We start from the raw sequence: 143,486 nt of genomic DNA on the forward strand, positions 1-143,486 counted from the left end.
ATTACGCACATAATTAGCCTTCCTAATCAATTGCTGTCACTTGAAACCCTAGTTATAATGGCACCCAAAGTTGGAAAAAATAGAGGAAAAACTGAAACCGAACGCGAAGCAAAAAGAGCACTCATTAATAATTTTTGGACGGCTGAAGCCTACACGATGAGGAATTTGGAAAGATTATTTTCACCCAAAAATAATGAAGAATTTCTGAGCACTCTTGATCCATCAATTAGAAAAATGCTGATGGAAGGCTGGGTGGACAGGGTCCCTCCACCTGGATGGGGACAGTGCTGCTTATGTGAGCTGAAGGGAGATATGGTGGATATGTTCTTCTGTTATAAATGTGGCAAAGCTGTTCATCCTAATTGCATGGACCCGCATGCAGATCTGCTGAATGACGCTCGTCTCACTACGTGGGAGTGTCCTGCGTGCGTCCGTCGGGCTGAGGAAAAAAAGGGAGCAAGCTCCTCATCTCGTAAGGCTTAGACCCCAATTGTATGTTGTTGTAGTATTTTATGTTTTAACTGTAACGGTTTGTATAATTGCTATTTGAACTGGTTGTTGCTATATGAATTTTATGTTACCTTATTCTATGGTTGTCAAATTACCCATTAAGATGTGCGGTCCAGATTAATCTGTTTTTCTTCACAAAATTCTTCAAATCAAAATACTAAGATCTATATTAAAAAATAAAAAAAAAAACCATGGGGCGCCCTGGGGGCTGGCGCCTCACTTGCTTATGGGGCGCCCTAGGGCCTGGCGCCTCACTGGGTATTTTGGGCCGCCCTGGGCCCAGGCGGTCAGGGCATTTTTAAAAAAAAAATTGGGAGCAGGAGCATTTTTAAAATTTTGATTTGTTTTAGAGATATTAATAAAAATGGCCTCAAGAATTGGGAACATATAAGCAGGGGAAATTTCATCTATACCCCTACAAATTTTGGAAATTTAGTATTTCTTCCTTGAAAATATAAAATGTAAGTAAAACCACCATCGATCATCGTCCCGAAATAGATTGTTATTTCCTAAAAAGTAATAATTATGCTTTCTATTTTAGGCGGCGCCTTTGAGCAGATTGGGTCTTTCAGATCACTGTGTAGTTTGTGATCTTTCAAATCACTTTTTGTGCAAGATTGGAGGTGAACAGATGGTAAATATTGAACCCGTATCCTCTCAGGTATTGCACAATTATTGCAGAGGATGACTTACTTAACGGTTTGAGATTAAATCTCAACCGGCTTGGGATTCGGGTCACTGTAGGGGGCCCCATTTTTGGGCTTTGAGATTCGTGCCAAGTTAAAAAGTACGGTTCAGATCTAGTAATTGTAAAAGATTCCCTTATCAGGTATTGGAGAGGATATATTTTCGTAAATATTGGGGGTTTAAACATTCCTCGGAAATGAAAAAGAGGTTCTTCAATTTATTGAGGCTTAAAGTATCCGGGTTGATGCAAACGGAGGGAATTATAAATTTTCCGCTCAATGGAATAGCGAAGAGAGCGGGATTTGAAATGAGAATGGAGAGGGCTGTTTCTGGCCAGTGGGTAGACGAGAGGAGTTCAAGTGGGAGGTGGATTTGATATTTTCATCTGTCGTAGAAATAAAAGGAGAGAGATGGAGAGGGTAAGGCTGGGGTTGTGTGGCCGTTTGTGTGTCAGACAATTTTATTTTTATAACAATTTCATTTCTTTATAAATAAAAGTTTCAATTTCAGTTGAACTTACGGTTTTGAGTCTTTGAAGTTTTCTATTTTAGGAACGATTTATTTTAATTCAAATTTGCATTTCAATATATCTTTAGATTGTTGAATTTTTTTTGTTTATAGTTAGTTAAAAATTGTTCAAAAGTTCGGAATATAACATAATTATTAAAAATAAGTGCAAGTTATGGGAGACAAATTGAGGGACTCAGAGGATTATATTGCAGACGGATCAGATTTATATATTTGTGTCCGAAAATTAGATACAGATATTCGTACGGATATGATTTTAATTTAATTATTGTATTCAAATTATAAGTATATATCATATAGTTTAATATATATTATGAAAAAAATTATGTTATTCACTATAATTATAAAACGGATATCTGATTTATTTCCGTTAATATTTAATCTATATTTGTATTTGTTTAATATCATATCCGTAAAAAATAAAAATAAATATGAGTAGTTTTATTACTATTTGATCCGTTTCCATGCTACAAGTCATGGACTGTATTGGCTTATCAGGAAAAGTCACATTGATGATATACTAGTCTATACATGTACCAGTATTGTATGATTACAAAAGATAAAAAATATAATACAACAAAAGCTACAGACCCACCAAGCTGCCCTCAGTTGTGTAACAAAGACTCAAAAACATATAATTGTGCACAGAAAGGCATCGATTGAAATTACAAGCTAGTTAATTAAATTACAACTAATAGTCAGATAAAGAAATGCACATACAAGTCATAATATATTTACAAGTTAATTATATTACAACGTAGTCAACACTCTTGTTCAAGATAATATCTCAAGAATTAACATATTTTTGTCCGATGAAAAAGGGTCTCTAAGAGTCAATGCTCTCTTTAATTTCAAGATTATTAATTGGTCTTGGATTTTGCAAGATCTTTTTAATTGTTTTCTTTGCTCTACAATAAAGCATCGAAAAAAAAGAAAAATAGAAAACGCTGAACAATAAAAACTGGTTATATACAAGCCAGTACATACCATTCCACGATCCATACATACTTGAAACTGCATAAGACATTTCTTAACTTCAACAAGTAAGAGCCACCTCTGACGCCTTGCTATTACGCCTCTTCCCTCTGGCCCCTTGTCCTGCCCCCGTTCTCCATTAACTTTTGGTCTATTCAGCTCAGCTGAATTAGCTGACATAACCAATGAGTCCGGATATCATGTTAATTTATTTTACAATTTTTGTTTAAATTTTCATTATTAAATTACGGAAAATATTTAGTTAACAAAATGACCCACGTCTCCAATACACCAATATGTCCAGATCCAGGATGGTTTCAAACCACATTCCATTGTACGTACATGATGGCAATGATACGGCCTTGGTTATGTTGAGCATTATTTTAGTTGAAGTGACCCTATTATGTTGAGCATCTAGATCTACCATATCAGGGGTGGAACCAGACTTTTAAACTGTGGAGATTAAACGTGAATGGAAGAATCAATCATATATAATTTTCATACTAGCTAAGAATGAGAATCAATTTTATGTATTTGTGATATTTTACTATAAATTATATGAAAAATCATATATAAATACAAAAAATAAAGATCAATTTACCCTATTTATTAAACCTACATCCGCTTCTATACCAAATCGATCAGCAGATTCAATTTCTTACGGAAAATTATTTAAGGTAATGCGGAAATAAATTATAAAATTGTATTGTATGATACATAAATGACAAGCTCTATAAATATTTATTTTTTATTGATTAATATGATCGCTTGGCAATCAGATAAACTTATCTATGGAATTTTATAATCTTTGAAAAAAATAATGATTTTGTATCCATCTAAAAGTATAGTAAAAAAAAAATAGTCTTCAAGTATATTTAAATATAGAAAACATGTTGAGCAGTTCAGATTGACTTCTTAATAAAATAAAAAACAATGAGATATTTTTACCCTGCTCAGTACTCAATAAAATATGGACTTCTTAAATAATACAACTTAAGAAAAAAAAAACTCTGCTAATTAAGATAAACTAAAAAAAAAACATAAAAAAAAATTCTCAGAAAATGACTTTCAACGAATAAAGTAATTTGAAAATACAGTACATCAGACATTATTAGCTTTTGCAACCCTGAGTGCGTGAAGCCTTTAATTGAAAAAACAACAGTGGCTTATGGTAGAAGAAAGACACTATTCTAGATCAGGAACAAACCAAGTAGAAGGAAGAACAAAAGGACACCATAATTTTTCTGTTTTGCCATCCTCAATGTTATATCTATAAGCAATATTGTCTTCTGGATCTAGGAAATAGATGCAATTGCCTCTTTGTCCTGGAAAAGATTTAGAACTGATGGAGAATCCATTCGTAGAATCCAAGAATAGCATTTGGTCTCCAATATTACTTATCTTGACCCAACAAATAGGACAATTTATTCCATCAAATTCAAGTTTGTATATTCGAAAGATCGTTTTCTCAAAATTATTCCACTCGAATGTTAAAGACACTCTCAAAATTTCTCCAGCAGACTCAACTAAGTAGATAGCGGGCAAACATGGTGGTATCTCATCTTCAGGAGGTGGTATCTTATATAATTTCTTTTTTGTGGAAGTATCAAACACATGTGTAGAAATACCTCCATCGGATGAAAATAACATCCCTTTAAAATAACAGACAGAATCATAGATAGGTCCTTCCTTTGATACAATCCAATCATTGTTGTCTCGATCATAGAATGCCCATGAACCATTCTCCATTTTAGTGTTCTGCTCAATAACAATAACATTTCGATTGCGAGTTGGATTGGTACCGGTCCAAACTAGGTAAGGCGACGAAAAATACAAGGAAGGTAAGCGGATTTCTTCATTGGTGAGTGGATTGAATAATAAATAAGAGTTGTGCTCTCTTATAAAAATACAACCATGACCTATTCCCATGGTGTTTTTTCTATGGTAAGCTTGTTTTTTTGCTATAGTATCAATTTCGCCAGAAAAAAAAGAATAGAAGCTTGACCCATAAATTGACTTTTTTAAGGGACCGTTGGCTCTTTCATCTTCGATGAGCCAGGGGAATTGCGGGGGACGGTCAGAGAGAGGTGCAGATGAGAACCATGGTTTGCAAACAACACGAAATTTAACAAAATCAGAGAGTTTGTAAAGCTTCTTAGAGACGAGATTGATGAGTTCCTCAGGAAGATCGGACCAATTTCTTTCGTCATACATTATTTCTTCTCTCCAAGTAAATAAGGGTTTACCAAAAATTATGTTACTTTTTTCTCTACTTAAAGGTATTAAAGGTACTAAAGAAAATAATGTTTGCTATTAATAATGCCGAATTAATTGTTTTTATGGCTAAAGAAAAAAAATGTACTAACGATAGCGACGTGAATCTGCTATTTTGGTTGTAAATCTCGGATTAGCTTCTTCTTTTTCTTAGTAATTACTTATTTATTTTTCTAAAATTATATGTGGAATCTAGCAATACTCTTTATTTAACATTGCATTTTAATAACTTTAACTACGTACCAACAAAACAAAACGTATATATAAACTTCTATGTTAAATTCTTATTCTCAATTCACTTGCTCCTATATATTGTCAGTCAAAAAGTGTCAATCATATATATACTCTATTGTAATATCCTGTACAAATATAAATATTAACACAAAATCATGCACTTGATCCAAGAAAACCAAAAAAAACAAAAAAACTTATAGTTCATGAAATTTTGGGATAAACTATTACTTGCCTCTCAATATACACTCTTAATGTAAATCCTGTAGAAATGTACATTTTATTTAAAATTCTAGTTCTCAATTAATTTACTCTAATATCAACTAAAAAGTGCCATAAGCAAACGAACTATTACTTATATCTCAATCTGACACTGTAATGTAATTAATATCATGTAGAAATATAAATATTAACAGAAAATCATTCACTTGATCCAAAACACAAATACTTGAAGAAATTTTGGGATAAATTTGAGACGTCCGACAAGCAAGAAATGAGAGGGTGAAGGAAAAAGAGATAATTAAGGTTAAAAAAAAAGTATATTGCTGTCCTTACGAACCCTTACCCTGGTCACCAAATGAGAAGACTGTTGAAAAAAACAAGAAAAAATCGATTGCATGAAGAACAAAACTTGAGCATATACTATATATATTTCAACAATTCAACTGACGTCCCTACATTAGCAATTCCAAAATTAATTGGATATATTTACTGAGGAGCTAACAGAGAAAATCTAAAGCTAAAGTTTAAAGAAAGAAAAAGAAATTATTGACAATTGTTCAATTAATCTGCCATTATTTCAATTCCAAAATTGGATATATTTCCAGAATTTAGCCTTCATTCATCTCAGGTTGGGTTCTAACTGATGATGCGGCTTTCCTGCAACTTGTCCAAGAAAAGAATGACGACACTGGTGTCATCAACATAGAGTGCCGTATCATAAAGCTGAACAAGTTCAACATGCCTCGTTTCTCCGTATTGTGTCTGTAATTTGTGTTCCAACACCCTACACAGTAGCCTCTTAGCTGCAGACTTTATAAAATAAATATTCATCAATAGGTTAGGTGATAAATGAGCTAAATATGGTTAAATAATTAAAATAATTACTTTGCTGAGTAAAAAATTGGACTTTGATAATCTGAAAGAATAAATAAAATAATTACTTCGCTTTTCATGAAATTAAGCAGGCTGTAGTTGGAAACCTAGCTCGGTTCATATCCAGATGGCGGCAAGCAGTGATAAGTATAACTGGACCAGAATTTTACCGGTGCAATACGAAAATTCCAACACAATACATAACATACCAGGATAGACAACTCAATTCTAACTCTAGTATATAAACTTATAAAGCCCATTAAAGCTTAACATTTCTTACCAATCTCAAGTCATATATATTAAAAGTAGTTCTTTTCTCTACTGGTATATACCCCGAAAGTACAGAAAACCAAAAACAATAAATTAAAAAAAAAAAAAATTAAGAGCGAGGAAGTAAGGACTGCTGGCACTTACATTGCCATTGTTCCAGAGGTCATTCACAATATTAGCAGCATCTTAATTTTTAAAAGCTTATGTGATCCCAGAACCCGTGTGAGGCAAAAATGACAAATCTGTCGTTAGGACCAAGTGGGTATGTTTCAATCGTTGGTTCAGCCTTCAAAAAAGGCTGGACAATCAGGTCGGATTGTCTGTACTTATCAGGTAGCGGCGCCTTGTTGAATTCATTATGTTTCAGATACACATCTCCAATTGCCCTAGTCACCTGAATTTTTTTTTAATGATAAACGAGAACTTTTATAAAATCATGGTTGATGCTGGCCTGTATTTTTGTAAAAACATGCTTAATTGGGGTTTAGACTAAAGTGGTAAGAGTAACAATTTTTATTACAGGCTTTTGCCTTTTTTAGGAAGAGTGCAAAACAAAGCGCAGTCATGTTGAAATAGAAGATAGTTTGACAACCATCAACAGTGCCACTTTAAACCACAATCACAATTCAAGTACCACAATTGTGCAAAACAAACCAGTCCAGTAACCTACTAGTTGGATCCTGTACAAATACAAGCTATGCGAATCACTGGTACTGAACAATTGATTGCCTGTCAAGAGAAACGGGCTGTCAGTACTGACTTAGTTACACATCAGTCACTGGTCACAGAAAATTAACACTAGAAAAAGAGAAACTAAAAAAAAAATTCAATGAATATAAATATAGAAACTAATTACCTTTAGTAACCCTCTGAGACATAAAGATCCATTGTCACGTTTGAAGAGTCTAGTATGGGGAGGATGCTCCAGATGAACCTCCTTCCTTCTTTCTCTATCTCTAGTACTGTGATCAACTGACAGCGGAATCACCTCGATATTACCCCCAGTCGGCCATCTCGCCAGAACTGCACGAGAGTCACCAGCATTCGCAACATAGAGAACATTATTGTGCACGACCCCAACCAAACAACACGACCCCATTGCCGCCAGACATGGTTCTTGGTGCCAATTACATCTCACATGATCCAGGAATGTTTCCTCGGTTTTCTGATACGCCTCCTTAATTACTGTTTGATTCACGCCATCGTCAGGGTGATTTGCAATAGCATCTGCAGTTAAAAAGAAATGATAAATTAGCCCATGCATGTTAGCAAATTGAAAGATCAAGGTTTTTTTGTACTATTCTTTTTCCATTTCCTTTGAGAAAAGTGTTAAAGCTGCCAGAAAGAAACAGAAACAGAAACAGAAACAGAAACAGAACAGAGTTCAAAGTCATATTTTAAGGATGTATACTGTCAAAATAAAAATTAAATTCTATCACATGTTTAATTATTCACCATTGCACAGCAGATCAAAGATAAAATAACCAATCAATCTTTTCAACATGGGCAACTTGTTTGTTCAAGAAACACAAGAAGTCAAAATGAACGTAACTGAGGTCTCACTAAGTAGAAGTAGAACAAATTAAATCAGATGTGGAGTTCTTGGGAAAGTGTTTTTGCTAATTACCTGACAACTTAACATTAAAGAAAACAGATTAGATGATCGATAATGATATTCCAAGAACCGTACATGGCTGCCAGAATTTTGTTACAACAAATTAAATTGGACAAATTAAATACAAGATTCCAAGTTTCCAACAGAGGAGTAAACTGTAATTAAAGCAGAACAGAACCAAATTTTACTTGAAAAGCTAGCTAGCTACTCACCCTTGAAATTGTGAAAGAAATGCTCAAGGACGAACTGAGAGCACGCGTCTCCACGATGGCCGTCATAGACGCCGATGAACACCCCGCGGGGCCCATTAACCGAATTTGCCAGAAGCCCAGACACCAGCTGGCAGCGATCCCCGTTGGGTACGTTACCTTGCACTGCGGCCATTGAAAATTGGCCATACATGTGACGGGCCAGCGCCTTCTGCCAAGTGTAATAACGCTCGTCAGCGGTTCCATTAAAACTTACAATCGACGTCTCCAGGTTCGGTTTCAAGAAGCGATGGAGAAAACCTTGAAGCGACGGTATCAAACGGAGAAAGCATTGTATGAACAAGCGACGGAGAAAGCCGAACCGTATCAAACGGAGAAAGCATTGTATGAACAAGCGACGGAGAAAGCCGAACGCCATGTGCGTGCAAATGGATAGGTGTTTATTGAGCAAGAATGAATCGGAGAGAAGAGAATAGGAGATGGTATGCAATGAGGTTTTTAGGTTCTTGCGTTGCGTGGGATTTTGGAAGTAGAAAAACAACTGATTTTAATTTTTTATGTCTTTGGGCTGGTCACTGGGAATCCGAGGTGGACAGATGGTAAATTTATGTAACGAAGAGAAGGAAAGGAGAGCGGGATTTGAAATGAGAATGGAGAGGGCGGTTCCTTCATTTAGGTGGGGTCCGCTGATCAGTGGGTAGTCGAGAGTTCAAGTGAGAGGTGGATTTGATATTTTCATCTGTCGTAGATAGGGGTGTCAATGGTACCTTTTTAGCCGTTTACCCGACCCGTATCGTATTCGATAAGGCGGGTATGGGTAAGATTTTTTTTTCGTTAGCTTATTGGGTATGGGTATGGGTAAGAATTTTTTTTCGTTAAATAAATGGGTAAGGGTATGGGTAATGACTATTTCGTATCTGTTACCCTATAGGGTAATTATAAAATCCAAATATATATTAAATTCAATTTCCAACCTACTTAAATGTATATTCAATTCAATTTCCAACCCACTTAAATGTATATTCGTATTTTTTAATTTTTATTCTTTATAAAAATTAATTTAGTTGTTAAAATGAATGAGTTTTTGATGTTTAATTTGTAAAATATAATAAAACTAATTATTATAGTAGTATTATCCGTTATTCACCCGCTACCGTTTCGTTACCCGATAATATTAACGGGTAAGGGTAGGGTAGGGTAAGATCAATTTTTAATGGGTATGGGTAGGATATGGGTAAGATCAATTTTAATGGGTATGGGTATGAAAATGTCTCCACCCGACCCGTACCGTACCCATTGACACCCCTAGTCGTAGAAATAGAAAGAGAGAGATGGAGAGGGTAAGGCTGGGGTTGTGTGGCCGTTTGTGTGCCAGATAATATTATTCTTTAACAATTTCATTTCTTTATAAATAAACGTTTCAATTCCAATTGAACTTATGGTTGCGAGTCTTTAAAGTTTTTAGTCTCAGAAGAGATTTGTTTTAATTCAAATTTACATCTTAATTTATCTTTAGATAAAAAAAAAATCAATTTCTCAAAAAAATTGTTTCATAGATAGTTAAAAATCATATAAAAGTTTGAAATTTAACAGAATTATTAAAAATAATTGCTAGTTAGGGAAAAAAAAAACCCCTCTTTGATTCTAGCAAGTTTGATCTGATTCAAATGCTAGTCTGATTGGACCCATAGACTTTTATTTTTATGCTATTATATTATGGTTGAAGTGTAAGTTGGAATTTCATAAAACTATTATATAGTGGACAATCCATGATTTATTATGTAAAATTCATATAAATTCAAAGAATTCATTTAAAATTACATCTCAATTTCTTTATTATGTAAAATTCAAAAATTCATATAGATTCGCTCCTTTTGAGTTTCCTTATATTAAAATTCATGATTTATTATGTAAATTTTATCATGAATTTTATTTCATGATACACCACTATCTATTATTAGAGACTTTCAAGAAATTAATATAGTAAACTTTCATGAATTTTATGGTATTATTCTCATCAAATTTTCAAGAAATTAGTATTAGTTAATTCCTTAGGTCTCAAATTATTTGGGATCCAACAACCGTTAATTTTAAAATCCGCATATCTATATATACGACATGCAGTAAGGTTTCACATGCATGAACATAACCGAATTTTAAAATTGTCTGCTACCAAAATTAATTTTGAACTAATTATATCGAATATTTTTTATTAGTCATTTTGTTATATTTAGTAACGTGGATCAAATTCAAACATAGAATTAATATGCATAAAATTGAATAACTGTATTATGAACTTAAGCTCGCTTTTTAATCTCAAGTTAAAACAATATGTCATTGTCAGCCAAGCTTTATTGACCAGAGCCAAGTCAAGTATTATTATATTGCTTTTGATTTTTGCAGAACTGTATGAGATGGAAGATAAAGCAAAAGGCCATAGTAGACATGGCAGCAGATCGTGGTTGCTATATATATTGACCATATTTACTCTCAGCTTTAACGTTTGCTGACTTTTTCAGGTGCACCGACTAGCACCATAAGCTGGTAGAACCTCTAATTGTTCAATTTCACCCCTGCTCCGGCAACTAAGCTCAGCGATTAGTTAAGTATAAAAATATTTTATAACTTGTATCCGAAAAATAAAAATGCATATGGATATGATTTTACCACTATCCGATCCGAAATGACAAGTTAATGTCAATCTGATTGAAATGCAATTCCGATTCGACCCACTGACTTCTAATTTTTAGTATCTAAATTCTAAAATTTATTTTGACTTCCTAATCTTATTGTTTTTATTTTGACTTCATAATTTTTAGTCATATAATATTTTATTATTATTATGAAGTTAAAGTAACATTGTCAATATTTTTCTCCACAAACATTATCAAGTGAATTTTGCTCGGTACTATGTCTGATTGTTCCTAAAAATTTGATTAGCAGCACAAACCATCTCATTAGCATTACTTTTCTTCGGTGATATTTTTGATAGAAATAATACTTTTCTTAAGAACAGAGAATGTCATACTTCTGAGTCCCTTATATTGGGTTCAAACGCCGGTCAATTTTTGTCTAGTCATAGATCTTTTCAAAATGTAATTTAAACTTAAGTTATTGCAAAGTTGACCTACATTACTCGAACTTAAACTCATTTATACCTTCAAAGCTTTGATCTTCTCTAGCATAGATGATACCTTCATAGATGTCAAAATCGGCACCTGCATATTATGATAAACTGGTACGGCACACTTAGTTCTGGATATATGATTCAAATGCTGGTCAATTTTTGTCTAGTCATGCATATATGATTCCATTTCTGCCTGCCCCAAACACCACCTAGTTGTAATTTAAGAAAACTGCACCTAGTTGTAATTTAAGAAAACTGAAGTTAACTTATAAATTACAAATTCAGAATATAGTGATTATCAACCATAATAGCTGTTCCACAAAAATGCTTCTAACAACATTCATAACTGAACAACTGGTAGTATTAGCTAAGATTGCAGTGATCCGATTTGGTTCAAGTGTGGCCGGAATACTTGTCTGTGGTAGAAGATAGAAATCAAGTGTGGCCTGATACCAATACTCATACTGATGACCTCAACTAATTAATCTCAAATAAAAAAATTTCATACTAAAAACCTATACTCATGGAAGCCTAGTCTTTCAGAAGCACCGGAAGGGGATTTTGAACTGGAGTGCTAGGATGCACGGGGAAGCGCACGGAGAAGCGCCGGGGAATCGCCTGGAGGAATCGCCAATGAGAGTTGAGGAATCGCCGTTGAGAGTTGAGAAATCGCCTGGCGATTTTGAACTGGAGGCATGCAGTGACAAAATAAATTAATTGTATAAAGGGTATATATAATTGAAAATACATAAATATATATATGGAGATAGTATAAGAATACAGTATAAATAGCATTTTTACAAATTAATCAACTTTGGAGTGGCATTTTCTCAATTTCCAAGTTTGAAGTGGCATTCTCCCAATTTCAAGGTTTTGGAGTAACATTTTCACAATTTTTCCTTGGAAATAATAGTTCAATACAAGAATTGGGAACATATAAGCAGGGGAAATTTCATCTATACCCCTACAAATTTTGGAAATTTAGTATTTCTTCCTTGAAAATATAAAATGTAAGTAAAACCACCATCGATCGTCCCGAAAAAGATTGTTATTTCCTAAAAAGTAATAATTATGCTTTCTATTTTAGGCGGCGCCTTTGAGCAGTTTGGGTCTTTCAGATCACTGTGTAGTTTGTGATTTTTCAAATCACTTTTTGTGCAAGATTCGAGGTGGACAGATGGTAAATATTGGGGGTTTAAACTTTCCTCGGAAATTAAAAAGAGGTTCTTCAATTTATTGAGGCTTAAAGTCTCCGGGTTGATGTAGAACTGGCAAAAAAGTTTGTGGCTCGTAGCTCGTTTGGTATTCGCCTGTGACTTGATCGGCAACAGCTCGTTCGTTATTGGATCAAGTTAAAATTAGCTCGCTCGCTACATACTCCAGCCATAATTACTGTGTGTTTGAGTTTGGCCTGGCTCGGCACGAGCTAGCTCGGTTGTTGACGAGCTATTTAATATATATAGTTTAATAGTTTAATCGGATCCGTTCACTTCAGATTGGGGATATTATGGTCTATAGATGTTATAGCCAATGTTATGGCAATTGCACTTTGGACTATGTTTAAATTGATTGGTAATTTTGTATGTAATATGTGTGAATTAATTATAAGAAATTAAGTTAATTTGTATGAATTCGTTTAATTTGGTATGCATTAATTTATTTTGTGAATATGTTTGTATGAATTTAGAATTTTTGATATATTTGTAGGTATGAATTTAGCTGTAAAGTTAATTTATAGTAGTTGTTTTGCTTAATTATAATATAATTAAGAGAATTCCTCAGTAATTAGTTATATAAATATTATTTTATTTTAGTCATAATTGATAAGATGTGTTATGAAAATTTAAGATATAGCAGGAAAGAAAATATACAAATTTATAAATCTGCCAAGTTAGTAACGAGCTAGCTCGACTCGCTCGGGCAAGCCACGAATCGGTCTTGAGCAATAATTTTAGTTCGGAACCTAAAATTCAAACTCGCTCGCTCAGTTTGATACACCAACAAGCCGAGTACGATTGTGACTTAGCTCTCTCTTTAACAGCTCGTGGCCACCGCCAGGTTGATGCAAACTGAAGGAATTATAAATTTCCCGCTCAATGGAATAACGAAGAGAGCGGGATTTGAAATGAGAATGGAGAGGGCGGTTCCTTCTCCAGGAAGGAAACATATAGGTGGGGTCCGCTGGCCAGTGGGTAGACGAGAGGAGTTCAAGTGGGAGGTGGATTTGATATTTTCATCTGTCGTAGAAATAAAAGGAGAGAGATGGAGAGGGTAAAGCTGGGGTTGTGTGGCCGTTTGTGTGTCAGACAATTTTATTTTTATAACAATTTCATTTCTTTATAAATAAAAGTTTCAATTTCAGTTGAACTTACGGTTTTGAGTCTTTGAAGTTTTCTATTTTAGGAACGATTTATTTTAATTCAAATTTGCATTTCAATTTATCTTTAGATTGTTGAATTTTTTTTGTTTATAGTTAGTTAAAAATTGTTCAAAAGTTCGGAATATAACATAATTATTAAAAATAAGTGCAAGTTATGGGAGACAAATTGAGGGACTCAGAGGATTATATTGCAGACGGATCAGATTTATATATTTGTGTCCAAAAATTAGATACAGATATTCGTACGGATATGATTTTAATTTAATTATTGTATTCAAATTATAAGTATATATCATATAGTTTAATATATATTATGAAAAAAATTATGTTATTCACTATAATTATAAAACGGATATCTGATTTATTTCCGTTAATATTTAATCTATATTTGTATTTGTTTAATATCATATCCGTAAAAAATAAAAATAAATATGAGTAGTTTTATTACTATTTGATCCGTTTCCACTGCTACAAGTCATGGACTGTATTGGCTTATCAGGAAAAGTCACATTGATGATATACTAGTGTATACATGTACCAGTATTGTATGATTACAAAAGATAAAAAATATAATACAACAAAAGCTACAGACCCACCAAGCTGCCCTCAGTTGTGTAACAAAGACTCAAAAACATATAATTGTGCACAGAAAGGCATCGATTGAAATTACAAGCTAGTTAATTAAATTACAACTAGTCAGAGAAAGAAATGCACATACAAGTCATAATATATTTACAAGTTAATTATATTACAACGTAGTCAACACTCTTGTTCAAGATAATATCTCAAGAATTAACATATTTTTGTCCGATGAAAAAGGGTCTCTAAGAGTCAATGCTCTCTTTAATTTCAAGATTATTAATTGGTCTTGGATTTTGCAAGATCTTTTTAATTGTTTTCTTTGCTCTACAATAAAGCATCGAAAAAAAAGAAAAATAGAAAACGCTGAACAATAAAAACTGGTTATATACAAGCCAGTACATACCATTCCACGATCCATACATACTTGAAACTGCATAAGACATTTCTTAACTTCAACAAGTAAGAGCCACCTCTGACGCCTTGCTATTACGCCTCTTCCCTCTGGCCCCTTGTCCTGCCCCCGTTCTCCATTAACTTTTGGTCTATTCAGCTCAGCTGAATCAGCTGACATAACCAATGAGTCCAGATATCATGTTAATTTATTTTACAATTTTTGTTTAAATTTTCATTATTAAATTACGGAAAATATTTAGTTAACAAAATGACCCACGTCTCCAATACACCAATATGTCCAGATCCAGGATGGTTTCATACCACATTCCATTGTACGTACATGATGGCAATGATACGGCCTTGGTTATGTTGAGCATTATTTTAGTTGAAGTGTCCCTATTATGTTGAGCATCTAGATCTACCATATCAGGGGTGGAACCAGACTTTTAAACTGTGGAGATTAAACGTGAATGGAAGAATCAATCATATATAATTTTCATACTAGCTAAGAATGAGAATCAATTTTATGTATTTGTGATATTTTACTATAAATTATATGAAAAATCATATATAAATACAAAAAATAAAGATCAATTTACCCCATTTATTAAACCTACATCCGCTTCTATACCAAATCGATCAGCAGAATCAATTTCTTACGAAAAATTATTCAAGGTAATGCGGAAATAAATTATAAAATTGTATTGTATGATACAGAAATGACAAGCTCTATAAATATTTATTTTTTATTGATTAATATGATCGCTTGGCAATCAGATAAACATATCTATGGAATTTTATAATCTTTGAAAAAAATAATGATTTTGTATCCATCTAAAAGTATAGTAAAAAAAAAATAGTCTTCAAGTATATTTAAATATAGAAAACATGTTGAGCAGTTCAGATTGACTTCTTAATAAAATAAAAAACAATGAGATATTTTTACCCTACTCAGTACTTAATAAAATATGGACTTCTTAAATAAGACAACTTAAGAAAAAAAAAACTCTCCTAGTTAAGATAAACTAAAAAAAAAACATAAAAAAAAATTCTCAGAAAATGACTTTCAACGAATAAAGTAATTTGAAAATACAGTACATCAGACATTATTAGCTTTTGCAACCCTGAGTGCGTGAAGCCTTTAATTGGAAAAACAACAGTGGCTTATGGTAGAAGAAAAACACTATTCTAGATCAGGAACAAACCAAGTAGAAGGAAGAACAAAAGGACACCATAATTTTTCTGTTTTGCCATCCTCAATGTTATATCTATAAGCAATATTGTCTTCTGGATCTAGGAAATAGATGCAATTGCCTCTTTGTCCTGGAAAAGATTTAGAACTGATGGAGAATCCATTCGTAGAATCCAAGAATAGCATTTGGTCTCCAATATTACTTATCTTGACCCAACAAATAGGACAATTTATTCCATCAAATTCAAGTTTGTATATTCGAAAGATCGTTTTCTCAAAATTATTCCACTCGAATGTTAAAGACACTCTCAAAATTTCTCCAGCAGACTCAACTAAGTAGATAGCGGGCAAACATGGTGGTATCTCATCTTCAGGAGGTGGTATCTTATATATTTCTTTTTTGTGGAAGTATCAAACACATGTGTAGAAATACCTCCATCGGATGAAAATAACATCCCTTTAAAATAACAGACAGAATCATAGATAGGTCCTTCCTTTGATACAATCCAATCATTGTTGTCTCGATCATAGAATGCCCATGAACCATTCTCCATTTTAATGTTCTGCTCAATAACAATAACATTTCGATTGCGAGTTGGATTGGTACCGGTCCAAACTAGGTAAGGCGACGAAAAATACAAGGAAGGTAAGCGGATTTCTTCATCGGTGAGTGGATTGAATAATAAATAAGAGTTGTGCTCTCTTATAAAAATAGAACCATGACCTATTCCCATGGTGTTTTTTCTATGGTAAGCTTGTTTTCTGGCTATAGTATCAATTTCGCAAGAAAAAAAAGAATAGAAGCTTGACCCATAAATTGACTTTTTTAAGGGACCGTTGGCTCTTTCATCTTCGATGAGCCAGGGGAATTGCGGGGGACGGTCAGAGAGAGGTGCAGATGAGAACCATGGTTTGCAAACAACACGAAATTTAACAAAATCAGAGAGTTTGTAAAGCTTCTTAGAGACTAGATTGATGAGTTCCTGAGGAAGATCGGACCAATCTCTTTTGTCACACATTATTTCTTCTCTCCAAGTAAATAAGGGTTTACCAAAAATTTTGTTACTTTTTTCTCTACTTAAAGGTACTAAAGAAAATAATGGTTGCTATTAATAATGCCGGATTAATTATTTTTATGGCTAAAGAAAAAAAATGTACTAACGATAGCGACGTGAATCTGCTATTTTGGTTGTAAATCTCGGATTAGCTGCTTCTTTTTCTTAGTAATTACTTATTTATTTTTCTAAAATTATATGTGGAATCTAGCATTACTCTTTATTTAACATTGCATTTTAATAACTTTAACTACGTACCAACAAAACAAAACGTATATATAAACTTCTATGTTAAATTCTTATTCTCAATTCACTTGCTCCTATATATTGTCAGTCAAAATTGTCAATCATATATATACTCTATTGTAATATCCTGTACAAATATAAATATTAACACAAAATCATGCACTTGATCCAAGAAAAAAAAAACTTATAGTTCATGAAATTTTGGGATAAACTATTACTTGCCTCTCAATATTACACTCTTAATGTAAATCCTGTAGAAATGTACATTTTATTTTAAATTCTAGTTCTCAATTAATTTACTCTAATATCAACTAAAAAGTGCCATAAGCAAACGAACTATTACTTATATCTCAATCTGACACTGTAATGTAATTAATATCATGTAGAAATATAAATATTAACAGAAAATCATTCACTTCATCCAAAACACAAATACTTGAAGAAATTTTGGGATAAATTTGAGACGTCCGACAAGCAAGAAATGAGAGGGTGAAGGAAAAAGAGATAATTAAGGTTAAAAAAAAAGTATATTGCTGTCCTTACGAACCCTTACCCTGGTCACCAAATGAGAACTGTTGAAATAAACAAGGAAAAATCGATTGCATGAAGGATTAAACTTGAGCATATACTATATATATTTCAACAATTCAACTGACGTCTCTACATTAGCAATTCCAAAATTAATTGGATATATTTACTGAGGAGCTAAAAGAGAAAATCTAAAGCTAAAGTTTAAAGAAAGAAAAAGAAATTATTGACAATTGTTCAATTAATCTGCCTTTATTTCAATTCCAAAATTGGATATATTTCCAGAATTTAGCCCTCATTCATCTCAGGTTGGGTTCTAACTGATGATGCGGCTTTCCTGCAACTTGTCCAAGAAAAGAATGACGACACTGGTGTCATCAACATAGAGTGCCGTATCATAAAGCTGAACAAGTTCAACATGCCTCGTTTCTCCGTACTGTGTCTGTAATTTGTGTTCCAACACCCTACACAGTAGCCTCTTAGCTGCAGACTTTATAAAATAAATATTCATCAATAGGTTAGGTGATAAATGAGCTAAATATGGTTAAATAATTAAAATAATTACTTTGCTGAGTAAAAAATTGGACTTTGATAATCTGAAAGAATAAATAAAATAATTACTTCGCTTTTCATGAAATTAAGCAGGCTGTAGTTGGAAACCTAGCTCGGTTCATATCCAGATGGCGGCAAGCAGTGATAAGTATAACTGGACCAGAATTTTACCGGTGCAATACAAAAATGCCGACACAATACATAACATACCAGGATAGACAGCTCAATTCTAACTCTAGTATATAAACTTATAAAGCCCATTAAAGCTTAACATTTCTTTCCAATCTCAAGCCATATATATTAAAAGTACGTAGTTCTTTTCTCTACTGGTATATACCCCGCAAGTACAGAAAACCAAAAACAATAAATTAAAAAAAAAAAAAAAAACAAATGAATTAAGAGTGAGGAAGTAAGGACTGCTGGCACTTACATTGCGATTGCCCCAGAGGTTTTTTACAATATTAGCAGCATCTTCATTGTTTGTCTGATCCCAGAACCCGTGTGAGGCAAAAATGACAAATCTGTCGTTAGGACCAAGTGGATATGTTTCAATCGTTGGTTCAGCCTTCAAAAAAGGCTGGATAATCAGGTCGGATTGTCTGTACTTATCAGGTACCGGCGCCTTGTTGAATTCATTATGATTCAGATACACATCTCCAATTGCCCTAGTCACCTGAATTTTTTTTTAATGATAAACGAGAATTTTTATAAAATCATGGTTGATGCTGGCCTGTATTTTTGTAAAAACATGCTTAATTGGGGTTTAGACTAAAGTGGTAAGAGTTACAATTTTTATCACAGGCTTTTGCCTTTTTTAGGAAGAGTGCAAAACAAAGCGCAGTCATGTTGAAATAGAAGATAGTTTGACAACCATCAACTGTGCCACTTTAAACCACAATCACAATTGAAGTACCACAATTGTGCAAAACAAACCAGTCCAGTGACCTACTAGTTGGATCCTGTACAAATACGAGCTATGCGAATCACTGGTACTGAACAATTGATTGCCTGTCAAGAGAAACGGGCTGTCAGTACTGACTTAGTTACACATCAGTCACTGCTCACAGAAAATTAACACTAGAAAAAGAGAAACTAAAAAAAAAATTCAATGAATATAAATATAGAAACTAATTACCTTTAGTAACCCTCTGAGACATAAAGATCCATTGTCACGTTTGAAGAGTCTAGTATGAGGAGGATGCTCCAGATGAACCTCCTTCCTTCTTTCTCTATCTCTAGTACTGTGATCAACTGACAGCGGAATCACCTCGATTAGAGGTTTGCTAAACCCCTAACGGGTGGAGCCCGTTTTGCCCGGCCCGTACCCGTTACCCGTGGTACCCGTACCCGTTGCCCGGGTACAAACGGGTAGACGGGTACGGGTAATAAACGGACCGGACACCCCTATTTTGAAATAAACCCATTGTACCCGTACCCATCTACCCGCCAACCCGTACCCGCCTACCCATACCCCTATACCCGCCTACCCGTACCCCTTTACCCGTACCCGTATCCCTTTACCCGGTTGCCCGTACCCGTTACCCGTTACCCGTACCCGTTATCCGTTACCCGTACCCGATCCGTACCGCAAAATTCAAATTTTTTTGAATTTTCCGCCGGTTCAAGACGGGGCCCGGGCCAGGTCAAATCAAACCCGGCCGGACCCACCCGGGTCACCTCAACCGGTGGTTTTTTTTTTTTTAATTTCAAATTTTATTCCCTCTCCAATTTTTTTCTTTAAATACACCCCTCTAATCCTCTTCCTCTCCACACTCAAATTTTCAATCTCTCAAACTCAATCTCAAATTCTCATTTTTCATTATTCTAAATTTTTAAATTTATTGTTTGAAAAACATATGGTTGTAATTTAATTCATTTTACAAATACGCAAACGGAATTAGAGGTTCGCTAAACCCGTGACGAAATTACGAAGGTATCGAAATTACAAAGTTGTGCACCTCCCGCAAGATTTCTCCGCGAAATTTAAAGGTTAGATTTATTTTATGTTAGATTAATTTATTTTTGTAGAGTAATTTAAAATTTCATATTAGATTAATTAATTTTTGTAGAGTAATTTATTGTTGTAGATAAATGTATAATTTAAATTGAATGTTAGATTTAGTTAATGTTAGATTTGTTACATTTATTTAATTTATGTTAGATTTGTTAGATTTATTGAATGTTACATTTATTTAATTTATGTTAGATTTATTAGATGTGATTATGTGAACTTGTGAAATAATTAGATTTATTTTGAATATGTTAGATTTTATTTTTGAAATTCGGATTTATTTTTAATAGGTTAAAAAAATATGTTAGATTCATTTTTGTGAATATGTGAAATATTTTGAATATGTTAGATTTATTTTATGTTAGATTAATTGATTTTTGTAGAGTAATTTAAAATTTCATATTAGATTTATTGTTGTAGATAAATGTATAATTTAAATTGAATGTTAGATTTAGTTTATGTTACATTTGTTACATTTATTTAATTTATGTTAGATTTATTAGATGTGATTATGTTAACTTGTGAAATAATTAGATTTATTTTGAATATGTTAGATTTTATTTTTGAAATTCGGATTTATTTTTTATAGGTTAAAAAAATATGTTAGATTCATTTTTGTGAATATGTGAAATATTTTGAATATGTTAGATTTATTTTTGAAAATGATAGATTTATTTTGAATAAGTTATATTTTTTGAATATGTTAAGTAATTGTATTTATTTTTGAATATGTTAGATTTTTTTTAAAATAGATTAGATTTTATTTTTGTTTTTTCAAATTCTTTTTTTTTCTGTTTTTTCCGGATTTTTTTAATTTTATTTTTTTCTGTTTTTTTTAAAAGAAGTTGTATTTGAAATTCATTATATAACTAGGTTAGATTTATTTGTTGAATATGGTAAGTAATTGTATTTATTTTTGAATATGTTATATTTATTTTTAAATAGATTATATTTTTTTTCTGTTTTTTCCAGATTTTTTTAATTTTATTTTTTTCTGTTTTTTTTTAAAATAAGTTGTATTTGAAATTCATTTTATAACTAGGTTAGATTTATTTGTTGAATATGGTAAGTAATTGTATTTATTTTTGAATATGTTATATTTATTTTTAAATAGTATATTTTTTTCTGTTTTTTCCGGATTTTTTTAATTTTATTTTTTTCTGTTTTTTTTTAAAAGAAGTTGTATTTGAAATTCATTATATAACTAGGTTAGATTTATTTGTTGAATATGGTAAGTAATTGTATTTATTTTTGAATATGTTATATTTATTTTTAAATAGTATATTTTTTTCTGTTTTTTCCGGATTTTTTTAATTTTATTTTTTTCTGTTTTTTTTTAAAAGAAGTTGTATTTGAAATTCATTATATAACTAGGTTAGATTTATTTGTTGAATATGGTAAGTAATTGTATTTATTTTTGAATATGTTATATTTATTTTTAAATAGATTATATTTTTTTTCTGTTTTTTTTTAAAAGAAGTTGTATTTGAAATTCATTATATAACTAGGTTAGATTTATTTGTTGAATATGGTAAGTAATTGTATTTATTTTTGAATATGTTATATTTATTTTTAAATAGATTATATTTTTTTCTGTTTTTTTTTCTGTTTTTTCCAGATTTTTTTAATTTTATTTTTTTCGGTTTTTTTTTAAAAGAAATTGTATTTGAAATTCATTATATAACCAGGTTAGATTTATTTGTTGAATATGGTAAGTAATTGTATTTATTTTTGAATATGTTATATTTATTTTTAAATAGATTATATTTTTTTTCTGTTTTTTTTTAAAAGAAGTTGTATTTGAAATTCATTATATAACTAGGTTAGGTTTATTTGTTGAATATGGTAAGTAATTGTATTTATTTTTGAATATGTTATATTTATTTTTAAATAGATTATATTTTTTTCTGTTTTTTTTTCTGTTTTTTCCAGATTTTTTTAATTTTATTTTTTTCGGTTTTTTTTTAAAAGAAATTGTATTTGAAATTCATTATATAACTAGGTTAGATTTATTTGTTGAATATGGTAAGTAATTGTATTTATTTTTGAATATGTTATATTTATTTTTAAATAGATTATATTTTTTTTCTGTTTTTTTTTAAAAGAAGTTGTATTTGAAATTCATTATATAACTAGGTTAGATTTATTTGTTGAATATGGTAAGTAATTGTATTTATTTTTGAATATGTTATATTTATTTTTAAATAGATTATATTTTTTTTCTGTTTTTTTTTTAAATAAGTTGTATTTGAAATTCATTATATAACTAGGTTAGATTTATTTGTTGAATATGGTAAGTAATAAACCTTATTTTTGTGAATAGGTTTACATTTTTTAAAAATGTCATCTCATCGTGATTCGGTGCAAGAAGATATCGCGAGAATGTCGGCCGATATTTTTGGCCCCGAAATACCAACTACAAATTATCCACAAGATTATCCACAAGGACCACAACCTTATTTTGATAGTTCCTCTCAAATGCCGCCACCTAATTATCCACAACCTCCCCAAAATTATCAAAGAAGAGACCAAATGCTACAAACAAATTATCAACTCAACCCCCAAACGGGTGCACCGTATTATACTTCAAATGATCCAAACATATTCATTCCACAAGAATCACATCAACTACCACCACCGTATGCATATGGAGGCACTTCTTCTGTTGCATCGTCGAGTCAACTCAACCCCCCTATTTCAGGTACTCCTTCGACAAGTGTCACTGAAATTCAAGAAGAAACTCTCGCTCCTCCTCCGCCAATTGTCCCCCGCCCCCCACAACAACCAGCAGCAAAGAAGGCTAGAAGACCTCCCGAATACAACCAATATTGGTTTGAATGGTATGATGTGACCAAAGATGACGACGGTTACATGAAAACTCTTTATTGTAAGGTAGACCATTGCAAGAAACCTTATTTTGTTTATAAACAAGCTAGTGGTATGAGTAGCTTTAAAAGACATGTTGATGTGCATATTAGAAAGGGTGAAAACTATAACCCGAATACTACCGCGCAAATTCAAACTGAAATCACCCCGGATGGTACTTTAACCAACCCAAAATTTGATGAAAAAAGAATGCTTAGTGAATTGGCACGGTACATAACCCACAAAGAACAACCAATCAGTATGGGTGGTTGCACAGCCTTTGCCCGGTTGGTCATTCGGGGGTGTGCTCAACCAATGTACAAGAGGATGCATCATAGAAAGTTGGTTGGTGAAATAAAAAAACAGTTTACAACCATAAAAGATGACCTCAAAGGTACATTTGCATATCAATCCAATAAGGTCTCAATTACCTCCGATATATGGACTGCTGGTAAACATGGCCTTGGGTACTCTTGTATTACTGGGCATTGGATCGATGATCAGTGGATATTACAAAAGAGGATATTAAGTTTTCGAGTGTTAGATTCTCCGCACACCGCAAATGTAATTTTTAAATCTATTATTGAGGTTTTACAAGAGTATAACCTTAAGAGGGATATGGCTAACAATGTTTTTTCTATATCTTTCGATAATGCTAGCAACAACATTGCTTCCATTGAAATTTTTAAACGGTCACTAAACCCGATTATGAATGGTGAAATGTTTCACCAAAAGTGTGCTTGTCATATACTTAACCTCGTCGTGAAGGCGGGACTTAAAACAGAAGCCATAAAATTATTGATAATTAAATTTAAGGATGCCCTCAACCACATTGTTTCAAACCATGAAAGAAGACAAGAGTTTGCGAAGTTGTGCGTAACCTATCGAGTAAGCAAGTTGAAAGTACCTTGGGATATAGATACCCGTTGGAACTCAACTTATAGGATGTTGAACCGATGCCTTCCTTACAAAGCTGTCATAGGGGAGTTTTTGAGGGGATCCACCCCTGAGGGAATGCAATTGGAACCCACCGGCAGGGAATGGGACCAACTAGAAAGGCTTTCAGCATTTCTAGGAACCTTTTTTGAAGCAACCGTCAAACTATCCTGCTCGTATTCACCGACGGCATTTGAGTTGTTGGGGCAAATCTATCAAATTTCCAAGATTTATCGTAATTTGGAACAAGCAGAAACTCACGATAAATCTCTCACACCGATTGTAGAGGCCATGAAACTAAAATTTCTAAAATATTGGGAAGATGTACCCCTCTTGGCCATTATTGCAAGTTGCCTCAACCCGGCATACAAGAAATATTACACGATAAAAATGGTTGAAGCGTACAAAGATAATCTACATTTAGTCGCAACCGGGGTCGAGGCATACGTGGATGCGAAGTTCGCTGAGATGTTTAACATATACAACTCAAGAATTAGTGGCAACCAGAACCCCTCTTCGTCCCGGGCTGGTCCTAGGTATGAATAAATATACATTATGCTTTTAATCTTTATTATTTATAATATCTACATTATTTGTCCAATAATTTTTTTTTATTTTTTAATAGTTCCACTTTCAGGAGCACTAGCAGTAGTGGATTGTTAGCAGATTTTCAATCAGATGGCGAACCGCACGCATCCACAAACGAGTTAGTGAGCTATTTGAATATGCGCAACGAAAATGAAAACGTTGACATCATGACGTGGTGGAAGAGGAATCAAAGGTCTTATCCAACACTGGCGATGATGGCCCGCGACGTCTTTGCCGTACCCGTATCAACCGTCCCTTCATAAAGTTGTTTTAGTTCGGCGAACAGGATCCTCTCCGACAAACGCAGTAAATTGGGTCCACATGTTTTTGAAAGACTTGTGTGCTTGAAAGATTGGATTAATGCTGACGAGCGCAACCAACATCAAGCTCAAGAATCATCTTCTGCAGCTGATACTGAAGAAAGCGTTACCGAGCCTCAGCCTCAACCTAATTCAGATTCAGACGGTGCGGAAGAAAACGAACAATGGTATATGAATCCAAACTACTAGATAGGTAGTGTCGGTATAATTTTCTAACATCTTTTAATATTTATGGTTATTTTAAAAATTATAATTTCTAAACATTTCAATTAGTTTTTAAATTATTCATTTTAAAGAACAATTACTAACAAAAAAAAAAGTTAGAACTCCGCCTATGTTATTTTACATAGCCGGTCCCAAGCCCGGAATAAAGGAGGAGGGTAACTTTTATTTTTTAATCTATTGTTTTCAAATTATTCATAATTATTTTTAATGTAATAAATTAATTTAAGATATTATTATTTATATTTTATTGTTTTAATTATAATGAGAATTTGAAAATAAAATAAAATGACTTGCTTAAAGAAATAAATAAATAGATTTGTACTTAGCCGTATAAATATACAAATTTTCGTACGAATAATTTTTATATATAAGGTACAAATTTTATTCATTTATAAATTATAAAGACGCGAGTTGATAATTTCATGTATATATATACTCTATTTGATATCGAACTATTCATATTATAAAAATTGAATTATAAACACGTAATAATATTTATACGACACTGTAAAAAAAACAGAAAAAAAATATTAAACAAAACAGAAAAAAAAAACAGAAACAAAGACAGAAAAAAAAAAACGGAAAAACAAAACAGAAAAAAAAAAAAAAAAAAAAAAAAAAAAAAAAAAACTGACAAAAAAAACAGACAAAAACCGGAAAGAAAAACAGAAAAAAAAAACGGAAAAAAAAACGGAAAGAAAAACAGAAAAAAAAAGGAAAAAACAGAAAAAAAAAAAAAAAAAAACCGGGCGGACCGGACCCGTACCCGGATACCCGGACCCGTACCCGTCAACCCGCAACGGATACGGGTAATAAACGGACCGGATATATGTTTTGGGAGTTTTACCCGTCTACCCGTTACGGGTTTTACCCGTACCCGTTGTACCCCTTTACCCGTCCTACCCGTTACCCGTAACGGGTAACCCGGAACGGGTCACGGGTAACCCGTTAGCAATTGACTAACCTCGATATTACCCCCAGTCGGCCATCTCGCCAGAACTGCACGAGAGTCACCAGCATTCGCAACATAGAGAACATTATTGTGCACGACCCCAACCAAACAACACGACCCCATTGCCGCCAGACATGGTTCTTGGTGCCAATTACATCTCACATGATCCAGGAATGTTTCCTCGGTTTTCTGATACGCCTCCTTAATTACTGTTTGATTCACGCCATCGTCAGGGTGATTTGCAATAGCATCTTCAGTTAAAAAGAAATGATAAATTAGCCCATGCATGTTAGCAAATTGAAAGATCAAGGTTTTTTTGTACTATTCTTTTTCTATTTCCTTTGAGAAAAGTGTTAAAGCTGCCAGAAAGAAACAGAAACAGAAACAGAACAGAGTTCAAAGTCATATTGTAAGGAAGTATACTGTCCAAATAAAAATTAAATTCTATCACATGTTTAATTATATATTGACCATTGCACAGCAGATCAAAGATAAAATAACCAATCAATCTTTTCAACATGGGCAACTTGTTTGTTCAAGAAACACAAGAAGTCAAAATGAACGTAACTGAGGTCTCACTAAGTAGAAGTAGAACAAATTAAATCAGATGTGGAGTTCTTGGGAAAGTGTTTTTGCTAATTACCTGATAACTTAACATTAAAGAAAACAGATTAGATGATAAAGATATTCCAAGAACCGTACATGGCTGCCAAGAATTTTGTTACAACAAATTAAATTGGACAAATTAAATACAAGATTCCAAGTTTCCAACAGAGGAGTAAACTGTAATTGAAGCAGAACAGAACCAAATTTTACTTGAAAAGCTAGCTAGCTACTCACCCTTGAAATTGTGAAAGAAATGCTCAAGGACGAACTGAGAGCACGCTTCTCCACCATGGCCGTCATAGACGCCGATGAACACCCCGCGGGGCCCATTAACCGAATTTGCCAGAAGCCCAGACACCACCTGGCAGCGATCCTCGTTGGGTACGTTACCTTGCACTGCGGCCATTGAAAATTGGCCGTACATGTGATGGGCCAGCGCCTTCTGCCAAGTGTAATAACGGTAGTGAGTGGTTCCATTAAAACTTACAATCGACGTCTCTAGATTCGGTTTCAAGAAGCGATGGAGAAAGCCTTGAATCGACGGTATCAAACGGAGAAAGCATTGTATCAACAAGCGTCGGAGAAAGCCGAACGCCATGGGTGTTTATTGAGCAAGAATGAGGTTTTTAATTCTTGCGTGGGATTTTGAAAGTAGAAAAACAACTGATTTTAATTTTTTATGTCTTTGGGATGGTCACTGGGAAGTGGGAATCCATATCCTCTGCATTATTATTAACGCAACTTTTTGAGTGAAAGAGATTACACCGTCAGATTTAGATTTGTTTCACGGTTCAGATTTATTTAATTAGACTCAAACGAATACCCCCTTAAAATTCGCCCTGGAGATCTCCAGACTCCAGTCACATAATCATGTTAAACAGTTCATATTGACTTCTTAATAAAAAAAATTATATTGGAGCATGAAAACAATGTGACATTTTTATTCTACTCAGCACTCAATAAAATATGGACTTCTTAAATAAGACGACTTAAGAAAAAAAAACAACTCTCCTAATTAAGATAAACTATTAAAAACATCAAGATAAAATTTCTCAGAAAATAACTTTCAACAAATAAAGTATTTTGAAAATATAGTACATCAGACGTTATTAGCTTTTGTAACCCTGAGCGCGTGAAGCCTTTAATTGAAAAAACAGTAGTTGCTTGTGGTAGAAGAAAAACACTATTCTAGATCAGGAACAAACCAAGTAGAAGGAAGCATGAAAGGACACCATAACTTTTCTGTTTTGCCATCCTCAATGTTATATCTATAAGGAATATTGTCTTCTGGATCTAGGAAATAGATGCAATTGCCTCTTTGTCCTGAAAAAGATTTAGAACTGATGGAGAATCCATTTGTGTCATCCAAGAATAGCATTTGGTCTCCAATATTACTTATCTTGACCCAACAAATAGGACAATTTATTCCATCAAATTCAAGTTTGTATATTCGAAAGATCGTTTTCTCAAAATCATTCCACTCAAATGATAAAGACACTCTCAAAATTTCTCCAGCGGACTCAACTAAGTAGATAGTGGGCAAACATGGTGGTATCTCATCTTCAGGAGGTGGTATCTTATGTAATTCCTTTTTTGTGGAAGCATCAAACACATGTGTAGAAATACCTCCATCGGATGAAAATAACATCCCTTTAAAATAACAGACAGAATCATAGATAGGTCCTTCCTTTGATACAATCCAATCATTGTTGTCTCGATCATAGAATGCCCATGAACCATTCTCCATTTTAATGTTTTGATCAATAACAATAACATTTCGATTGCGAGTTGGATTGGTACCGGTCCAAACTAGGTAAGGCCACAAAAAATACGAGGAAGGTAAGCGGATTTCTTCATTGGTGAGTGGATTGAATAGTAAATAAGAGTTGTGCTCTCTTATAAAAATACAACCATGACCTATTCCCATGATGTTTTTTCTATGGTAAGCTTGTTTTCTGAATATAGTACCAATTTCGCCAGAAAAAAGAGAATAGAAACTTGACCTATGAAGTGATTTTTGTATGGGACCATTGGCCCTTTCATCTTCGATGAGCCAGGGGAATTGCGGGGGACGGTCAGAGAGAGGTGCAGATGAGAACCATGGTTTGCAAACGACACGAAATTTAACAAAATCAGAGAGTTTGTAAAACTTCTTAGAGACGAGATTGATGAGTTCCTGAGGAAGATCGGACCAATTTCTTTCGTCACACATTATTTCTTCTCTCCAAGTAAATAATGGTTTACCAAAAATTCTATTACTTTTTTCTCCACTTAAAGGTACTAAAGAAAATAATGTTTGCTATTAATAATACCGGATTAATTATTTTTATGGCTAAAGAAAAAAAATGTACTAAAGATAGCGACGTGAATCTGCTATTTTTGATGGAAATCTCGGATTAGCTGCTTATTTTTCTTAGTAATTGTTTATTTTTTGTTCTAAAATTATATGTGAAATCTAGCAATACTCTTTATTTAACATTGCATTTTAATAACTTTAACTACGTACCAACAAAACAAAACGCATATATAAACTTCTATTTTAAATTCTTATTCTCAATTCACTTGCTCCTATATATTGTCAGTCAAAAAGTGTCAATCATATATATACTCTATTGTAATATCCTGTACAAATATAAATAATAACACAAAATCATGCACTTGATCCAAGAAAAAAAAAACTTGTAGTTCATGAAATTTTGGGATAAACTATTACTTGCCTCTCAATATTACACTCTTAATGTAAATCCTGTAGAAATGTACATTTTATTTTAAATTCTAGTTCTCAATTAATTTACTCTAATATCAACTAAAAAGTGCCATAAGCAAACGAACTATTACTTATATCTCAATCTGACACTGTAATGTAATTAATATCATGTAGAAATATAAATATTAACAGAAAATCATTCACTTGATCCAAAACACAAATACTTGAAGAAATTTTGGGATAAATTTGAGACGTCCGACAAGCAAGAAATGAGAGGGTGAAGGAAAAAGAGATAATTAAGGTTAAAAAAAAAGTATATTGCTGTCCTTACGAACCCTTACCCTGGTCACCAAATGAGAACTGTTGAAATAAACAAGGAAAAATCGATTGCATGAAGGATTAAACTTGAGCATATACTATATATATTTCAACAATTCAACTGACGTCTCTACATTAGCAATTCCAAAATTAATTGGATATATTTACTGAGGAGCTAAAAGAGAAAATCTAAAGCTAAAGTTTAAAGAAAGAAAAAGAAATTATTGACAATTGTTCAATTAATCTGCCTTTATTTCAATTCCAAAATTGGATATATTTCCAGAATTTAGCCCTCATTCATCTCAGGTTGGGTTCTAACTGATGATGCGGCTTTCCTGCAACTTGTCCAAGAAAAGAATGACGACACTGGTGTCATCAACATAGAGTGCCGTATCATAAAGCTGAACAAGTTCAACATGCCTCGTTTCTCCGTATTGTGTCTGTAATTTGTGTTCCAACACCCTACACAGTAGCCTCTTAGCTGCAGACTTTATAAAATAAATATTCATCAATAGGTTAGGTGATAAATGAGCTAAATATGGTTAAATAATTAAAATAATTACTTTGCTGAGTAAAAAATTGGACTTTGATAATCTGAAAGAATAAATAAAATAATTACTTCGCTTTTCATGAAATTAAGCAGGCTGTAGTTGGAAACCTAGCTCGGTTCATATCCAGATGGCGGCAAGCAGTGATAAGTATAACTGGACCAGAATTTTACCGGTGCAATACGAAAATTCCAACACAATACATAACATACCAGGATAGACAACTCAATTCTAACTCTAGTATATAAACTTATAAAGCCCATTAAAGCTTAACATTTCTTTCCAATCTCAAGCCATATATATTAAAAGTTTCCAACAGAGGAGTAAACTGTAATTGAAGCAGAACAGAACCAAATTTTACTTGAAAAGCTAGCTAGCAACGGTTATTTTAATATCCGATACTAACTTGCTTTATTTTAATATCCGATACTTCCATCTCTTCTCTGTCGTTACCACAGTTTCCACATTGATGTTAATTTTTGGTCGTAGAAATTAACTGCGTATCAATTAATTTGTCTCTATGCGTATTCAAGTTTGTGGATATTATCATCGTGCGTATTTTTCGGTGTAAGCTCGTGGGTATAAACTGCGTTCCTATTTTCTATATGCGTATTCATGCTTGTGGGTGTCTGCATCATCGTGCGTATTTTTTTAATGAGTGCTTTAGATCGCGCGTGTCTATTTTTCTACATGCGTATTCAAACTCGTGAGTATTATCATCATGCATATTTTTCTACATGAGTGGTGTTTTTTGTCGTGGATGTGAACTGTGTGCCTATTTTCTACGTGCGTGTTCAAGCTTGTGGGTATTGTGCATGATTTTCCACAAAATGTGTTTTAGCTCATGGGTATTAATTTGCGTGTAGAGGTGCTATCGGGTTGGGTCGGGTCTGGATACTATTATATTTGGACCTGTACTTTTAAAGTGTTCGGGTCCAAATTTCGATCCATACACTTATCTGTTTCAATTCAGATCGGGTCTGGATCTGGATACCTATCTATCCGTAGATATTTCGGGTCCAGTCTTTCAGTTCTGAGTAGATAGATACCCATAACTTATTTGTAGATTATTGGGTCTGGTTCAGATACGGAGCGGTTCCGGATCAGAAGCGGGTATACGTCACAAAAAAATCAAGATGGAGAGAAAATACCTTTTGAAAATAAAAATATTAAATAAGAGATATAATTTTTAAAAAGTAAAATATTAGAAATGACGATTTCTTTTTCTATGGGTTACAAAATCTATGAATGAAATACTAATAATTTGTAGAAATGACGTATCAATGAGAGCAATAAATTTCTATTATTATGCAGAGGATATCAAGGCAAATATTGAATGATGTATTCATAGTAATAAATTTTATTTAAAATATTAATGCGGCTGTTATGGAAGGAATAAATTTGGCATTCATTTATGTGTATAAATATAGCGAATATGTAACTGCATTCTATTTTCTCACATTCAAAAAAGTATTGGACTCACCACGGCTTATGCAAAAATTAATATGCAAAGTTGTATTTTTATATATTAATAGTTATTAATATCTATATTATCGGGTATTTATATGGGTATCGAGTCGGATTTAGTTATGGGTCAGATAATTAAATGAAACCCATGTCCTACCCATTACAGTATCGGTTCCGATTCGAATCCGAGTCAGATATTAAATTATTAATTTTGTAACCATACTCATAATTTAACCGGTTATATTTTTTAAACTATACCATATCCAAATTAATTGGATCCGAGTCAAATCCGGTTCGGTTCCGGATCGGATCTAGGTAATCGGGTAAAAGCAGCACCTCTATTTGCGTGTCTATTATTCCACATGCAGATTCAATCTCATGGGTACTATCATCTTCTGTATTTTTCAACATAGGTAATTAATTGCGTGATAATTTTGTACATGCGTATCATGAACGGTGGTACTTTTTCGTGGTTATTTAATTTGGTGGTTACGGAAATGATAGATACAAAATTGACAGATGACAGCACCATAAATATTGGTGATACCAATTTATTTAATTCTAATACTTTCTACGTACCATTTGCCCCTGGTACCATGTAATAATGGTCCACATGTTTAATTTGATTATACTTAATTAGAGAACATTCACATACAAAAACTAATAATCTAGCTTAGTAAATTACGTACCAAATTAGCATAATATAACGACATTAAATGAACTTATACTACACCTTCAGGGTGACATAATACACCAAAATATGCTTGAATCCATTTATCCGACTTCAATCCATCCAACAAATAAAAAAAACAAGACAACAAACTCATTTAACCACCATCAATCCATCAAGCAAATTAAAACATAAAAACATTAAACCCACCCACTACATACAAATTTTGTGAAAGTATATGGTATCATACTATTTAAAAAGTGAAACTCACATTTTTCAATTTTCAATGATAACAACTATAGAATGTTATGCACATTCATAACACGAGTCCTTATTAAGACTCCTTCCTGTAAACATGTTGTACCCTTTCATCTATTTTACAATTGTATCCATGCCAAATAACAAAACCCATTTAACCTATGATAAAAACACGCCTGGGACTAAGCTCCGTAGGGCATGTTCCAAAACTTCTCAATTAAAGAAGAGGGGAAATGAGGTGAATTGCCCCATGATCAAACTTGATCGAGAAGTTTACTTGCTCCAGAACCAAAAATATTGAGGGGGCGCGGGGCAGAGGTCGGAGGAGAGGGGAACAGGGCAAAAACTATAAAAAAAAAAAAAAAATAGCAAAATTTCACACCCTCATATCAGAGTGTATCAGAGGTAAACTTCCACGTGTTTCCTTCCTTCCCTTTCCTTTCCTCCCCTTTACAATCTTAATATTTAACGTACAAGTTTAAATTATCAGTGAACAATTGACCTAAGTTTTAGAATTAGTTGTGTAACCCAAGATCATCCCAAGCATGCCAGTGAGAGTAAGAAAAGAAATCACTTGCTACTCTTAAATTTTTTCCCAATTTTAAGTGTCGAAGAACTAAAGTAAAAGGTTTTTAATCAACCCGTTACGCAAATCCCGGTTCCCTCCCCTCCCTACTCTCCCTCTCACACTCATTCTAAATTTAGTCATTAGTTATCAAATTTGAACTACTCCATCATCCAACATTATAAATAAAATACTCAATGAATATAACAAAAACAAAATATTATAAGAAAGTTGAGAGAAAATTAAAAAAATAATAATAATATTTAAGAGAAGCTCCTCAGTCAAGCTTGAGTATACTCTGATGCACTTGAGTATTCACCGTGCTCCTCAAAGTATTCAACTAGCCGTTTCAGAAAACCATTAGTACTGACAGTCTCTACATCACATACCAAACAACATTGCCTTCTGGCACGTGTCACTGCCACATTCATTCGCCTATGGTCACTCAAGAATCCCACCTACAAAAAAAAATCACTTGTAAATTCATTTAATATGTTATTAGCAATATTCTCTTTTACTGAAAAACAAAATATAAAAAAAATTATCACAAATGCCTCTAGTAATGAACAAGGAACTCCATAGCAAAGTTGAACTAGACTTCACCCGTGTCCTTGTCCAATAAAAAGTTCACGCATCATGCATACCTCTCTATTGGAGTTGGATCTAACCATAGATATAATAACAGCCTCTTTTTCCCGGCCCTGAAAACCATCTACTGTTGAAATTTCGACCTCCTTCAGCTTCGGTTCTTTCCCTCTCAATATCTTGAGGTATACTACCTGCACTGACCATACCATATCATATAAAGTCTCTGGTTTTGCTCTACAAGTTGTATGCAGTATGCTTTTCAATTCCAGTATTTCGATAAAATAAAAACTGGGGTAAGCGTGTAGCAAGGACACTTAGAATCATGCCATGTCTTGTGTCTGACACTCGCGTTCATGGACACGGCACTGACATGCTTGTCCCAGTATATATCGAATCAAAATGACATGTCATATCAATGTCATGCAGTGTCATGCAGAGCATTGATATCCTTGTCAGTGCTACCTTGGGGGTATATATAGAAAAGGTTCTTTTACAAGTGTAGGGTATAAACTTTCAACGTTTCCACTTTGGTCATTTCCAAAATTGAAAGAAAACAGAAACCCTGGTAAGAGCCTAGAGGCCAAGCACTAATACAGAATTGAGTTTTTCTTGAGAAATATCTCACAACAACTGCAGACTTTGGAGCATTAAGGACCAAGATTGAAAACAAAAATACTTCAGGGACCAGCTGGTAAATGATAAAATATTTGGATACTAGAATGATTGGTCCTAACCCTCCAATGCTACATTTCATAAAATTTTAACAGACCGAGCTGTTCATAGTGAATTAGTGATTGTATCCAGAGAAAATCTGAGAGAGTGTTTTTATACTCTTATCATATCTCCTTACAATTTCAATTTAGTGTAAGGCTCTGATTGCCTTTTCGGACTTTGAGAAGCACACTTGGTACAGCTATTACCAAATGATACCAATTTTAGTACAGCCATGCTGAATATACTATATACATTTGATAATGAAAGATGATTTCGAAGTGAATAAAGACAAAACCTGAGCATTGTAAGGAGTAATTATTCCAATATCTGAAGCAGAGATGCCGCTCTCTACAAGTCGCTTCGCATGAGACACACAGACTTCGGCCTCTCCTTCATTTAAGGTACTCTCTTCTTCATCTTTCTTTTCTTCCATATCACACCTACAAATATATATATATATATCAATTAACACTTCAAGCTACAATACTTGATAAATTAACAGGTCCATGTTGGGTCGGGTCAGATCAGTGTGCCATAACCTGAACTGACCTGTTATTGCACTCATATTATATTTTATTGCATGTAAAATCACCGAGATCCAATTGGATTGATTTTACTGTGTATAGAAAAGAATAAAAACCAATTTTTTTGTCACTTAAATCAATCCTATTCTTTTTGTCATAATAGAAGGTTGCCAAGGAAGGCGGGAGGAAGGAAGTCTACCCAGTTGTGTCAATAAGAAGAAGAGTAGGTTCTGTACTAGACGATTTGTTCACATCATCAAGTTCGTAAAGTGTATGTGCTGCAACACTAGGATGTGCTGTTATCTAAACATTAGTCAAACATTACAAAACAAGTTAACAGCCTGAAAAATAAATACAGAGGTATTAAATAGCCATGTTTCAACAATGCTGATGAGGTTCGATACCAAACAAGGCAAGGGTCAATTATGTCATGCATAACTGTGATGCATAATTGTTATGGTGTATAATTGTAGATAAACAATCACATTAATGATCACAGATTGTTAGTGCTATTATCAAGTCCAATCTGACCTGACCAATACCATATGTAAGAGGGAGAGAGAGAGAGAGAAACCTTGTTCTGGTAAAGTTCTTGGGAGGACCAAGTCATGATGAGGTCATGCATGCGGTACTGAACTGTGAGCATGGAGGTAATTTTGTCACTGTAAAGGTGAGAGAGGCGCTCAAAGAGGGTTGTTCCCAATCCTTTTTTCTCTGCCTCCTCACTCAGTATAGTGGGAGGGAGCTGGAGGTGGTCCCCAGCAAGTACACACCTTGACCCCTGATTTTATTGTAATTTTACAAGGGAGGTGACCAAAAAGAAAAACATCAAATAGACAGATTTACACAGAAAATTTACATACCCATCCAAAATGTATTTAGATATAATACAATTCCTACCCCTCTATTTCTTTATAAATGTTCAATTTACACATCTTTTCTTCCTCATTTGCATATAATAACAAACAAGAGTTCTTTAGTTATCTTCTGAAGTAAACTGGGTAGGAGGGTTGATATGATCCTTGTTTCCATGCTTTATAGGGGGCATATGTGAGATTAATACTTTGCAGGGGTATACATGATAGTTCTCATATGACAGGGCAAGCATAATATTAATATGCTTTTGTACATGTACAACTGTCTCCTATATTACATTCCGACGGTTATGGTATAGACTGGTAGAATAAGATTACCTTAATATAAAATTAAGCCAAAATGTGTAACTTAATTAAAGGCACAAAAATGAAAATGAACTGAATTGGACCTTTAGTAAAGCCATCCAACAAGCAACCTCAAGTGCCTGAGCGGCTTCATCAATAACAACTAAATCAAATGAGTAGTTATCCAGCTTACGCGAAACGGCACCAGTCAATGTTGTCAGCACGACATCAGCATTTTTTATGACATCAGCGACAGCAAGCAGTTGTCTCTTCTTCTCTTCTTTAGCAAGATTTCGTAACTCCTTTCTGATTTCCCTCTTAGCATTTCTATCTTTTGTTTTCAGAAGTTTTCCATTTAGTGCTTTCATTTCCTTGCGAATGTCAGCTGCCAAACTGCTGTTATCAGCTCGCATAACCTGTTTAGGTTTCAGAAACAAAGATGTAAAAAAATCAACTTAAATTATAAAAATAAATTGTGGTTTCAGTTATAAATACCTGAGCATCGAGTGCACTGTCCAATATCTGAGGTAGTAACCGTGCAGGATGTCCCACTCGCACAAGTTTTACCCTACCATAAGTACGAAAAAGTATACAAGTGGTACATTCATTAGCATTCCATTCATTACAAAAACTTATAAAAGGTTTTATATATACAAAAATTGAATGACTCCATATATACTCAGAACCATTCGAAGTTTGGCAGACTGACCCAACTGGGTTGACCCAAATAAGTCTTAGACACTTAGACTGAACTGACAACTTAACAGGTAGAGCTGTTGGAGAGTTGGGTCAGGTCTGACCTGATTTTTAACACACAATATTTTTAGACCGCAAGTAGTCAACCCAACCCAACTGACTTTTACCCTTGTCTGCCATTACAGATAATAAGCTCAAGTCCAAAAGACCATTCTAGTAATTCCAGTATATTAGATGATAATTCTGGTACAAGGCAGGGTTTAGCTTCCAAAGGAGATTGACATGAAGAAATATATCCAATGATGCTATCAAAACCTTACATTGACATGTGAGAATTCTGGAAATTTAAAAAAAAAACTACATCAAGGTTCTTGTTACCTTTTTGTACCAGTAGAAGCAAATAATGCTTGTGTTTTGGTAATCATTTTCACAATTTGATGATAGCAGAAAGGGAGACAAAGTCAGGAGCTATGTTTCAGTACATTACATAAAGACCCCTAATTAATAATTATCACCCATTTCCATTTTGGTTCTCAGGGTTAGTAGTCACTCTATATTTATACAAATATGATCTGTATCATTTCTTTGAGTCAAAAGATAAATGAAATCCTAATCACCAGTTACATACTCACATGGAACCAGTCACTTTCAACTAAAATATATCTCACAAGCATGAGTTTCACATGAGAACTGACTTCGGAAATTTCGTAGGCACCAAAAATGGTACAGATGGGCAGGACCAAAATGGAAGGTTTAAACTTAAGCAATTTCGAGACATCTGTCTAATGAGGGTTCAAATGCCTCCATTATTTAATTTTCTAATAACAAAAATTATAAAATTTATGCCAAAATGAAACCATTAGATGTGATTGCACACAAAATATTATCACTTTTCAATTTTGGGTTTATACAAATCAACGTCCATAATTTATCCATATCTGTGTATTTTTGCAAGCTCTTCATACTAATCAAAACAAGATCGAAATGTCGTGATCTTTTACATGTGCATAGAAAAAATGATATAAATCATATCTAACAGTTTCATTTTGACATTTACATTTCAGTATAAGTTATTTCAGTTCTAAATATGGAGGCATGAGGGAGACAAAAAATGAGGCATTTGAACCCTCCTGTCTAATATGCAAACTTCTAGCAAGAGTGTTAAAAGAGTACTTGTAAGAGGAGAGGCGTTCGACGATGTTATCAACGGCAATATTTGAAGCAGCACAGGCAAGAATCTTGGATCCTTTTTTTACTTCTTGTAAAATCATCTCCACCACAGTAGTTGTTTTCCCTGTCCCGGGGGGGCCATGAAGTAAGAACACTTCCTTTGATGCCAATGCCTTTTTAATAGCAGCTTTCTAAAATGCCATTTGAAGGTTTCTTAATATCGAGACAGACCGATCTTTCTTTATGGTAATCAATAAAAGGGATTTTGCAAATTACACTCAAATAACATACTGTACGTGTAAACAACAAGCTTGTATGTGCAAGAAAAGATGACATCTTTGGGATAATCTGAGATTAAACTGTTAGCTTAGTTGAATATAGTTTAATAAAAAAATATATTATTTTAAATAATGACAACTTTGACCCTATTTCTGATCAACTTTACTTTCCAACACTAAAACTAAAATGAGTTGGTAAACTTAATGGTTTCCTGTACCATGTTAATCACATTGCACATCTACACATTAACAAATCTTACATAAAGGGAGGTACCAGAGGATGCCGATAACAAGCAAATAACAAGCAATAACTATCACTATTGCAATTAAGGCAAGACATTTTCTGAGAAACATGCCAATAATACCAGCAATGCTTAGTGCAAAGAAAAGGTATCATCTGTTGATACTGAGAGTTTTACCCTTAACTTTTTAATCAACCTAGATTTCTAAGCATAGATGCAAGTCAATCAAGCAACATGAAAACCTGAGGACTAATATAACCATTGTTGCTTGAGTTACCCTTTGTTTTTATACGTGGGTTCTTATCCTAAAAAAAGGATAGGTAAATTGCAAACATAAGAAAATTTGGTGTTTCTTCTAAACCCATAAATTTACAGTTTAATTTACCAGAAAAGCAAAAAAAGAGGGTTTGATGAAAGTTTTCCCCAAAGGAAAGGTAATGTCACTTGCAAAAAACAAAGTCTGGGTTTATGAAATTGGAAGTTGTGTTACCTGAGAATCATCCAGATTTTTATTAAATGGAGTAAATTGGGGGGCCTGCTTGAGAAATGCAGGTTCTTTTTCTCCAAATAAAACAGGAATCAAGTCTGATGCAGGTCCTTTTTGCACAGACATGCTAAGTTGGTTGAGTGCATCTTTCATCCTCTTATAAGTCACCTAATTTTCATTTCAACTGAGTAATTATCAATTAAAGCTCCTTTCAGAAAAACTAGAAATTGATTATTTTTCTGAAGTGTTGAAATAATTGCACCATGGTAGAATATGATATGACTGTTGCATTGACGAAAAGGCAGTACCTCATTTGCAACCTTCTCAAGACGTAAAGGGCTATTTAAGCCATCTTCAGGTATCTCATCAAAAGCAACTACTATAGAAGAATCCTGTTGATGAAAATAATCAAAATGCAATTAGTGTGTTCCTATTGAGTCAGTTCTAAACATCTGGTACTAGCTCAAAGCAACTAACTTCGGGTCAAATTGAGTAATTATGTTTAACTTGGGGCAATCTGAATTGAAACATTACTCACCAAAACTAAAAGAACAAAAATAGAGAGATCAGAAAGAGGCCTCGCTTAGATATATTACCTTCAGACGGTACACTACACCTTGACCAAGGGAAGCAGCTGAAGTGTCAGCATTGTTTTGCTTCAGTACAACCACATCATGCGTTCCAAACTACAAAAGTAAAAGTAACCATCAATCAAGCATCCCACAACAAAGGCATTTTAATATATTAAAAAAAAATAAAGGAGTAATATGTAAATGTCCAAGTAGTTCCTATTACAGCTTTTTCCCTGAAGGCCCCAATATCTGATTTGGTCACTATATATACCAAATTTATCAATTCAGTCCCTAATGAGAAGATTTATATGCAGACAAAATATATTCATTCCATGCCAGTATCAAATATGGATTACTAGCCTCTTCTATGCAAATAGTAGGAACCAAAAATAGTAGAAATCACAATAATCAGGCACCAAAAAATAGAGAAGAAATACAAAAGAAATACCTTGTGTGGGGGAAGAACATCCCCTTTGTTAGACTGGAACTCAAGAAGAGCTTTTCCCATCAATCCAGTCTACAAAGTACACAAATTGTCATTAAAGCATTCAATTTCAGGTTTCCCAGGGGTATTCATGGAATTTTCCAATTCAGCAAATTATTTACTCAAAATTCTTCTAAAAATAAATTCCTTTTTTTTCTGCTACATAGAAACCAGTGCAGTGCAGTAATACAAAAACCAAATAACAGCTTTATAGCAATTTGTTGTGTTAGCAAAGATTATGATTTTCATCAGCGACTGGATTTCTCCATTCACATCCCAAATAATGAATAAATAGAAAAGTTTTTTTTTCTGTTGGAGAAACCTGAGCATCGGAGCATTTGAGATTGGAGAGAACGGAGCCTCTTTTCTGAGCGAGCTCTAGGCTCTTTGAAGCGGCGGAGCCTATGGAGGCTGCTATCTCCGCCTCCTTTTCGAGGTCGATCAGAGGCGTAACCACAGACACGAACTGATGCACTGAGCTGTAGGAGGAGGCGGGCTTACCCCTTTTGCTCCCCTCCATTTCCTCTCCCGGCCTCGCTTCTCTCCCTCCGTTTTTCTATAAAGACTAAAGTAGTACTAAACCCAACCTGGAGCCTGGAGGCGAGTTTGTAGTGTCCCCCAAGGTACCTGACGTACAGTCTAAAGAAACGGACTATGGGGTCTGCTTTCAGATTCGTGCCAATTAAAAAGAACGGTTCAGATTTAACACTTTATCCTCAGGAGACTGAAATTCGCTGATCCGTACTTCCCAGGTACCTGACTAAAACACAATTGAAACGGACGACCCATATTTACTCTCAGTCGGTGCCTATTCGATTATTTTTGCTTTGAGATTTGTGCCAAGTAAAAACGATATCTCTGACCGCCCGTTTCAATTGAACTCAATCAGGTAACCTGAGGGGATGTGACTTCGGAATTCGGATCCCCTGAGATATCACAAATTTTGAGTTTATTTGTGGAAAATTTGAACCGTTAAAATCTTTTTGCACGAATCTCAAAGCATAAATAATACTGGCCCTGCGGTTCATTTCCTCGGAGGTAATGCATTGTTTTAGTGCTAAACTGCTAGTATATAAGGAGCGTGCCCCCCAAAGTCCGATCAGAATGCGAGTATGTAACATCCTGTTTGGATGGAGAGTAGAGGAAGGAATGGGAGGTAAAGAATAGAAGAGAATGGAATGGAATAGAAAGGAAGATTAACATATTTAATATTTTCGTGTTTTGACAACTAATGAGATAAAAACAAATTTAACTTTCCATTCCGTCTTATTTCTTGTTTGGTTGATTAAAATTTAGGAGGTTAATGAGAAATTTAGTGACTATTGTAGGTTTGAGAAAAAAAAATCTTGCATGAGAATTATATATGTAAGATATATGATTGGACTTTTGTGTCATTTTTTTTAAAAATATTTGTAACAAAATTTCTTTTCATCCGTTACATTCCAATTTGAGAGAGAAACCGATTCTATTAATTATAATGATACAAGGTTAAACCTTTCACCTCCGATATAATTTTATCAACCAAATACAATTCAATGGAAAGTTTTTGTTCATTTCCATTCCCTCCCTCCCTCTACTCTCCATCCAAACAAGGTATTAAGATTCGTGTTTGTATATAACGAACGGACCAGATTCAAACTAAGAATGAGGTACCTTAGGTTATATGAAGTCGGAGGGTGTTCCGTACTATTCAGAACTGTTTAGCGTTCTGTTTTATTGGGCTTTTTGATCGCTTTATTAAAGCCCAAATACCAGAGAAAAAATGTGTTCTTATTTGGAACCCATTATATCATGGGCTTTATATTTATGTGCAATTTCAACTGTAGAAAAAAAAGGCCTAATTGTGTTTTTGAGTTGGTCTGAAAAGACCAGAAATGATGAAAAAAGGATACTGGTAAAATCTTGTCAATTCATAAATAATTGTATGAACAAAGATTTCCATATTAATTAACCGAGATGCACCTTAGAATTTCAGTTTTAAAGTTCAAATATTCAGCAAACAAAGTAATTTAAAATGATAAACTGTATAATTAATGGTTCATTACATTTGGTCAGACGTTGTCGATGCGAGCCAGCTTACACAATAAATCCTCGCAGGCCGCTAGCTCGGCATTTATTGATTTTAATTACCTCACGGCGGTGACGGTTTCGAGGCCTTCCGGCACTGTGTTTCTATGCCTATACTGTTCAGTACCTTTGATAGAGGTAAAATCATTGACAGAGTTATTTTGACTTCACGCAGTGCACAACCATAGAGACAGATGAAAAATTATATGACCAATGTGTTGCGTGGAGCAAAAATAGCTCCGTCAATGTCTTTAACGTGTCGAATAACATGGTCTCCAATTCAAGAATTTGGGTGTTGCCCCTGCATGTGTTGTTAAAAAATGGGATCAAAGTATCAAACAAACCTTTCTATGCAAAAAAAATAATTTCTTAAATAAACCTTTCACAATCACAATCCAGAACAACATAACAAACTCTGAATTAACAATAATAAAATGATCTGAAACCTGAAATAAAAATACAACTACAAACCCTCAAGGTCCTATTTGCTTTACTACCTAGTTGCAAATGGCAATATATCTAACTGAAAACTATGCACCTTCAATTACATGCATGCATTTCCTTAAATTCCAAAACCCTAATTGGGATCCTCATTCGGAGGGTTTAACGGGCAAGGACGGGCAATGGAGGAAACATGGTCTCCGCCCGCGCTTATCACCAGCTTGCTGTCCCATTCCTCAGTGACTTCTCGATTGGCATTTTGAATTTCAGGGTCTTGATGCATCATCCGAGGAGGATACAAGCGAAATACAAAATGCATCGCCTCCTCCAACGCCGCTCTTTCTCTTATTTCTCTAACTTCTCTCATATCTCTTTCTCTTCCCGCCATTGTTGTATCTCGCTCTTCACAACAAACTTTCGTAAGAACATAAAGAAGGAATCTTATGCAAATGATACCACATAGCATGAGAAGTGCCAGAACAAAGTAGCTACCAACGGTGCGGTGAGGGCACCCGACGAAGCCGATACATGCCATAATTGATCAGATATTTGGAAAGATATTGTTTGTGCATGTGATATGTTTTTGTACTTTGGAATTGTTTGAAGGATTCTTTTCTTGGATGAGGAAAGGGAGGGAAAGAGAGGGCACTTTGTTTTGTGCTTATCTTGCTTGGAGAGATGGCACTCATATATGGTAGACCTAGATCATATAAGATTTGGCCGGCCCTCATAAATTCTCTCCATTTGATGTATGAATGGATGGATACGTGGCATTAATATTAGCTATACGTGTTCATTCTCATTTTTAAGTACTGTAGAGAGCATATATTCCCTTGAAAATCTCTTCCAAGTTTAAAAAAAAAAAAAAGGGTAGAGCATATATGTTAGTAAAATGGAGAAGAAATTAAAACCAGGCTTAAAGATTAAATAGAAATTAAATTTATTTTGATTTTCAGACTTCTACACTAGTCAAATTAACTTTTAATTTCTCTTTAGTGGCTGAGTCAACAATTATTATTTTTAATCTTTACTGTAGAGAATCTCCTTCACTTTACGATTTGAGATTAAATCAAGCCTCCATTTAGGCCGATTAGCCATTGGCAGTGACTAAATCATCATGAATTTTTTCGATTAATCAACCGATTATTTCCAATTATGACTAATTATTCTTGATTAATCTCTTAGCGATACTCTATCCGTTCGACAACCACATATCGTTATTTACAACACTAATCTTAGCTAGTTTGGCATTCGGGTTAGCACAGGAAGCAATATTATTGAGCTTTCAGATTCGTACCAAGTTAAAAATAACGGTCCGGATCCATTAATTGTAAAAGATTCCCTTTTCTGGAGAGGATGTGAATTCCCCAACTACGGGGTCTCAGTGTTTTTTTTTTTTGTTTACAAAAAGTTGAATAACTTATTTAAAAGCTTATAACTCCCTAAGATTTCTTGGTTTGCATAAACTTCTGTTAATTTTTGAGAATGATGAAGGAAAAAAAGAAAGAACAAAGGTTGCTGAGACCATTAAATGAGTAACTTGCTAATTAAACGAGCAAAGATTTTAAATTATATTATAATTTAATAAATATCAAATAATAATTTAAATTACTATTTTATAAGACTTATTAAATGATATTGTGATGATATAAATGCAGGACAATTGATGAATAATACCATATCTTCAACGAATAAATACAATATAATTTTAAAACTTACTCATTTATAATTTAGTAACTTACTCGTTTAAATAGTCTCCATTTCCTTTATCGGCCTTTAGAAATCAATAAAACTGTAATTTTCAAAAATTCTAAAAAATTAGTAAAAAGTTTCAAAAATATGTAAAATTTGATCTCCAAGCACATTTTAATATGAAGAACATGTTGAACAGGTCAACTATTTGAACTTGAAAATGCAAAAATAATACATAGGCGTATACTTTTTAAAACCAAGTATGTATTTCACAATAGTCGAATATTGTGTGAAAAATTGTACTGGAGATATTTAGATTGTGAGTTAGCAGTTAACCGATTGACAAAAAGCTTCTCTTATAAATATTTCATTCACCTGGGAACAGAATCAATACAAAATTTAGGAAGGGGCTTTTTGCAAAAAAAAATGCTACCTAAAATTTGCAATGCACTGATACACGACTCTTCACTCTCACAAATGAGAAGCTACCATATATGTAAATTTATACCTTTTGAAGCATGCGTGTTCCCAAAAATTTGAACCTTATACAGCCCAAGCTGCATAATAAGGGCAATAATTAGATCAAAAGGAACAATTAATATTATTTACAAGTTATCTAAAATAATCACACATATAAAATAAATGTTAGTCTTCATCAACAAAAACCTTTAAAAAAAAAAAAAACATTTTTATAATTTCCCATACAATGTCACCTGTAATAAAAAATCAAATTGCAGCTGTGAAGTTCTGGAGCAGTATATATTTTGGATTTCAAATTCCAAGTGAGTGAACATGAAAGGAAAAAAAAAACACTCTTTAAGTAACAAAGGTAAAAACAAGCAAGAGTTACCTTACTAATTCACTTGTAGAAGGCTGTAATGGGGCGGTCAAATCCAGCCACCGTACCAGTCAACTTGTCAGTTATCACTTCTGCTGATCTGAATCCAATCTATAAAAATAATGTGCAGTAAGTTCAACTATAGGGCATGTTACCAGTACCAGTTTTACTTTAGCAGTACCTGATAAGTTTGAGACCTTTGGATTAACTTTTAAAACAAAATAAGGAAACTGTGCTCAGGTGCTACTGGTACGATCTCTATATACATCAGCACGTGATGATTGAAAGAATAAGCGATTTCACCAGGACATGTATTGCTCTCGAAATTTGAATACTTGAGTTTATTCTGTCTATTAGCTTAATACTTAGGGAATGAATTCCAATTTGAGTAACAAATTTGTACAATACAAAATCGTAAATTTGATTGATCCAACATCACTAATATAGCATTATTCTTTTTAAAAAACTCAACAGGTTTTGTCATCATACGTGTACCAGTAATGAATTGACTGTAAACTGATTCTAAGTCTTACTGTGGTTTCAGATTCAGTACACAGTACATTCTACAGAAACCCCTTAGAACACAGAAAAGAAAAAGAAGTACCTTATCAAGTAATATTTCACGAAATTTTCCTGGATGCAAAAATATTCTTTCAAAATTAGCCTTGGCAGTCTAAAAGGAGAAAACACAACAGGATCAGTTGAGATCAAATGAAATATAGCCAAATGGAGAAGAGATTAATGATTTCTTCTTGTTATTAACAGTAAATTTAAATAGGACTAATTTCTAATGCCCATAAAAACTTTTTCAAATTGCCAATTTCCCAATCAAAAATAAAAAATATCTTATAGCCATTTTCTCTATCCCCACTACTTGTTTAACCTGCCACGGATTTAGTATTAAAATTTTAATTGACAATTTTACCCTTATAAAATGGACACCATTACCTTTTTGAACAGTACAAAAAAAGAATAAATGACCCACATCTGAAAGAAATATGTTGAACCGCTAAAATGTATGTCATGTGATATTCCAAATTTGAATCCATCAGTTAATGTGTATGTATGCATCTCATAGAGGGTTCAGAATTGATGATGGCAACATATTCTGATTCAGTACAACGGTAAATTTGAAGGATATTAACAGTTTCTGTATATTTCCGATTCAGATACAACAATTCATTCATGGTGCTCAAGATGGAATGCCTTTGGCACAGCTAATTAACATTAATCTGACCCGAGTAAATTAATTTGTTAACTTTTGGATGCATCCTGCTTTCACGTTTCATTAACCCGAGCTTTAGAGATTAATCTATTCTTATTTTGTAATATTAGAGAAAATAATGGATATCTCCATTTTATGCAAGGGTAACAATGGTCAATTAAATGTTTAAAAAAAAGTCTATGGTAGGTTTGAAAAAAAAAAAAAAAAGGATAGAAAAAAGGATGTTTATAATGGGAAAACTGGCAAATTTTTTTTTTATTGGTGCATTAGATATTAACCCATTGAAATATTTCTTCCAAAGGAGAACAAAGAATCAAAGATGAGATAGCTAACCTCAGAAACCAGTCGGTTTTGTTTATATGATTTCCAAGGCTGAGGCTCCAGCAAAAATACTCCACCCTAGCAGCACGGAAGCAAAAGTACAAAAATTATAACAAAGTCTATGGACCAATTTGCAAATCTCAAAATCATCATAATTGAACTTTGTTTTGCACTTTACTAATGTATCAGTCATATAATCATTACTGGTATAATCCAGCCGGTACCATTACTAAAGAGAACTGTATAATTATTAAAGAGAGCAAGTTCCTTTTAGGTAGATTAGTTTCAGGTCCTTCTTTTACCCAATTTGTTTGTGCCTGACCACTTACATAAGCTGCCGCTAGTTCCTAAATGCTATATAAATAAGTACTTTCAAGAAATGAAAACATACCGGTCGAAGAAGTCTCCAAATTTTAACAAACAAGGTAATAATTCCTTCATCTCCCCAATTTAAATGGATCCACTTTGAAACACTCAAGCTGCATAGGCAAAAAAGATCTCATAATCCATATGTAAAACTCACGATAATGACAAATAGAATATCCAGGGAAAACAAGATAAAAAATAATTTTAAGACTTGTCACAGTTTCTATCAACCAAACGAAAATTTGCTAAACTTAAAAAAGAAAAAAAGTTAATGCTTGGTTCAATACCAGACAGTAATGCTGAAAAACCACAATCGGCTGAACAACTTGAAAATCACAATCTACTTCATGAATCTTTTGTCTGCATGGTGATCAAATTGGGCGCTTATCTAACTTTTTTCTCTTTGCAACTGCACTAATACATTCCCATACTTATAAATTATAGTTCTTCTCATACTATAAACTATTCCTCAACAGTTTGAGTCATCGAGATTATTTCCAAATACTCATCGATAACATTGGGCTTCACAAGGCATTCCATTAAATGCTTGTTTTTACCAAGATAAGAGCCATTAATTTCAAATGCTAAAATTAGTAAGTTACATGAATCAAGCAAAGTGTTCAATGCCCTTCCAAGCTTGTAAGAGATAGTGTGTTAAGTGATATAGTTGAGTTTAAACGGTCCAGAGCACAGTTTACTGATCTTATTCTTGCTTCAATTTTACAGTAGGGATAAGATATTGGATTTTACTTGTAAAATAGAACCCTAAATGTAAAGTACAAAGGTGAGCTTACCAAACAATTGCATCATACTTCTCAGATGAAACATGCAGATGCTCTACAAAATTCTCACGGTGAAATGAGACTACTTTTAACGGATCCATTTCTTCATCAACATTTATTTCTCCTTTTGAAGAAGGATTATCAGCATTGTCAGAAAAGCCCTTAACTTGTGTTTTATTTGAATTCACTTGCCGGGAGGCCTTTCTTAAGTTCCAGTGAGCACTCTCAATCAAACCTGGTACGAATTAAGAGTCTTTAGTCTTTATCAAGTTGTAAAAAACAGTTAACATAAAATTTTCTAATGCTTTTAAGAGCGAGAAACACTGCACAAAACCCTCAAGACAGAACGATTGATAGGAACCCTTATCTCAAATTGAAGTACATAATACCCAAATTACTATTGAACCACCCCCCCCCCCCCCCCCCCCCAAATTGACTTACAAAAGTAAGGGTTTTTTTGTTATTTTCATTTGAAAATGGTTATAAATTATCCAAGATGAATATGATACAAAATAAAAGTAAGAACAGGAGCTAAGAAAAATGGAAGCTCACCTCCATCGATGTCAATTCCAACAATGCTTCTACATCTAAACTTCTTTGCTGTACCAGGATTCCAAAAAAAAAAAAAATTTGCATTAATTCCTTAAAAAAAGGGAAATAAATCTGCTGCAGTCCCGAATCCAGTGAACAGTACCCTGAAATCCCTGCAATCCCGAATCCAGCCATTGAATTTTTTCGAGAACGCATCTCGAAACAGCTAGTTTTCCGTGCACGCATCTCGAAACAGTTCGACAGCTGGATTCGGATTGCAGAAATTTCAGGGTCAATGTTCACTGGCCTTGCATTACAGCAGATTTGGGATCCAAAAAAAGGGGGACAGGTTCTCTATAACCAAAGGGGAGAACTAGATTTGAGCCAATTAATTTCTACATAAAATAGGAGGCAAGTGATGAACAGTAAATTACCAATAGCAATAGTAACTATCCCCTGATTGCAGCCGATGTCAAGGCAATCTTTCCCTTCAAACCACTCTTTCTTAAATACAGCTAGCCTTGGATCCTCTTTTGTATTCCGGTCTATCTGCTCAATCAAACAAAATGTTTTACTCTTTCTATTCCAGTTTTTCCATTCAAATTCCTTTTTATAAACCCTAAACCTCACTACTAGAGATATTATCATTTGCTTCGATTCAATTTGTTGTTTCATTACAGTGTGAGAAAAATATGGAGAAATTGCGATAAATATTAGCTGGAAATGAAAGGGGAAGAAGAAAACCCGATAGCCATAGTAGCTCTTGTAGTTGCCATAGATGAAGACATCTTTCTCTTTGCGCTTTTTGTTACTTGTCCATTTCCCCTTCGATGAAGCTCCGTTTTCTTCTTTAGTTGGCTCTGTGGCCATTATTTCTCTCTCAGTCAAGCTCGATTGTTTAAAAGCGGGAGAAGGGAACTGGGGAAGAACAAGGAAAGAGAGAAACCCTGGCGAGGCGGCAATTTCCGAATCTCCCGCACAACATACTAGTGGTAGTATGATTAGGGCAATGAAAACCGCACGATCTCAGATAAACGGCCAGATGGGTCATTAGGTCTTTTTATGATTGCAGACGATCCTAAACATCTCACAATAGGTGTCATGGGCTTAGCTGAGAACAGGCTAATGTAAACTCAATCAACCTGCGTTAGAAATTCATAGAGGGCCCATAAAGGCCCATCAACTAGTACCTCATGCAAGATTGCATCTGAAAAGAACATTTTCATATTTTTTTTAATTTATTTGATCTCGTCCAATAGCTGCTGTTCTTAAAACTTGATTAATGAAAAGACTTATCAGACCATCGGAATAAATGCGTAACTTCTTAAATAAGGTAGAGAAACCTGGAATAACTTCAGAGACAGGTCCTATGAAATTCTCCAATTTAAAGTTAGAAAAAAAAAAAAAAAAAAAGCAATTGTATGAATTCAAATGAATCAATTAAAAAAAGTGATAAGTGGGCCCAAAAAGGGTAAAGAAGTCATAGTATGAATTTATTTAGCTGTAATAATGCACAAGTATCCTATAATTGTGTTACATCTTGGTTTCAACGATGTAAGGCGAAGGCAGCCAAAAAATGCTTTATTGTATTGTCTACAAATTCAACTGCTAAAGATAGGTTTTGCGTAATCTTGGAGACTTGTTTCATTTGTCTCTTTGTTTCTTCTTCGCTGCAATTCCTACTCTAGAATGTTACTTCTATTTGTTTGTTTAATGCTTCCAAAAAAAATATATATATGCAGAAGATCTCACTAAATAGTAATCAACAATCAACAATCACCTTTATATTTAGAGGTACTAAAAAGAAAGTACCTCTAAAGTAGAGGTTTTCTTTCTTCAGAGTAAATGTTAGAGTAAACTCATCCAACTATTTATTATTCATAAGAAAAAATTTATCGAAATTTTGAACTTATGACCTTAATTATATTCAGAGATGGATTCAGAGTTTTTGTCAGGAAGTGGGGGCAAACTCATTTGTTAATTTGACAAAAGATAATGTTTCAATTTATAATCAATCTTTAATTTGGTAGTAAAGATGCATATTCTCTAATATGAAAAGTTGTGAGTTTGAAATTTGAATGAAAAAAAAATAATTTGTTTTAAGTTATAATAAATGAAATAAAATTATGCATCTGATGTGGAGTGGAGGCAGAGGCAAAGCGCATAGTAGGGACCACCGGGCCAGAGAGTTTTTGTAGTTAGCGTTTTTGTTTGAAAAAATGATTTGATTGAGAAACGGGTAAAATTTATGTGAAAAATAAGGCATAGAAAATCAAAGACGAGATTCACTTATTTGAACCTTTTGGAGCATTGATTTAGGGCTAGGTAATTTTATAACAAGCTTTATTTATTTGAACCCGTGAACTAGATAGTTTGAGCTAATATTATTTTAGTCAATATTTATAGACATAACAAATTCCGATATTTTTTTAATATCCAATATTAAATAAAAAAATATCAAACATATCCAGTAAAATTGGGTATTTTTAAAAATGTTAATCTATCTATTATGAACGGTCTGAGTATTTTTAAAAATACCTAGTTTTGCTTAATATATTTGATATTTTTTATTTAATGTTGAATAATAATAAAAATATCGGTAACAAATTTAAATGTTTGGCTACTGCTGCTAGCCTAAAATCCTCACTTATTTTTTTAAAGAAGTTAACTAAAAATAGTTAGAGACTAACAGAAATATTGAGCCATAGCACCGTAGGTCTCTATGCAACCCATAGCACCGTAGCTTTACCCAAAAAGTCCAAAGAAAATTTGGCATTTTTTTTCTCCTTCCAAACACGTTAATTAACACAGCCATGTGTTACTAGTAAAACAAAACAAAAAAAAATAGTTGCTATATATTGCTTGCAAATATTTGAAGTATTAGTTTTTTTTTTTGTTTAAGTAGGAGAAGAGAAGTATATATTTTCTGTCATTTGCAAAAGCTAGTTGATGCCACGATCGAGTTATGCTGCCAAGCAAGCAATTCATTCCCTTCTTTTGTTTTCAATTTAGTCTCTCTTATAATTATTCGGTGCCAACCTTCTTTTTTATAGTTCCCTGGACCAAGCATATTATAGAATACTAAGCTTTTGTTAATGGCGCGGCCCGATTTTTTTATTTATATCCAAAAAAATGTATAAATTTAAAAAACTAACCAAACCGTTTATCTTTTTCCAAAACTACCCAAACCGGAAAAAAAATTTCCGGTTTCAATATCAATTTCCGGAAAAAAAATTTCCGGAAATTGGATCCTAAATCCGGAATAATTTTTTCCGGATTTAGGATTTTTTTTTTTAGGAAATTTTTTTTATAGGAATTTTTTTTTTCATTTTTCAGTTTTTATTTATAATTTATTTATTTTTTTTGTATTGAAGTATTACAAATATTTAATATATTTTAAAAAAAAATAGATGGAATACTATATAATTTGATTTATTCGAAAGACTGCTACAAATAATTCGGATCAACATTTTTCATGCCGGATTTTTTATGACCGTAAGAAAAATTAATATAATATAATATATGTATATGTATATGTATATGTATAGGTATATATAATATAATATATGTATATATAATATAATATAATATATGTATACGTATTTATAATATAATATATGTATATATATGTATATATAATATAATATATATGTTAAAATGTGCTTGCATATCAAATTTTATATTTTTTTGAATTTTTTTACTATTTATTAAGTATTTAACAAAATCGCTATCTATATTCAGACCATTGAATTTTTGTACCCATCTTAATAAATAGTAAAAAAATTTAGAAAAATGTAAAATTTGATCTGCAAGCACATTTTAAAATATCCATCATGTTGAATGGTTTGGATCGACTGTTTGGACTTTGAAAACTTTGAAAATACCGATCGTTGAATGCCTACCGTTGAACGAAAACTTAAACTGAATTTTTGAGGCGGGTTTAGCAAAAAAAAAAAAAAACAAAGAAATCCTAAATCCGGAAAAAATTATTCCGGATTTAGGATCCAATTTCCGGAAATTGGTATTGAAACCAGAAAAAAAATTTCCGGTTTGGATAGTTTTGGAAAATAACAAGCGGCTTGGTTAGTTTTTTAAATTTATATATTTTTTTGGATATAAATAAAAAAAATCGGTGGTGCGGCTCTATAAGTGACTGAAGAATTTCGGAGAGGTGGCGCGGCTCTATAAGTGACTGAAGAATTTCGGAAGTTATGTATATATTGAAAATGAGAGGAGGGTATTTTTGTCAATTTTATTTTTAAATTAATTAAATATAAGCTTAAATAAATAAATGGGGATAGAAGAAATAAATTATAATTTTTATGGGGATATTGGATATTATGGTGTTTTTATGGAGAAATTGGCTATTTTGAAAGTTTGTATTGGCCGGTACACTATAAATTTTCTCTTTTTTTTTAATATTTTTACTTTTTTTACATAAATGGTTCAAATGCAGTGATTTTGTACTTATTAAAAAAGAGTAAAAAGTTTCAAAAAAATATAAATTTTGGTCTCTGATCACATTTTAATATAAAATTTTGTACATATTAAATGAATGTTGAGCAGTTTAGATCGACTATTTAAACTTTGAAAACAGAGATAAAATATGGGGTATAATTGAAGTACAAAACCAATGTCACATTTTAACCTTACTCTTATTATAATAATAATAATAATATAATTATTATTATTATTATTATTATTATTATTATTATTATTATTATTATTATTATTATTATGCTATATTCATTTAATATTTTAGAAACTATTATGCAAACTAAAAAATTCAAATGTTATATATGTTTTTCACTACTTATATAATATGCATATCAAATTTGAGTCATTTTTATAAAATGTGCTGGTAATCTATAAAATAGTCATTGAAACTCGGACGTTAGAAATATTAAATTGTTTGATAAAACACCGATATGACCCATTCATGCTACGTTTTTGAAATATTCCTAAACTCAAAATTTAATATTTTTGAGTAAATTTCTCAACTATGAAAATGTGCATGCTGCCTTCACAAGTTGACTTATAAATGAAAGAAAAGAATTAAAAGTCAAAATAATTGGTTCATAATGTGCTTTCTTAATGGCATTCAGGTGCATGTTCTTGGGTTGACCAAAAATGTAAAAGTCAAAAGAGCAATGAAGCTATTAATTCAAAGCACAAATCCATGTTCCTACATATAATAAAATTTCCTATAAAAGAATCTCTTCTAGAAACCCCTTGGCAGTTTTTTTTATTATGCATATATATGAGGAAGGTTCCAGGAACTCATCATATCTCATACTGTATATCTCTGTTTTTGAAGTCCAAACTGTCGATTTGAACCGTTCAATATGATTTTCATACTAAAATATGCTTAGTGATAAAATTTTATAATTTTTGAAATTTTTTTATTATTTTTTAAGATAGGTAGAAAATCATTGTTTTTGAACGGTCTAGATACAGTGATTTTGTACATATCTTAAAAAATAGTATAAAATTTCATCACCAAACATATTTTAGTATGAAAATCATGTTGAACGGTTCGAATTAACAGTTTGGACTTTGAAAATAAAGATATACAATATGAGGTATGATGAGGCATGAAAGAAATGAAATATTATAACTCTCCTCTCTCTCTTTCTCTCTCTTTATATATATATATATATATATATATATAGAGGTGGGCTACGGTGAGTTGCGAAGTAAAACGCGTTTCTACTTCACGCCGTATTTTTATTTCGAAAGTCCAAACGACCGATCCGAACCGTTAGATGTTTAATCCATATTGAAATGTGCTTGGAGACCAAATTTTATATTTTTTGGAATTTTTTTACTATTTATTAAGCATTTTTGAAAATTGCTGTTTTGCTGTAAACAGTAAAAAACAGTAAAATTTTCTGGACCATCAGATCAGCGACTTTCAAAATTACTTAATAAATAGTAAAAAAATTCCAAAAAATGTAAAATTTGGTCTCCAAGCACATTTCAATATGAAGAACAAGATGAACGGTTCGGATCGACGTTTTGAACTTTAAAATCGCAAAATATGAGCGTGAAGTAAAATAGTTGCTTTACTTCGCAACTCACCGTAGCCTAGCTCTATATATATATATATATATATATATATATATATATTCGTGATTCTTAATCTCATAGAGTACATTTGAATGAGAACTATAATAGCTAGAATAACGAAATTTGAGAATAGTAAATGAAAATAGAGAAACAATAGTGATTTTTAAAATCACACTAATCTAAAATTGTGGTTTTTAGATTAGCTAGAATAAAGTTTTTAGATTAGTGTGATTAGTAAATAATAAAATAGTGTTATTTGGATTAGTAAAATATTGTTTGAATTGTACATTTAGAATAGTGATTAGCTGTAATTGATAAATAATAGTGCTAATAAGGTGCTTAAGAAGAAATATAGGCAAGTAGAGTCTTAAACGAATTGTCACAGCGTAGAGATAACATAAATTAGTGTTAATTTTGTCATTTCGAGACTGTGTTGACGAAAATAAAATAAAAAATTCCTATCTCTTCACACTTCCGAATATTTGCTATTCTAATATTTACGAGGAATTAATAGAAAATAACAGCTAATCTATTTCGAATAACAAAATTATTTATTGAATACAAATTGTTATTTCTACTGGCTCCTATTTTAAAATAGCTTCTATTCTTACATCCCACCATAACAATAGAGAATTATATAAATATATATAATTATATACTTAGTTTCAGTATCCCAGACAGATAAATTTTAAATGTTTCTGGTAATGCATTTGCTGGTACATATCCAAAACAATAATTAATACAAGCAAAACAAAACTAGGCAACCACTCCTCTATAAACAAGCCAAGCAGCACAACCAGCTGCTCTTCTTCTCTGTTCCATTCCCTTCTTTTCTCATTTCACCCAATAAACAAACCAAAACCTCATCTCCTTCTAATCCCAAGAAAACCAAGAAAACAAGAGAAACACAAACAAATTCAAATTCTCTCATGATTCCTCTCTCTCTTCTTCTTCTCTCACTCAGCTCCTTCTCTCTCTCCTTTGCTCAATCTGAAGATCAGTATGCCCCAACACCGGGTCCCACGGTGTCCTTTCGGCCGAGCGTAGCGATCGTGATCGGCATATTCGCCATGATGTTTTCTCTCACCTTCCTCCTCTTAATGTACGCTAAATATTGCCATAACAACTCAACCGGCCTTGCTGCTAACGATGCCGATGTCTTCCTCTCCCCTAACCGGGCCCACTCGCCACCAACCGGCATTGCTAAAGCCGTCATCGAATCCCTCCCTTTCTTTCGCTTCTCGGCCTTGCGCGGGTCCCGTGCAGGAATGGAGTGTGCAGTGTGTCTCTCCCCTTATACCGATGCCGAACTGCTACGCCTCTTACCGGCTTGCAAACACGCGTTCCACATGTCGTGCATCGATCAATGGTTAGAGCGCCACTCGTCATGCCCTCTCTGTCGTGCACCTGTTTTGGAGTATTCAGCTGATCAGGTAGGTGATGACGTAATCACGCCTGAAATGCTCTCTCTGTTTGTAGAGAGAGAACCCTCTTTCCGATATGAGGAAAAGAAGAAAGAGGCGGTGCATGAGAAAAAAGGAGCAGAGAATCCGCCGTCTGTGGCTCCGGTGTATGATAAATTCAAACACCGGATTGTTATCTCAGGTGCGGTTTTGAAGAGCCGATGGAGTGATCTCAACTCAGCTGATCTAATGTCGCTCAATTGTGATATGCTCCGGGTCGATTCAAGCCGACGGTTCTCTGCACCGGATTTAGTTTCTAAGCCCGAAAAAAACATCCCCGTAAAATCACCCGATGAAAAGGTAATTTATAGGGTATAGATTTTAACAAAATAGTTTTGACTTTACGCAGAGCATGAGCCATATGCCGATATGCGTGCTGTTTTGATTCTGTAGTCCATGTGCTGCATGAAGCGAAAACTGCTCTGTACCATAACTGTATATATACATGTTGGTATATATAATTAGAAGAATTATATAATGCAACTATATATATATTAATAGGTGGTGAGTATCAAAGAGGAGATGGAGAAGAAGAGATTGCTTGAACTGAGAGCAAATCAACTGAGCAGCTCTTGTAAAGAAAGAAGTAATATCACGGCCGAACCAACGGCTGTGATTTCACGGGCAACACGATCGATGTCAGAGATCGTCAACTTTGCACGGGTTAGAGGATCAAGAGACCCGAACCCGGTTGGGACAGATGATCAAGTGAGGCGTATGTGGCTTCCGATTGCGCGACGAACCGTGCGGTGGTTTGCCGGAAGGGAAGGTAGGTCCCACATGCTGCCTCAGCCGTACACCAGAGAGGAAGTTATTACTGCAAGTAATCCGGATTACAGGACAGAGATAGATCTTGTCACCTCGGTTTAAGGCTATAATTTAATATTTAATTTGATTAATTAAGAGGGATAATTAATCTATATAGAGATTTGCTTTGATTCTCCGAGAATGTGTCCCCATGCAAGATGCTTTTGTTTAACCTGATGGGGCACTTGATTATATAATTTTCTATATATTGAGGGAGAATTAGTTGATAGAAGGAATTGATAGGTTCTTTTTTTTTTTTTTGGGTTTTGTAAATTAGAGATTCTAAGAGCTGTATTTTTATTTTTTTTATTTGTTAGATTTTAGTTGAATTTGTCTTGGCTTTTACCTTGGCATATATATTATTCTGTGAATATGAATGGAAAACACGTTGTTTTTGTATTTAATCAAATTCTACAATGTTTTTTTTTTCCTTTTCTTTACTTCATATTAATTTATACTTAGAAAAATTAGCATTTTATAATATTGAACGAATTGAGCTTCCCATGATCACAATTGAGTGTTGCGTTGTATAGTTCTTCTAAGGGATTTTTTTTTTTTTGTTATACTATGGGCTACAAGTTTCTATGAATTTATTTTATTTTGCCACCATTGATCACTTTCCTTCAATTTCACGTTGTTTATAACACGAAATTCAATATCTATAGGAATGAATAATTCAAATTTTTGTTTTACTAATTAATATTTTACATTAAAATTAATACATGGAATTATATCATTTTGAAATTATTTTGAACAAAATAAAAATATATATATAAATCATCACATTTTTTTATATATTGTCAACTTATTGGAGGCATTGATTTATTTAAAATATTTTATTGTAAATTAAAAGCTGTAGAAGCATCGATTGTATGATATAAATTAATTAATTCCTTGACAATTAATGCAAAGAAATATTTGATTACGCCATAGTTGAAAAGGCGTCTTCACTGAATAAGTCACTATTTCATCCGAATATACGCTTTTCTTTTTTATTTTTCTATAGCGAGACCAATTTTAGTTGTTTGAGGAGATTTTTTTTATTTATTAAATCAAAGATGAGGTATGTGACTTAACCCATCATTTTAACGATTTAAAAGGAAGTTCATGATGTGATTTCAAATATTTTACAACCATGGTGGATAACAATATTGTAAATAATTGTATACGCTGGTCAGACAGATAAGATAATGTCAAATGATTAATTAAAAATAATTGAAAATAATCAGTTATAATCAGAAATAATCGGTTGATTAATCATAAAAATTTGAGAAAAAGTTTCTGTCCACTGAGTTTTGTCCACCATCTGTCCACAACCTTATCCAACTTTCATTCTAACTGTCGGTCCCCCATTTTCTTCTAACGAGCTCTCTTTCCGATCTCTCTTTCTCTCTTCTTTCTCTCTTTCTCTCTTCTCTCTTTCTCTCTTTCTCATCTCTCTTTCTCTCTCCTTTCTCTCTTTCTGATCTCTCTTTCTCTCTTCTCTCTTTCTCTCTTCTTTCTCTCTTTCTCATCTCTCTTTCTCTCTTTCTCTCTTCTTAACTCTCTTTCTCTCTCCTTTCTCTCTTTCTGATCTCTCTTTCTCTCCTCTCTTTCTCTCTTCTTTCTCTCTTTCTCATCTCTCTTTCTCTCTTCTTTCTCTCTTTCTGATCTCTCTTTCTCTCTTCTTTCAATTGAATATCTTTTTCTCTCTTTCTGATCTCTCTTTCTCTCACAGAAACAAAAGTTCCGATCTCTCTTTCCGATCTCTCATTCCCCTTATTCGATCCAGATCTACACGACACCGCCTATGACAAGATGAAGAAGGCGCTGGTGTTAAAGTCCATTAGCGACAAAGGAAGGGATGGGAATAAAACTTCCATCAATAAAGCAGCTACCAGTATCATTGGGAGCACATAGATATCCACATACTCAAGGTTACACTTATTCTTATAATTTTATGTAGATTTATGATATTTTGACAAATTTCTTTCTGAAATATTACAATTTTGTGATTTTCCAGTTTAGATTTGCGATTTTGATATTTTAAAAATGTGAAGTACATTTTTTGTAGGATTTGTTATTTAAGTTACAACATTGAATGATGAATTTTACAGTATTGGTGCATATTGAAAGTTTCTGGATGTTTGAAAATTTGAATGACATTTTTTATAAGATTTGTTATTTAAGTTACAGCATTGAATGATGAATTTTACAGTATTGGTGCATATTGAAAGTTTCTGGATGTTTGAAAATTTGAATGACATTTTTTATAAGATTTGTTATTTAAGTTACAGCATTGAATGATGAATTTTACAAGATTGGTGCAAGTGAAATGACATTTTTTCTTTATGTTTTGAAAATTGTTATTATATTATTTTAAGCAATGTCCTAACAGCAAGGTCCTAACACTGATCCTTTTCAAGCAAGGTCCTAACAGCGCCAAACGGGTGGCAGCGACGGAGTACGAGCATACGACAGGTGGGGGCAGAGACTGGATTTGCTCTTGCTACTGGTACTAATACTTACAAGAGGGAAGTTAGGGCTGAAACTGGAGGGTTGCTTTTCGGGGCAAGAAAGGAGGTAGAATTGATCTACACGGCTTTGATTTTGCCGTTAAAGATCAAATCGTGGTCTGAATCCGAATCCGGATTTGATCTACACATCCTTTGATAGATTTATATATGTCTCAAGGTAATTAAATGCAGTTCTTTTCTCTTTTGATCAAACCGATTTTGAATTTTGATTTTCCTAATTAATGCATAGGTGACAAACGAAGAGGAACAACAGCCTCAATCATTGATTTCCCTTCATCAATTTGTTGTTTGTTTTACCTTTGCTCTTCATGAATTTTTGAGTTCAATGGGATTGGAGATCTATTTTTAATCGTGTCTGGTAAATTTACTACAAATTTCGAAAGATTTTCAAGTTTGATTACATTGCACAATCGTCTCTGGTAATTTTCAAGTAGTAGCAGCTCAATTGTCTATGGTAATTTTACATGATACATGGAGTAATTTGATACATGAAGTAATTTTACTTTACTGGATATATGAAGTAATTTTACAGGATACGTGAAGTAAATTTACTGGATACATGAAGTAATTTGATATATTAAGTAATTTTACTAGATATATGAAATAATTTTACTAGATATATGAAGTAATTTTGCAGGATACATTAAGTAATTTGATATATGAAGTAATTTTACTGGATATATAAGTAATTTTACATGATATATGAAGCAATTTTACTTTACTGGATACATGAAGTAATTTTACAGTATACAGGAAGTAATTTGATATATGAAGTAATTTTACTGGATATATGAAGTAATTTTACTTTACTTGATACATCATTGATTTTGATTTGAATGTTTTTGATAGTTTGTTTTGTAGTTGGTTGAAATGGTTCTGAGTGTCATGCAATTTGAGACGCCTGTCAAGGATAAATGGTTCTTCATTAATCCTTATTTGTCTGTAAGTATCTTTTTATTTTTGCTGTTGAAATACTTGAGTACTCTTTAATGCGTTTTATTTTGTATGATACAGGTTTGTATGCATGATTACACTGCATATGCTTTTCAGTTAGGTAAATAACTTGTAAGATTATTTTGTAATTCTTATTTGTTATAAATCGAATTTGTTTCATTGTTTATTTTATTATTATGTAGAATGACATCTCAAAAGAACGTGTTGTTCTTGTGATAATGCTTCTTATTCATCCGAACAATGAACACATGAGGTTTTTAATGTAAAAGTTATTTGTCTATAGTTTTTTTTTGTTGCTATTATGCTATTCTGAATGTTGCGGTGAATATTTTTATCTTGTGTTGAACAGATGTTGTTTGTGGTGAACAGATTTTGTGTGATGATGGATGTATGTATAGATTTAGCAATTTTATAGTATACATGGTATTATTTTATGGTTTATATTTTGCAATTTTACAGTATACATGATTGTTTGCAGGTTGTAGTTTAAACTGAAATGTAGCATTTTTTACATTTTTTACATTTTACAGTATAGACAATTCAATTGAAAATTTACAGTATACAAGATTCAATTTTACAATATATATTTTACAGTATACAAGATTCAATTGAAAATTCTACTGTATACAAGATTCAATTTTACAGTATACAAGATTCAATTTTACAATATACAAGATTCAATTGTAAATTTTACTATGTAGAAGATTCAATTTTACAGTATACAAGATTCAATTGAAAATTTTACTGTATACAAGATTCAATTTTACAGTATACAAGATTCAATTTTACAGTATACAAAATTCAATTTTACAGTATACAAGATTCAACCCAGTGCAGACGCTAATAACTCTAACTGCCAATAACCGCTAATAACTAACTCTAACTGCCAATAACTTCCTATAACTGCAATTTCCGAAAGTACAGTTTGAAAGTACATTTATTTTGTCATGTTGTGCAAGTTGGAATCTTTTTCTAACTATCATGGGACCACTTCAAATAGTTGCTGGATGTTTTGTGATTAACTGATATTTTTTATGTGATATATTGTATAATTATACAGCATGTAGAAGTAATTTTACAGTATTCGCGCAAGTCAAAGCTGTGGACAAATGGTGGACAAAAGGCTGTGAACAATTAGACGCTTCCTAAAAATTTATAATCGATGGACCAGTCAGTGTTAACGACTAATCGACCAATTAATCAGCTACATTTCTTACAACACTGATGGATAGATATCTTTTGCGATGATTTTTATTTATACAGCGCCTACTTTTTTTAAGAGGCAAGGTTCAGCAAATATGTGATAATTTTATTTTATTTTACACTCTAAATATACTTTGTAACTACTATTTAATATCTCTAGTATATATATTTTTTAATTTCCATCTCCCCTTTCGGCTTGTGAGATTTTTTTTTTTTTTCAAGTGTCACTGATCATCTGTGCCGGGCACCGTATAATTATGTATACAATGTTCATTGCTTAGTGAAACTTTTTGTATCCCTAATTAGAAAGACTAAAAATTAACATTGTTGTTTTCTTATCAATTTGACCAGAAATATGATCATTGTTTTTGTGGAGAAAACAAATTTGATGTAGAGGGAAATTGCATTTAAAAACATTTTGGTTGTTTTTTTTATTTTTTTCCTTGGCAAATAACATAGTAGAATTCACAACTATATCATAATTGTAATGACAAATTAAATTATAAAATCAATTCTATTTATGCTATTAATTGAAAAGTGTTACACCAATCTCAACCTCATAAAAAGCTACACCGTCCCGTACACATTCAATCCAAGTAGGATCGATGAGATACACACATGTATGGTTGAAACTAGAGCTGGCAAAAAAATTCGAGGTTCGTGATTCGATTCGGGTTTGATTCGAGTTTAATTCAATTTGAAATGGGTTCGAATTGAAACGAACCAAATCAGGTTCGGTTCGGAATTAATTCAAACCAAACCCAAACCTAGCCTGGTTCGATCGAAATGGGTTCGATCATTTTTATGGTTCGAATCTCATAATAATATCAGCCGTCCATTTACCTGATGAAATTAAAATTCAAGATAGAGAGAGTCATAATTTAACTTAGTTAACACTTCCTCGCTCTCAAATCTCAATAACCTAGTTCTCACTCTACCTCTCCTTAACTCACTCTCCCTCTAGCTCTAAAATCTAGCCGACGCTCTCGGCGACTGGCTGTCTCTCCGGCTGTCACTCCTCTCTCCGACCTAAATAACTGTCTCTCATCTCTCTTCGGTCGTCTCTCATAGTTTATACCACGAAAGCCGTCTCTGATGTATTTTTTCATGGACAATTTTTCAACTTAAAAACACTCATTTCATAGTTCATACCGGTAAAAGGAAGCCATGTGAATTGTCCCGCGAGAAAAAATTAATGTATAAACTACCGGTATAACTAGGACTACTAAAAAATAATTTAGTTTGTGATTCGATTTGGGTTCGATTCGAAAAATGTGTAGCTCGCAATTAATTCGATTCGAAATGGGTTCGGTTCGAAATGAATCAAACTAGGTTCGGTTCGAAATTAATTCAAACCAAACTCAAACCTAAGATAAGTTCGGTTCGGTTCGTTGCCACCCCTAGTTGAAACTATAACAATAGATACGGTCTCCAACACTGTATATTAACGTGGTAGATCTGGCGATATATATATATATCACTTCCCACCGAAATTTTTTTAATTATCACATCAATATTCCACCAATTTAGAAAAAATCATATCTTACGCATATTCAGCCTGCGTACCAAAAAAATCATATATTTGCTCCACAAAAACACTAAAATAAAAAAATTGGTACACATGTTTGATCTGTGCACCGTCCAAAATAGTGCGCAGACTCAGTTTGCGTACGTGGCAAGATATGAATTTTAATTTAAACTGTAATAAAATGCGAATTCTGAAATATTAAAGTGGTAACTAAGAAAATTTTGTCACTTCCAAAAATCTAATGTATTCCTATTTTTAGGGGTGCAACCATGCACTAGCTAGTCCAATTGGGGTTGCATCTTTTTGAAGGAATTCAAATTTTGAGTTTGAATCTGAACTATCTGATTAAATTTGTATTAATTTGGATCAAATTGAAAACTACAGGGTCCCTTTAATATTTGTGTCTAGATATTGATCGGATGGTCAGGAACTCAGGATTCAAATTCAAATTCAAATTCAATCTTGAATTATTTTAGTGGATCCGAACTCCTCCGACTGTAAATGAGTCTAGTTTGGACGAGCTAAATTTTGTTATTTTGAATTTAAAATCTGAACAAGCTCAACTAATAGATGTTTTTTTGTTCGACATTGTATTAAAAAAATTAAGTCCAAAATTACTAATTGTTTTCTTCTATTTAATTTTAATTATTCAAATTTTATAAATTTTACAATACAAATTGATAAAAATACATTTATATCTATTTATTGTTTTATTAATACGAAATCTAAAAAACCATCTATTGTTATATTCATGACTAACTATTTTAATAATCTTATAATCTATTTCATTTTTTTTATGTTTATATGTCGATAATAGTTTTTTACTTTTTTATGTTTATATACATAATACATAAGTTAACCCAGTTCGAGTTCAATTTCGAACCAATTTGGTTCAAAAGTGAACCATGGTTTCAAACTGAAAAGAAAGTTTGATTCGGTGCGATTTGAATCAGTTTTGAACTAAATGAAGCAGGATTTAGAATTAAAAAAGAAGAGTTTTAAACCGAACCAGATTCAATTTAATTTCGATTCGAATCAATTTCAAATTGAACTGGATTTGATTCGTTTCAGAACCGAACTGGTATGATTCATTTCATACCGATTTTTTTTTAATCGAACTCAATTGAATCACGAGCTACGATTTTTTTAGCACCCTACTCACCATGCATGTGATTCTTACAAAGTTTTTGATGTTCATATCTGGATGCAGAGCATGTATATTTTGACTATTTTTTTTTAATATCATTTTAATCATTCTCTTTCATGTATTATCATTATTAGTACTAAGTTTGTATAAATCCTTGCTTAGACTTTAGATTTAGGAGCACATGACACGCTGGCAGGCAGATGCGTCTCTGACAAAAGCAGTGTATATACAAATAGTGCAATTATACATGATGGATGTCATGATGTGCGTCACATACATGATTTAATCATAACCAAATTTAATATTTGATTGTTTTTTTAATTTGGATATATAACCTTCCAAAAAGTATTAGTGCCTAAATTAGTCCTCGAATTATAATTAGAGAAGATGGTTTAAATGTCTTTATTTTTTAATAATATTATTATATTTTTATTTTTAAAACTTTAATATGTAAAACCTCAAACTTATTTTGATTGACATCAAGAATTTGCAAAAATACACCAGAGTGTATAATTTTTAGATGTTGAATTTTAACTTATTGATTTATATAAAATTAAAATAAAAAATTGATAAGTTTTTATGTTAATACAGAGAAAATAAGTAGATTATATCTAATAATTTCATTTTAACATTTAATATTTAATAAATAAAAATAATAATAATAGACCAAAAAGGGTAGAAGTATTTGAGCAATATTTCAGAAGCGGCTCTATTAAAGAGGAGGGTTTCAATATCTCATGCCTTTCATATCTCATCACACCTTATATTTTATATTTTTGTTTTTAAAGTCCAAACTGTCGATCCAAACCGTTCAACATGATATTCAAACTAAAATTTGCTTGGAGATGAATTTTTTTTAATTATTATTTTTAACTATTTTCTAAAATTGCTACAAAATCATTGTTTTTGTACCGTTAAAAAACAATGATTTTCTACCTATCTAAAAAAATAGTAAAAAAATTAAAAAAAATAAAAAATTTCATTCCTAAGGATATTTTAGTATAGATATCATGTTGAGCGGTTTGGATCGACGGTTTGAACTTTGAAAATAAAAATATAAAAATATAAAATATAATGAGATGAAAAAGTATGAGGTGTTGGAAACTGCTCATAATTAAATATCCTTCTAAATTTAGCAACCCCTCAAATGTCACCGACCACTAGTTTAAACTATAAATTAAATGCATGCAATTTGCCATAAACATGGCATAAGCTAACAGACGAATATCTATGTCACATTTCGCAGACAGTAAATATTTTCTTTCCATAAAATTACTTTTATTACTTTATTTGTGTTCCTTTTTTTTTTTTGTCATTTGTGACATACTTCTTATTCATTACTAAAATATTAAAAACAAAACAATAAAATTTGGCACAACAAATTTTTTGTCTTATAAAAACATATATCAGTCTGATTATATTTATTATTTCTTATTTCAAATTACTATAGTATGAGTAAAATACTAATGTTAACTGAGTTTGAATTTTTTTTTTTTATTTAGGTCACTTAACCATTTTAATATTAATAAGAGATTTCTCATTCTGATTTTGAACATACATGCGACCTCTCATATACAGAAGGCTAATTCAACCGAGTTAGATATTTAAGCCAATACATTTCAAAATATAATAAATTTCACAAAATAGAACTCTAAAGGTGACTGTTATATTAGAAGTTTGATTGTAATTATTTTTAAAAAAACTAAACATTTTAATGAATGATTAGCTGATAATTAATCCATTTTTAATTAATATTCCAAACGGGTGCAGACATAAGAGAGATGTGCATGGTCTATCTAATATTTGATCCGAACTATTTGATATGTACTAAGATTATCACGTTTAACTTTAAGATTTGTGCAGTTTAAATACACACGTTTTTTTATATGGATCAAATGATTTCAATTGAACATTGAATTAAATTTAATCTGATGTGCATCGGACCTCCTCACTCTTCAAGAGTATGTATGTCTTATTATAATAGCCAAATCTCAAAATTCTTAAGAATAATATATTTTAATAACACAAAAAATTTAAATTATTTGTTCTAGCTCAACTAAACACTGAATAAATTATTCAAAATAGTACTCCAAAAATAATTTATTTTCAACTCAACCAAACATACCCAAAAGATGGGTCATGAGGCCCATGACACGTTGCTATTAAACTTAAAAATTATATAACTAGTGAGATTTGAGAAGTTTCTTTTTGTAAAAAAATAATCTTAAAAGATATAAATACCTAACAATGTTAAAACGAAAAGGCTGAGGTAAGCTTATGAGATGGAGTCGGTGGTATTGACGTAGAAATGTATGTCTTATTCTATTATTAGTTGGATATGATAATTAGTCGCATCACATAAAGACTAAACTCATATAAAAAATATTTATTTTTCTTCTCCTCGTTTCAGATTCCTGACTCAATTATTCACCACTTTTAATTATTATATAAATTCATGCGTAAAGCTTTTTTACGAATTATTATAAACATCTAATTATGTGAGTTTAACATTTGATAGTTTTCTAAATTCAATTACCAATATTTTAAACGAAGACTATAGAAGTATATATAAACATCGGACATTTCAAATTTAAGCACCACATAACTAAAGTATAAGCAAAAAAAACTGAATTTTTTATCACTCTTTTCTGATAATTTTAATTTTTATCACAGCCGTAGTATGCCAGTGCGGCCTCATTTACTAGGTTTACACTATACCGATGCGGCCTCATTTAGGAATCCACACTATGCCGATGTGGTCCCCTTTTTTTAATAGTGTAAGAGATAGAAACGCCCATTTGCAGTGGGTCCTACATAAGACCAAATTCACCTGAAATTTTTGTTTATAGCACACACAAAAAAAAAAAATCAAAACACTCTAGATTTGAGGGATTTCTATATTTATTTGGGCCACAAAGCCAATCTGTCGCCCATTTATGGAGGCCACATATTGGGATAGAGGTCCCCCAAATATATGAATTGTAATAAATTTAGAAAGCTCTGACTCAATGAATCCGATCCAAATATATGAATTGGACTCAATGGTCCAGACCTATGAGTATATTTTATTTTAATAAAATGATAGACATTGAAGAAAAAATTTGAAATGCAGAGGCCACAGAAAATCAGACAAAATATGGATCGGTCTCAATGATGAAGATCCATAGAAAATGTAGAGCATATAAATTTTTTCTTTTTCACCATTTAAAATATATATATATATAGAGAGAGAGAGAGAGAGAGATGGGCTATGGTGCATTGCAATGCATGGAGGGGTTTGTACATTGGACCATAAATCTAAAATTCAAAATCCAAATGGCCGATCCAAACCGTTCATCTTGTTCTCCATATTAATATGTACTTGGAGACCAAATTTTACATTTTTCTGAATTTTTTTACTATTTATTAAGTATTTTACAAAATTGTTGATCCAACGGTGGCTGCTGATTTTACTGTTTTGTTAAGCCACCGTTGGATCAACAATTTTGTAAAATACTTAATAAATAGTAAAAAAATTCAGAAAAATGTAAAATTTGGTCTCCAAGAACATATTAATATGGAGAACAAGATGAACGGTTTGGATCGGCCATTTGAATTTTGAATTTTAGATTTATGGTCCAATGCAGTGGCTTATGTTTATTATAGGAAATATTTTAGAATCTATTATACAATTAAATATCCTAGGATATATTTATTATCCCAATGCAGTGGCTTATGTTTGCTATAGGAAATATTTATATTTTATAGATGTTTCTCTTAACAAATTAAGCTCCATATATATATATATATATATAGTACGGCTAACGCGCTTCCTCTAGCATATGGCCCGAAATGCTTCCGGTGGAAATTTGAAATTTCAAAATCCAAAAAGTCGATCTGAACCGTTCATCTTCTTCTCCATATTAATATCTGCTTGGAGACCAAATTTTACATTTTTCTGAATTTTTTTACTATTTATTAAGCCACTTTGAAAATCGCTGATCCAACGGTGGCTTAACAAAACAGTAAAACCATTGGATCAGCGATTTTCAAAGTGGCTTAATAAATAGTAAAAAAATTCAGAAAAATGTAAAATTTGGTCTCCAAGCAGATATTAATATGGAGAAGAAGATGAACGGTTCAGATCGACTTTTTGGATTTTGAAATTTGAAATTTCTACCGGAAGCATTTCGGCCCATATGCTAGAGGAAGCGCGTTAGCCGTACTATATATATATATATATATATATATATATATATATATATATATATATATATATATATATATATGAGATGGGCTATGGTGCATTGCAATGCATAGGCCGTGGTGTGCATTGGATCATAAATCACTGATTCAGAGTCCAAATGACCGATCCAAACCGTTCATCTTGTTCTCCATATTAATATGTGCTTGGAGACCAAATTTTATATTTTTTGGAATTTTTTTACTATTTATTAAGCCACTTTGAAAATCGCTGATCCAACGGTGACTGTTTGGAACAGTAAAATCAGAAGCCACCGTTGGATCAGCGATTTTCAAAGTGGCTTAATAAATAGTAAAAAAATTTCAAAAAATATAAAATTTGGTCTCCAAGCACATATTAATATGGAGAACAAGATGAACGGTTTGGATCGGTCATTTGGACTTTGAATCAGTGATTTATGGTCCAATGCACACCATGGCCTATGCATTGCAATGCACCATAGCCCATCTCATATATATATATATATATATATATATAGGAGTAGAACTAGGGTGCTCTTAAGTCAAGTGGTCAAAATTAGAAGGTTAATAAATTAATTTTAGTGCATTCATTTTTTGAACGTTTTTGACCGCTTGACTTTATACTAAATTAATTCGAATGTTTAAAAATGTTACATGTAGATGCATCACACGTAAGGTAGGCGGGTTTCAACGGTTCGGATTTGTCATTTGAAATCAATTTGATGAGTTTTAGAGTTAAGCTCACCAAAATTTTGGTGAGCTTAAGAGCACCCTAGTTCTACTCATATATATATATATATATATGGAGCTTAATTTGTTAAGAGAAACATCTATAAAATATAAATATTTCCTATAGCAAACATAAGCCACTTCATTGGGATAATAAATAGAGTAAAGCTAGCGTGTGACATGCTCACCAAGAAAGTTTGGTGAGCATAACTCCAAAAGTATATCGGATCGACGTCAAATGTCAAATCCAAACCGTTGAAATCCATGTACTTCATGAGTGATGTATATACATGCAAAATTTTGAAAGTTTCGAGTTTATTTGCTACACGGTCAAGTGGTCAAAGAAATAATAAAAATTGAATATATAAAATAACTTATAATAAAATGTTCATTTCTTTGACCACTTGACCGTGTAGCAAATAAACTCGAAACTTTCAAAATTTTGCATGTATATGCATCACTCATGAAGTACATGGATTTCAACGGTTTGGATTTGACATTTGACGTCGATCCGATATACTTTTGGAGTTATGCTCACCAAACTTTCTTGGTGAGCATGTCACACGCTAGCTTTACTCTAATAAATATATCCTAGGATATTTAATTGTATAATAGATTCTCTTGTCAGCTAGATAGTGCGCTAATTAGGCTCCACATTAAATGCAACTATTATTGTTCTACGGTGACTTTCTCTGATTAGCATTAAATCTGGTAAGTGTTGCGTGTGGCGCTCCTCTCTTTATTATAATTCTCTCTCATTTAAATCTTACCGTATATAGTACCCTGTACCCCATATATCCCATTCAAGTCATGGTTGGTAAATTAAAATACTTACGGTAACGGTATTGTTATTAATTTATACATAGCCATCATTTTTAATTGCCCAAGACTAGTGCGCCAATTGATCTCACACTAGTATCTATCTACATCTTATTTGAACAATTTATAGTTATAGTTGTGTTGCAAATCATTTTGTTTGAATAATTTATAGTTATAGTTGTGTTGCAAATTATTCATTAATTGATGTTAGAGGAGGGTTCAGATGCCTTTATTTTTTGTCTCCACAATGTCTTTATTTTTAAAAACGTTAATAAATCAAAGTTTAAATCATAAATGTCAAAATAAGACTGTTAGATGTGATCTGTATTATTTTCTCTATGCGCTCATAAAAGAATATCACATTTCGATTTTGTTTTTATGTGAATCAATTATTTGAAAAATCAACGTTTAGAAATTATCCACATTAATACGTTTTTACAAGCTCTTGATAACAATTAAAATGAAATGTCATAATTTTTTACACATGTATAGATAAAATGATGTAGATTATATTTAATTATTTTAATTTGACTTTTAACTTTTAAATTATTAAAGTTCTTAAAAATAAAAGTACGATAGAGCCACAAAAAATGAAGACATTTCAACCATTCTCAGTTCTCTTGTTGTTATTATATATAATTTTATTACTTGCACCTCAGCTCAGGTATTCATTGGATGTGAATTCAATTGAAACATCGGCCTGCAACTCCAAGGCATTGTATTTTTTTTATATATATTGTTTTTTTAATTTAAGGCCCGTATAACGCAATTGGGCCACATGACCCAAATCACAAATGAGACCTATCACCTAAAGGTTGGCAAATATAAAGTCACCATTTTTTTTTAATTATTATTATTATTAATTTTAATAAAATTAAAAATCAAGTCACCTAACTAGTTTAATATTCTAAAAGAGATTCTTTATCTGTCTATTTGAATTTCGAACGTGTGAACTTTCACACAAAAGATATTGTTTTTGTTACTAGACCAAATAATAGTTCTCATAAAATCACCATTTTTATTGAAGTTATATTACTAAAAAAAGAAAATGATTTTTATCTTTTCCTCACATTCAAACTTGAACAAATTTTGACAAGCGATTTATCACCTCGTCCAATAATGTACTTAAATGTGAAAGGCGTTCAAAATAAATTTCTAACAGATGAAACAAACATGGTGGAACGGAGGGTTTATGATTTTTGCTTCATTTTTCTATAGCTAGTTGTTTTACATTTTTTTTTTCCTAATTCAATCAATCACATACATATATGGGAGATAATGAATTGCATAGTGTTGTTTAATTGCAATTTGTTTTTATTTTATTTTTTTGTTTTGTTTTGTTTTACTGCTTCCTTCAGGATCATCTATTATGAAATGGGTTCTTTTGTATCCAGTTTCTTTGTTCCTTGTTGTGAACATCAGCACAAGTTTATTAACAATGGAAATCATAGTAATTAATAATGGAACTGTTCTTTCTAAATTATCGTTGAAGTAAGAAGCAAGACGCATTGATTTCTATTCTAAATTATCGTTGAAGCAAGAAATAAAAATTTAAACTTTAAATTAATATCTTGAAGAAAATATCACGAGTCTCCATAAGAAGGACATTATCTTAGTCACTAGATCAAGTAATTAAAAATGGTGTAATTGAATCCTCTTCAATCATGAATTATATATTAATCGATCAATACATATATAATATTGTAGAGACTGGTGAACTTTGATCGTAGCAAAACAACATAAAATAAAAATTTATGGTCACTCAGCATTGATTTGGATGCTGAAATTTACACGGAAAGGAATGCATATATAATATACAGCTGAAGTTTTTCCATGAAATTTTAGTCTACAAAGATTTCCATGAAATTTAAGTTTCCAAAGATACATCACTAACAAAGAAACTGTAAAATTAACATTATATGTTGTTTCAAGTGAGGAACTAATTATAATAGATTTAGTTTTGACTGTGATACTATTGACAATCTTCGGCTTTTACATGCACAAATACCATTAAAAGATAGATTACTTAGTAGTGGAGTTAATTAGAGCAGCTGTCATTTGTAATAACTAATAACTCATACAGGGATGTTTGGTACCATTCCCCTAATTTCTTTGAATGAAAAAGTATTGATTGAAGTTTTCCTCTTTTGACCTCTGCTTCCTCTACTCTCAATTAGAGCACAAACATATTGATTTATTATCATTCATTTTCTTTTCTTGGGCTTCAAATTCTTAATACTATCTTAATTGTCTTGGTGACATTTTGTTTATAGCCTTATTGTGACAAAAGTATAGTAAATTATAACCTTGAGCATTTTTTTTTTACTTTCAGGACTTGAGGTATCAAACACCAAGTCGCTCCCAATAATAATTTATAGTAAAATCTCGTCTCTATCACATTTGCATTTACTGTGGTTTTTTTTTTTTTTTTTTGAGAAACTAAAGGATTGCTTCTCTGCTGGGCCAATGCGACTAATATTAATAAAAGAATATCAGACCTTGTGTAGAACATATGTATAACATTGCTCTATATTTTCCTCCATCCTTTCTATGAACTACAAATACACATTATAAGAGGTTTCATCTGTAGAATATGGTCCTAATTGATTATGGGCAAGCTTGATTTTAACAAAAGGGGAGATTTTGAAATCAAGCTTAATTCCCAGTCAGTCAGTAATAGTTAATGGACATCATGACATTTAAAATCACTAAGAACCAACAAAATAATAAGCAAATATAAACACATTCCACATCAACCTGCATACAATCCCAAATTGAGTCTAACTTCAAATAAGCAGCTCATCACAAAAGCATTTGTAGTAGTGCTTTTGACAACATGATTCAGACAAAATTAAAATAATGAAAATGACTTCATTTGCGAGCTTGCCTCTTAGAGGAACGTTTCATTTACGAGCTTGAAATCAAGCTATGCAAAGTTATGAGCATTTCTATTACAAAATTTGATGCGATCATCCATGCTATTGTGGGTGCACCATATCAATGCCCATTGATTTGCTTTTCACATTTTCTAATAAAAAAGAATCCTATTTTTCTACATCTACTCAAAAAAACAGACCTTCCAGTTGAACAACCCTCATCCAAAATTAATGTAAACAAAAATTGATCAAATATAAAAGGGTTAAATTAACCAGAGCACTTTTCAGTTTTACCACTAAACTGATCAAAAATTGATTCAAGTGCTGAAAAGTGCCTCTATATTTAACTTGATGGATTTTTTTTTCCTAGATAGGGTTGCTTAATAATCTACCAAAAACCTCTATAGACTGGCTATACATACAGTTTGTCTGTTGATAATCTAGAATGTTCTAGAAGCTTCTGTAGTGTCATCTCATGTTACAACAGTGGGGCCGTCCAGTACGCAACTTTTCCCACATGCACAGCATCTGACGAGGTGACTGGTAGTGTGCTGTGAAGTAGTCATCTATGCAACCAAACTGACAGAATCTCACACTGTGTATGTATTCTACTGGTAGGGTTCTGTTGAATTGCTCGACCCACATCCCCATGCTCACATCCTCCATTTTAAACAACTGAGTTCTCACAAAATAACAAAAAATAAATACTATATAAAAATAAATATTTAATCAGACATCAGAAAACAGCAAAGAAAAGTTAGGAAGAAAATGGGTACCCTCAATTTACTATTCTCAAACTCCGACACGATATAATACGCAATGTCAGATGATACAACATAGCCTGGACCATTGGCATAGGGAGGATATTCTTCCTCTGGCCATTCCTACAATAATAAAATAAATAAATAATAAAAACAAATAAACAAATGAATGAATGATAGTAAGAGTTTGTGGTTACCTCATAAGTGACAGCCCATTTACCCTCTCGTAGAGGCTTGTGGTAGAAATTAATGTTACCAATATATAGGCTTTTATGGGCAGGTACTTTTCTGACCTCAGCCATCACGGATTCAAGCCTCACAAACGTATCATCATCACATTTCATTATGTACTTGGCAGAGACTGCATGAACCTGGTTGCATATAAGATCCAAGCTTTATTAAACAACGAAATAATCAGATATACACTCTTTAACATGGTATTTAAGAATTCCCAAACTACCCTTGTATAAAAAGAAAAGGGTTAGTGCTTGAACTTACACCATACTCGCAAATTGCAACAGTCTTTAGTACAACAAGATCGTAGCTGTCCAAAAAAGGCACTATTACTATGTCACCAAAATAATCAGCCTCTTTTTTCAGCTCCTCATTCACTTCTTTCCTCCCATGCTACTCCCATGGACCATAAAAAGCATTACAGGAAATGAATTAATCAAGACAAGCTAAAATAGCACTTCCTTTTTATTTTTTTTAGTAAAGAGGCTGTATAGAAGAACCTCAAAATATTATATGTATCCACAAAACACGGGAAACACCAAGAATACCGTATAGACATCAAAAGTTACATTTATAACCATGTTTCCCACATTCATTTAAACAAGGGAAGAAACACCACGAACTATTTATTTATTTCAAAAATAAAACCAGGAAAACAAAGACAAAGGTTCTGTATAACATCTATACTTATCCAGGGTTAAACTTGGTATACTGCAACTGTGTGAGGGCATTAAAACGGTGCATTTTTATTTCATTAATGCCTCACAGTATAATTTGCCACATCCACCTGAATTAACATTAGAGGGTCAAACAAATATAATAAAGAAATAAAAAAAATGGGAAACAGAATTAAGAATTACCATGGCAACAAAAAAGCGGGCCACAAAATACCGGGATTTCTGAGTGCCGGCCATCCAGGATTTCCTGACGGCCATGCGCTCTGCAAAGTGGTTCCCGGCTGAGAGAATGCCGATGAATAGCTCGACAGGCCCATCAGGGAGCGGCAGGGCCTTCCACTCTGGCGACATCTCAAGTTGTTTTTGAGGAGCAAAGCTCGGGTGAGATGTTGGCAAGGAGCCAGCAAATATAGACTGCACATCTATGTCGCCATTTAGTGATAAACCAGTTGCATCCTCTAGCACAAACCCCTATAATAAAAAGCATTAAAAGAAATGACACAAGGAAAAATCAAGAATGGTTGAACCCATGCCAGCAATTGTAAGAAAATACCGTTCGGTAAGGGAAAGAGGTGACGTGACGGCCATCGACATTTATATGGTAGCCTTCGAGACCAGCACTGAGGGTTAGAACAAACAGCTTCTCCTCGGCAAAAGGGTACGGCCAATCAATGGAGACTTTCTTGGTACGGCCGATGAGACGGTTCAGCCACCAACTTGTCTTGGACTCCTCTGACCTGTCATCGTCATCTCTGATCCATTTGTCGCACTTTACTAAGCCATCCACTGCACCACCAAAACTCAAGATTCAAAACCAAAATTGCAGCTATAGTGGGTAGTACCAGCAATGTTGGAGTTGGTTCTTCACAAGGAATCCACAATAACAAGAAAAATCAAGGCAAATTTCGGATCACGCGGTACCAAATTGGACCTTGTTTTGTTTAAATTTTAGTTAGTACTTAGTAGGGTGGGTTTAGATTGGTAAAGCCAGTGATAAAGTAGTGTAATTACCAGTTTCTTCATCGGCCCTGGATTTCCATCCTTCACATCTGAGAGCCTGACCCCACTGCATCCTGTAACAGGTGTTCATCTCGATTACAGGCTTGTTGCTCCAATCCCCTTTTAATCTAGGATTGAAATGAAGAATTCGTGGCGGATCCTCTCCATCCACAGTCTTCAACCCCTGCAACTCAAACATGAACTGAGAGACCATGATAGCCTTGTCTCCTTCCTTTAAAATAGTGATCTTCGGATCGTACTCTGGATGTGCAGCGAACGGGCGTGCTACTAACGTGATGTGGGACCCGAGTGTCAGGCCACAAGGGATCACCATAAGTCTACCATTAGAACCAAATTGAGCACCGCTGAGCACGACGGAATGGGGACACTGCTCTTCGGTTCGGTTTGTTGAGGAAGACGCGGAGGAAGGATGTTTGTTGAGGTGGTTATAGAGTTTGGTTCCGATGCGCCAGGCGTCTTTGGCGGTGCGGTGGAGGTAGGAGGAGGTGGTGTTGAGTTTGGAGAAATCGAGACCGGACACGCCGACACGGAGGGATTTGAGTTTGAGTGGTGGGATCGGGACAGATTCGAAAAGAGCACTTCTCATAGAGAAGGAACGATGATGATGATCGTTAGAGATGGAGAGGCGTGTAGAGAGAAAAGGGAATTCGAAGAAGAAAACGAGGAAGAGGTAGACAAGGGCGAGGGACGCCAGAAGCTGCAGCGATCGCCTCGTCCCTTTTCTCATTCTCATGGCCTGCCTGCCTGCCTGCTGCGTGCTGCCTATACTATGAATTAATAAATTAATGAAATAAATCATCGACCGCGACCGACGATTGACGAAAGAGGTGCCGCTGCTGGAATTCCTTTCCTCTGAGATATCTCAAACTTTGCGGAAAATTTTGACCGTTTAAATAAGTTCTGCACGAATCTCAAAGCACAAATAATACAGGCCCCTGCGCTATCACCGAATAGACACCGGACACGTTGGTCACGCAAAAGTTGAGATATCTCCCGCTGCTTCCTATTGTGGGTCCGGATACTCTAAAGTAACACAATTTTTGAGTTTATATCCGGACCGTCCGATTCGAATCCGGTCAATCCGATCCAAGGTAGAGTGCCGGGGCTCTTTTAATCTGACGGCTCGATTTAAATCGGATGGTCCAGATATGAACTCAAAAATTGAGTTACTTTAGATGATCTGAACTCCCTAGTGCCTATACTATAAATTAATAGATCGGCGAACAAGTCTCCTAGCATAGAAAAAGTTACGACCACAAAGAGATTGGAAATTAATATTATGAAAACATTGAGTCAGATAAAGAAATGAAATCATGTCAAGCACAATCCAAATTGAAGAATAATAAAATCAAGATGTTTAATTTCTGTTCATAGAACAATCCAATGTAGCCAAGAATAAGAAAAATATGAGTCCTAAAAAATAAGAAAATAATGAAAATAATAGAAATTGGTGACTTTACCACTTCTTTCAAAAATAAATAAATTATAATATAAAATTCAGAGGAGAAATACGTAACTTTGAACTTTTTGAAGGGTATTAATGAAATTTCCCTTTTTTTAAGGGTTGACCAAAATCTATCTACGACTCTTACGGATCCCACAGTGAAAGTCACAGTCAAAGTCAAAGTCACAGACAAAGATTGCCCCAGGAGCTCTTTGCGGGCCCAGATGTCAGATGTCAGTGACTTTGACTGGCCCGAGGAGCTCTTGAAAAAAAAAATGAAAATGCGGCTCATATTTTTGACCGTGCTGGTACCTCAATATCTGAATCGACTCGGCATTTTCTGATGCAGCAATTTTTTACAGTAGGAAGTAATTAAATAAATAAATATATAAAGGCGTTAATCCCATTTTGAGGATGTTATGTGAAAAATAATACAATAACTTCAGGAAGAAATGTCCAGGCAGCAATTCGATCCTCTATTCTAGCAACAATTTCATCCTTCACACGAAAACCAATCACTTGCGCATCAGAATTGATTAATTAACAAACAAAAATAAATATCAGAATTAATAAGAACATGCTGGAACTGGTACGAACCTCACTCGTAATGCTTTCACCCGATTCGTTATCAGCTACTGTTGATTTTACCAATTTCTTCTTTCCTACATAAACATTTGGATGCACTAGAGAATAGCTAGAATAGCTACTGTTGAGAATAGGAGGTTAATAATAGTTATAATAGCTAGAGTAGAACTAGGGTGTTCTTAAGCTCACCAAAGTGTTTGGTGAGCTTGACTCTAAAACCCATCAAATCGATTTCAAATGACGAATCCGAACCGTTAGAACCCGCCTACCTTACGTGTGATGCGTCTACATGTGAAATTTTTAAACATTTGAATTAGTTTAGTATAAAGTCAATCGGTCAAAATTAGAAGGTTAATAAATTAATTTTAGTGCATTCATTTTTTGAACGTTTTTTGACCGCTTGACTTTATACTAAATTAATTCGAATGTTTAAAAATTTCACATGTAGACGCATCACACGTAAGGTAGGCGGGTTTCAACGGTTCGGATTCGTCATTTGAAATTGATTTGATGGGTTTTAGAGTCAAGCTCACCAAACACTTTGGTGAGCTTAAGAGCACCCTAGTTCTACTCATAATAGCTACTATTTAAGAATAGCGCTAACTCAAAGCTACTCAGAATGTTGTTTGAATTGAATATTTAGAATAGCGAGAACAACGATTGAACATTTGAGAGAGTAGTTTGCTATTCCATGTTTTTGTAGGAATAGCGAGAACAACGCTATTCTCACTGTTCCTGAGTATGTTTGAATGGACCGGAATAGCACTGTTCTTGCTGTTCTCACTATTCTCGCTATTCTCGCTGTTCCCACTATTCTCACTGTTCCTTCACGAGTATGTTTGGATGGATCGGAAACCCCTTGTACAAAAATATCCTGAAAAAAAAGAAAAAAAAATCCACAATTCTTTACTTTATGAATTTCTATTGTGAGAAGTGATATCATAAAAAAAACATACATACCTAGGTTTCCAAGAGATTTGCACAACATTGGTCGGATCAAATTGAACGGAATTCATCTTCTTTTCCTCTTATTTAAGAACAGGAATGAAGAAAATTAAACACAAGGCTTTATTTACATATACATAATAATATTTTATTTTAAGAATATGTGTGAGTTTCTAAAATATGATCCTATATTTGACCTGTATTGAGGCTCAAACATGATCTAAAAAATGATAGAGTCATGTACCAAAGACCTTACGAGCTACTCACACATATTCTTAAAACAAGGTTTCACTAGCATCATTTTGAACTGCTAAACAAAATGCATGTCGACAGAGTATTCAGTATACCATTTTCACATCCAACACTAAACAACACACAAAAAAAACAACAACATCAGCACTCAATCATCAGTTAACCACAAAAATCTAAACAAAAAAACAAAAATGTAAACATCCAAGGCATCGTATTTTTGTTTTTAAATTTATTTATTTTTACTTAAGGCCCAATTGGCCCGTATATGCAATTGGGCCATATGACCCAAATCACAAACGACCGATATCATCTAAGGTCACCATTTTTATTAGAGTTATCTTTCTCACATTCAAACTTGAACAAATTTTGACAAGCTATTATCATCTCGTCCAAAAATGTTACTTAAATGTGAAAGGCGATCAAATAAATTTCTAACAAATGAAACAAACATGATGGAACGGAGGGTTATGATTTTTGCTATCTTTTTGTAACCGATTGTTTTGCTTTCTCCTAATTTTTTTTTTTTTTTTTTTTATACAAGTGGAATCCCACTGATTTCCATTAATATAACGAAAGCCTTTTACAATGTTTATGAGACCAGTACCAAATACAAAACAAAAGAAATAACATCTACCTAACATGTCATCAAGATAATACCATCACATGAACAAAAACAACAGACAACATTCAACAAAACATAACAAGAAAAGTATCACAGGTCACAGCTGAACCTAAACAGATTATGTGAAAAGAACCCTGGAATAATAAAATTCACAAAACCAGCAAAATATCCACTTCTTTATCTATCTCAGCTGAACTTTAAGTAGTTTATACGAAAAGAACTCTGTAATAAAAAGATTCACACAAACAGCAAAATACTTCACTTCTTCATCCACCACTGGTAGCATTACTTTCTTCTAATGCAAATATGGGAGAGTTCTGGTCTCTTAGTGCTTTTTTTTTTTTTGCAAACTTCTAATTTTTTATATATATTTTTTTTCTTTTTATTGCTTCCTTCAGGGCTTATCTATTATGAAATGGGTTCTTTTGTATCCAGTTTTCTTTGTTCCTCGTTGTGCATATGTTAATTAACAATGGAAATCAAATTAATTAATACTGGAACTGTTCTTTCTAAGCCAAAAGAAAATAACAACAATGCCTTTTTTTTTTAATAGTGTATTCTTCTAGCAATCAATTGTTCCTTTTGATACAATACATTTTGTAATTCAGTCGTTGCCAGAATTAACCACATAAATTAATTATATTGTTAATCAACAATTGTTTAAGCAAATAATAAAAAGAAAACTGATATAAATGCAACCTACTTGTTGCATTGCTTAAGCAATACATAGGAACTAAAGATCAAAGTTCTACAATTCTCCATTAATAGAAGAAGACCAAAAAAACAAAAAAATAAATAAAAATATACATCCCATACAGAATCAAATGAACTGAGTAACACTAAATAGCATGAACATGTTTAAAATCCAATTTAAACAGCTTTCGGAAGTAAAAGAAGTATCAGTAAGCCCCTATAAAACAAGACACATCTCACATAAGCCCCCTACAAACATAAATTATATACCACCAATGCAATCTACTCACATTTTTCTTCAAATAACACTGAAGTGCTCTTCCCCTCTCCCTCAATTCATAGAATTTAGAGTTTATAGAAATCAGTTTCCTATAACAAATTCTGAGCAGAAGCCGGGGCGAGATTAACATTCCCAATGCCATTATTATTGTTATTGTTAGCATTCTCCGAATTTGCCACATCAGCACTGGCATGGTGCACAAACTCCTCAGGTGACAAGTGGGTCCCATGGCAGGCACACACAATGCGAAGCTGCTCTTTGGCAGGGCCATACCTGTAGGTAACACCCGATATGGTTTTTGCATTGGGACCTGACCCGGTAGTGGTGACCCAAGGCAGATCCGGGCGTGAACCTGACCCCCCAAACTGTATCTCTGACCCAATGCCACGCCTTATCGGGCCCTTATTCTCTTGTGGATTTGGATTAGGGTTTTCTTGTGGTTTTGAGAGGTAGGTTTGGCTATGACTTGTATTAGGGTTTTGTTTAATGTCAGGGTGGGAAGAGGATGACGCGGCTTCTTTGTTTGGTTCTTGGGTTTTTTTGTCAAATGCAACAACCTGTGATGATGTATAGGATGCTTGTACCGATCCTTCAGTATAATATTAAAAGAAACAAGATGTCAACAAGGCATCGGCAAAATAATAACTGAGCCTAGTTAACTATTAAAGAAGTCGGGCTGAGAAAGATTTAAACTTTGAAATAACTGTCCAATTGAGTTTGGTTATTGTACTTTTCATAAAAATGTGTTTTATGATATGAATGAATCACACACACACACACACACAGAATTAAAGAGATTACCTTGAGATTTTCTTTCATCCTCTTCCATGTTAGTGCGATATGGCCATACTGGGCTAGTTTCAAGTGTAGGAATTTGCACCGAATTATAACCAAATGCCAACTGTCTCTCCCTTGCTGACAGCTGCACCAGACAATATCACAGTTCAAAAATTTAATTTGGATTTCTTAATTCTGACTCAATTAAGGCAATGTCACATTAAACGATCACTTACGTTGTTCACATTTACCATGTTATTGTTATTATTGTTATTCATGGTATGAAATGAGATAGGGACGCCAGAGGGAAAATGAGTTACAGTAACTCCAGTTGCAGTTGTGCCCCCTTTAATATCACTTGGCTTGTAGTTTGACCCATCTGTCGAATCAGACTCCGCCACATCATCATTCTCCCCTACGGACCCGTCGCCAGTATTAATAGAAAGATGCGAGCTCTTGGTCAAATCAATAATAACTGAATTTGAATTTTCAATTCCTTTGTGCTTTTTTGGAACATTTACTTCATCTGATATCAATTCATGGGTTTGTTTGCTATTGTTTTGGAACATGTTAGTGAATGAAAATTCAGCTGTGCTAGGAGTGCAGTTTCGGCTTGAGCTCCCTTCATCAGGTTTAGGGTTTGAAGAAGAAGTGTCAGAGACTTTCTTAGAGTTTGATTTGGGCCCACCAAGAGAGAGACCCAAGCTCAGTTCAAGTCCATTTTCGTCATCCATTTTACAACTGCATCATTCAAATTTTGATTAACAAGTAGAATGCAAATTTACACAGTGACGCCTTAACTTTTTTTAAAAGTTTGGTCATAGACTCATACCAAGTCCTATTTCCTTTTTTCTTTAAATAGTTCCATGTTTGGTTGTGCCATAAGTCATGGAATAAGTACCTCATTCTGCACTTATGCTGCCAAACATGGATAAAGTGTGATGGAATAGTATAGCATAAGAAATAACTTATGCCGTCATAAATTAACCCACCTATTTAGGTCACATAACTTATGACGCGTCTCTCCTCTTAAATTAACCCACCTATTCATGTTTAACCAATGATGTAGCTTTAACCCACAACCAAACAAGAATATCTTATGCCATCATAACTTGGAATAAGCAACTTATTTTTGTTTTTTGACTTGAGAATAAGCAACTTATGCCATCATAACTTTAACCCACAACCAAACATGGCCTATTATTTAGGTTCATATACCAATTTGAACAAATCATGAAAGTTTAGAGAACTCATAGCACAATAGTAAACAAATTTTCATTATGAATTATCAACTCTTAGTTAGGGTTATTCAAAGTGAACCATGAAAGACAAATTAAGTATGCAATAAAAATGGCAGATTGGTACTCGCATTCTCACATTTAACATGAACAAAAAATAGGGGATTACATAGCTTACCCTACCAAAAACAAATTTTTTTTTTCTGTTGTTTGTAAATACCTTATTTGAAATTAGGATCTATCTATCAGCAGCGCAGGATCGGATTCTCGGGCGATTTTCGAAACCAACTGGACTCGTTTTAGGCGAAAAACCCTTGAATCGGAAGTAACTTTCTACTGATTGAGTTTTCAGAGTAAACCTTTTACCGATTGTGGAGAGGTCGATTGGATTGTCGATCGGGAAAGAGATTGGGGGAAGAAAGACAGTGTGATGTGAAGTATTATGTTTTGATAGATAATTAAGAGGATGGAGAAGATGGGTCTGTCGGCTCATAAGAATTTAACAGAGTGGTTTTAGCTTCATGCAGTGCACGAACTAACGAATCAAACGACAATGTATATGGTTTGTGCGCTGCATAAAACTATAATTGCTCTGTAAATAGCATTAGAGATTTGTTGGACCAGCTGCTAATTTTTATTCCTGTTATTTAATTAAATATTTTTTTGTTTTATTGAGTCAGTATTTTATGTCTTCAATTATTTATTAATTAAAGAAAATTTACATATTTGACAAATAATTATTTTATAGTTAATAATAGACATTGGGAAATTGCATTGACCATATGGTCCATATCTACAACTCTTGAGCGGGGTGCAGCTAAAGGGGGACAGGTTGATGAGTCTTTATTTATGTTTTTATCTAATTCTGTTGCTCTCCATTTGAAACAAATGGAATTTATGTTCCAGTTTTAAGCAGTTTTTCTCAATTTGATAATTTTTTTTATTGATAGTAGATTTTGTCTTCCATTGACCTAGTAAAAACACAACCAATTATTGAATCCTAAGATAATATAATTAATTAGAAGAATTTTAAAATACAAAAACAGAATTATCCTTAAATATTAAAACAAAAATTTGTTGCAAACTTTTTAGTTTATACATCTGTCAACTGTTTTTCCATTTACAATATAAGTTTAAAATTTACATAGTATTTACTACACATAGACTTTCATAACATATTAACATACAAATCAACTACGACATTAGCATATTTTATCTAAGTACCAAATTAGTCTATTGATTAGTTTGAGTTTAATTAAAAATTGTTGAATAGATTAACCTCGTGAATGTAACTCATGTGTTTTGGTAGGAACTAAAATAAATATTGAAAAACCAATAATTTTTCTAACCTAAGTATCAAACAAATCTATTATGAATTTTATAAGCGCTCATTTACATCTCTACGAAGGTAGGATTCACAATTAACTGTACAAGTTTACAGATCCAATAAAAATAATTTATCATTATATTGAATATTTTGATTGAAAATACATACACATGCTGGTGATCTTACAACGCTTACTTAAATAATTCTGATTAAAATAACCGAATTTCAGAATTTTACTTATTCAATGGTAAGGAAATTAAATGGCATTGGATGTGTCCATTCCACAAAAAATGGAGAGAAAACATTTATTATTATTTGTCAGGAGCACGTGGATTTCGTGAGCACTGTCCGGGTCTCCGTTCTTATCAACATCAAATCATAAATTTGCCTTTCGTTTTTCCCACTCGTGTGAATTGCCAAAGGCAAGTTAATAAGGGTTCCGACACGTTTCATCTATTAATGACAGACACGGAGCACTGTGAAATTATGGACGTCAGCCGACAGCTGCATATGATAAATAGACACGCGACACGGCACAATCACCCTGTATGGGCTATCGTGGACTTGTAGTTCTGGAGGTTATTGGGCTTTCTCCGGAGTAATAAATGGGCTTAATTGGGTTACATGGGTCAAAATGCATAACCTTTTACCTACCTATTATAATTTTTTTTTTATAAACCATAAATAGAAAAACAGATTTTAGGAAACTAATTTAATTAGTTAGTTTTATTAAAAAAAAACCACAAGTGTAGAATAGATTTAGTGCTCGGCAATTTAAGGAAAACTATCTAAAAAATAAATTTTGTGCCAAATTTATGCATGGAAATCATTTGAATGTTGTGGTCTGCATTCATGTGCATAGTGGTCGTATTTTTAGAAACTTTCAATATAAAATAATATAAACTGAATAAACAAAATATTTTCAAGGGTACGTAGCTCATGGAAATAAAATATCTCAGTACTTTCATCTTATTTCCATGCGCATGGTACGAGGTATTTTCATGGACTTTCAATAAAATATAATATTTGATCTGTTTGGAGGGTCAAAAGTCATGCAAAATTATTTCCAAGAACGGATAGGAAATATTTTCATGGGCGGACAACAGGGATTTCCATTCGCTACTAGTTCTATGAGCCTACAGTTGAAAATTATCACTACTAGAATTTCCAGTAATGACAACGGTAGGATTGGGCTTGTTGCAACGGCTTACCCTTGCTATAGGTCCCAAAAACGCCATTTGCAAGCGCTACGCTTGCAATAACTACCGTTGCTTTAAACCTCCATGCAAATACTCAATTTCTGACTTTTTGCAAGCGCTTACGCTTGCTAAAACATTTCCCTAGACTTTCCGCAAGGGCAGCCGTTGCAAAAAGGCACGCTTGCAAAAACTTTGTCCCGCATGGGCAACTGAGTATTAGCAAGCATATGTATCGTAGGCCCCACTTAGTATTTGCAAGGATGTCCCTCGTGGGTCCCACCTAGTTATTAGCAAGGATATCATTTGTGGGTCCCACTTATTATTTGCAAGGATGTCATGCATGGGTTCCACCAGATTATTAGCAAGGTTAACAAACGTGGGCCCCACCTGACTATTTGCAAAGACATCATTAATACTTTTTGCATGCTCTAATTCTATAATCTTCCCTCATTGTACCAATCTGGTACCACCCCGATACCAACCCAACAAGCTGTTACAATTCCATTGAACCAAATTTACATAAACACATTGAAATATAGAGATAACATTTAATAAACATTAATCAACATAGTACAATTATCATACATTGTACCAATCTAAATTACAACAACGGTACTAAATGAACTTTTAAATATGCAAAAAATACATCGACCACCCATTAACAATTTTTACAAAATAAATTACAGTCAAGAAATTAGTTGCATAATTCTGAAATTTTCCATTAGCACCAATCATCAGAAGCAGCATTTAAGAACGCTCAAGATAGTCTTTGCAATTAGATACCTAATGAAATAAACAATCAAAATATTAAATACAGATCAAACAAATTCATATAGAAAAAAAAATCAATTTTAATTGGGTATTTGTATAAAACAGATCAAACAATGATCTTGGTGCATTTGTAATTTTAAACAATTTTAGCATAAAACAGATCAAATAGATGAACAGATCAAACTTCAATTTTATTCCTATATATGAAACATAGTGAAGCCTGTGACATTGCAATTTCAATTTATCCCCTATTATGACATGTCTAAAAAAAAGTACTCGTTGATTTTATATCAACCCAGTTATGACATTTTGAATAGTAGTAATAATGAATGTATTGTACATAACTGAAACATTGCAATTTCAGAGCGTATGAGCCTGTGTAGGGATAAATTTACATACTAGCCAATATGAAGCATGCTCTTGGGTTAATTTTGCAGCAAAACCCCGAAAGCCTCCTTGATATGTATATATATGAGTTGTTTGTCCTTTCTCTGAAAATAATGATGGACAATCCAATATCACTGATTTATCTCTAAACTTTTAGAATTGGATTCTAAGTGCTAAAAGTGACATCACTGATATATATCTTTTATAAGATAAAATTTTTAATTGAACCTTATTAAATGAACAAAGACAACATATTTTCTTCTTTTACCTTCTATTGTGACAGAAGCAAGCATGTGATTGTCATGGTTCAATGAATCATCAAGGGTACCAACTTCATTTCCTTCTTTTGTAGCACTTTCCATATAAATCACATAAACCTTGTGTTTCAAGAAAAATAATGAATGTTAATTAAGTAGAGAAATGATAAAGATCTGAGTAATTCTGAATACAAAAATCATCATAGACACTTGGGTACCAAATTAGCATATTATGTACTTGGTAATGAATATACTAAAGAAAACAAATAATTGAAGTAAGTCAATAATTGCTCTCTTCAATAAGCAAATATGTACCTGACCTTCCGCGTACCTAAATCTTTCCTGTCAAATTAAAAAATATGTAGCATCAACCAACATGCATATTAGTCAGTACGTTAAATTGTTTTTGGGGATTAGTTTAAGTGCAAAAGATGTGCACTGATTTTAATAAAAATTAATACTAGTAATGCACTTATGATGAAATGATATAGACCCAAATTAACTATCATAATATTAACCGAAGCACACTAATTAATCAACATCTAGTAAAACTAATGAAATCATGCATGCCACAGGGCTTAGATTAACAGTAATGAGCAAATGAAACAAAAGACAGTATACACTGCGTGCCTTTACTCAGTTCATGACTTGCAAGTAATAACCAACCAAAAACACAAAGTTTCACACCCTTTTTATACTTTCACCATCAATTTCGAAACCTATATGAACAAAAACCTAAATTACAAAACCCTAAATTACAAAACCTAAGTGAACAAAACTACATACCTATCCCTCCGATGGGTACGATCTCCGACCGATTGAGCCTTCAATCTCTGACAGATTGAGTGGTCGATAGAGGCGGGACAGGTTAGAGACGGAGGTCCGAGCGGCGGTAGAGATAGAGTGGTTTGAGACGGAGGTCGATCGGTTGGCTTTGCTTAGAGAGAGAGAAGAGAGGGTGGTGAGGTTAGTTGCGGCTGCGTCTGAGGAAGAAATCGTAGCAGCTGAGGGAGAGGGGTTTTTCTTAGAGAGGGAGAAAAAGGGTTTCTAGGGTTTTTCATATTTGGACTTTCAAAAAACGCTAAGTCCTACACAGAAGGCTCTCTGTAACTCATTCTACCCTTTACTCCCCTCCGTTTTTTGCCTGAGTTAATATACAATTAGCGGTACTAAGTATAGCCGCCTGATCAATGTTGCACGAATCCTGAAAGATAGATAGCCTTCCCGATGGGGCAGATTTCTACTTGATGGATGGTATTACCTAAGAGAAAATGTCCCCAAGTAATTGATCTACTAAAATGGAGGCCTCCTTTTAAATCTGAACACTTAATCACACATCAGAGGGCTCTCATTAACCCAGTAGCAAATTAGATAATAATTGCACACCAAATTATATGCACAAAATTCCAAAAAATGAAAAACTAAATTTTACCATATTATGTGAACAAAATATACATACACATATAAAATTTATACAATTTCATTATTATTTGGCTCTTGTCTTAGTGTCATTAAATATGGACCGTGCATTTTCACTTGTCAAATCCACAATTGATTTTTCTTGAAATGATTCAAAGTTAACTTTTAAATGATCAAGGGAGAACTCTTAACAAACACAATATAAATGATTTTGAATTTGGTTATGTCTAAGCTTCGATCCGTCGTGATTTGATTATGGCCATTCGATGGCATGATATTCCGTAAGCTTGATGGATGTGAAAATCAACGTAAATTTTGACAAAATTTTTACACAGACAAATTAAGCTAGTAATCTTTAATTGTAACGGTTCCGATCGGCCAATTTCATAGGTGTTTGTTTCTTTCTTCATTAGCTTGCACGATTGTTGTTGTTATTGCATGACAAGTGTAGAGCATATGAGTTGCTAACACAATATGCATGTACTAACATACTAATTTATGTGTCTAAATCACTTATTAAGACGTAAAAACACGATTTAACATTCACTATCCTGTAAATTTGACTAATAATATTTTTCAATCATTTTTTTCAACACACAGAATTCCAATTTTCTTCATTAATTAGAAAATTTCACATCTCATGCAAATAACCAATAATAAATAATGATCAAATAGTCATGGCATGTACAACTATAATTAAAATCACAAAATATAATTATTACATCTTTTACTAAATTAATATCACATGTACAAATATATATATATTCTTACAAATGCACATGTAATTATACTAAACTCCACTTATTATTATTCTGGAGCATATCTTACTGATCCAGGGGCCCCAGAAATTACTGGCCAGTAGGCACCAGACACGTGTCATGCAAAAATAATAACCAAATTTGCTGTTCCCGGGCGCTGTATTTCAATTCCCTCTCAAATTGGGGGGTTCTTAATAACAGAGCACTTTTGATTTAATGCAGCACCTTACATTTATAATTTATATATACAAATCATTGTCGACAAACTAAAGGAAGAAAGAAACTCGCTGTCAATAACATAACTTAGAAAAAAAAAATTCCCCCCTTCGTAGCCAGCGAAATCTCTCCGAGGGTTTGTTCCTCTCAGGTATTGCTCGTTCCACCCTTAACTTCACGATTTGAGATTAAATCTCCAACGGATTTGAGATTCGGGCTAGCGCGGGGATCCTCCATTAAAGGGCTTTGAGATTCTTGAAGTGGAAAAAGAAGGTCTTGATATACTAATTTGGGGAAGAAGGTATTATCAGGTCACGTAGAGGTTGTGAATTCCGAAATCCTTCCCCTCATTTTCTTGATATACTAATTTGGGGAAGAAGGTATTATCAGGTCACGTAGAGGTCTTGATATACTAATTAAAGGGCTTTGTAGTACTTTAGCCGCCTCCATCTCATTTCGACTAAAATCCACCTCTTTTCCTCTTTCCTTTAGGTCACGACTTAGCCGTCTCTGAATCACTCTCGCCAATAAATTGACCGCAAACAAGGAGGTAGATTCTGTCAGGCCTAAAAGTGCGATTTTTTCTTCTTCTTGTAGGGGAATAAACTCGATAGAGGTAAACTTTTCTCTTTTCGGTTCTTATTTTGGTGTTCTAGTTGTGTATTTGTGTGAATTTTGATAAAACCCGAGGCTTGAGTATATTGAGTTGGTAATTTGAGATAAACGCCTTGATGGTTTGTACAATTAGGACCTAAGAGAGGAGGAACAATATAGTCCAGTAGGTGGGTGTGAGATCAGATGAAGAGAGAACGGTAAGATCAAGGCCCAATATATTATGTTTTATGTTGTTTGTGAAATTAGTTGGTTTTTTTGTGCTGAAGTTGTTTGTGAAAATGAGTGAACAAAATAAAATAAAAAAATGATCGGTTTGTTTGCTTTCATGCTTACCACACTTGACTCATGTAGGAAATAGCCAACCATACACCAATAACTTATCAAGTATAATTCAGTGACCAAAATTTGGCAATTCAATTTCATCAATCTAGGCTAACAATGTGTTGCACATAAGGTATTTGTGAAAATGCCTAAATGGGAAGAAGTGTTATGTATACATTTAAAACTAAAAACAGGTTGAAGCTGACATTTTTTCTTAGTGTTTGTATAGCTAGTTTTGGTTATCTAGTCTAAGTTTCTTCTTCATTTGTTAGTGTTGGGAATTTTCTGTGTTACCGGTACCATTCTTCGATAGTGATATGGGTCAGATAGTGTATATGTTTCATATATGCAGGTCCTTTGTTGTTTCGTAATTCATAATCTAGACTTTTCAATATCAAAAGAAAGATTGCATTTCTCTGTATTTACAAATAGTTAAGCCATGCTGCCGCATTAATTCTTGCATGGCAGTTGGTAAAGATAATCTTTACTTGCATGGAGGCACAGTGGAGTTTAAAGATAGAAAGATTACACTAAAGATCAAACTATCATCTACAATGTAAGGGTCTATTATGATAATATACATTTTTTAGGACAAATTCTATTATTTTAAGTGAAAACTAGACCTAATTTTGAAATGGTTTTTAGGCTGTGCTTCAGGCCCATAAAAATATCATATCTTCCCTGCGCCCAGGGTTAAATTGTCTAACGGAGCCTTGGTATCTGCTTAGTAAGGTAACTTGAGATTTATGTCAAATTGATTTTGTTGAAACGTTTTTGTAGTAGTCACAGTAAAGTAGATCACATTTGAAGCTTGTTGGTTTAATTGAAATTATTTTTTATACAGGATATTGAATGATCAGTATTTCAGAAACAATCACTTGAGGTGATTCCAAGTAGGTATGCCCTTATTTGTCTTCAAAATATATTTTACTTTGTTGAATTTATAATTCTTCATACATATCATTGTTGTATATTCATAGTCATTTAAGTGGGTATATGCCTCTAGAGTTGTTATTTGTTGCAAGCAGAGAACTATGGGTTTAATAGGAAGTTTGCACTAGAAACTTTTGTTCTAAAAACCAGCTTTCACATATGCTCCAAAATTACAAAAACTATTGAACTTTTAAGTTATTGTATGCTGCTCTAAGCTTATGGTTAAATGAAATTTTTGGCCTGACCGGTACCTCTGTGGTAAGTAATTAGATGGTAATTAGATGGTAATTAGATGGGTCATGAGGCTATTGATGGAGCAAGTAGTCATGATGAATAATTTTACCAAAAATAAAAATTAATATATATAGTAGGTACTAAATGGAAATTAGAAATTTATCTAGTAACATTAAAACTTTACTGTTTTGAAATTATTGTTTCTTTCTATACAATTTAAGTCACTTTTATTTTCTTGTATGTTTGCAGTTTGAGAGCACATGGAAAAAGCAGTCTCTTGCACCATTTATATTGTTGTTCATTCTATTTTTTTTAAAGTTACTAATTTCTTTTGTTTGATATTTTTGTTTGATAAAAAAATATCAATATATGTGTATCTTTTGTGATATAAATTTGTATTATAATTTCTTCTCTGAAAAAAATAATTAAAGTTTCTGTTGCTATGATTTATATTTATATTTACCATTCAAATAATAAAGTCTCTCTATCTAGGAATTAAAAGTATTTATACTTCTACAATAGAATAATATAAAATAATCTTAATAACATTTGCAAGGGTAGCTCATGCAAATAGTTAGAACCTTTACAATAAAATAATATAAACAAATTCAAAAAAACATTTGCAACGGTGCCGCTTACAAATAGATAGGACATTCACAATAAAATATTATAAACAACATCTTAAAAACTTTTGCAACGGTGACTCTTGCAAATAATAAGGTCTTTTCGAATATAATAATATAAAAACTTACACTAAAAACATTTGCAACGGTGCCGCTTGCAAATAGTAACAACCTTCACAATAAAATAATATAAATAGAATTCTTAAAATTATTTGCAACGGTGGCCCTTGTAACTAATGTGTTTGGGGTGGGTCTTATTAATTGCAAAGGGGAATAGGAGACATTAGCAAGGGTCAATAGGAGACATTAGTAAGCGTGATTATTTGTAAGGGAATACCGTTGCAACTATATTAATTTAATCATAAAAAATCAGAAACTCAATTTCTATTGCAAGGGCCCTTCATACGTTTGCTAATACCACTTAGTACCGTTGCCATTACTGGGAATTCTAGTAGTGTATTAATGGTATAAGAAAAGACGATTTTATTTCTATGAACCCTTTCTCCGTTTGAAAATAACATTTGCTCCCCTTGTAAAAAATGAAAATTCTAGTAATATATATACTTAGCAAAGGTTAATTTTAATTTTTTTTTTTTTGATAAAAGTGGTGTATACCACCTGTTTCCATAGAAACGCAAATGTTCTTACAAACCATTTATAGAGTTCAAAAACAGATAACTACTACATATATGAATCTTCCTAATTGTGAAGCAATTAGGAGATATCTAATAAAGCAAAGGAAATAGTTTGTTTAGGCACTACATAAGTCCAATTATAAAACAACTGAGACAACTACTCAGAAAGTGAAACTAGAAAGTAGCAGGTGAACTGGTATAAGAAGAACTTGGTTGACCAGGGGGGTTGGTAGATGAGAGGAATGCAGCATCAATCGCATCACATTCAGCTCTGTCTCGCAGGTAGTCAAAAAGGTCTGACTCCTCGAGTCCAAGACAAGGATCTTCCTCGGAATTCCAAGTATTGCTTTAATTCCTCTTTCGATGTATCGGTCTCCGAGAGGATTATAATGCCTGTCTAAGACAAAGAAGAGGTATCCATGGGAATTACTAAGGTTAGTTTGAAAAAAGAATCATCCAAGTTATTTTTACACCAGTACGAAGTAAGTGAGATTATTTTTTATCCTGTTGTAGCAGCTGAAGGTATTAAAGAGCAAAGTTTAATTAATAAACAACATGGAGAGATGGAGGAAAGTAACTTCTCCAACGAGAATATTAATCATAGGAACTACTAATAACAGAGTGCAAATTTGAAAAATAAGTCCAAGGTTGCAAGATTAATTTGCGGAACAATTATGGTTAGCAGTGCACTTGTTTCAATGCTTGTTATGAGTTGTTTAAATTGGAAAAGTAGTCCATTGACTGGTGCTGTCATATAATTAGAGGGTCTTTTTCTTATATTGTTGGTGGCCTTAATTTCAATGGTAAGCCAGAATTTTGATTTGTGATCTGAATTCAAAGATTGTGTATTTGGTGGACTGAGGAATATTGGATGTTGACAGTTTTTTATATTAATTAATAGAGGCGGGATCTACTTATATTATTTTTTAGTGATACTGAATAACACTCTATATTTTTAAAGTTTTCAAAGTTTAAACAGTCGATTCAAACCATTCAGCATGATGAATATATTAAAATGTACTTGCAGAACAAATTATATATTTTTTTGCAATATTTTTACTATTTATTAATTATTTTACAAAATTGTTGTTTTCAGACTATTGATTTTTTGTACCCATATTAAAAACATAACAGGCCAGGGTTAGTTCCACCTCTTAAATAATTAAATGATCATCATATTAAAAACAAAACCAAAACCAAAACCAAAACCAAAACCAAAACCAAAACCAAAACCAAAACCAAAACCAATACCAAAACCAAAACCAAAACCAAGACCAAAATCCTAATTAAATTATAAATCGTAACACAAACCAAACAAATCCAACTGGATGTATTGCATGCATGGTATTAATCCAAGAATATGCTGATTGAGGTAGCCAATATTTAACTGTCCGATTTTATTGATTCTATTTCAAATTAAAGCCAAAAAAAAAAGTTAACTATTTACTATTTTAAACGATGTATAATAACACAATTCGTCAAAAATATTAGCCAATTACCAACCCATCAAATATTATATGTGGAAAAATTGAATAAACAAACGCTGTCATTAGGGTGAAAACGGAGCGGATAGTGGTAAAATCATATTCATAATTTATTTTTATTTTTATTTTTTAGATACGGATATGGATAGAGATCTGGATCATATTGGATATTTATTAAAATAATATTAAAAAATGTTAAAGTTCATAATATTTATTTAATTATAATGGTGAATAATATAATTTTTTATAATATTATATTAAAATATATAGTATATATCTACTATTTTGATACGGATAATTGAAATGTAAAATCATATCAGTATCCTTATCCACACGAATATTCAGATATCAGATATTCACATCTAAGTTTTCAAATACAGATCGAATACAGATCGGATATTATATATTCATACCGTTTTCACCCTTAGTTGTTAGGATTGTGTTGAAAAATCGCCATTTTGGCAGAACGTACAATTCTAATTCAAAAAATGAACTAAATTTTGGTCAACATCGATCTTTTTTACTCAAGAGTCAAGACTGATGTGTGAAGGAATATAACAGGATAGTTGCTGGTAATTACGATTTTCACCAAATTTGGGTTCGTATTTTGAATCAGAATTGTACACCGTGCCTACCAAATGGCGATTTTTCAAATTTGAGGTGTCATGCACCGTTTAGAAAATTAGTTTGTTTCATAAAAAATGACTGTTGTCGAAGATAAAATTACAGATATTGTTATTTTCAAAGAAATGATTAATTATTACCGACAAAAATATTTGCGAGGGTCAGGGTACCGATATTGTTAAGTAATTTTATCCTCACAAATAATTGTTGTATATATATATATATATAGTAAACTAGGGTGTTTTTAAGTTCACCAAACTTCTTGGTAAACTCAAATCTAAAACTCATTGAATTGGCTTCAAATAACAGATCCGAACCGTTAAAACCCGTCTACCTTACGAGCGATGCGTCTATATGTAAAAAAAGAGGAGGGTTCAAATGCCCCCATTTTTTGTGCCTCCACCATGCCTCCATTTTTTAAAACTTTAATAACTCAAAATTTAGAACTTAAAAGTCAAAATAAAATCGTTAGATGTGATCTATCTTATTTTCTCTATGTGTTCATAAAAAATTATCACATTTCAATTTTGTTTTTATGTGAATCAATGAGTTCAAAAATCAACGTCTAGAAATCATCCAAATTAGTACGTTTTTTACAAGAGCTCTTGATGACAACCAAAATAAAATTGAAATGTCATAATTTTTTACACGTGCATAGATAAAATGATATAGATCATATCCAATGGTTTTATTTTGACTTTTAAGTTTTAAATTTTGAATTATTCAAGTTTTAAAAAATGGAGGTATGGTGGAGGCACAAAAAATGGAGGCATTTGAACCCTCCTCGTAAAAAAATATAATTTTGAAATTAATTTTGCATAGAATCAAGTGGGCAAAAAATATTCAAAAAATGAATGCATTAAAATTAATTTATTAACCTTCTAATTTTGATCGCTTGACTTTATACTAAATTAATTCAAATATTTAAAATTTTCACATGTAGACACATCACTCGTAAGATAAATGAATTTCAACAGTTCAGATTCACATTTGAAGCAGATTCGATGAGTTTTGGATTTGAGTTCACCAAGAAACTTAGTGAACTTAAGAACACTCTAGTTCTACACACTCCATCTCTCTCTCTCTCTATCTCTCTCTCTCTCTCTCTCTATCTATCTATCTATCTATCTATCTATCTAGAGTTAGGCTGGGGTGCTATGGATAGCATAGTGGCCTCCCGTGCTACGGCTCAATATTCAAGTTTTCAAAATCCAAACGGTCGATCCGAACCGTTCATCTTATTCTCCATATTAATATCTGCTTGGAGACCAAATTTTATAATTTTCTGAATTTTTTTACTATTTATTAAGCCACTTTGAAAATCGCTAATCCAACGGTTTTACTGTTTTGTGCAGCCACCGTTGGATCAACAATTTTGTAAAATACTTAATAAATAGTAAAAAAATTCAGAAAAATGTAAAATTTGGTCTCCAAGTAGATATTAATATGGAGAATAAGATGAATGGTTCGGATCGACCGTTTGGATTTTGAAAACTCGAATATTGAGCCGTAGCATAGAGGCCTCTATGCTATCCATAGCACCCCAGCCTAACTCTATATATATATTAGTACATGATTTTTTCCTTTATCTGGTACATTATGTCCGTATGCACAGAGGCTCTATATCCAAATAAAAACTTTCAATCCAATTTTCTGCTGAAATTGGATACAATCTGAACTTAAGATTATGCATCCAAAGAAAAGAAAGTTTAGTTTGAATAACATCACCGATTAAAGGTACCGGTTCCTTTAAGCGTATAACCTGAACTCTTTAGAGCATCTATATTCGTAAAAATTTTTGAGTTTTTAAATAACTGTTAATTAATTTTTAGAAATTTTGTCTCTGAAAGATTATAAACCCCCACATTCCTGAAACTAAAATTAGATTTTCTTAATTGCCACATCAACAAATAAATTACAGGAGGAAAGAATTTCAGCGAATTATTTGGCTACGTCAGAGTTTATAAACGGTTTTTTATTAAGAAACTTTGGAGCAAAGTTGCTAAATAAGAAACCCAAAACCCAAAATCCTAAACTCTTTGGCTTAATTTTACTCGGTTTTGGTCCCAAAAAAAGAACAATTTTTTTGTTTTAAGGATATGTAATACTTGATGTGCTTGCTTAATATATAATACATATAACTAAATTAGAAGAGAAGAAAAAAATTGTTCACACTTATCAGATATTCGGTATCCCTGAAAGTTTGAATCTTCTATATATTGAAACTCATATGTGAAATATTGTTAAAATGTGAATTCAAATTATAACGGCTAATTTATTTAATTTAATAGGAAATAGTGCCATGTAGAAAATAGTGCTTTGTAATTAGTAGGAATAGCAAATAGTGCATTCCAACGTACGGCTAGTTTTTGAATGCATTGTAACTATAAATAGAAACACATGCATGTAATGTTGAAAATTAAGATTGCAATATAAGTTGTTTTCTTAAATTTCTTCTCTCTTGTCTTACAAAAAAATAACAAATATGTTTAGGTTCCTAAATTAAATCACCAAGAAATTTCTACAAAGAATGATCAATCCATTTAAGTTAATGTATATCCCACTTAAGAAATGAATTATATATTATATTATATTATATCAGTTAGCTTAGCTCTTTTGGAGATAAATCATATAATAATTTAAGATTATAATTTCCTAATAGCTTAGCTTAGCTCTTTGACTCTTGAATTTTCTTGATGTTTGAAAAAAAAAAGACAATGGAAAGTATGCATGACCAGTCAAATTTGGAGCACTAATTCTAAAACATTATTTCCAGTCAACAGGAGAATTTTAAATTTGGATCACTAACTAGTCTAAAACAATATTCTTTCAAGTCAATGCAGAATGCTAACAATTTCAAGTTAAAATATGTTCATATTTGATTGTGGGTTAAAGTTATGATGAAATAATTTGTTTATTCTAAATTAGAATATGGCATAAGATATTCTTGTTTGGTTGTGAGTTAAAGTTATAATGGAATAAGTTGAACCTCTTATTCTCTATATTTTGTCTTATGTACTATTTGATAACAATTAGCAAAAACAAATTTACAAAATAAAATAAAATTTTAAAATTAAAAATGATAGTTTAGTACGCATGCATATGTACTTGAGACTAACTGGATGCATAGAAACTAGATTCATTCTTACAGAACAACAACAACAATAATGATGATGATGATGATGATAATACTAAAAATAATGATAATAATATTAATGATTGTAATAATAGTAATAGTAATAATCATAATTGTAATAATAATAATGATGATGATGATGATGATGATGATGATGACAAAGATAATGATGCTAACAACACAATAACGTGGAATAAGTTAACTTGTGACAAAATAAGTGATTTTTTATATATTCCATGCTATTCCATCAAACTTTATATATCTATGTTTAACAACATAAGTGTGGAATAAAGTAATTGTTCCACGACTTATGTTACAACCAAACATGAAATACATGTACAATTTACCTTTTTTAGGTTACTGATAAGATTCACCGACTGCTTGATTTTGTTCGTGTGTGAAAGCTAGCAAGGCACTTATGTATACTTCGTCATATATCTTGAGTGCCAAACTGTCTATAAATACTCTTCATCCTAGCTCTAACATGCACCATTCTAGCTCATTGCTAAGCACACACATACACATCAAATACTATATACCCATCACTAAGCTTTCTCTCTCTCTCTCTCCTACCCCTCTCCCGGCATTCATCTATGGAGCTTTTGTCTACTGCCAGCTCCTCCAGCTTTCCTTACATGCGGAGTTTACGCGACCAAAAATTTAACTTTAACCATACCAATGTTTATAACAAATCAAGTAACTTCAATCATGCAAAGGTTTCACTTCCTCTATCCAAAACATTACCCCCTATCATTTCAGAAGGACGCCGTATGTCGTCATTGTCCCGAGGTGAAAAAATTGTCTGTCAAATCACAGTGAGACCGGTATGGCTTGATGTCAGCATACCAAAGCCCTTGAGGCCATATTTCATGCTTGCTCGCGTAAACCGTGACATTGGGTGGTGGCTCCAAGTATGGCCTAGCTAGTAGCTACTGGTATTGCACATTTAATTTTCCCTTTGAAGTTTTTTACTTTGTTTTCTTTTAAAGGAACTATAAAAGTCAGTATACATGAAATTTGCATAGGTAAATACTCTTTCTGTGAATGGTTTGAAATTTTGTATTAGGGCGATATATAGTGGTACAGGCTTTAGCGAACATCTTTTATAAGTTATTTTCTGTCAATTAATATGTACCTCTTGAAAAAATATCATGAGAATCTAGTGTTGACCATCTCTGAAGATGGAATATATACTTTCAGTAAAGCTTAAAATTGTGATAAGGTTGATTTGCATTGATTGTATGCACTATCCGGCAGCAAATTAGCCACAGCCTATATGGGTCTGTCTAAATTGCTGCTGGCAGCATTTCGGCAGAGGTGCTGCCGGAGCTATATTTAGCCGTGTGATGTTCAAACAACAAATCCAAACCGTTAGATGTTTAATCTATATTATAATCTACTTGGAGACCAAATTTTACATTTTTTGGAATTTTTTTACTATATATTAAGCTGGTTTGAAAACCGCTGATTTCAGTAAATTTCTGCAGCATTGAAATCAGCGGTTTTCAAACCAGCTTAATATATAGTAAAAAAATTCCAAAAAATGTAAATTTTGGTCTCCAAGTAGATTATAATATAGATTAAACATCTAACGGTTTAGATTTGTCGTTTGAACATCAAAAAATAGAAAAAACAGTGGTAGCACCGCCGGCAGAAATGCTGCCGGCAGCAAATTAGCCACAGCCTATATATATATATATATATATATATGCAGGTCAATTGTGCTAGCTACAAAACCTGGAGTACTTCCTGATTTGAGATTGATCGATGATACTGCTAGGAGGGATATCTCTTCTGATGCATACGTCTTGTTGCACCTTAAATGATCTTCATGACATAGAATTCGACAAACAGGTAGTTAACAAGCTGTCGTTAATTTTGTATCTTAGTAACTAAATATAGAAAAAAAAAAAACTTCTAGTGCAATATATTATATATTATATATTGCGAATTTTAGGTAGCACGCAGCAAGAAGAGACCTCTGGCTTCGGGTGAGTTGTCACCTTTGCAAGGATGGAGCTTTTGGGTTTTTCAGCTTCTGCTCATGACACCACTTTTTCTTGGACTCAACAAGCTATGGTAAGGAATTACAAGTTCCCTTTCAATTCCTTTCAAATTGAAAGTGGTCTGTCTTTCTAAGTCTATTTTTTCAGATCAAAGTTTATCTATTGTGTATACATGTTTCTTATGGTCATTTGTTACTAGTAGGTTTATTTTTTGGTTAGCCAGAATTTACTGGCTTACAAGTCGGTCTTCCGACACTTTTACCAGAATAAACCAATAGGATATATAGAATAAAGGCCTACAAATATGTATTATGAAACTATTCAAAATTTAAAAAAAACACTGTTTCCGTATGGATGTGATTTTCATTATTTAAATAGATTACGTATCAGTTTTGATTTAAATTGATAACGAATTGGTCAATATAATAATATATTGATACAACTTAATTGTTAATTTCCAAATCCTTAGTTTAAAATATTGAATTTTTACGTATACATTTGTAATAATGTATATATATTAATATTTTTAATTGTTAACAATGACAGCATCGGACTTGTTGCTGCTCAAATTCCTCTGTGGTTTTTCTATCCTCTTATGAAGAGAGTGACTTATTTGGTAAATATCATATATCCCTCATTTTTACCGCAACATTCAAATAGAGATTTTGTTTTTCCAATTATTCACTGTCAGTAAATTGATGTTATTATTTATTAACAATGCAGCCACACAAGCATTTCTCGGTGTAGCAATAAACTGGAGTGCACTTGTTGGGTGGGCTTCTGTCAGAGGAAATTTCTCTGATCTTGGCACTATACTACCTATATTCATCGGTTCTGTATTCTGGACACTTGCATATCAGGTACCTTTGATTTTGATTACAGTTTCTAATTAAATCTAACTTGTTTGAAATCAGTATTTACTTATGTAATTGATTTCTCAACTGAAAATTAGCAATATTAGATGAAAAAGGTGACCTAATTCAATGGTTTAGAAAAGAGTGTTAAGCACAAGCTATGTGTTTGTGGGTTGAAGAAACCATCAAATTGAGTCTTGCATAGCAATGGTCTTGTAGTGGAAAGAATTCAAAAATAGACAAATGGTTCTTAATTTGTTGAGTCTGTATATAACATTTTTTGGAGTTTTATCAGCAGAAGACTTTTGTTTCATGGGCATACAAATTTTGTTATTTGCTTTGACAGTTATTGTTTTATTGTGTTCCATTGTTAATTTTTAGGACAAAGTAGATGATGCCAAAGCTGGTGTTAAATCGACCGCATTGTTGTTTGGAGATTCGACACTGTACTGGAATTTGGGTTTTTCAGCTATCAGTACTGGAATTTGAGATTCGACACTGTACTGCAACAAAAAGTAAGTACATTCAAGTATTCAAACAATAAATGAAAATGCTCCTTAGCTCATTCTGATAACTTCTTATTGTTGATTTTTAAAAATGATACCCCATTTTGTGAAAAATAAATTTAATTTAACAATAACTGTTATCACTTATATATCTAAAAGGGTCTTAGTAAGCTTACATCTTCCTTCATATATAAATTTGTAGATTTGTTTCCAATAAATGGTTTGGAGCGATCGTCTTTACCGGAATGTTGCTTGGTCAGCTTGTTCATTAGGGAGTTCATACTTCATATAGACGATATTAGATGATGGCATGATGCTGATCGGATTTCTCTCTACCAAGCAGCGAAGGATTTATAGAAGATTTGACAAATTAAGAATAATCAAGAAAGATTTAGTTGAATATATAGGAAATGAGTATGGTTGCTTGCAGTGGCGGATTTTGAAATACGGTATTAAGTTTGTATATAGTTGGTTTGAATTTGAGTTTTGTCTATTCCTGATTGAGTCAAAGTTCTCGATTAGTGAAATTGGCCGAGTCGTTACAATTTTGGTAGTCTTTCATCTATCTATTTTGAAATATTCCGACAAAAAGAAAGTTAATAAGAATGGTATGATAGTGGGACTACAATAAATTTGTTATTTTTTGTGTGAAAGGAATAGACTAAAATGTTTTATAAAGTATATATTGAAATTTAATGTAATGCATTAAATTATTTTTATTATGTTTAACTATTCAAAATGAGCTGAATTTTAATAGAAGAGTCTTGTGAACTATGCTTCAAAGTAAACTTTTAAAAAAATCGAGTTTTCGATCTAATTCGGTAGATTTCTACCGATTTTTCTCGATTTTAATTCATGGTTAATTACCGATTCCGCTTCCAATAAAAATTATTTAATAATATTTAATAATTTAATAATTTAAATAAAATAAAATAATAATAATTAATATAATAATAATTTATTTTGCCTACCCCTGATGAAAATCCTGGCTACGCCACTGGTTGCTTGTTTTCTTTATCAGGATATTTGTAATTTAGTTATTAGGAAAATCATATCTCATGTACATCAGCACATCTAGGTGATATTTAGATAAATTAAATTTTGACAAGACCCAATTGCCTATATAAAGGGACCATTCCACTGTTGTAATACATGAGAGCTTTCCTCATTTACTACTTTAAAATTAAACTCCCATTATCATTTTGTAACAGAGCACTAGGTTGCATATAGTTTATAGGGGTGCTGGTAATATATTCTGAAATTTCATGAGGTATATATGCATGAAAAGTCACCTTTATTATAAACTTGGATTACTAGAAAATTAACTACAAATTCCTTGTAAAATTTAATATATTATATTACTTGTGGAAAATTTAGAAAGACAAAACAAACCTCCATGCATGCATGCATGCAGTTAAGTCTTAATATATAATAACAAAAAAAAAATAGAAATATCATTAATTTCAAGTTATAATTGATAGAGATCACTTAAATATATTGTGCAGAGCACCAAATAATTAGAAATATCATTTCATGTTATGTTAATTTTAAAGATAAACAACAACAGGTAATTTTTTTTATTTTAAATAACAACATCATGAACTAAAGATAGTGGAACTTAATTTTGGTTTATCATCACAAATCAGTTGAAGTTAAACAACATCATTGATTTTGTCAACCAATTAAAGCTAATGGTAAAAGAACGAAATAATTAAATGATTGTTAGATTTACCTTGGAAAGCATGGTTTAAACATCACAATATAATTTGTTACATCGCCTGAATCTTTATTTTTGTCATGACCAATGAGAATATCCATGTGAATAAGGATACTGATATAGTTTTACGTTTCAGTTATCCGTATTCCAATAGTAGATATATACCATATATTTTAATATATATTATGAAAAATTTATGTTATTCACCATTATAATTAGATAAATATTTTTGAAGTTTAATATTTTTTTATATTTTTTTATATTATTTTAATTAATATCTGATCCGGATCCGTATCCGTATCCAAATTCGTCTGATATATTCTCTGTATCCGTATTTGGAAAATGAAAAAAAAGAAATATAGAATGAGTTTTACCACTATCCGTTCCGTATCGGCTTCGTTTTCACCCCTGACAAATTGACATAATTATCTTTTTTTTTTGTCTTTACAGTACATATTTTGTCTAAAGTTGTTGTGAAGTTAAAAGTTATCCTTATCGCTGTTTTTTTATTTTCCTAAAAGTAGATAATTATCGGATAAAACTATCAGCTCTTAACCAATCAGAAAACCATAATTAACAACCCTATCAGTGCAATGTATTTACGTATTTAATTACACCCAAAATTCAAATATACAAAAAGCTCGAATTGCTTCGGATAAGAAAAATTAGAAAAAAAATGGCTGGAGGGCTCATCGTAGGCGAAGCAGGAAAGAGAGCAGATTTCTATGAAGGAAGAATCACAGGCTATTTTATTTTGGCATGCATTGTTGGATCTCTTGGTGGATCTCTCTTTGGATATGATCTTGGAGTCTCTAGTAAGTTAAGTAATATGTAGTTTATATGCTTATATGCATACATTATTTAGGTTAAACTGATCTATTTAATGCAACAATTAAATTGGAAGTAAGTTTGGATGCATCAAGAGGTTATTTGAGAATAGAGATTATTCAAAATAGCAACGTGAACACAAATAATATTTTTGTTATTTGGAAAGCTAGAACAACTAATTTTCTTTGTTCCTTATAAATGTTGGAATGTTAAAATAGCTACTATTTGAAAGTGTGAAGAGAGAAAAATATTTTCTTCTCGGATTTCGCTAACATAGTTCTAAAATGACAAAATTGATACCCTTTCTGTTATTTTCACGTCGTGACAATTCGTTTGAGATCTCACTTACACATCTTTCCTCTTAATTAACACTTTGTTAACACTATTCTTTCTCGATTACACGATTACAGCTATTCACTGTATTAAATTAATGTACAATTCAAACAACATTTTTACTAATTCGAATAGCATAATTTTCACACTAATATGAAAATCATTATTTTTTCTCTATTCTCATATGCTAATGCCAAATATCGTTATTCTAGCTATTCTAGTACAATTTGGCTGTGTTGTTTATACATTTATCTAATATAATCTCTGTAATTGTTTAATCATGAGCTGAATGAGGGGAAAAAAAAATTAAGAAAATAAATAAATAAACTAACACACCTTCACAAAATAACTTGTGAAAAAAGGTGGAGTGACATCCATGGATGATTTCTTGAAGGATTTCTTCCCGGCTGTATATCTAAGGAAACAAGCGCACTTGAAAGAGACCGACTACTGCAAGTATGACAACCAAGTGCTGACGCTCTTCACTTCGTCTCTTTATTTTGCGGCCTTGGTCTCTACCTTTGGAGCATCTATCGTGACAAAAAACCAGGGGAGGCGTATCAGTATCATGACCGGTGCTGTCAGCTTTTTTCTGGGTGGTCTTATCAATGCTGCAGCAGTGAACATCGCCATGCTTATAATTGGACGCATTTTTCTTGGCATCGGTATCGGCTTTTGCAACCAGGTTTTCAATTTCATATATTGCAAAAAAAGCAAAATTAGGTTTTAAAGCTGTAAAAGAGAAAAGAAAAAATGATTGTTAACTTAGCTAATGCTGTACTGCAACAGGCAGTTCCACTATATCTCTCCGAGATAGCTCCACACAAGATTCGAGGAGCCGTAAACCAGCTATTCCAGCTGACAACATGCCTAGGAATCCTGATTGCCGATTTAGTAAACTATTTCACTGCAGAGCTTCACCCATGGGGCTGGCGCCTTTCTCTCGGGTTAGCAATTGTTCCGGCCGTTCTAATTTTCGTTGGAGGTATCTTCCTCCCAGAGACTCCAAACAGCCTGGTTGAACAAGGCAGGCTAGATGAAGCAAGAGAAATCTTAGAGAAGGTGCGTGGGACCGCAAATGTTGATGCGGAGTTTGAGGACTTGAAGGATGCCAGTGAGGCCGCAAGAGCAATCAAAAACCCTTTCCAGAACCTTCTGAAACCCCGCAACCGACCACAACTCATCATTGGTGCCCTTGGTATCCCCGCATTCCAGCAATTATCTGGGATGAACTCGATCTTGTTCTATGCACCGGTTATTTTCCAGAGTCTAGGATTTGGTTCAGGAGCTGCTCTCTACTCTTCTCTTATTACCAGTTCAATGCTTGTAATAGGTGCAGTTGTCTCCATGGCGACCGTCGATAGGTTGGGCCGGAGGTTTTTGTTCATTGAAGCGGGTATTCAAATGATCTGTTCAATGGTAAGCAACCCCAGCATTTTAAATGTAAATTAAAATCTAATGTGCTCACTGCATTTTATACATCAAACAACTTGTCAATGCACTCAGGTCGTGGTTGCGGTTACACTAGCTCTGAAATTCGGAAATGGAGAGGAGATCTCTAAAGGACTAGCAGTTTTGCTTGTTGTGGCAATATGTCTATTCGTACTGGCCTACGGATGGTCGTGGGGTCCACTTGGCTGGTTGGTGCCAAGCGAGCTCTTCCCCCTTGAAACCCGGTCAGCAGGCCAGAGCGTGGTGGTTTGTGTCAACATGTTCTTCACAGCAGCTATTGCACAGTGTTTCCTGGCAGCACTCTGCCATCTCAGATGGGGAGTCTTCATCCTCTTTGCTTGTCTCATTGTCATCATGTCACTCTTTATAATCTTACTCTTGCCTGAGACTAAGCAGCTCCCAATCGAAGAGATTTACGGGCTATGGGAGCACCACTGGTTTTGGAAGCGCATCGTGTCGAAGGACAGTGGAGTCGACAGAGATTATTTGAGGGCAAATTAGATATATTTTACTGATTGATGTTTGGTTTTGTTAGGAGCTTGTTGTACATGCTGGGTTGGGAATAGCAATGTAAATTGTTCTGAATTTTTTTATAAATAGGAATAAAAATAAATTAAATAAAAAAATTAGGATCAAAATTCGAAAATCTCGTTTGGAGGTATATATTTTTTTATTATAAGGAATAGCAACGGAACTAGTTTTGGTCTCTCTATATTTGAGAGAAGGGTGAAAAAAATGGTTAAAAAAAATAAAAAGAAACAACAAAAATATAAATAAATATCAACTAAATATACTATCTACCCAATTAAATATCTTCTTACAAAATCAGCATCACGAGAGTAGCTTCGCAAGTTCATCTACTCGTAAACTACCATGTGGGAACACACTAGGCATCACCTCTAGCAATCGATCCGTCTTATCTTTCCTTCTATTGCTACCACCCTTCTTAATATCACCACCTCTCTTTTCTGAGATAGCAGGAACTAAGGCATTTCCGATTTGTGTTCCCTCTTCATCTGACTCACGCACTGCGGGCTTCTTGCTGTCACTCCCTTTACTCTCTTTCTTCTTATTCCTGACATAAGTGGGACCCGGACGAGCTGTCTTGGCAAATTCAACAGATCTTTGATATACTATGTCAGCATCAGGGTACTCAGCTTCGGAGAGACTTGCAGCAATACCGTTCTCAATTGCTTGGTTTAAAAGAAGCCTCACTCCCTCCAGGTATTTACTTTCGGTTTTTGGTTCTACCTCTGTTTTAGTAGTAGAAGGGCCCTCCTTTGCATCTTCAGCTAATTTATAAAGGTTGACATTTTGGATGTGAGATCATGTTTTTGGTATATATATATTTTGGTATATAGTTCTAGGTACCGGTGTACCAACCCTACTATTGTATCTGATTTTGTATTTTACTGTAAATTTATGTATGAACTGGGACTGAATCAAGGTTAAAAGAAATACCTGAGAAACTCTGGGCACTCTCTGCTGAGTTGGCTGATATAGAATCTGAACAGGTATCAAACTTGACCTCTGCATTAACCACAAAATTTTGTTGACACTTGAGGAAATTATATAAACAACACCGTCATTTACAAGTGTAATTTCCACTCTCCACCCCTCTACATTTATTTATTTATTACAGATTTATGTATGAACTGCGACTAAATCAAGGTTTAATATCATACCTGAGAAACTTTTGGCATCCTCAGTTGATTCAGCTGAGCTCTCCATGGGCATGTTTGCATTTACAACCTCATCAACCATGCTAGTAGATACAGCATCTGAATTGTGCTCTGCATTGTCATGGCCGTTACTTTCAGGGGAATCGAGGGACGATTTCCAATCTCTACCCCTCCACATGAGTATATGCTCAAATGCAAAGGAGAGAAGTACACATGGCACCAAATCCTACAATGATGAAACACCAAAACAGTGAAGAGTGCTTTATTGTACCTCCTATTTGAGACATAAAAGTGAGACATCTTTTCAATATCATACACTCAGCATAAACTCCAAAGTACCCAAAACTCTTGCATTTTCATCTAGCCTCTAATGTTGCCTGGGTTATTTGTTATTAAAAACCAACTACAAGAACTAAGATAAATCAATAACAATGAGCTAATTGCCTCAAATTTTTATGCACTCAACAAAAGAATTGGATAGCTAATATATTTTACCCAAAACTGGACAGTAATTTAGTTGGCTCAAGATTAATTCAAAATGGGATTGTAATAAAATAAATGATTCACAAGAGTTACGGGCAAAGATATCAGCGCTTCAATAAATACACATTTTGAATCAATTTAGTACACAACAAATCAGTTTGTTTGTTAATACTTTTATAAATGTTATGTCTTAGTTTAAATAATGTGTTATTATTTGTAACTATTAAGTTATCCCATATACTTAAAAAAGCTCAACAAACCATGTAGTAAGCATTCAAATAACAAACCTGAAGTTTTGCACCAATCTTTTTATAGTCACTTCTATTCATGCCCTTGCAGTTCACTCGTACCAGTTCACATACCTCAAAAGCCTCCCTTATTTGCTGTGGAAGTTTATTATACACACCATTTTTACCTAAAGCAAAAGGAAAATTAAACAAATTTTTTTTCATTTCGAAATTACTTTTTATGTAGCGGTACTCAATATTAAATCATCAAGGTCATTAACTAAGACAATGACAATAAAAGATGATTAAAAAAATACAAATCCTTATTTAAACATTCATAAATGCAACAATTTATTTAAGTACTAATACACAAATTTAAATCTAATTGGCTTTAGCTTATCTAAATCATGTAGAACAAATTTGTATGGTTATGGTCATTCTTCTCAATTAAAGCATGGCTTAAAATTACAAACCAAAAGCAGGACTTTCTGAGTATAAAACTTATCAAAAAGCATGTATTATATTAAACATACTGAATTTAATAAAAGTATACATAGTACCGAGTTTTAATATTGGGGGTATGTCACGGCCTCTTTTGCGTAACTCATTAGCCTCCTCAAGAGTCAAACCATCTGGAACCCGCTTGACCAAGCGGGGATAAACGGGTGAAATTGGCCGCCAAAGCATGAGTGGGTACCTAGGTCTATCCTTGTAGTTATAGTGCCTGCCACGGAAGAGAAATATCGACCCTCCTTGACGGTGTATAACCTTTCCTCCTGTTTTCTCCTGAAAAGAGAATTTTATAGTAAAAATATTTTTTGTTAGAAAAAAAAAGGAAAAATCTCTACAACTGAATTTAGTTCCACTCCGTGTCATACTTGATCATCCTTTTACTCAAAAGCAATCAAGTTAATTGTAACATAGATAAATCAGACAAGGATATGTGCAGATAACACTATATCATTATATAATTATAAAAAGGTCATATGTGCAGAAAACACTATATCATTATATTACTAAACCGATAAGGTAGGCTTTTTAAATGTTGGCAATTTTCTTTAGCTAGATAAGTGCCTCTCCTAAGCTCAAATTAGTTAAGTTAATCGTAACATAGAAAATCTTTCTTCTAGGCAAACCTTTTTTTCTTTTGAGAATGACAACTTACCGAAAAATCATGTATTTGCAAACTGAACAATATGATGGGTGATGGTTATTAGTATAACTAGTGTGGTTTTTTCTTTTGTCAATTTGCCATATATAGTGCAAAATATTTTTCTGTTCTGTAGGCACTACCAATAATAAGTTTACTTAGTAGAAGGGAAGAATAGGAAAACCTCTAGGTGATGACAGACATTATCCAAATCAACAGTGCAAACTCCTATGCATTTAATCTTGCAAACTCGCCTCCTCTTCCAGTGTGCATGTATATTCTCTAACATATTATGAGTGAATCCATCTCTGCCTGAAAATCCAATGGCCATAAAAATCAAATGCACGATGAGACTAGTACATGCATACAATTTGCTAAATAAATCAATAATTGTGGTACAGAAGGAAACTTTGAAAACCCACAGAATTATCAAGGGGCTGTAGAAATTTCTTTCCGTTTCACCAATTATCAGACATTGGAAATTCTTACCTTAGTTTATCTCCTAAATGCTATTATGAAATAACAACAGGAATCGGTGCATAAAATGATGGAATAACCTTGACAAAAGCAAATGACCACAGCTCCATTTAAAATAAGGCAATAAAATATGATAAACTTATTTCACGGTTTATTCACTATGTTGTCATTTTTCCTCATATGAAATCACATCCTTATCAAAAAGGTTTGATGTCCTATAGTAAGCTTAGTCTTATGGAGTGCCTTCTTTGCAGAATAAGAGGGACCTTTACTTGAAATTTGAAAAATAAAAAAGTTCTTCCAAAAATACCCATATGAAGTTGCCTCCTAGTCCTCAAGCACCCCTTAATCAACTCCCCAATCTCCTCTTTTGTCAAAGGTTCCCCCAAGATCTCCTCTCTGGAAGCAGCATGATACCTGGGCCCACCAGACCCTGTCAGGAAGGGTCCTGGCGATTGAACTGGTTTGACCCCCTTCTTTCCTCGGGGCGGGTTAAACGAGTCAAATTCTGGGAGCTTTTTCTTGCTTGGTGGAAGTGGGGCCTTCCCTGTCCATGGCCTTGGAGTCTCTTTCGGACCGAATGGCAGGAATGGCGGCTCTCTTAGAGCCACAGGTTTAACCTGTTACCTAGAAAAGGTATATGTTAAGGTTCTATAAAAAGCTACAAATCCAATGAGTTTTCCCAATTGTGAATAGGAGCCTGACATTATTTAACCCTTGAATGTATACAGAACCTCCATATAACACACTTGACCTTTAACTATCCTAAATTTAATGCCCAATGGTTCTGCTTATCCTCAATTAAGTCTGTGACAATATATACTGTCTGGTAAATACCAGTACAGGACCCCCACCCGTAATTGTGCAAAAACATACTATTATATGTGATACCCAACATAGAATTACATGGAACGTGAGTTCGTATCCTCTGAGATATCTCAAATTTTCAGTTTGTCTAAAGCCCAATCAAGGTTATGCTTATCCTCAATTAAGTAAGTGACAACAAATGCTGGTACATACCAGTACAGGATCACACTGTAATTTCTAATTTGAGATGAAAGTATCCGAAATACAAACATTACCTTGGGAGTCTCAGTGTAGCTGTACTGGAACTCAAATGGCGCATCTTTAAACTTGTAGGTAATCCCCTTCTCAGTCACTCGGATAGACTCCTCTCCATCAGGAGGAGGATACGACCGAGGCTTAACCTGTTTGAAGGCTGGGTGATCTAAATCGCTTTTAGTAAGGGTAGGTTGAGATTTGGAGTACTGCGAAAAGCGGCTCTGGATGGAGGGAGAGGAAGGAGACCCGTTCTGCTCTGGGGCGCGACGGCGTCGGTTGAAGGGCTCGGCGTTGGCGGTGTTCCAGCGGGAGAGGTGAGCGATGAAGGGGGAAGGGGAAGGGGAAAGGGGGTGGAGAGAAGGGGAGGAGAAAGGAGAGAAAGAGGAAGGGGAGGAAGGGAAAGAGAGCGCCATGGGAGACTCACAAAGAGTGGGATTGATAACTGGATACGACTGATATCTACTGTGAACGTGTAGTTTCTCTGTGGCGGGTTACATACGGACATACCGTGTGTCGAGTCACTCAGATAGATGTGCTAATAAGTAGTAACCATAGTCACACAACTCCCCTTTAATTTGAGAATTATTTATATTTTATTCGTCTTTTTAATACTTTCGAACTGAACTATGAAAAAAACACAAAAAAATATACTACGTTTTATTCGCGAATAAAACATGAATAAAACGCAAGTCACGAATAATTCGAGAAACCTTTTTTTAAAATTTTTTTTTGGGGTTTTTATGAGTTTTTTTTGTTTCTTTATTGTACCGAATAATTTCAAATTATACTAGAATTACGAATTTTGTCCCCGTTGAACTCAACTCGAGCTATCGTTTGTCACTATGCTAATAATTGTCGGCCTGTCAGGCCATTTGTCACTACTTGTTTATTAACTCTATATTTTTTTTTTCATGAACGTAAATATTACATAAATTCTGATTTTTAATGAGATCATTTTATTTTATAAAAAATTATATAAAATTACACTTAATGATGACCACAAAATAAGTTGTACCTATTACGCTCTATATTTTTTTTGTAACTTGTTATTTGAATATCGCTAATTGGTGGAACAATACTGGTCATATGACTCATAAATATATCACTATTGTCCACTTTGTTTTCTTATCAATCTTTGCTCTTATTAATATTTGCGATCTGGATTTGATCAAATTTTTGTATCAATTGGAATCTACACCCCAGTTGGAGGAATTTCAATATATATTCAAACCGCAAAAATTTTTTTATAGAAAATTAGCTTAAAACTGCAAATTTATTTTGCAACTTTGGAATTTCAAAACCGCAAAACAAAGTTACGGTTTAAGATTTGAAATTCCAAAACCTCAATTTACGAATAGCAATTCATGGTATTCTAAGCTGTGCTTTCGAAGGTGGTAAGATGTCCTGCAAATTTATTTTACAACTTCGGAATTTCAAAACTGCAAAACAAAGTTACGGTTTGTAAACCCTTTTCGAACTGGAGAAGTCGAACTGGAGAATCAGTGCCAGATCGAAGGATTGGTCCTTTTCGACTTCTCCAGTTCTTTCTTTGTCTCATACCTCCATTTCTGACAAGGTGGCCTCCTCGTCAGCATGTGAATCGGTTTTGCCCCTAGCAATTGAGGACCCTCACTATTTGACAGAATCAGTGCCAGATTGGAAGAATCAACTAATTTTGAAACGAAATTGATAGATTCGGTCCCAATTTGACTCTATTTTTCATGAATTTTGGTAATGAAGAAAGAAGCTGTTGGATGAAATCGTGAGTGAGGGGTGAAAAAGCAAAGTTAGAAGAATGAAAGTTAAAAATTTAAGGGCATATTCGTTAGGTCAGTTTTTAAAGTAATTAAATAATATTACTAAATGTTAAATAGGAATAGATATAAGAATGTCAAATTTTGATGGAGATATTGGATATTATGGTTTTTTGATGAGAATATTCGCTATTTCAAAAGTTTGCATGGATATATTAGAAATTTTCCCTTTAAAATAATGTTGATTCTATAATTAATGAAGTTATAAGTTCTTTTATGCTTAAATGGAACAAAATTTATTGGTTATTTTATATTCCTTAAAAAGTAATTATAAGTAATAAAAATATTGAAAAGTTAGTCTTCATACTCAAACAAAATTAGAGCGGTAGGTTAGTTTAGGCCAATATAGACTTGTCTAAAGGTCAACTTATTCCATCTAAGTCTGACTTAATTAAACCACTTTTAATGAAATAAGTGAAATCTAAAATTCTTATTCCACTTAATCCACAACCAAATATGGCCTATATTATGAGGAGGGGTGTAAAGTGCGTATCCTCTTAAATATCTCATATTTTGCGTGCTGACGTGTCCGATGCTTATTTGTTAGTGCTGTAAAGTTCGTGCACAGCATATTTGAATGGTTTATATTTTCTAGAAAAAACAAATGCAAAATATGAGATATCTTAGAGAGGACATGGATTCGCCTCGGATGTGCATCGGACCAAGTTGTGGATAGTCCGGATCGTCTGTTTCAAATTTTATTCGTGTGCAAAAATGTCATGGAATCAACAAATGGCTGTTTTTTAAAAAAAAATGTTTTTATGTATGATTTGGGATTTGGATGTAGAGTTGTACATTTCATGGGTATTTGAGTAAAATTTCACGTTAATGGCTGTTTTTTTGTAGCTTGTTATTTGAATATCACTAATTGGTGGAATAATTGTTATTTGAGTAAAATTTGGGTATCGCTAATTGTTATTTGGGTAAAATTTTACGTTAATGGTTGTTTCCAATGACTAGTTAACGACCCGTGCGTTGCCACGGACAATAAAATTAAGTCTGCTTTTAAAGAACTGTATTTTGCAACATTGGTAGAAAAAAACATATAGCAAATGAGTTGGACTACCGCTTATCAAAATTAGGTAAACCATTGCAATTCAACCAACAAATTTTACGGTAATACCTTCAATATAATAAGATAATTTGTTCAAATTCTTGAACACGAGGTTTCACTGTATGGTTCATTCCAGCATATATCAACTAGAGCATCTATATTCCTGAAACTATTAGAGTTTCTAATCTGATACAGCAGTTCTAATCCAGTTTAAAGGATGTGAGAGAGTTTCTTATTTAGAAATTATGCAGTGAAGTTCCTTAATAAAAAACTAGCTTAAATTATTTATCAAAACAGATTGAAGAAGCAACTAAAGCGAACACAATGTACAATATTCATTATCAAACTACAAAAAACAGAATAATCTGAAAAGTGTATCCATAAAGCCACCACACAGTCACCAAACATCAATCATTCCACAAATTACCACACTACGCTAGAATCATGTGAGGTCTATGGCTAATCCAATACCAAAAGTGTATCCGAGACACGCTTCACTAGCTTGGTAATATCATCATTCTCCTTGTCTTTACTATCCAAAATGTTAACCTTGTTCCCGACCAATTCAAGGTTTATCTCCATCTGACTTTTTTTACCAAACGGTGACTACATTGAAAATTTAATTAAGAGTTAGTTAGTTCATTCAACACGGGTTTATGACTCATGACTCAACCCTTTAAAAACTAGTACTGATGCAACCAACGGGTTCTGGTAAGAGAATTAGTTGGTTCAACAAGGACGGACCCCCAGCTGAAACTTTAAAACTTGTAATTTTAAAAATTTCCGATGGTGTATTTGGTAAGAGAAGTTTGTTCAACAAGGGGGCTTCAAGATGAATGTTTGGAACCTTTAGAACTCAGTCAGTCTTGTAAGAGTATTTATTTATTAATAATACTCACCAACACTGCCTCTTTTCTTGCAATCCAAATATTCATCCACTGTAGTTGTATTGTAGGGATTGATTTCATTGAAGAGTTCCAGAAAGACAGATCCGGACAATCAATATCAAAGCAGATGCTCCATGGATTAATTAAATAAACAAATTGACAGTCCAGATCTTCTCGGTCTCTCCAATAAATTAAAAAAATCGAAGAGAGATTCCTTATTCCTTTCCTGCCAATGCCATAATAAATTATGCATATTCCTAAAATATCAAAATTAGCAAGCATTTCAAAAGTAACATAATATCTCTAGAATCAGAGTTAACAATTTAAATATCGCCAATTCAAGTTAGTCTATTATTAACTTTATTGACAGAAAAATGGAATTTTAAAAAAGATAACCTATATATCCTTTTTATTGCCTGAGAACAAATAGCAATAAATAAGAACATATATAACATTTAAACATCACAACAGAACTAAGACTCAAGAGAGCAATGAAGAAACTGTGTTAGCATTTAGCACCAACTGTATTTTGAAAGAATGCTGCAATTGAATAAGACTCAAGTTGGTCTTAGTTAAAATCATCAGCTTATTCCCACTACATCCTGCAAACCTATAAATCACATACATACCTGACGGCAATGGAGCAGAGTCAGCTTTTGAAGGTTACGTGCATGGGACAGGAAATGATCTACCACATCAAACTCATCAGTCATGCACCATTCTCCAATTTTCAAGGTCTTTAAATTTGGAAATTTAGATGTTTCTTCCTTCAATACATCCTTCATTTCCTAAATTTCGCAACAAAAAAAAGCAATACAAGTCAAGTCAGTCAATATATATTTTCCATACTTGTTGCAATGAATATATGAAATTTAGTTTTCAAGTAATTAATAGCAATACAATAATCCAACCAAGTAAGAAAAATTAGCATAGAAAATAAGTTACGATAATAATCATACCAAGACACTTGATTTAGCCAACATTAACTCAAGTTCGGATGCATTAGAAAGACCCGTCAGAAACAGAGAGTCCTCATGGTAATGGATACATGCTTTCACAAGAGACTCCATTTTGTTTAACTTTATTGTTCCCTTAGCACAAGAAAGTACCTCCAAGTACAGCAGATGCGGAGTTGAAATTGTGATATCTGTCTCATTGACACCTGTCTTATTGTGGAAATTGCAATAGCCATTAAGTTCCAGACGCTTCAATGTGTCAGAAGATATTTCACAGGTTCTCAAATAGCAATCAAAGAGCACCATTTCTTCTAAAGCAGACAACCCTGACAGCTTTTGCATTACCCCATCTTCAATAAATATGGAACGAAGGGTTAATTTCTTGAGGTGGGGAAGGTGTACAGACTCTTGAGACGGGGCTATAATTTCATCTTCCAGGTTTAATTCCATCTCCTCCAACGACTCACAGGAGAAGATAGAATCAGGAACTCGAAAATCAGACTCCGAGTAAATATGGACAGATAGAAACTTGAGATTCTGCTTTGCCACAGTATCAAGCCATTTAAAGGCAGGAGTGGGGTAGGTGTCCCCCTCAACCCACGCAAGTTTGAGCTTCTCCAAATTTCTTAATTTATCAGGGTTGTTTAAAATGCGATCACCAAATTTTTTGAATTTTTCTGCATGTAATTTCAAGAGTTTTTTATCATCTCCGGAGTCTTCTGGGAGGAATTCATCAAAATCTAAGTTAACATCAGGTAGTTTAGCCCAGCTGTTCTGCAATTTTTTGGCCAGCAAGGAGGTCTTGAAAGCCTCCTTTGTGCTCAGCGAAGATAGTATCAGGATCTGTAAATCATCTGGCAACTGACTTATCCTATCAACACCAACATCTGCAACTGCAATCTCTCTTCTCCTTTTTGTACGGCTTTCAGTTGGATCCATGACTCCTGCTCCTGTGTATATTATGAGTTGTTCAGCAAAGACATCTCCGTAAATTTGTAAGGAGTAAAATTGGATCTTTGCTAAGTATCTAACTATTTTCCTATAGATTCTATTAGCAGTTTGAAAGATACTCTCTCAGTAAAGCTCCCAAACAACTGTTCTGATTATAAATGCACATTTATTATCTAAATTAATAAGGAATAATGGATATGGTGTATAGCAAGGTAGCAAAAGCTGAATCTAAATCAGCAGAGGCAAGCTTTCTTCTAACCTCTGTTGCTGCAAACGAAAGAGAAAAGTAAATATTTCGAACCCATAAGATCAGGTATGTACATATTCCCAAAATCATACATTCATGTACCTATTAATATTGAACCCTTAATGTCAGATACATGCCATATATAAATTTCATTTGTTTTGGAGTCTTTTCGGTCTTTTGGTGCTCTAGATTCAGCACAGTATATAGAAGGACCATGCCAGACCAATAAAAAAAAAAAAAAAAAAAATCAGAGCAGCCACGTTTCTTACTTGTTTGTTCTTTATTAATTCTTTTGTGTATTTAAGGGTGAAGGATTAAAAATTTAATCCTCACTAAGTAGCACTTGTTCATTTGGTACTAAGATTAAGAACAAAGGCTTAATATAAGTAAAATATTGATTATACTGTGTAAAGACCTAAATACCCTTACATATATTTTCTTCTTTAATACCCTTGCACATTGATAAGTCCTCCCCCTCATATACTAACTTATTTCATTACTTTTTCTGTCACCTAACAAGATGCAATTTAAAAAAATATATGTAAAAGCATTTGAACCAAATAAAATACTAGCATACACATAATAATATACTGGCTTGTTTGATTATTTCTTATTATATTTTGTTTAAAATTTGTATTCGTCATGGATATATGCGTTGTTAAAAAAAAATTGCACTTTTGAAAGATTAAATTGAAAAGATCCAATATGCACTTTTGAAGGAACAGACCCATAACAGAAATACCTAATTGCACTGTACCTGACATAATCTAATAAAGATTACGCTATCAAATTATCCTATATGACATAACCTAATCAAAATTTTCACAAGTGGTGGTACTTGTATCAAGAATTACAGAATGTGCTAGCAAATGGTTAAAGAATTTTGATCAAATGAAATTGACCTTTAATTAAGGAAGTTTAAGTGCTAATTACATGTACCAGCAACCACTGGCACTAAATTTTTGTTTATTGGTACTGAAGCACTAGATTCGATACAAATCAGCTTCCCTATATTAATTGAAATTTATCAATTATATCAACTAGTTTATTTAAGTTGAATGAAAATGATATTCAAGAAACGACAAAAGAATCTAAAATCAAATGGTCATGCATGCGAGAAATTATCAAATACACAAAAGAATTAATAAAGAAAAATGTTAAATCCAAGAAAGCCAAAAGACCACATTAGATTTCTGGATTTGAGACTAGCGCATGAAGAGAGATGCCAACATTTACTCTTCAAATACTCAGATTCTTGATCCAAAGCAAAAACGAAAAAGGAGGAGATGGATACCGGTCAAAGGGATGTCAATGGAGAGATCGTCTCGGTGCGAACAAGGTGGAGCTGTCGGAATGGATTTTGGATTGCTAAGTCACCACCAATTTACGCCTCCAAGAAAAGAAGAAAAGAAGAAGACTATTAAATAATGAAAAAATATACGAAGCTCCAACTCAAAGCATGGGTCTCCTCTCCTGAGAGAGGCTGAGAAAGAGATCTTACTCCCGAAACGCTGAAATGAAGGCGGAGTAGAGAGATTCCTCCAAAATTTTGGCGTGGCGAGGAGCGATTGAAAGTATGAAATGATTTTGGGGGTGTCTGAATACAAGTGTGAAGTGGGTATATATAGAATTCACATCGTGCAACTGAACCGTCCCATCTGAAACGGCACGAATATTAATGAATACCGTGCATTACAGGGTTGGACGGACGAGATTCGAAACTCAACGATCGGACGGACGAGACTCATGAAGAATATGAGATGCTCCAAATTTTTGGGGTAAATATTTTATAGAGCACCTTTATCTTCATGCAGTACAAAGACTATAAAATTAAAACAATGTTTCATACGATTTATATGCTGTACGAAGGCAAAACAGCTATGTTAAAATCTTTACCCAATAGTTTCGGACATGTATGCTGGAAGGAGATGTCTCTGAATCTTTGGTCCCACTTATGATTGTGTACTACTGGGGTCTGTAAATCATTGCTTTTACACATTGTAGAACAGGTCTATATAAAGGAGTTAGGCTAATATGACACTAGTGTTATATCAAACTAAATAACACCACATCTTAAATCCTTAGATCTGCTTTAAGATTCGTACAAAATGAAGTGCTTGAACAGTAAAAGCAGATAGTACGAATCTTAAAGCAGATCTAAGGGTTTAAGATGTGGTGTTATTTAGTTTGATATAACACTAGTGTCATATTAGCCTAACTCTATATAAAGATATGGTCCGGATTTATTATTTTGTGGCTGATATTACCGATTTTTTTAGAAATACCCTCCAAAAAAAATATTTTATTAAAAATAACCAGGTTTCAGCCAAATTTTTAAAACTACCCAAACCGCGGATTTTTATTCCGGGCCGTGGAAAAAATTCTCGCCCCGAAAAAAAAAAAAAAAAAATTTAATTTTTTTTTTCCGAGCGCGGATATTATCCGTGGCCCGGATTTTTTTTTTTTTTTTTTTTTTTTTTAGAGTTTGGAGTTAGAAAAATAATGTTTTTTTGGAATTTTTTGTCCAACTTTGCACCTCTTATTAACATATCAAAACACCTCCAAAAAGCATGAAAATTTACCTACATGCATTCTTGACTTCATAGAATAAGACTGTAAAGTTTCATACAAAATCTCAAAACAGATCGTGAGATATCGGCTCTCAAAAATTGCCCGAACTGCTGAAGGAGTGCTTCTGAGTCCAACTTTGCACCTCTGGTTAACATATCAAAGCATCTTCAAAAGTCATGAAAATTTACCGACATGCATTCTTGACTTCATAGAACAAGACTGTGTGGTTTTATACAAAATATCAAAACAGATCGTGAGATATCGGCTCTCAACAATTGCCTGAACTGCTAAGGAGTGCTTCTGAGCCCAACTTTGCACCTCTGATTAACATATCAAAACACCTTCAAAAATCATGAATATTTACCGACATGCATTCTTGACTTCATAGAATAAGACTGTGAAGTTTCATACAAAATCTCAAAAAAAAAAAAAAAAAAAAATCCGGGCCACGGATAATATCCGCGCTCGGAATTTTTTTTTTTTTTTTTTCGGAGCGAGAATTTTTTCCGCGGCCAGGAATAAAAATTCCGGGTCGCAGAAAAAATCCGCGGTTTGGGTAGTTTTAAAAATTTGGCTGAAACCTGGTTATTTTTAATAATTTTTTTTTTTGGAGGGTATTTTTAAAAAAAATCGGTGATATTATCGCCAGGAGACAGGAGGAGATTTTTTACTTATAGAATTATTATTCAATAATAAAGGTAAATATAAAAAATATCTTCAATTTTTTTCCCGAATCAAATTCTTTTTTTCTTTAATGCTGGAACATCACAGATGGAGAAATTGATTGGAATCCGAATTTTTTTTGGAATCCAAGGTAGCCTATTTCTTTCGATGTGCGGTCACTAGTAATTATGTGATCATCAAAACAATAAATAAATACTTCGGATCTGAAAAAAAATCGGTTTCAAACATTAATCTGAAAATAAAAACTGTTCCAAATTTTGAATACTCATTATATTTTCTATTATTATTTAATAGTAAAATATCTCCAACAGGAGACTGCTCCTGGATCCCATGCTTATTCTCGAGTACTTGCTTTCAAATCCCAAAAAACTCTGAATTCTTTCTTATAACCTTTAAAAAACACATACACAATCGCACATATTATAATGATTTAATCCTATAATATATGATAATTAAGTGCATATTATATAATGACGAAGAATATATTAATGAATGATTCGGATAACAAATTGTGATGTTTAAAATAATATAAGAGTGCAAATGGGTCATTTTATATTTATGATGTTTATACAAGTATATATCTAAATAATATCACTGTGTATCTATTAGTGTGTATGCATTAGAAGTAGAAAAATAGTCTATTTCTTCTTGAATATCGTCCAATTAAAAGACTGTCATTTTTCTAAAATATGCTATATATTTTTTTTCTAATAGAGAGTAAAATGGGTACTTCATGCATTTATAATGAGTTTTACTAGAAAAAAAACATATTTAAAATGGATAAATTTGTGAGTTTTTCAAATTTAGAAAATATATAATTTCCAAGTTTTTGAGGGATATACATGAAATTCTCCCTAATAAAAAAAATCAGGTTGAAGATGATATATATTGCTAAGTCACCAAACGAATGAGGTACTAATTTGTATGTTTGAAATATAGTATCTGGCTTGAGAGTTTTGATTCTTATATCAAAGCTAGATTTAGATAAAATAAAAATAATTTATAAAATTATATTTATTCTACGAGAAGAAACTTAATTTTCCCCACTAAAATTGATTTAAGAACTTTTAACCTTTTTCTTATACTTTAAAAAAATAATTTATTTAGGGTCTTAAAAAAATAATTGTTATCTGACTCAATTCATTTGTGTTATTTTATTTTTTTTGAGTAATTTTTTTTTTGTTTATTCAAGAACATTTTATTTTATTTTAGATGCTGAGCAATTACATCGCACCAATTTTATCAGCATGTTCATTAAATTAACAATTCTATGATTGAGAGATTACAAATTGCCAAAACATATAATCCATTTTCAACTATTAAATATATACAAAATAATTAAAAAACAAATCTCATCCAGGTAAGTTAATTTATGCTTTTAAGGTAAATGAAATAACATAAAAAAATACAAATTATTATTCATTTAAACAGATTTAAGAAGCAACTAAAGAGAAAATAACGTACAATACTCACTATCACACTACAAAAAATAGTATAAATACAACCATCACACAGTTGCCAGACATGAATCATTCCACAAATTACTACACTATGAGGAAATGACATTGCTCTCACGTGAAAATCGAATTATGATTAAACTTTGAATACCAGTAAACTAATAACAAGGATTGAACTTAGAATATATCTGCATATAACAAAAACATATATATAGGAGTAAAGCTAATATACACTTAAGTGTACCATACTCTTAAGTTTAGGCCGTTCGATTTCTTTAAAAGTCGTGTAGATTCTTTAAAAGTCGTGATAGCACGACTTTTAAAAAAATCGAACGGCCTAAACTTAAGAGTACGGTACACTTAAGTGTATATTAGCTTTACTCTATATATAATATACAATTACTTAAAATACAGTTGGCCATAATATACAAAATTAAAAAAGGTATCAAATAAAGCAAAAATATATGGTAATTCCTTTAATATAAGTTAACAATGAAATAATAACTCTTTTAACAAGGTAATTTGTTCAAATTCTCAAACATGAGGCTTCACTTTCTGGATTATTCCAGCATATATCAACTACGATGCTATGTACCAATACTACCAACTATTTATTTTATTTTTTTACATAGTTTATTTCAGTATATAGCAACTGCAACTAAGTGACTGTAACAACAACAATAGTGCAAATTAGTAAAAATAATGTGAATTAGATAGCAAATAGGCCAGTCATATTTTCCAGTCAACTTTTTGTGAAAATTGAAATTCAGCAATATTTAGGATTTTCATCAAATTAGAGCAAATCGAATTTAACCAAACAAGGGGAAGAGAGAGACCACATAGTTCCTTTCTAATATCTAATATTGACAATTTTTAAGGCAGGAAATTATTTCTCCAAGAACATTCTTTGCATCTCCTCCTATATTGACAACTTTCATGGGGCTCGTTAAACATGAGTCGCTTGAATAAATTATATGAAAATATCAATGAAGCAAAGGGAACCCCTTTTGCTTGGAGGAACAAAATTGATGCAAAGAAATTTATTGACAGTTTCATGTTAATGAAGCATCCTAAAGAATTATTTATATGCTGCTTAAGCATCCTATTAAGACAAACCGAGCCTGCAGCAAAGCACAAACTCACACCTTAATTTCAAAATTGCTTAAAAAAGGTAAGTTAACTTGTGTTTTGAAGATAAATGAAACAACATAAGAAAACACAAATTATTATTTATCAAAACAGATTTAAGAAGCAACTAAAGCGAAGACAACGTACAATATTCATTATCCAACTACAAAAAACAGAATAATCTGAGAAGAGTATCAATAAAGCCACCACACAGTCACCAAACATCAATCATTCCACAAATTACCACACTACGCTACAAACATGTGAGGTGTATGGCTAACCCAATAACAAAAGTTTATCGGAAACACGCTTCACTAGCTCGGTAATGTCAGCATCCTTAATTTTATTATTCCCCAGAAAGTTAACCTTGTTCCCGACCAATTCAAGGTTTATCTCCATCTGTCTTTTTTTACCTGACGGTGACTACATTGAAAATTTAATTAAGAGTTAGTTAGTTCATTCAACAAGGGCTTATGACTCATGACTCAACCCTTTAAAAACTAGCACTGATGCAACCAACAGGTTCCGGTAAGAGAATTAGTTGGTTCAACAAGGAAGGACCCCAAGCTGAAACTTTAGAACTTGTAATTTTAAAAAGTTTCCGATGGTGTATTTGGTAAGAGAAGTTTGTTCAACAAGGGGGCTTCAAGATGAATGTTTGGAACCTTTAGAACTCAGTCAGTCTTGTAAGAGTATTTATTTATTAATAATACTCACCAACACTGCCTCTTTTCTTGCAATCCAAATATTCATCCACTCTAGTTGTATTGTAGGGATTGATTTCATTGAAGAGTTCCAGAAAGACAGATCCGGACAATCAATATCAAAGCAGATGTTCCATGGATTAATTAAATAAACAAATTGACAGTCCAGATCTTCTCGGTCTCTCCAATAAATTAAAAAAATCGAAGAGAGATTCCTTATTCCTTTCCTGCCAATGCCATAATAAATTATACATATTCCTAAAATAGCAAAATTAGCAAGCATTTTAAAAGAAACATAATATCTCTAGAATCAGAGTTAACAATTTAAATATAGACAATACAAGTTAGGCTATTATTAATTTTATTGACAGAAAAATGCAATTTCAAAAAAGATATCCTATATATCCTTTTTATTTCCTGCGAACCAATAGCAACAAATAAGAACACATATAACATTGAAAAATCACAACAGAACTGAGAATCAAGAGAGCAATGAAGAAACTGTGTAGCAGTTAGCACCAACTGTATTTTGAAAGAATGCTGCAATTGAATAAGACTCAAGTTGGTCTTAGTTAAAATCATCAGCTTATTCCCACTACATCCTGCAAACCTATAAATCACATATATACATACCTGGTGGAGATGGAGCAGAGTCAGCTTTTGAAGGTTACGTGCATTGGAGAGGAAACGATCTACCACATCAAACTGATCAGTCATGCACCATTCTCCAATTTTCAAGGTCTTTAAATTTGGAAATTCAGTTGTTTCTTCCTTCAATACATCCTTCATTTCCTAAATTTAGCAACAACAAAAAAAGCAATACAAGTCAAGTCAGTCAATATATATTTTCCATACTTGTTGCAATGAATATATGAAATTGAGTTCGCAAGTAATAAATAGCAATACAATAATCCAACCAAGTAACAAAAATTAGCATAGAAACTAAGTTACGATAATAATCATACCAAGACACCGGATTTAGACAGCATTAACTCAAGATCGGATGCATTTGAAAGAGCCGTCAGAAACAGAGAGTTCTTGTTCTCAAGGTAATGGATACATGCTTTCACAAGAGAGTCCATTTTGTTTAACTTTATTGTTCCCTTAGCACAACAAAGTACCTCCAAGTACAGCAGATGCGGAGTTGAAATTGTGATATCTGTCTCATTGACATAGTTATCATTGCTATCAAGTACTAGACGCTTCAATGTGCCAGAAGATATGTCACAGGTGTTCAATTCGCAGTCAAAGAGCACCAATTCTTCTAAAGCAGACAACCGTGACAGCTTTTGCATTACCTCATCTTTAATAACTGTTTTATGAAGGGTTAATTTCTTGAGGCAGGGAAGGTTTACAGACCTCGGGATTACATCAAGTCCCAGGTTTAATTCCATCTCCTGCAACGACTTACAGGAGTAGATAGAATCGGGAACTTCATAATGATACGTATCTGAGTAAATATGGACAGATAAAAACTTGGGATTCATCTTTGCCACATTATGAAGCAAAGCAGAGACAGGTTCGAGGTCGCTTTCCTCCTCAACCCACTTGAGTTTGAACGAATCCAAATTTATTGATTGATTACGGTGTTGAAAAACACCACAAATAATTTTTTTGAATTTTTCTTCATGAAATTCCAAGAGATTCTGTCGGTCGGGATCATCCAGTTCATCAAACGTATAATCATCTGGGCGGAATTCATCAAAATTGAAGTCGAGAACAGGGACTTTAGTCCAGAGGTTCTGAAACCTTTTGGATAGCAAGGAGGTCTGGACAGCTTCCTCTGTGCTCAGCAAAGACAATATCAGGATCTGTAAATCTTCTGGCAACTGACTTATCCTATCAACATCTGCAACTGCAATCTTTCTTCTCCTTTTTGTACAGCTTTCAGTTGGATCCATGACTCCTGCTCCTGTGTATATTATGAGTTGTACAGCAAAAACATCTCCGTAAATTTGTAAGGACTAAAATTGGATCTTTGAGAAAGTATCTAACTATTTTCCTATAGATTCTATTAGCAGTTTGAAAGATACTCTCTCAGTAAAGCTCCCAAACATCTGTTCTGATTATAAATGCACATTTATTATCTAAATTAATAAGGAAAAATGGATATGGTGTATAGCAAGGTAGCAAAAGCTGAATCTAAAGCAGCAGAGGCAAGCTTTCTTCTAACCTCTGTTGCTGCAAACGAAAGAGAAAAGTAAATATTTCGAACCCATAAGATCAGGTATGTACATATTCCCAAAATAATACATTCATGTACCTATTAATACTGAACCCTTGCCATATATAAATTTCATTATTTTTGGGGTCTTTTTGGTCTTTTGGTGCTCTAGATTCAACACAGTATATAGAAGGACCATGCCAGACCAATAAAACAAAAAAAAAAATCAGAGCAGCCACGTTTCTTAATTGTTTGTTCTTTATTAATTCTTTTGTGTATTTAAGGGTGAAGGATTAAAAATTTAATCCTCACTAAGGAGCACTTGTTCATTTGGTACTAAGATTAAGAACAAAGGCTTAATATAAGTAAAATATTGATTATACTGTGTAAAGACCTAAATACCCCAATATATATTTTCATCTTTAATACCCTTGCACATTGATAAGTCCTCCCACTCATATACTAACTTATTTCATTACTTTTCCTGTCACCTAACAAGATGCAATTTTAAAAACAAAATGTACAAGCATTTGAACCAAATAAAATACTGGCATACACATCATAATATACTGGCTTGTTTGATTATTTCTTATTATATTCTGTTTAAAATTTGTATTCGTCATGCATATATGAATTGTTAAAAAAAATAGCAGTTTTGAAAGATTAAATTAAAAAGATCCAATATACACTTTTGAAGGAACAGACCCATAACAGAAATACCTAAATGCACTGTACATGACATAATCTAATCAAGATTAGCTATAAAATTATGCTATATGATATAAGCTAATCAAAGTTTTCACAAGTGGTGGTACTTGTATCAAGAATTACAGAATGTGCTAGCAAATGGTTAAAGAATTTTGATGGCAAATGGTATTGACCTTAAATTAAGAAAGTTTAAGTGCTAATTACATGTACCAGCAACCACTGGCACTAAATTTTTGTTTATTGGTACTGAACCAGCAACTATATTAATTGAAACTTATCAATTATATCAACTAGTTGATTTAAGTTGAATGAAAATGATATTCAAGAAACGACAAAAGAATCTAAAATCAAATGGTCATGCATGCGAGAAATTCTCAAATACACAAAAGAATTAACAAAGAAAAATCTTAAATCCAAGAAAGCCAAAAGACCACATTAGATTTCTGGATTTGAGACTAGCGCATGAAGAGAGATGCCAACATTTACTCTTCAAATACTCAGATTCTTGATCCAAAGCAAAAACGAAAAAGGAGGAGATGGATACCGGTCAAAGGGGTGTCAATGGAGAGAGAGCGTCTCGGTGCGAACAAGGTGGAGCTGTCGGAATGGATTTGGGATTGCTAAGTCACCACCAATTTACGCCTCCAAGAAAAGAAGAAAAGAAGACAACTATTAAATAATGAAAAAGTATACGAAGCTCCAACTCAAAGCATGGGTCTCCTCTCCTGAGAGAGGCTGAGAAAGAGATCTTACTCCCGAAACACTGAAATGAAGGCGGAGTAGAGAGATTCCTCCAAAATTTTGGCGTGGCGAGGAGCGATTGAAAGTATGAAATGATTTTGGGGGTGTATTCAGATTTTGGGGGTGTCTGAATACAAGTGTGAAGTGGGTATATATAGAATTCACATCGTGCAACTGAACCGTCCCATCTAGAGGTTTGCTTATATCCGAACGGGTGGTACCCGTTTTGCCTGGCCCGTACCCGTTACCCGAGGTACCCGTACCCATGCCCGGGTACAAGCGGGTAAACGGGTAGACGGATACGGGTTTGAGACGGACCGGACAGAACATTTTGGGAAAAAACCCGTTGTACCCGTACCCGCCGTATCCGTACCCGAAACCCGCCTACCCGTACCCGTTGTACCCGCACCCGTGTACCGGCACCCCTTTACCTGTTGTACCCGCCTACTTTACCCATTGCACCTGTACCCGTTACCCGTTAAAAATTTGAATTTCAAATTTTTTTAAATTTTGCCGCCGGTTCACATCCCTCAGGTAGTGATTGGTAAACGGGCCGGGCCGGGCGGTCCGGGCGGTCCGGGCAAAACCCGGGCACGGGCACGGGTAGCCACGGTCACGGGCGTCACGGGCACACGGGTACAACGGGCCGGGCGTCACGGGTTTTTTTTTCAAAAATCCTGCCCTGCCCGTTTAATACCCGTGCCCGTCACGGGTTCGGGGGTAGGACGGTCCGGGTACCGGGGGCCGGGCGGTCCGGTCCGGTCCGGGTCCGAACCGGTTTTTTTTTTTTTTTTTTTTCTATTTTTTGTTTTTGTTTTTGTTCTGTTTTTTTTCTTCTGGTTTTTTTTTCGGTTTTTTTGTTCTGTTTTTTTGGTTCTGTTTTTTTTATTTTTATTTTTTTTTCTGTTTTTTGTTGCTGGTTTTTTTCGGTTTTTCTGTTCGGTTTTTCGATTCTGTTTTTTTTTGTTATGTTTTTTTTTTCTATTTTTTGTTCTGTTTTTTTGTTCTGTTTTTTTTGTTCTTTTTTTTTTTGTTCTGTTTTTTTTTTGTTCTGTTTTTTTTTGTTCTGTTTTTTTTTTCTGTTTTATTTTGCTGTTTTTTTATGTTTTGTTTTGCTGTTTTTTTTTTTGAAAAACAAGAAATTATAAATTCAAATTCCTACCAATTTAAACTCATTTGACATGGTTGTATATTTGAACTCAATAATTTTTGTTATAATAAAATATAAATAAAAAATGGGTAGGGGTCCGGGTAGAAAGTGGGGATGTGGGGCATGGGGGGAATGGGGGGGCGGGGGGGGGGAGAATTTGAGTTAAAATTTTAAATTTTAGACCAAAAGTAAAAAAAAAAAAAAAAAAAAAAAAAATTCTGCCACGGGCTCACGGTCACGGGCACGGGCACGGGCGTCACGGGTACGGGTTACAGGTTACGGGTACGGGGGTCTGGGTTCTCACGGGCATTTTTCCAAAAAACCGGGTCCGGCCCGTTTAATACCCGTGCCCGTGTGCCCGTGTACCCGTACATACCCGTGGCACGGGAACGGTCCGGTCCGGGCACGGGCACGGGCGGACCGGTCCGGGTTGGGTCCCCGGAGACATTTACCAAACACTACCCTCAGGTTACCTGACTTAGTACAATTGAAATGGACGGTCCAGGATCTGTCTTTTAACTTGGCAAAAATCTCAAAGCATAAATAATACTGGCCCCTTTAATAATACTCAGGTTACCTGACTGAGTACAATTGAAATGGATGGTCCAGGATCTGTCCTTTAACTTGGCACGAATCTCAAAGCATAAATAATACAGAAAAAAAAACCCGTACCCTACCCGAGGTACACGTTATCCGAGACGGGCACGGGTTTGAAACGGGTAGGGTACACTTTTTTAAAAACCTACCCGTTCTACCCGACTACCCATCCTACCCGTACCCGCCCTACCCGACTACCCGTCCCGAGTATACCCGAGGTACCCGTACCCTACCCAAGAGCAAATGTCTAGTCCCATTTGAAACGGCACAAATATTAATGAATACCGTGCATTACAGGGTTGGACGGAAGAGATTCGAAACTCAACGATCGGACAGACAAGATTCATGAAGAATATGAGATGTATACGCAAATTTAGTATGCACGAATTTTAAAGCAGATCGGATGGTCAATATTTATTAACTCAAAAATTTCCTTTTGAGTTAATGCAGAGGATACGAGCTCTAGTTTCGGACATGTACGCTGGAAGGAGATGGTCTCTGAATCTTTGGTCCTACTTATGATTGTGTACTACTGGGGCCTGTAAATCATTGCTCTTACACATTGTAGAACAGGTCTATATAAAGATATGGTCCGGATCTATTATTTTGTTGAGTATGGCTAATATAACATCGGTGTCATTTCAGTTTATATAACACCAACTCTAAAACCTATCAAATCGAGTTCAAATGATTAATTTAAACCGTTCAAACCGATCTACTTCATTAGTTGTGTGTTTATATGTAAAATTTATAATTTTTTGAGTTTATTTGGTATCAAGTCAAGCAGTCAAATGTGTGACCTTTTAAGTTAATTTTAATACATTCATTTTTCAATTTTTTTTGTCTCTTGATTTGATACTAAAATAACTCAAAAATATAAAAAGTTGGCATGTAAACGCATCACTCATAAAGTAAATTAGTTTGAACGGTTTGGATTCACCATTTGAACTCGATTTGATAAGTTTTGAAGTTGGTGTTATATATATTGAAATGACACTGATGTTATATTAGTCATACTCTATTTTGTGGGTGATATTATTCAATAATAAAGGTAAATATAAAAAATATCTTGAATTTTTTTCCGAATCAAATTCTTTTTTTTCTTTAATGCTGGAACATCACAGATGGAGAAATTAATTGGGATCCGAAATTTTTTGGAGATCCAAAGTAGCCCATTTCTTCTCACGTGCAGTCACTAGCAATTACGCCGACATATTTATTTTTAATTATTTTTTAAAATATTTTAATAAAAATAACCAGAATTTAGTCAAAATTTTAAAAATACCCAAATTCCACTGTCCCAAATTTTAATTCGAACCGTGGAAAAAATCCACGGTCCAGAATATAAATTCCGATTGGCAGTGAGGAGACGGGACCACATGTCGGCTTAATAATGTTGTCGATGCTTTGAGGTTGAATGAAATCAAAGTCGGCCCATGAAGCCCAATTCAACTTATTATTTGATTCAACTCAATTTGCATCTTTGTTGATTGGTTGAGGACTTGAGGTAAAAAGGCGGGCCCCACCTACTTGACATTTGACTAAATAAAAGGCAGATAGCGCCATGCATGATTTCATTCATCATTTTTTTCCCTTGAGACATCTCCATTTCAAACATAAATAGATGTCTCAATTTCTCATTTTATTTAATCTTCAAAATTTAAAATGCCTGGGCCTATATATTTGGGTGAGCTGTGGTTTCTGTTATATTCCGAAATTTTAAAACAGAATTAATTTGCTAAATTAAAATTTTTGGTTAATTAAACGACCTTTCAGATTTTTGTCTGATTAATTTTAAAGTGAAACTAAAATTTCGAGATATAATTGAACTATGAATTTAATGTGTATTAACTACTAAGTTAAGAATTTGAATCTAAAATATAAATTCTATAAATTAATGGTAATTATTCGAGTAGTTCGTGAATTTAAAAATTCGTACAAGTTCCGTTGAACCATTTAGAAAAAAATAAAATTTTATTTGTACGAATAAATAAATAATTGAATTCAATTATATATTTATTTATTTATACGAATAACTTCGTATAATTATACGAAGTTATTCGTATATATAAATACATAAATAAATATATACAAAGTTATTCGTATAAATAAATAAATGGATGGAACCATTTTTTATTCATATAAATAAATAATGATGACTCAAAGGAAACTATTTCTTTTATTCATATATATAGATAAATAAATATATTTATTTTTTTATCCTTTGAGTCATCTCCATTTCAAACTTAAATGGATACCTCAATTTCTTTTATTCATATAAATAAATATTTTTATTTATTTATATGAATAAATAAAAAATGATGAAATTATTTATTTATACTAATAACTTCTTATAATAATACTCTTATTTTGATTTGTATAAATAAATAAAAAATGATGAATGAAATCATGCATGGCGCTATCTGTATTTCATTTAGTCAAATCTCAAGTAGTTGGGGCCCGCCTTTTTACCTCAGCCAATCAACAAAGGTGCGAATTGAGTTGAATCAAATAAATAAGTTGAATTGGGCTTCATGGGCCGACTTTGATTTCATTCAACCTCAAAGCATCGACAACATTATTAAGCCGACGTGTGGTCCCATCTCCTCAATGCCAATCGGAATTTATATTTTGGACCGTGGATTTTTTCCACGGTTCGAATTAAAATTTGGGACCGTAGATTTTTTTCACGGTTTGAGTATTTTTAAAATTTTAACTGAACTCTGATTATTTTATTAAAATATTTGAAAAAATAGTTAAAAATAAAAATGTCTGGCAATTACGTGATTATTAAAACAATAAATAAATACTTTGAGTCTAAAAAAAATCAGTTTCAAACTTTAATCTGAAAATAAAAATCTGTTCCAAATTTTGGATTTCATTATATTTTCTATTATTATTTAATAATAATTTTAATAATAAAATATCTCCAACAGGAGCAGGCTCCTGGATCCCATGCTTATTCTCGAGTACTTGCTTTCATATCTCAAACAACTCCGAATTCTTTATTATAACCTTTATAAAAAATGAATACACAATCGCACATATTATAATGATTTAATCATATAATATATAATATAATTAAGTGCATATTATATAATAACCGGCCATTTTTATTAATATCCCTAAAAATAATAAAATTTTTAAAAATGCCCTGTCAAATTTTTTTTTTTATAACTGCCCTGACCGCCTGGATTTCGGGCGGCCCAAAAAGACCCAGGGAGGCGCCAGTCCGCCAGGCGGCCCACAACGCTAATGAGGCGCCATAGGCTGGGGCGCTCCATGAGCCAAGTGAGGCGCCATGCGCCCGGGCGCCCCATGCCCCATATACAAACCCAGCACAGAAGCGCCTCTCCCCCCTCTCCCCCATTCTGCCCCGCCTCCAGACCAGAAAAAAGAGAAAAAGAGAGAAGGAAACGCCCCTGCCCTGCCCTGCCGGTCGACGCCTCACCACCCGCTCCCGACCGCAACATTGTCATCTCCCCCGCTCCCTCCTCGGTTGAAGGTATGTTTTTTCATTGCGATTCGATTAGTTTAATTTAGGGTTAGAATTGTGAATGTGATTCAATTCGATTCGATTTGATTCGATTAGATTAAATTGATTGTTAAATGTGATTAAATTGATTGTTGATTGTAATTTGATTTGATTCGATTCGATTCAGGGTTTATGGATGTGAAAAATTGGTTGAATGTGATATGGTTGAATGTAGGGTTTATGGATGTCAAATGTGAATTGCTTATATTTAGATTTGTATACTTAAATTTAGGATTTATGGTTGTGAATTACTTATAATTTATGGTTCAATTTAGGATTATAATTTACGGTTCAATTTAGGATTATAATTTATGGTTCAATTGGTTGAAATGTTTTAAAAAAAATGCATGTACATGCAAAATTAATTTTGTAAACAAATTGCATATACACTAAAAAAATAAATTTTTGTAAAAAAAAAAAATGCATATGCATGCAATTTACTTACATGCAAAGTGTAAATTAATTGTATATACATGCAAATGCATATGCATGCAACAAAATTAATTGTATATGCATGTATATGATTTTCAATAAATCTACAAAAAATAACCCATAATTGTATGTAAATTGCATGTATACGCATTTTTTTATTTAACAATCAATTTTGTTTTTTTTTGTAAAATTAATTTGTTTACCAAAAATGTATATGCATGTACATGCAAAATTAATTTTGTAAACAAATTGCATATACACCCAAAAAAAAATGTATATGCATGTACATGCAAAATTACTTTTGTAAACAAATTGCATATACACCCAAAAAAAATGTATATGCATTTTCTTTTCTTTTTTGTAAAGTTTATTTATTTTCAACAAAATTAATTTTTGTAAAAAAAAAATGCATATACATGCAATTTACTTACATGCAAAGTGTAAATTAATTGTATATACATGCAATTTATTTACCTACAATTATTTTGGGAAAATATACATGCAATTCTTATTAAAAAAATTTATATAAATTGTACGTTTTGATTAATATTTTTTGGCAAATGTAGTATGCCTAGAGTTAGACGGTGGGGAGTACGAGCTGAGCCTGCAGAGGGTGCAGAGGCTGTGGATCCGAGTGGACCTGGCACGTCCTCGGTGGATCCGAGAGGAGCTGGCACTTTCTCCGTGGATCCGACTGGAGAGGGCCCGTCGTCGTATGATGATACGACTGGCAGGGGTTTTGAGGATCCGACTGGAGCGGATCCGTCGTCTCAGGCCGATTTTCCAGATGGTGTGCATGATCCTGACACATTTAGTCCTCTTCTATGGACCCATCATGTTAAGCACCGCGTCTCATTGGCATCTCTTGAGGTACGTGATTTTTATACTTAAAAAAAATGACATTATTTTGAGTTACTAAAAAATGGCAAATTGATAATAAATACAGGATGATGTCATGCTTACGGTGAGGCACCGCAGGTCTGAGATTCCATTCATTCCACACAGAGAAATGCAGCGATACATCTCGAACCTCGGGTTGTACCAGCTTGCCACCATGCCGCAGAGTAAGATCGATGTGTCTCTGATGCATGGTCTAGCGGAGAGATGGCGACCCGAGACTCATACATTTCATCTCCCGGTCGGGGAGATGACAGTCACCCTTGGTGATGTGAGCGCCTTATGGGGTTTACGTATCGATGGCGACCCCATAGGTGGCATCTCAGACCATCCAGATCTGCAGAGGATGATACCGGAGTTGTTAGGGTGTGATCCGAAGACTCTGCAGAAGAAATACAAGAAGAAGAAGGGGGAGGAGGAGGAGTTTCGTTATTCCGGGTACTGCATTTCTCTAAAGGCACTCCGGAATCACTTCTATGGGAGGCAGTTAGAAATTGATACTGATGACATTGAGGCGGTCAGGAGGTACTATTACACTCTTTAAATTAACTTAGTAGTTGCTCAACAGTCTCAATTAATTACATTGATTATTTTATATTGCAGGTATACTAGAGCATATGTGCTGGATTTGTGCGGTGCTGTCATGTTCGAGGATTCCAGCGGTGACGCGGTTCCGATCATGTATCTCTCCCTGCTGAGGGACTTGGAGAAAGAATCGAGATGGAACTGGGGTGGAGCTGTCCTCGCCCACTTATACAGAGGCCTCTGTCATGCTTGTCTGGTAAGTCTGTATTATTATACGTTGTTATTGAAGGTTGGATAAGAAGCACCTAGTTTTTATTGTAAGTAAATTTTCAGGTCAAGAATAAACAGCTTTTTGGACCACTTCTACTGCTTCAGCATTGGTCGTGGTCACATCTGCCCATAAATCGGCCAGTCATACCATTGCCGCATCCCGATTGGGGAGGCCCTGAGCCAGCCAGATGCCCCGCATACGCCGCCATATGGGGCAGTCATCACGATCATGAAGAGAGGGGCAGGGGGATTTCTTATGTCCGGGGTCAGCTCCAGATGCTCCGAGATGGGAATATCGATTGGTTTCCGTATCGTGCATGGTATCAGCGCAGATGGCTGAGCCCGCTGACATTAGAGCAGACACATCTATGGTATTATCGGGGACCGGTCGTCTGTTTCCAGATTATCAACGAGTCCCTGTCTACGGCGATGAGATGCCGCAAGCTCCTGCAGGTAATTACAAGTTAATATTAAAAGTACGACACACACAATATTCTTATTTCCGTTGAATTGTTCGTTCTAACTCAGTTAACTTCCAATTATGCAGCTGATGACTCAGGTTGGGCGTTCCACGACTGGGTGCTGAATACCCAAGGATGGGATGCTTATAAAAATAAATACGGAGTTGCAGTAGAGCTTGGCACGGTCAGTCGCCAATTATACCATTATTTGTTGTAGAGTTCTTTGTATGTAGCAAAACTAACATTATTTTAATCTAGGATGGAGCACCTCGTTGGAATGCCGATCCCATATTTAGCATAAATGAGCTGGACCCGGCAGATACAGATGCAGAGGCGTATGGCTCCCACAGACCACGATATGGAGTGGAGATGGAGCATGACTTTGAGGCTGGTGGGAGTTCATCTCAGACTGCAGATGGCTTTGTCTCTGCATTATTTGGCGCACCGCCTCCTTCCACGTATTCTGCAAGCTGGGAGCAAGATCCATGGGAGCTGCGTACACAGCCCGCCAATGCAGAGTCAGCTGCTGGATTTGATCCACGGGCAGCCAGGACAGGTACGCAGCACATGTATACGGGGGACGAGGATGAGGATATGGGGGACGATGAGGAGGATTTGGGAGAGGATGCACTCCGAGATGTGAGTCCGCAGAGGCGCGTGCAGCCGCACAGGCATGGCAAGGGCGTAGCGGCTCCTAGGTTGTCTCTATCCGGAAGGAGACGAAGATGATGATTGTAGAGTTTTTGTTTATTGTGATATATTTCTGACTGTAGTATTTTGACTATGGGACTGCTGTATTATGTTGACATTACGTTTTTTTATTTTATGTTCATGTTGGTATTATGTTGTTTGCACTTTACATTTCATTATTATAACACAGTTCAACAATACAATTAAAGTTCAACAATACAATTAAAGTTCAACAATACAATTAAAGTTCAACAATACAATTAAAGTTCAACAATATAATTAAAAGCAGCACATGTATACTTCAAGTAATTACATTCAAACTAAGAAATTATATTCAAGTAATTACAATTTCTTCACTATTTGCGACCCACACTCCCAGCAGACCGCCTGTGACAGGGGCGGTTTGCTAGGGTCCTGACCGCCTGGGCCACGGGCGGTCCACTAGGGATGCCTATTTATTCGTTTTTTCTCTCTCTCTCTTCTCACTCCAACATCAGTCTACCTTCCACCTCAAAGGCAGAAAGAAGGGAGAAAGCGCTCAAGGCGATTTCGGGCGATTTTCTGGGCGACTACAGCTACAGGTAATTTAAATAATTTTTTAATAATTTTTTAAATATTTTTTGTAATTATTTTTTAAATATTTCTTTTAATTATTTTTAAAATATTTATTTCAATTATTTTTTATATATTTTCTAATTATTTTCTAATTAGTCGTTGATTACTGTACAGTTAGTATTTAATTACGCACATAATTAGCCTTCCTAATCAATTGCTGTCACTTGAAACCCTAGTTATAATGGCACCCAAAGTTGGAAAAAATAGAGGAAGAACTGAAACCGAACGCGAAGCAAAAAGAGCACTCATTAATAATTTTTGGACGGCTGAAGCCTACGCGATGAGGAATTTGGAAAGATTATTTTCACCCAAAAATAATGAAGAATTTCTGAGCACTCTTGATCCATCAATTAGAAAAATGCTGATGGAAGGCTGGGTGGACAGGGTCCCTCCACCTGGATGGGGACAGTGCTGCTTATGTGAGCTGAACGGAGATATGGTGGATATGTTCTTCTGTTATAAATGTGGCAAAGCTGTTCATCCCAATTGCATGGACCCGCATGCAGATCTGCTGAATGACGCTCGTCTCACTACGTGGGAGTGTCCTGCGTGCGTCCGTCGGGCTGAGGAAAAAAAGGGAGCAAGCTCCTCATCTCGTAAGGCTTAGACCCGAACTGTATGTTGTTGTAGTATTTTATGTTTTAAATGTAACGGTTTGTATAATTGCTATTTGAACTGGTTGTTGCTGTATGAATTTTATGTTACCTTATTCTATGGACTCGACGGTACTGTATTATTTAGTAATGTATCTGGATTTTATGAATTTTAAATTCCTGCTATTTAGGTTGAACATGGGCTGCATTATTTTTGAATATGATAGAAATAACTACAGTTCTAAAATAGTATCTGGATTTTATTTTTTGACATACACATACACATATACATAAACTAAACACTATTTTAAACAAAATTATTCAAATCAAAATCCTATTTCTCAAAAAAAAAAAAAAAAAAAAAAAAAACCAAATACCAGTGAGGCGCCCCAGGGAGTGGCGCCTCACTGGGGATATGGAGCGCCACTAGGGGGGGCGCCTCACTGGCTGTTTTGGGCCGCCCCAGGCCCAGGCGTTTAGGGCATTTTTAATAAAAAATGAGGAACCGGGACATTTTTAAAAATTTTATTTTTTTTAGGGATATTAATAAAAATGGCCGTATAATAACGAAGTATATATTTATGAATGATTCGGATACATGAAATTTGTGAGTTGTTGAAATTTAAAAAATATATAATTTCCAAGTTTTTGAGGGGTATACATGAAATTTTCCCTAATAAAAAATCAGGTTGAAGATGATATATATTACTAAGTCACCAAATGAATGAGGTACTAATTTGTCTGTTTGAAATATATTATCTGGTAGAGTTTTGATTCTTATATCAAAGCTAGATAAAATAAAAATAATTTATAAAATTATATTTATTCTACGAGAAGAAACTTAATTTTCCCCACTAAAATTTATATAAGAACTTTTCACCTTTATCTTATACTTTAAAAAAATAATTTTTTTAGGATCTTAAAAAAATAATTGTTATCTGATCCAATTCATTTGTGTTATTTTATTTTTTTTGAGTAATTTTTTTTTGTTTCTTTAAGAACATTTTATTTTATTTTAGATGCTGAGCAATTACATCACAATAATTTTATCAACATATTCATTAAATTAACAATTCTATGATTGAGAGATTACAAATTGCCGAAACATATAATCCATTTTCAACTATTAAATATATACAAAATAATTAAAAAAAAAATTTCATCCCGGTAAGTTAATTTATGCTTTTAAGGTAAATGAAATAACATAAGAAAATACAAATTATTATTTATTTAAACAGATTTAAGAAGCAACTAAAGAGAAGACAACATACAATACTCATTATCACACTACAAAAAACAGTATAAATACAGCCACCAGTAAACTAATAACAAGGATTGAACTTAGTACAATTACTTAAAATACAGTTGGCCACAATATACAAAATAAGGTATCCAATAAAGCAAAAATATATGGTAATCCCTTCAATATAAGTTAACAATGAAAAAATAACTCTTTTAACAAGGTAATTTGTTCAAATTCTCAAACATGAGGCTTCGCTCTATGGATTATTCCAGCATATATCAACTAAGATGCTATGTACCAATACTACCAACTATTTTTTTTTTTTTTTTACAAGGATTTTCATCAAATTAGGGCAAATTGAATTTAGCCAAACAAGGGGAAGAGAGAGAGACCGCATATTTAAACATGAGTCATTTGTTTGGATAAATCATATGAAGAAATCAATAATGCACAGGGATTGTCAGGGAACCCCTTTTGCTTGGAGGAACAAAATTGATACAAAGAAATTTGTTGACAGTTTCATGTTAATGAAGCATCCTAAAGAATTATCTATATGCTGCTTAAGAAAGATTATTTTCAACAACATTAAGACAAACCCAGCCTGCTTAAGAAAGATTAATTTCAAAATTGCATAAAAAAGGAACCAGTTGTGATGATCATCCAGGTAAGTTAACTTATGTTTATAAGGTAAATGAAACAACATAAGAAAACACAAATTATTATTTATCCAAACAGATTTAAGAAGCAACTAAAGCGAAGACAAACATACAATATTCATTATCAAACTACAAAAAACAGAATAATCTGAAAAGAGTATCAATAAAGCCACCAAACATTAATCATTCCACAAATTACCACACTATGCTAGAAACATGTGAGGTGTATGGCTAACCCAATAACGAAAGCGTATTGGAAACACAATTCACTAGCTCGATGATGTCAGCATCCTTCATTTTATCATTACTATTCAGAATGTTAACGACTTTCCCGGCCAATTCAAGTTTTATCTCCATCTTTTCATGACCTGACGGTAACTACATTGAAAATTTAATTAAGAGTTAGTTCATTCAACAAGGGCTCATGACTAGTACTGATCCAACCAACATGTTCTTTGTAAGAGAATTAGTTGGTTCAACAAGGAAGGGCCCCTAAGCTGAAACTTTAAAACTTGTAAAAGTTTCCAATGGTGTATTTGGTAAGACAAGTTTGTTCAACAAGGGGGCTTCAAGATGAATGTTTGGAACCTTTAGAACTCAGTCAGTCTTGTAAGAGTATTTATTTATTAATAAATACTCACCAACACTGCCTCTTTTCTTGCAATCCAAATATTCATCCACTCTAGTTGTATTGTAGGGATTGATTTCATTGAAGAGTTCCAGAAAGACAGATCTGGACCGTCTATTTAAAATTGGACAGTTGATATCAAAGCATGATGTTCCATGGACTAATTAAAAGAACAAATGGGGAGAATATAATACAGTAGCATGATGTTAGTAATAAATTGACAGTCCAGATCTTTCTCAGTCTCTCCAATAAATTAATCAAATTGAAGATAGATTCCTTATTCCTTTCCTGTCAATGCCATAATAAATTATATATATTCCTAAAATAGCAAAATTAGCAAGCATTTCAAAAGTAACATAATATCTCTAGAATCAGAGTTAACAATTTAAGTATAGACAATACAAGTTAGTCTATTATTAACTTTCTTGACAGAAAAATGCAATTTAAAAAAAAGATAAACTGTATATCCTTTTTATTTCCTGAGAACCAATAGCAATAAATAAGAACATATATAACATTGAAAAATCAGTAAATCACAACAGAACTGAGACTCAAGAGAGCAATGAAGAAACTGTGTCAGCAGTTAGCACCACCTGTATTTTGAAAGAATGCTGCAATTGAATAAGACTCAAGTTGGTCTTAGTTCAAATCATCAGCTTAATCCCACTACATCCTGCAAACCTATAAATCACATATGTACATACCTGGAAGTGGCGATGGAGCAGAGTCAGCTTTTGAAGGTTACGTGCATGGAAGAGGAAACGAGCTACCACATCAAACTGATCAGTCATGCACCATTCTCCAATTTTCAAGGTCTTTAAATTTGGAAATTCAGTTTCTTCCTTCAATACATCCTTCATTTCCTAAATTTAGCAACAAAAAAATGCAATACAAGTCAAGTCAGTCAATATATATTTTCCATACTTGTTGCAATGAGTATATGAAATTGAGTTTGCAAGTAATTAATAGGAATACAATAATCCAACCAAGTAACAAAAATTAGAATAGAAAATATGTTACGATAATAATCATACCACGACACCAGATTTAGACAGCATTAACTCAAGATGGGATGCATTTGAAAGAGCCGTCAGAAACAGAGCGTCCTCATAGTAATGGATACATGCTTTCACAAGAGACTCCATTTTGTTTAACTTTATCGTTCCCTCATCCCAAGAAAGTACCTCCAAGTACAGCAGACGCGGAGTTGAAATTGTGATAGCTGTCTCATTGTCATTATGTCTACCTTCAAGTACCAAACGCTTTAATGTGCTAGAAGATATGTCACAGGTGTTCAAAAAGCACTTGAAGAGCACCATTTCTTCTAAAGCAGGCAATCCTGACAGCTCTTGCATTACCTCATATTTAATATCTATGTAATGAAGGGTTAATTTCTTGAGGTGGGGAAGGTCTACAGACTTCGGCTCTATAGTGTCAAATCCCAGGTTTAATTCCATCTCCTCCAATGAGTGACAGGAGAAGATAGAATCGGGAACTTGAAAATCAGACTCTGAGAGAATATGGACATATAGAAACTTGAGATTCTGCTTTGCTACAGTATCAAGCCATGCAGAGGCAGGATCAGCGTCAGTTTCCCACTTAGCCCACGTAAGTTCAAGCTTATCCAAATTTATTAATTTATCACGGTTGTTTAAAATACGATCACCAAAGTTTTTGAATTTTTTTGCCTGTAATTCGCAGTCTTCCAGATTATCTAAGGTAATATCATCTGGACCGAATTTGTCCAAATCTAAGTTGACAACAGGTACTCTAGCCCAGAGGTTATGAAACCTTTTGGCTATCAAGGAGGTCTCGAAAGCCTCCTTTGTGCTCAGCGAAGACAGTATCAGGATCAGTAAATCATCTGGCAACTGACTTATCCTATCAACATCTGCAACTGCAATCTTTCTTCTCCTTTTTGTTCGGCATTCAGTTGGATCCATGACTCCTGCTCCTGTGTATATTATGAGTTGTACAGCAACTATATTAATTGAAATTAATCAATTATAACAACTAGTTTATTTCAGTTGAATGAAAATGATATTCAAGAAACGACAAAAGAATCTAAAATCAAATGGTCATGCATGCGGGAAATTCTCAAATACACAAAAGAATTAATAAAGAAAAATGTTAAATTCAAGAAAGCCAAAAGACCACATTAGATTTCTGGATTTGAGACTAGCGCATGAAGAGAGATGCCAACATTTACTCTTCAAATACTCAGATTCTTGATCCAAAGCAAAAAAGAAAAAGGAGGAGATGGCTACCGGTCAAAGGGGTGTCAATGGAGAGAGCGTCTCGGTGCGAACAAGGTGGAGCTGTCGGAATGGATTTGGGATTGCTAAGTCACCACCAATTTACGCCTCCAAGAAAAGAAGAAAAGAAGAAGACTATTAAATAATGAAAAAATATACGAAACTCCAACTCAAAGCATGGGTCTCCTCTCCTGAGAGAGGCTGAGAAAGAGATCTTACCCCCAAAACGCTGAAATGAAGGCGGAGTTGAGAGATTCCTCCAAAATTTAGGCGACGCGAGGAGCGATTGAAAGTTTGAAATGATTTTGGGGGTGTCAGAATATAAGTGTGAAGTGGGTATATATAGAATTCACATCGTGCAACTGAAACAAATCTGGACCGTCCCATCTGAAACGGCACGAATATTAATGAATCCCGTGGATTACAGGGTTGGACGGACAAGATTCGAAACTCAACAATCGGACGGACGATATTCATGAAGAAATTGATTGGGATCCGAAATATTTTTGCGATCCAAAGTAGCCCCATTTCTTTGATAAAATAAATAAATAAATAAATAAATATTTCAGATCTAAAAAAGTTCAACTTCAAAATTTAATCTAAAAAAAATCAGTTCCAAATTTTGAATACCTATTATGTTTTTTTTTTATTATTTAATAATAATTTTAATAATAAAATATCTCCACCAGGAGCCTGGATCCCATGCTTATTCTTGAATACTTGCTTTCAAATCCCAAACAACTCCGAAGTATAATACACAATCGCACATATTATAATGATTTAATCATATGATATATGATAATTAAGTGCATATTATATAATAACAAAGTATATGTTTATGAATGATTCGGATAACAAATTGCGATGTTTAAAATAACATAAGAGTGCAAATGGATCATTTTATTTTTATGATGTTTATACAAGTATATAGAGCTGCGCTAGTATAACATCAATGTCATTTTAACTTATATAACATCAAATTTAAAACCTATCAAATTGACTTCAAATGGTGAATCTAAACCGTTCAAACTGATCTACTTCATTAGTTGTGCATTTACATACAAAATTTATAACTTTTCAAATTTATTTAGTATGAAGTAAAGTGGTCAAATGTGTGAGTTTTAAGTTAATTTTAATACATTCATTTTTCAATATTTTTACTGATTGATTTGATACTAAAATAACTCGAAAATACAAAAAAAATTGTATGTAAACGCATCACTCATAATGTAAATCGGTTTAAACGGTTTGGATTAGTCCTTCAAAGTCGATTTGATAAGTTTTAGAGTTGGTGTTATATAGGCTAAAATGTCACTGATGTTATATTAGCCAAACTCACAAGTATATATCTAAATATCACTGTGTATGCATTAGGAGTATGACTAATATAACATTAGTGTCATTTCAGTCTATATAACATCAACTCCAAAACCTATCAAATCGAGTTCAAATGGTGAATCCAAACCGTTCATCTACTTCATTAGTTGTGCGTTTACATGTAAAATTTATAAGTTTTTGAGTTTATTTGGTATCAAGTCAAGCGATCAAATGTTTGAGTTTTTAAGTTAATTTTAATACATTCATTTTTCAATTTTTTTTGTCGCTTGATTTGATACTAAAATAACTCGAAAATATAAAAAGTTTGCATATAAACGCATCACTCATAAAGTAAATTGGTTTGGATTTACCATTTGAACTCAATTTGATAGGTTTTGAAGTTGGTGTTATATAAACTGAAATGACACTAATATTATATTAGCCATACTCTTTTCTAAATATGCTACGTATTTTTTCTAATAGAGGGTAAAATGGGTACTTCATACATTTATAATGTGTTTTAATAGAAAAGGCATATTAAAATGGATAAATTTGTGAGTTTTTGAAATTTAGAAAATACATAATTTCCAAGTTTTTGAGGGTATACATGAAATTCTCCCTAATAAAAAATCAGGACAAAGATGGTATACATTGCTAAGCCACCAAAAGAGAGGTACTAATTTGTCTGTTTGAAATATATAATCTGGTTTGAGAGTTTTGATTCTTATATCAAGTTAGATAAAATAAAAATAATTTATAAAATTGTATTTATTCTACGAGAAGAAACTTAATTTTCCCCACTAAAATTGATTTAAGAACTTTTAAAAAAATAATTTTTTTAGGGCCTTAAAAAATAATTGCTATCTGACCCAATTCATTTGTGTTATTTTTATTTTGAGTAAATTTGTTTCTTTGTTTCTTTAAGAACATTTTATTTTATTTTAGATACTGACCAATTACATCACAACAATTTTATCAACATGTTCATTAAATTAACAATTCTATGATTGAGAGATTACAAATTGCCGAAACATATAATCCATTTTTCAACTATTAAATATATACAAAATTTCAAATGTACATACTACATCAAATAAATAGTTCAAAGTCATCATTTGATGACGATTTAATTATTTTAAGATTAAGCCCAAATATCATTCAAAAATGAACTTTAGTTTTGGTATGATCTGAATTTTGCAAAGAGTAGAAAAAAATTATCTTTTTTTTTCATAAAAAAAAAATCATTAAACCATGACAAAGATAAAAACACATGGTCTGGAAGTGGGTTTTTTTTTTTTTTTTTTAACGCACAAATTTAGGTACTAAATTTCAGAA

At 33.3% G+C, this 143,486-nt stretch overlaps 13 protein-coding genes and 3 long non-coding RNA genes across 20 annotated transcripts; 5 read left to right on the forward strand and 11 right to left on the reverse strand.

Annotated features, from left to right (window-relative positions):
* Nucleotides 1-3,885: 3,885 nt before the first annotated feature.
* LOC144548324 (putative F-box protein At3g25750) lies at nt 3,886-4,914 on the reverse strand. The gene has a single exon (XM_078296997.1). It carries the CDS (start codon nt 4,912-4,914, stop codon nt 3,886-3,888), a length of 1,029 nt encoding a protein of 342 aa, XP_078153123.1.
* Nucleotides 4,915-18,213: 13,299 nt separating this feature from the next.
* LOC144548325 (putative protein phosphatase 2C 46) lies at nt 18,214-19,616 on the reverse strand. The gene is made up of 4 exons (XM_078296998.1): nt 19,595-19,616; nt 19,363-19,457; nt 18,880-19,122; nt 18,214-18,387 (listed from the first exon to the last, which is right to left on the reverse strand). The coding sequence occupies exons 1-4, from the start codon at nt 19,614-19,616 to the stop codon at nt 18,214-18,216; spliced, it is 534 nt and encodes a 177-aa protein (XP_078153124.1).
* An 8,519-nt stretch (nt 19,617-28,135) lies between these two features.
* LOC144548326 (putative F-box protein At3g25750) lies at nt 28,136-29,164 on the reverse strand. The gene has a single exon (XM_078296999.1). The coding sequence runs from the start codon at nt 29,162-29,164 to the stop codon at nt 28,136-28,138; it is 1,029 nt and encodes a 342-aa protein (XP_078153125.1).
* Nucleotides 29,165-33,654: 4,490 nt separating this feature from the next.
* Nucleotides 33,655-41,022, reverse strand: LOC144548479 (DNA-binding protein). Of its 2 annotated transcripts, XM_078297164.1 has the most exons (13): nt 40,723-41,022; nt 40,365-40,433; nt 39,941-40,030; nt 39,653-39,736; nt 39,348-39,512; nt 38,341-38,528; nt 36,967-37,039; nt 36,576-36,887; nt 35,886-36,092; nt 35,511-35,614; nt 35,083-35,227; nt 34,130-34,264; nt 33,655-33,943 (listed from the first exon to the last, which is right to left on the reverse strand). In XM_078297164.1, exons 1-13 carry the CDS (start codon nt 40,918-40,920, stop codon nt 33,767-33,769), a joined length of 1,947 nt encoding a protein of 648 aa, XP_078153290.1. In that variant the 5' UTR covers nt 40,921-41,022; the 3' UTR covers nt 33,655-33,766. The 2 variants fall into 2 exon arrangements, with proteins under 2 accessions (XP_078153290.1, XP_078153291.1); XM_078297165.1 differs by lacking the exons at nt 33,655-33,943; nt 34,130-34,264 and adding an exon at nt 34,424-34,531 and having other exon boundaries at nt 40,723-41,006.
* Nucleotides 41,023-44,885: 3,863 nt separating this feature from the next.
* On the reverse strand, nt 44,886-49,633 carry LOC144548730 (S-adenosyl-L-methionine-dependent methyltransferases superfamily protein). Its single transcript, XM_078297456.1, has 9 exons — nt 49,408-49,633; nt 49,098-49,212; nt 48,685-48,732; nt 48,145-48,367; nt 47,376-47,463; nt 46,997-47,062; nt 46,043-46,111; nt 45,451-45,549; nt 44,886-45,157 (listed from the first exon to the last, which is right to left on the reverse strand). The coding sequence occupies exons 1-8, from the start codon at nt 49,531-49,533 to the stop codon at nt 45,460-45,462; spliced, it is 825 nt and encodes a 274-aa protein (XP_078153582.1). The 5' UTR covers nt 49,534-49,633; the 3' UTR covers nt 44,886-45,157; nt 45,451-45,459.
* A 5,830-nt stretch (nt 49,634-55,463) lies between these two features.
* LOC144548588 (putative RING-H2 finger protein ATL12) lies at nt 55,464-57,482 on the forward strand. The gene is made up of 2 exons (XM_078297291.1): nt 55,464-56,495; nt 56,697-57,482. The coding sequence occupies exons 1-2, from the start codon at nt 55,662-55,664 to the stop codon at nt 57,063-57,065; spliced, it is 1,203 nt and encodes a 400-aa protein (XP_078153417.1). The 5' UTR covers nt 55,464-55,661; the 3' UTR covers nt 57,066-57,482.
* A 15,702-nt stretch (nt 57,483-73,184) lies between these two features.
* LOC144548481 (hydroxyproline O-galactosyltransferase GALT6-like) lies at nt 73,185-76,489 on the reverse strand. Its single transcript, XM_078297167.1, has 7 exons — nt 75,661-76,489; nt 75,203-75,435; nt 74,833-75,120; nt 74,237-74,365; nt 73,936-74,109; nt 73,754-73,861; nt 73,185-73,652 (listed from the first exon to the last, which is right to left on the reverse strand). The coding sequence occupies exons 1-7, from the start codon at nt 76,466-76,468 to the stop codon at nt 73,446-73,448; spliced, it is 1,947 nt and encodes a 648-aa protein (XP_078153293.1). The 5' UTR covers nt 76,469-76,489; the 3' UTR covers nt 73,185-73,445.
* A 3,883-nt stretch (nt 76,490-80,372) lies between these two features.
* Nucleotides 80,373-82,948, reverse strand: NINJA (Putative interactor of JAZ). Of its 2 annotated transcripts, none has more exons than XM_078297329.1 (4): nt 82,726-82,948; nt 81,494-82,008; nt 81,292-81,405; nt 80,373-81,079 (listed from the first exon to the last, which is right to left on the reverse strand). In XM_078297329.1, the coding sequence occupies exons 2-4, from the start codon at nt 81,999-82,001 to the stop codon at nt 80,580-80,582; spliced, it is 1,122 nt and encodes a 373-aa protein (XP_078153455.1). In that variant the 5' UTR covers nt 82,002-82,008; nt 82,726-82,948; the 3' UTR covers nt 80,373-80,579. The 2 variants fall into 2 exon arrangements, with proteins under 2 accessions (XP_078153455.1, XP_078153456.1); XM_078297330.1 differs by having other exon boundaries at nt 81,292-81,412; nt 81,513-82,008; nt 82,726-82,891.
* Nucleotides 82,949-90,432: 7,484 nt separating this feature from the next.
* LOC144548450 (uncharacterized) lies at nt 90,433-91,283 on the forward strand. Its single transcript, XR_013509356.1, has 3 exons — nt 90,433-90,507; nt 90,620-90,672; nt 91,192-91,283. It is a non-coding gene; the product is annotated as an uncharacterized LOC144548450 (long non-coding RNA).
* A 7,880-nt stretch (nt 91,284-99,163) lies between these two features.
* Nucleotides 99,164-100,069, forward strand: LOC144548761 (uncharacterized). The gene is made up of 3 exons (XR_013509459.1): nt 99,164-99,298; nt 99,402-99,523; nt 99,997-100,069. It is a non-coding gene; the product is annotated as an uncharacterized LOC144548761 (long non-coding RNA).
* Nucleotides 100,070-103,127: 3,058 nt separating this feature from the next.
* On the forward strand, nt 103,128-105,765 carry LOC144548553 (sugar transport protein 14-like). The gene is made up of 4 exons (XM_078297250.1): nt 103,128-103,342; nt 104,051-104,373; nt 104,478-105,107; nt 105,195-105,765. Exons 1-4 carry the CDS (start codon nt 103,204-103,206, stop codon nt 105,639-105,641), a joined length of 1,539 nt encoding a protein of 512 aa, XP_078153376.1. The 5' UTR covers nt 103,128-103,203; the 3' UTR covers nt 105,642-105,765.
* Nucleotides 105,766-105,916: 151 nt separating this feature from the next.
* CAF1 (RNA-binding CRS1 / YhbY (CRM) domain-containing protein) lies at nt 105,917-110,655 on the reverse strand. The gene is made up of 8 exons (XM_078297249.1): nt 110,242-110,655; nt 109,470-109,779; nt 108,867-108,994; nt 108,093-108,318; nt 107,593-107,720; nt 106,826-107,048; nt 106,602-106,670; nt 105,917-106,432 (listed from the first exon to the last, which is right to left on the reverse strand). The coding sequence occupies exons 1-8, from the start codon at nt 110,632-110,634 to the stop codon at nt 105,972-105,974; spliced, it is 1,938 nt and encodes a 645-aa protein (XP_078153375.1). The 5' UTR covers nt 110,635-110,655; the 3' UTR covers nt 105,917-105,971.
* A 2,745-nt stretch (nt 110,656-113,400) lies between these two features.
* Nucleotides 113,401-117,739, reverse strand: LOC144548637 (F-box/LRR-repeat protein At4g14096-like). Of its 2 annotated transcripts, XR_013509404.1 has the most exons (6): nt 117,632-117,739; nt 117,425-117,520; nt 114,936-115,882; nt 114,606-114,764; nt 113,989-114,202; nt 113,401-113,695 (listed from the first exon to the last, which is right to left on the reverse strand). XR_013509404.1 is itself a non-coding variant. In XM_078297352.1 (5 exons), exons 3-5 carry the CDS (start codon nt 115,869-115,871, stop codon nt 114,222-114,224), a joined length of 1,107 nt encoding a protein of 368 aa, XP_078153478.1. In that variant the 5' UTR covers nt 115,872-115,882; nt 117,425-117,520; nt 117,632-117,739; the 3' UTR covers nt 114,190-114,221. The 2 variants fall into 2 exon arrangements, 1 of the variants encoding a protein (XP_078153478.1); XM_078297352.1 differs by lacking the exon at nt 113,401-113,695 and having other exon boundaries at nt 114,190-114,233.
* Nucleotides 117,740-122,804: 5,065 nt separating this feature from the next.
* LOC144548635 (F-box/FBD/LRR-repeat protein At1g16930-like) lies at nt 122,805-126,404 on the reverse strand. Of its 2 annotated transcripts, XM_078297349.1 has the most exons (4): nt 126,300-126,404; nt 126,091-126,188; nt 123,640-124,586; nt 122,949-123,466 (listed from the first exon to the last, which is right to left on the reverse strand). In XM_078297349.1, exons 3-4 carry the CDS (start codon nt 124,573-124,575, stop codon nt 122,999-123,001), a joined length of 1,404 nt encoding a protein of 467 aa, XP_078153475.1. In that variant the 5' UTR covers nt 124,576-124,586; nt 126,091-126,188; nt 126,300-126,404; the 3' UTR covers nt 122,949-122,998. The 2 variants fall into 2 exon arrangements, with proteins under 2 accessions (XP_078153476.1, XP_078153475.1); XM_078297350.1 differs by lacking the exons at nt 126,091-126,188; nt 126,300-126,404 and adding an exon at nt 122,805-122,932 and having other exon boundaries at nt 123,308-123,466; nt 123,640-125,563.
* LOC144548639 (uncharacterized) lies at nt 124,624-126,078 on the forward strand. The gene is made up of 2 exons (XR_013509405.1): nt 124,624-124,714; nt 125,598-126,078. It is a non-coding gene; the product is annotated as an uncharacterized LOC144548639 (long non-coding RNA).
* An 11,676-nt stretch (nt 126,405-138,080) lies between the features above and the next one.
* Nucleotides 138,081-141,131, reverse strand: LOC144548636 (F-box/FBD/LRR-repeat protein At1g16930-like). The gene is made up of 5 exons (XM_078297351.1): nt 141,054-141,131; nt 140,847-140,942; nt 139,614-140,533; nt 139,284-139,442; nt 138,081-138,329 (listed from the first exon to the last, which is right to left on the reverse strand). Exons 3-5 carry the CDS (start codon nt 140,520-140,522, stop codon nt 138,183-138,185), a joined length of 1,215 nt encoding a protein of 404 aa, XP_078153477.1. The 5' UTR covers nt 140,523-140,533; nt 140,847-140,942; nt 141,054-141,131; the 3' UTR covers nt 138,081-138,182.
* Nucleotides 141,132-143,486: the final 2,355 nt, after the last annotated feature.

Source organism: Carex rostrata, chromosome 33, assembly GCF_964058835.1.
Source record: "Carex rostrata chromosome 33, lpCarRost1.2, whole genome shotgun sequence".
Lineage (NCBI taxonomy): Eukaryota > Viridiplantae > Streptophyta > Magnoliopsida > Poales > Cyperaceae > Carex > Carex rostrata.

Excerpts from the sequence above, each read along its gene's own strand:
- LOC144548324 (XM_078296997.1), bottom strand. The coding sequence starts at position 4,914 with ATGTATGACGAAAGAAATTGGTCCGATCTTCCTGAGGAACTCATCAAT.
- LOC144548325 (XM_078296998.1), bottom strand. The coding sequence starts at position 19,616 with ATGGATCTTTATGTCTCAGAGG. Across the intron at positions 19,458-19,594 it reads GGATCTTTATGTCTCAGAGG|GCAATCAATTGTTCAGTACC; the intron begins GTTACTAAAGGT and ends TTCTCTTGACAG. Across the intron at positions 19,123-19,362 it reads GTTTGTTTTGCACAATTGTG|GTGACTAGGGCAATTGGAGA; the intron begins GTACTTCAATTG and ends AAAAAAATTCAG.
- LOC144548326 (XM_078296999.1), bottom strand. The coding sequence starts at position 29,164 with ATGTGTGACGAAAGAAATTGGTCCGATCTTCCTCAGGAACTCATCAAT.
- LOC144548479 (XM_078297164.1), bottom strand. The coding sequence starts at position 40,920 with ATGGAGGGGAGCAAAAGGGGTAAGCCCGCCTCCTCCTACAGCTCAGTG. Across the intron at positions 38,529-39,347 it reads AAAATCTGGATGATTCTCAG|AAAGCTGCTATTAAAAAGGC; the intron begins GTAACACAACTT and ends ATGGCATTTTAG. Across the intron at positions 37,040-38,340 it reads GAACGCCTCTCCTCTTACAA|GGTAAAACTTGTGCGAGTGG; the intron begins GTACTCTTTTAA and ends TACTTATGGTAG.
- LOC144548730 (XM_078297456.1), bottom strand. The coding sequence starts at position 49,533 with ATGGCCACAGAGCCAACTAAAGAAGAAAACGGAGCTTCATCGAAGGGG. Across the intron at positions 47,464-48,144 it reads AAGTATGATGCAATTGTTTG|CTTGAGTGTTTCAAAGTGGA; the intron begins GTAAGCTCACCT and ends TTGCCTATGCAG. Across the intron at positions 45,550-46,042 it reads GTGAAATATTACTTGATAAG|ATTGGATTCAGATCAGCAGA; the intron begins GTACTTCTTTTT and ends TTATTTTTATAG.
- LOC144548588 (XM_078297291.1), top strand. The coding sequence starts at position 55,662 with ATGATTCCTCTCTCTCTTCTTCTTCTCTCACTCAGCTCCTTCTCTCTC. Across the intron at positions 56,496-56,696 it reads TAAAATCACCCGATGAAAAG|GTGGTGAGTATCAAAGAGGA; the intron begins GTAATTTATAGG and ends ATATATTAATAG.
- LOC144548481 (XM_078297167.1), bottom strand. The coding sequence starts at position 76,468 with ATGATTTATTTCATTAATTTATTAATTCATAGTATAGGCAGCACGCAG. Across the intron at positions 75,436-75,660 it reads CAGGGCCGATGAAGAAACTG|TGGATGGCTTAGTAAAGTGC; the intron begins GTAATTACACTA and ends TTGGTGGTGCAG. Across the intron at positions 74,366-74,832 it reads CCCGCTTTTTTGTTGCCATG|CATGGGAGGAAAGAAGTGAA; the intron begins GTAATTCTTAAT and ends CCATGGGAGTAG.
- NINJA (XM_078297329.1), bottom strand. The coding sequence starts at position 82,001 with ATGGATGACGAAAATGGACTTGAACTGAGCTTGGGTCTCTCTCTTGGT. Across the intron at positions 81,406-81,493 it reads TGTGAACAACGTAAGTGATC|CAAGGGAGAGACAGTTGGCA; the intron begins GTTTAATGTGAC and ends TGCAGCTGTCAG. Across the intron at positions 81,080-81,291 it reads GGATGAAAGAAAATCTCAAG|GATCGGTACAAGCATCCTAT; the intron begins GTAATCTCTTTA and ends ATTATACTGAAG.
- LOC144548553 (XM_078297250.1), top strand. The coding sequence starts at position 103,204 with ATGGCTGGAGGGCTCATCGTAGGCGAAGCAGGAAAGAGAGCAGATTTC. Across the intron at positions 104,374-104,477 it reads GTATCGGCTTTTGCAACCAG|GCAGTTCCACTATATCTCTC; the intron begins GTTTTCAATTTC and ends GTACTGCAACAG. Across the intron at positions 105,108-105,194 it reads TTCAAATGATCTGTTCAATG|GTCGTGGTTGCGGTTACACT; the intron begins GTAAGCAACCCC and ends CAATGCACTCAG.
- CAF1 (XM_078297249.1), bottom strand. The coding sequence starts at position 110,634 with ATGGCGCTCTCTTTCCCTTCCTCCCCTTCCTCTTTCTCTCCTTTCTCC. Across the intron at positions 106,671-106,825 it reads GGATGCCAAAAGTTTCTCAG|AGGTCAAGTTTGATACCTGT; the intron begins GTATGATATTAA and ends TGGTTAATGCAG. Across the intron at positions 106,433-106,601 it reads GAGTGCCCAGAGTTTCTCAG|CTGAAGATGCAAAGGAGGGC; the intron begins GTATTTCTTTTA and ends TTTATAAATTAG.
- LOC144548637 (XM_078297352.1), bottom strand. The coding sequence starts at position 115,871 with ATGGATCCAACTGAAAGCCGTACAAAAAGGAGAAGAGAGATTGCAGTT. Across the intron at positions 114,765-114,935 it reads TGGCTAAATCAAGTGTCTTG|GAAATGAAGGATGTATTGAA; the intron begins GTATGATTATTA and ends TGCGAAATTTAG.
- LOC144548635 (XM_078297349.1), bottom strand. The coding sequence starts at position 124,575 with ATGGATCCAACTGAAAGCTGTACAAAAAGGAGAAGAAAGATTGCAGTT. Across the intron at positions 123,467-123,639 it reads TGTCTAAATCCGGTGTCTTG|GAAATGAAGGATGTATTGAA; the intron begins GTATGATTATTA and ends TGCTAAATTTAG.
- LOC144548636 (XM_078297351.1), bottom strand. The coding sequence starts at position 140,522 with ATGGATCCAACTGAATGCCGAACAAAAAGGAGAAGAAAGATTGCAGTT. Across the intron at positions 139,443-139,613 it reads TGTCTAAATCTGGTGTCGTG|GAAATGAAGGATGTATTGAA; the intron begins GTATGATTATTA and ends TGCTAAATTTAG. Across the intron at positions 138,330-139,283 it reads TGCTCCATCGCCACTTCCAG|TTACCGTCAGGTCATGAAAA; the intron begins GTATGTACATAT and ends TTTTCAATGTAG.